Genomic DNA, 144,179 nt, shown 5'->3' with positions numbered 1-144,179 from the left:
TGTCAGACACTCTAATCGAGGACGTGCAGATGAAATTTGTTAGGCAGTTAGTGTCTGTCTGTCGTTCGGATCAATCTTTAAAGCCGGCAAAATGAGAGTCTTTCCACTCCGCCAGTAAGAGAACTCAGCGAGTGGTCGCCCCGTCGAGGCTTAGTTCCTGCATCTGAGTCTGCGTGTTAGGCAGCCAGTCTGCTCGAGTTTGCTAAGGCAATGGCCATTGGCGGTTGGATCGATCGGTTGGTCGGTCGCGCACTGAGACACAAGATGACTTATCCGTCGTGAGCGTCGGCGCATTTGAGGTCGCCACGTGAGTCCAGTGGGCCGCGGCGTATAGCAAGGGGTAGTGACTTCGCGGTCGACACGAAAGCAACAGGAGTCAACCCACGACATCAGTCTGGCCAGTGCGAGCTGCGACGCCGTGAGACGGGAGATCGGCGCGACTTCCTGCGCCCGTTGAAGCGGCTGGCAGCGGACGGTTCGGGAGAGCGATTTAGGGATGCTGCGCCAGGTCTTCTCGAGAAATCGCAGTTTATTAGAAGTTAAGTGATTGGTGATATGTTGTTTGATTTACTCTTGTTAAATTCTACTCGTTTTCTTGGTGAGGTCACCAGCCGTTTTGCTTTGGGGTCGTCCCGCCATTCTTCTCCGTTTGTCCATCCACAGGAAGGTGGTTGTTTATAAATTGGGTGGTCCGTTTTTCCCTTGTGGAGTAGGGGCGGGTTAGAGCAACCTGCGGTTCGGGTTGCTCGGTAATCTCCCTATCAGTCTACCGTACGTTAGTAGCTGCCTCTGTCATGTTTGTCGGATTTGGTGTGTTAACAAATTTATTGCTTCGAGTGTAACGGCCCAATACCTGCAATGTGTTTTGATCTTTGGAAACTTTGATATTATTGCCTATGATCTTGAGAGGCGGTATCTGTGAACTGTAGAGAACCTTAACGATTGTTTGGCCAACCTTGTAGAATTTTATATAAGAATGCAATTCATGGGCTTTTATTTAAATGATCATTTTAGTATATAAAGTTGCCACCCTTTCACCGTAAGACTTTGCTTAGAAGTTAAAATCAAGTTGCACCTTCGGTGGCAAGGTTAATATTTTAATTGTTTTTTGTATCATTTCCATCCCTCCTAGGGGGGGTGCATAGTTTGTGTGCTTGTGAAAATTGTTAAAACTCTTAGTTTAAAGTTATCTGGTGTGTTGCAGATTTGCACCAGTGTAGTCTTTCAGAGGCTGTTGTGAGCGGTCGTAACTACGGTCGTGTCAAAAGGGAGCGGCAAGGTTCTCTGCTCGAAAGCGCATACAGTAAAAACTTGTTTCTTTCTGCCTCTGAAGAAATTGTAACTTTGATATTTAGAGCGTGCTTTCTGATTACAATTTTAAATCTGTTTCTTTAAAAAAATGCTTTTAGGCACTATTAAAGTGAATAAAATTCCCATTTGTCTAAAGGAATTTGGTTATGATTTCATCAGTTACTCCCTGGCAACTACTTCCATGCTTACATAGTGGGATTAAATGTGTTAATGTTCTTGACGAATCGCTAGTATATAAAATAAATTCTTAAGAGTATTCTTTAAAAATAAATCACGGTTCAGAAACCGTTCGAGGTTGCAGGCGCGTTAATCGTCACAGCAAGGTGAAACCTACGTGACCGCAAATAAGAAAATTAAGTAGGCAATAATACACGCCCCACATGTCAGTTTTCATAATCCAAGTGAATGGGAATGATCCTACAGCCCTGATATGACCACGTCTGATTGGTATCTGCTTGGACCTACAAAAGACAATTAACGTGGTTACAGATTCAATGATTTTGAAGAGATTAAAAAAGCTTTAAAAACCGCCGGCAAGATGCAAAACTCTGATTTTGTCCGGACTGTTTTTGATACCTGGGTCCAATGAAAGTGCAAATTTGTAGAGGTGCCTGGTGACCATGTTGTATGGTAGTGTTGTGGTAGAGGACAGTAAAGGCTATGATCTCCACTAATATAACTGTTATATTATGATTACACACTTCTTTGATACACGAGACAAGACATATTTTCGTTTGACCTGGCCACAAAAATTATTTCTAAGTATATTGAAAACACAGAAGGTAAACCAGAACCACCGTCGCCGGCATAACGTTTCAAAAATGGTTCAAATGGCTCTGAGCACTATGCGACTTAACATCTGAGATCATCAGTCCCCTAGAACTTAGAACTGCTTAAACCTAACTAACCTAAGTACATCACACACAGTCATGCCCGAAGCAGGATTAGAACCTGAAACCGTAGCGGTCGCGCGGTTCCAGACTGAAGCGCCTAGAACCGCTCGGCCACACCGGCAGGCGCATAATGTTTGTTTCATTGTTAAGTTGGATGCTCATTGTTTCATCAAAGGTCTCTCTTCACCAATATAATTCTAATGGAGCAAATTCCACCTGATATTTGTGATTTGCGACGCTTATGTCTGCCAAAAATGTACTTGACCCGGCGAGGACAATACTACGAGCAATTGCATGAGGTGGTATTGGGCTGTCCCTTCTTTGCCATCGCTACGGAGCTCTTCATGGAAGATTTTCAGTAAACGGCCTTAGCTTCCACACCGTTACGACATCGTTGTTACCTATGATATGTAGACGACACATTCGTTATCTAGCCACATGGGGCAGCAGAGATAATCAGCTTCCATAAACATATAAACAGGCTGCTTAACAAAATACAATTCACGAAGTAAACCGAAAATAACTCCTCAGACTATTTTAGGACGTGGAGGTATGTAAAACTGCAGTTGGTAGACTGAAACCAAAGGTTTACTGGAAGGTAATACATACCAGCCGGTCTCTGAACACGAAGAGTCACCATCACCCATCTCAGACTGTGGACTGGTCCATAATATCAAAGAAGAAACGCTGGAGTTATACCACGTCTTTCGCCCCACCAGGAGAAATAGGGCAAAGCAGGCACAGTCCCACTCTGCATTGTTGCCAGACTTATTCAATACAGTGAATCAAAGATACTGGCCATAGATGTGTCAACATTGCACTGGCATCATGGTGAGCAGTGCAAATTTTGGTGGGAAAATACATCAACTAGCCTTCCTCCACTAACCTAACCCTACTCGCCCCCTAGCCCTTCCCTCCACCACTCCCTTCACCAATCCCTGCCCACATCAGGAAATTAGTGGGGAAAGAACTCAGTCTGTGATGGGCTGCTGGATAGGACAGATGTGAGTCTTTACTCTGTATGCTTTCAGGTTTATCGTTTACTTAAACAATTTGAGTCATATAGACAGTAGCTCCATCCAGTGTGTTCACCTTCATTTCCAGAGTCCAACTGACCTAGTTCACAACACCACCACCAGAGGGCGCTGTTGGCCTTCCCCCCTTCCCTCCCATGACGTAAACCGAGATGGCGGCCCAGGGAAGAAAGGCAGGAAATTCGCATAGTCTCTGCTGAGATTCCAAAGAGGATGGACATGATTATTTACTGTGTACTATGTGTTCAGTGGATGAGATATCTGTGCTGCAGAAGGAGGAGTTTCATGGGTATATTAGCTGTAACCATGCAGCTGGGCAGGTCCCCTGCCAGTTTCCTGCGCCTAGTGGCAGCTCGCCCCCCCCCCCCCCCCCATCTCCTCAGTGTGTTCAGTGAGCCAGAGATAATTACCAATGTACTACAGTGTTCTCTTTGTCAGTGCGTCAGTGTTCTTTTTCAGTGTGCTCTTTTGTTCGCATGTGAAACTGTCTACATTTGTGTGCACTGCTGAACTTATTTGTATAACCAGTGCCTTCTGCAAACGCCTTTATGTCATTTCTTATGTATGCCTCCTGTTTTTACCATTCATGTATGTCTGTTTTTCTGTCTCCATTTTTACTGTCTGTTTTTCTGTGGCCGAAGAGCGGCATAGATAGGCTGCTGCCGGCCTAACTTTTGTAAGGTATTAAAATAACAATAAAGAAGATAAAAGCTGGGCAGGGTCTAGAGCTTCCTACACGATGCTTGGAAAGCGATGATAATTGGTGAATGTATGACGTAACTAGGTCAATGACCTCAGTCACGCGATGTGTGCCACATACTTGGTATCAGAAAAAAGACAGTTGACAGAAACTTGATAGTGGAAAAATGGAGTGAGATGATGGAAGAACGTTAGTGGGCGAACGGTTTATATAGTGGGAAAGGAAGAAACAGTTTGAAGCAATGTTTAGGATGTGATGTCTCGAGAAGAGTGCAAAAGAAAATATTACAACAGAAACGCGATGAAGAGGAATGACAAGGAGAATTTGCCAATGTAACGAAGAATGTCGCGGGAGTTTGAGTAATGGCGTCCTGGTTGAACGTGCGTGCGAGATTTTAGCCGGTCATAATGTAAATTATACAGTTAGGGACGAACTGCCCTGTAATTAGAATGAGTAAAATTCTTCTAGTTGTTGTACCCTGTCATTGTCCAAAATTTTAAACTGTAAAACAAACGTTTCGATCGTATTACAACAGAATTCCTTTCGGTGGAGGAATCTTGCCTCTATTCATTGCAGATGATCGGTCTCAGTATGTCATATTTGTGAAACTTTATTGGTACTAGCATATAACAGGCTAGTAATGACGAAAGGGAGACGGTAGGACAGAAGCTATTTGTAGTCTAGCCGACTTGTCGGTGATTGCCGACAGTCCGCGAATCAGCGCTTGGTTTCTGTTATGTCCTGTAATTAACTGGACCTGGTAACTGGAATTTCAAGCTTCAGTGATGCAAGAGAATCATAATAAGATGAACTAAATCTGCAAACTGCGTCGCGAGAAGTGAAGTGAGCTACAACAGCGACTCTAATGAAGCTAATAACAACCTATAAACGCAAGTGGCATGATGAAAATCCAACTGCCTAACTACATTTACTTATCTAGGTTGGCAAATGTGCAACGACCTACATGCAGCAACAGGAAGCTGGCTGAAAATATAAGGATTACATTGCAATTCATATTATGACCGGCGTAGCAGGAGTGCGAGAACTCCAATAAAATATTTAATTATTTACGTTAATGTTCATTGCCTCCATATAATTCACGCCTTTAGAAAAGCATTAACACGGCATTATAATCGTCAGCGCGTCTAATAACTTCCTGGTTCTAATACGTATGTCTCACATTAATTCTGTCCACAGACATCCCAAAACTGTAACAGAAACATTCATCAAACCTACATGAGCACTGAAAGTCACCAAGTCTCCGCTGGACGTCAATTCTCCACGTCTACCAGGGAAATGAGCGTTATCCCGTCTGCAGTGAAAGAAAGAGAGAATGATGAGCAAAAAGCATTCTCTTCGAAGCAAGCACTTCTTAAGAAGAGCCACCAATCACAGAGCGTCTACCACCCCACTCTCACTACATTCGTTATTCCTTTTTAATATCTGCATGTTTTAAACTCCAGTTTTCTTGTGTCACTCAGCCGCACCTCAATTTTTAAGCTACTGTTTCTATTTTCTAAACGATTGTTTTAATTATTGCTGCATTCCTCTAATTATCTCTATTTTCTGATTGGGTGAGAAATTATCTGTTGTGCAGTCTTTGCTGATTTGGCATTTTCGACAACATATGTTTTGTTTGTTTTGTGGCAGAAACAAATGCGTCTTCTACAACTAGCTGATCATGTTACCAACCCTCTCCCGCCGGAAGTTCGAGCCCTCCCTTGGGGATGGTTTGTGTGCTGTTCTTAGCATCAGTTAGTTTAAGTTAGTTTAAGTAGTGTGTAAATCTAGGGACCGATGACCTCAGCAGTTAAGTCTCTTAGGAAATCACACATGTTTAAACATTTATTAGTAACGCTTCCTATAAATGGAATCATTTGTCACACTTCTGGAACTGCTTCTTCCTTCGGTTGTCGTTTCATTGAGTTAGCTATGAAGAGGTTCAAATGGTTCTGAGCACTATGGGACTTAACTTCTGAGGTCATCAGTCCCCTAGAACAGAACTACTTAAACCTAACAAACCTAGACCTGAGGCAGGATTCGAACCTGCAACCGTAGCGATCGCGCGGTTCCAGACTGTAGCACCTAGAACCGCTCGGCCACACCTGCCGGCTAGCTATGAAGAGAAACAAAGCTATTTGCCATTTTCATACGTCATTTCAATACTACGTTTTGATTGTTTCGAGATAGTACGAGGAGGGGGTGTAAAACACAACTGAGAAGTGGACTACATTTGAGACGGACTTTTTCATTTTTAATATTTCGCTGTGACTGACTGAACAGAAGAGGAAGAGAGGGATGCGTAGAGTAAAATTGAGCTAGTTTCACCATCTGGATATTTCATTGGTTGTTTCATTTTAACACAGTACTCTGATTACCTTGATATAAGGAATCAGAGAGGGGAAAGGGTATAGAGCTTTTAATTTCTTACTATCACAACTGGACTATTTCTACCACCTTGGATTCTGATTGGTTCTTTCATTTTTTACAATTCGTTGTGACTGGATGGAGGTAAGAACGAGAAAAGATGGGGAAGAAAGGGAGAAGGGATCTGGCATGACACTGATGTAGATGCTTATGTCACTGATGATGTCACTGATAAGACTAATGACGTCACTAAGTCAATGACTTCAGTTACGCGATGTAAACCAAGTTTGCCACATATTTGTTATCTAAACGAAGTGGCCTAGAATCGGCAAAGCATTACTACTATGAAATGTACGCAGAAAACCTAAAAATCTTTAAAGCTGCCTCAGATATCCTGTTAAACTCTTTTTTGCTCGTGCATGTGATGTACAAGGATCCGATAACCAGTTTGCGCGAAGACAAATCTGGATAAGACGAACATCAAGAACTCCTGACCAGCCTGTTAACAACATAACAAACACCACCCTTATTTGCTATGTCACATCATGACTTTGCAGAACTGCTGCTAATACCGGAACAAGTTGGAAGATACCGTCAGCTACTAAGATGGTGGAAGAACTGTAAAGAGATACCAACGTAAAGAGGCTTTTTAAATGGTTCAGCTATACCTAAAGACCACGACTAAATACATCTTGGTGCAGGTGTTCAGACTGCAATATTGCGGGACTTGCGCGGTAGATAACGTAATTTGCTGAGTACCGGAGCAGTAAACACCTTTCGCTATGAAGCCTGCCAGCGGCGACCGCCACACACCTTAAACCAGGCGCCCGTGCTTAATTATTTCGTGGCTCCTTCTCTTGGACCGTCTCGAATTTTATTACTCCGCGAAAAGCTCGCCGCTAACAGCTTCTTTACGGCCGAAACCGGTTCGCCGGTTAATAACAAAATATCTATGAGCTGGCATACGTTTCGCCCACTTAATTACTTGGCTTTCCCACTTTACCTCGACACATCTATCCGTTGGACCAGTTATATGAGATCCTAAAGCATGTACCTGTCAGTTTTAAGTACCACCGCTTTCTGTGGACTTTGCCGATGACTCAGACCACACCGGATGACCTAACACAGCGGAAGTGACGGTGACTAACTGAAATCTTATTGTCAGTACCGGTTCACAGCCCTTTTCAGAAGTGAATACTGGATTCGATTGTAAGAGGTCACAGTTTGATGCTCAGCGAAGTGACACAGTCGTAAGGCAGTTGACTCGCATTCTGGAAGACAACAGTTCAAATCCCCGTTCAGCCATCCAGATTAATGTTTCTACTGGTTTTCCTAAACCGCTCATGACAAAGGCAGAGACGTTCCTTTGAAAAACACATGACCTAATTTCTTGCTATTATCCCTCAACCCGAACTTTATGTCCGCCGCTGATGGTATTGTTGTCGTCTTTTCATTAACTGCGGTAGGTCGTAGTCTTGGGGTAGGCGTTGTTATCTTAGATTACGGAACCCAGGGTTCGATTCCCGACTGACTCGAGAATTTTCTCTGGGTCTGGATGTGTGTGCTGTGGCCGTCATCATTTCAACATCATCGACGCGCAAGTCACTGATGTCACATAAAAATTTAAAAAAAGCTTGCAGCAGGTGGTGGAACAATATAGATGGGCTCTCATGTGCAAGAATACGCCATCCAGTGCCGCATTTTTATATTTCAGGGCCCTGATATTCCTTGCAGTTAATGCAAAGTTATCAGCGTGTGTCATCACGTGCACCTGCCGGTTAAGTGTTGCTCCTCCTGAATTTGTTGACATTTTCCGAAATGCCTTCTCTAGTGCTAAGTTAAAGAGAAATACAGAGATCACATCCCCCTGCAGCAACCCTCTGCCAACATCGTTCTCCTGACTGCTCTTGCTCTGTTCTGACTTCACAGACTGTTGCTTTCATGGTCAGTTGGGTAAACTCGACTAACTTTAGCAGGACTCTAAAATCCTTGATACTTTGGAGGATTTTATCTCTGTCTAGGCTGTCGTATGCTTGTTTAAAATCAACGTGCAGCTAATGGAAGACAATGGTGCAAACTTCATGGTGAACCCTGGCAATCTGAGAAGAAGGAGCAGATTAGTGTTTAACGTCCGTCGTCAACGAGATCATTAGAGACGAGGCACAAGTTCGGATTACGGATAGATGGAAATCGGCCGTTCCCTATCAAAGGAACCATTCCCGCATTTGCCTGAAGCTATTTACGGAAATCACGGAAATCGAAATCAGGAAGGCTGGAGGCGGGTTGAACCATCGTCCTCCCGAAGGCGAGCCCAATGTGTTAACCACCGCACCATCTCGCTCGGTACCAACAAAATCTGACCGATACCATCAACAGAAGACACCCCCGTAGCTTGTCCTATAACATTATCAACGTGGTCAGCAAGAGGAAAGCCAATGAATCACTGTGGATCAAGCAAGCAGAGAAAGTACTTGCAAGACATAGTAACTAACAACTGCCACGATGAGAAACATAGAAGTAGACATCCTCGGTGTAACAAAGCAGCTTAAATCACTTAATAAAGGCAAGGCCTCCCGTCAGATTGTATACCAGTCAGGATCCTCTCAGAGTATTCTGATAAAATAGCTCCATATTTAGCAATTATATACAACCACTCGCTCACAGAAAGATCTGTACCTAAAGAATGGAAAATTGCTCGAATCACACCAATAACCAAAAAGGGAAGTAGGAGTAAACCGCTGAATTACAGGCCTATATCACTAACGTCGATTTGCAGTAGGGTTTTAGAACATATACTGTATTCGAACATTATGAAATACCTCAAAGAAAACGATGTATTGACATATAGTCAGCACGGATTCAGAAAACATCGTTCTTGTGAAACACAACTAGCTCTTTATACTCAAGAAGTAGTAAGTGCTATCGACAGGGGATGTCAAATTGATTCCATATTTTTAGATTTTCAGAAGGCTTTCGACACCGTTCCTCACAAGCGTCTTCTAACCAAACTGCGTGCCTACGGAGTATCGCCTCAGTTGTGCGACTGGATTCGTGATTTCCTGTCAGAAAGGTGACAGTTCGTAGTAATAGACGGAAAGTCATCGAGTAAAACAGAAGTAATATCCGGCGTTCCCCAATGAAGTGTTATAAGCCTTCTATTGTTCCTGGTCAATATTAACAGCATGGGAGACAATCTGAGTAGCCGTCTTAGACTGTTTGCAGATGATGCTGTCATTTACCGTCTTGTAAAGTCATCAGATGATCAAAACGACTTGCAAAATGATTTAGATAAGATATCTGTATGGTGAGAAAAGTGACAATTGACCCTGAGTAAAGAAAAGTGTGAAGTTATTCACATGAGTACTAAAAGAAATCAGCTAAATTTCGATTACACGAGAAGTCACACATATCTGAGGGCTGTAAATTCAACTAAATACTTACAGATTACAATTACAAATAACCTAAATTGGAACCATCACATAGATAATATTGTGAGTAGAGCAAACCAAAGACAGCGATTCATTGGCAAAACACTTAGAAGGTGCAACAGGTCTACCAAAGACACTGCTTACAATACGCTTGTCCGCACTATTCTGGAGTATTGCTGTGCGGTGTGGGATACGTATCAGGTGGGACTGACGGATGACATCGAAAAAGTACAAAGAAGGGCAGCTCGTTTTGTATTATCGCGAAATAGGGGAGTTAGTGTCACAGACATGATAAGGGGAATTGGAGTGGCAATCATTAAAACAAAGGCGTTTTTCGTTTCGACGGGATCTTCTCATGAAATTTCAATCACCAGTTTTCTCCTCCGACTGCGAAAACATTCTGTTGGCACCCACCTACATAGGGAGAAATGATCATCACGATAAAATAAGAGAAATCAGGGCTCGCACAGAAAAATTTAAGTGCTCGTTTTTCCCACGTGCCGTTCGAGAGTCGAACGGTAGAGAGACAGCATGAAGGTGGTTCATTGAACCCTCTGCCAGGCACTTTATTGTCAATAGCAGAGTAATCACGTAGATGTAGAAGTAGATGTAGAACAGGGGTGACTGCCTTTTAGCTATTGGAATCAGACACTTCCTAACACGCCTTACAGACTCCGACAGTGAGACCAGGAAATGGTTCGAGGAATTGCAAACAGAGATTAGTAGGAACGTAAACGAATACTATTTATGCTTATCCATTACGGATATTTTAGAACCGTGACTGTATATTGAATGCAAATAAGTTATACAGAACTGCAACCCGTCACTTTTTTTGAATAATTATGTTTTATTCCGTGAACCGGTTATCGAACCCTTTCAGGTTCATCTTCAGATGTTTTCAGGATGTTACATCACTATTCAATCTGTATATTGAGCAAGCAGTAAAGGAAACAAAAGAAAAATTCGGAGTAGGTATTAAAATTCATGGAGAAGAAGTAAAAACTTTGAGGTTCGCCGATGACATTGTAATTCTGTCAGAGACAGCAAAGGACTTGGAAGAGCAGTTGAACGGAATGGACAGTGTCTTGAAAGGAGGATATAAGATGAACATCAACAAAAGCAAAACGAGAATAATGGAATGTAGTCAAATTAAGTCGGGTGATGCTGAGGGAATTAGATTAGGAAATGAGACACTTAAAGTAGTAAATGAGTTTTGCTATTTAGGGAGTAAAATAACCGATGATGGTCGAAGTAGAGAGGATATAAAATGTAGACTGGCAATGGCAAGGAAAGCGTTTCTCAAGAAGAGGAATTTGTTAACATCGAGTATAGATTTAAGTGTCAGGAAGTCGTTTCTGAAAGTATTTGTATGGAGTGTAGCCATGTATGGAAGTGAAACATGGACGATAACTAGTTTGGACAAGAAGAGAATAGAAGCTTTCGAAATGTGGTGCTACAGAAGAATGCTGAAGATAAGGTGGGTAGATCACGTAACTAATGAGGAGGTATTGAATAGGATTGGGGAGAAGAGAAGTTTGTGGCACAACTTGACTAGAAGAAGGGATCGTTTCGTAGGACATGTTTTGAGGCATCAAGGGATCACAAATTTAGCATTGGAGGGCAGTGTGGAGGGTAAAAATCGTAGAGGGAGACCAAGAGATGAATACACTAAGCAGATTCAGAAGGATGTAGGTTGCAGTAGATACTGGGAGATGAAGAAGCTTGCACAGGATAGAGTAGCATGGAGAGCTGCATCAAACCAGTCTCAGGACTGACGACCACAACAACAACAACATCACTACTGGTAGAAGCATAATGGTGGGTGCTGGCTCTACGGCAGAAGGATGGGTCACACTTTAATGTATCGCCATGACTATCGCTTATCTGTCGATATGGATGTAAATTTAGTTTTTGCTCACTGCGACAGTATAGGCCTATACTGTCGCAGTAAGATAAACTATTGTCATGGCGATACATTAAAGTGTGGTTCAAATGGCTCTGAGCACTATGGGAATCAACATCTGAGGTCATTAGTCACCTAGAACTTACAACTTCTTAAACCAAACTAACCTAAGGACATCACACACATCCATGCCCGAGGCAGGATTCGAACCTGAGACTGTAGCGGTCGCGCGGTTCCAGACTGAAGCGCCTAGAACCGCTCGGCCACTAAGGCCGGCGCATTAAAGTGTGACCCATCTTTCTGCCATAGAGCCAGCACCCAGCACTATGCTACTACCAGTAATGATGTAACTTCCTGAAACCATCTGAAGATGAACCTGAAAATGTTCGAAAACCGGTTCATGGAATAAAACATAATTATTGAAAAAAAGTGGCTGGTTGCAGTTCTGTATACCTTATTTACAAACGAATACTAGACTAACAAAGACGCTAAAGGTACTAACAAAAATTAGCTGCATAACTACGAGTTGAATTAATTACAATCAAATGGTCGTTGCTTCCTGGATTATCCTCGCGTATTGTACATTTCTTAGCACTGTACCTCTGATGTATCCGACAAGGAAACATGAGCCTAAGGCTGGCCGCAAGATGAGACGCAGGTCCGTGAGGTAACGCACGGTGAGTTTTTGCGAACCACACAACTGAATGATCCTGCGCACGTTAGAGCGCAGCGTGACGTGACGCCCTGCGGACCGCAGTCTCCTCTACGCAGTTTACTACAAGGCTCACGGTGGTTCTGGCTGTTGGTAGTTCGAAATGGAGGAAAAGCTAATTGAAGTCGTACGTGGTGATGGCAATATTATATTGCATACAGAAGTACAGGCAACTAGCGGACCCGGCTATACATCCGCAGTTGCTAAATATGGATGGGAAATGTGTATACATCCTACACTATCGTCAATGGTTTTGACTGGGCGTTAAGAGTCAATCACTCAGTCAATCAGGACAGTGCATTTTATATCATATAAAGACCTCACATGTTCTCAAATCTATGAAAACAATCCAATGAATAGTTACTTAAGAAAGTTCGAGGATGCGAGAAATATGCTTTTATATTTATATATTAAAAAAATTAAGCCGTTGAGTTCACATAAAGACTGTAATACCCTTGGTTATTTCATTTGTGTTTATGGTAACCCTAGTTCCAATGCTTTGAAATTAGGACACAACGTTGCACTGGACTACAAGGTTCAAATGGCTCTGAGCACTATGGGACTTAACATCTATGGTCATCAGTCCCCTAGAACTTAGAACTACTTAAACCTAACTAACCTAAGGACAGCACACAACACCCAGCCATCACGAGGCAGAGAAAATCCCTGACCCAGCCGGGAATCGAACCCGGGAACCCGGGCGTGGGAAGTGAGAACGCTACCGCACGACCTGGACTACAAGGATGTAACTGTAATATATGAATTTATACAAATTTTATAACGGGGAAACATTGCTACGAAAAATCGTGAAAAATTATAAGTATATAGGTTATATATAATATATTAAAGATATAGGTACCTAAAAACCATCCTGTATTAGAATGCAACGTTGTGTCAAAATTTCAAAGCAGTCGGTCAAGAGCTTTCGGAGGTTAGTGGCTATACACAAACCAAGAGAACATTTTTATATATAGAGATATATGTTAATCATAACAGCTTACCTTAAAAACACAGCTAGTTTCTCCTTGGTTCCAATCGGCCTTGTAGCCTTGCATCCCTGCCTGTCAATTTCATTCTTGATGAGACCATGCACTTCTTGGAATTGATCACGGTTTAATGTAAAATAGTTCGTGAATTTTTCATCATCAAATTCCTTAGTTAAAGAAATGACTTAGTTTTCTTTTCATGTACGCACTTTTTTCTGCTTTCTGTTTCATGAAAGCGATGTAGCACACCGTTTCGAACTCAAACTCAGAATCGGAATCCGATTGTGAAATTATATCTATTAAAATAGCAGAAGTAGTCGCCATCTCTGCCAGAGCCAAAGTTCCTCCGCAAACTGCGTATTCAAACTGCGATCCAACTTGCGATGGTTGTTGCCGTGAGGAATTTGGCGTGAGCCCCCCTGCGTCACATCACGGGCCTGCGTCTCATCTTGCGGCCCGCCTAAGAGTCAAAGGTAGAACCTATTATTTGCAGATACATTTTTTGTGATATCACGGTATCGTGAAGGAGCGTGTCACGAAGGGTCAACATACTGGATGAAAGACGTCAGTTGCGTGATTTACTGCTGGTCCGGAGCGCACACACACACGGCAGCGCCGACAGTACTTGCCCGCCGTCAGCGGGCCGGCAGCCGGCGGGAGGCGTCCCCCGGCAGGCAGGTATAGGTATAGAGGTATAGGTATGCGGCGGCGGCGGCCCTCGCTGTTTGCCCAGCCGGGGCGTGGCAGTGAGAAAGAACAACATGGGGCCGGCCGGCCACGTGTGTACAGCCTGTGTGCCACTGCAATTAGGACGGCGCGGCGGCCATGCCGAGCCGAGCCGAGCCGAGCCGGGCCGGGCCTCACCCACGTAGCCTCTGCTGCCGCCGTGTCCGACTGTCGACGTCTGGTAGTGGCAGCCGATATTGACACACTGGACGCCGTCCTGGTCAGTGCTCCGGCCCCACGTTACAACGGGACACATGGTGCTGCGAGCCGGCCTCTAGACCAAGGGTTGCCAACAAAATTTTCTCGAGGACCCACTCATCGAGCATGATTGGTACCTTGTCATATCACAGTATCACGTACCTAAAAAAGCCAAATTAAGAGTCTTCTTTTTATACGTTTTCTACTTCTATAGAAGCTTTCGAAATGTGGTGCTACAGAAGAATGCTGAAGATTAGAAGGATAGATCACATAACTAATGAGGAGGTACTGAATAGAATTGGGGAGAAGAGGAGTTTGTGGCACAACTTGACTAGAAGAAGGGATCGGTTGGTAGGACATGTTCTGAGACATCAAGGGATCACACATTTAGTATTGGAGGGCAGAGTGGAGGGTAAAAATCGTAGAGGGAGACCAAGAGATGAATACACTAAGCAGATTCAGAAGGATGTAGGCTGCAGTATGTACTGGGAGATGAAGAAGCTTGCACAGGATAGAGTAGCGTGGAGAGCTGCATCAAACCAGTCTCAGGACTGAAGACCACAACAACAACACATTTTTGCTACTTAGAAAAAATATTGACGTATTCATTATTGAAAAATATTGAGCTTAAAACTTTTTCAATTTAGCCATGATTGTTATTGTTAAGTTTTTGATTATTGCTCAAAATATTTGTATTCAAATCTGTGTGTTTAATATAACAAACTCCTTAAAAAATAAAAATTGAGTATGAACTGAAAATGACAGGAAAAAATTAAAACTGAGTGTAATGGTCTTTCAAGTGTACTACACTTCAGATTGCTTTGAGTAGACGTGTGAAAAATAAGAAAACACTAATTTCATACAAGGTATTATTTACTTGAAGAAATACAGTTATAATAGAGTACTCCATCAGTATACAGTTAGTTTTAATTTTCAGTTCTTAATGAGGTGAGTTCAATCTGACCTTTGAATCCATTATTTCTGAAATATTAGGTTCCAAATTTGAAACTTTCACTCTGAAATCCGACCTCATTTCGAGCCGATTCCTATATTTGCTTTTCATGAAACACATGGAAGAAAATGTTTCCTCACATCGATATGTGGTTGCAAATGGAAGGATCTTTTTCACTGCCTTATCTCCAAGTTCCTTGTAGTCCTTGCATGCTGATGCCCAGAATTCTGTAATTTTATTAACGATGAAAATGTTTATCATCGTACTACTGTTGGCTCTAGGAAGACACTAGACGCAGAAGTTAGCGTTCGCTAAAGCTCTGTAATGCAGGAAGGGGCCAAAAAAAATCTCTTATAATACGAAATATATTTAATATATTTTTTATTCTAATAGCATCTTGTGGACCCCTCTGACATAGCTCGCGGACCCCTTGGGGTCCGCTGACCACCTGTTGGGAATCACTGCTCTAGTCTGACTGCACGCTCTGCGTTCTACAGTACTTGACACCTATCCTCTTACCAAGTAGCGTTGGCCTTCTGACAAACGGGGTACTTAGTTGCACATGAGACTTTGTAGCTCTAACGACAGCCGTATTAACTGATGAAATTACGAGGAACGTTCAATAAGTAATAAAACACAATTATTTTCTGAATGTGGATCGGTCTGCATTACGGAGTCCAATACCCTATATCCTTCCCTCTCTTTCGGTTACAAAACCTTATCTCTCAATATAACTTGCGATCAATGTGACCACCATCTTACTGGGAGGGCCTGTGCCCCCTCAGGGTACCAGTCTACTGTTCGACGTTTCATCAATAATCTCCCCACCTTGTATGTGGGCTGCTTCTGTGTTGGCAGCGCTGTGTAGCGCTTTGCATTGGGTCTCTGACTGCGCTTTCTTTGTAAGAGACTCTGTGGCTGGTTGGACTCGTTGGAAGTTAATCGCCAATGCTGTTGGGCAGTTGGAAGTTAGTCGCCAGCAGTGATGGAAGTACTGTTGGGCAGTTGGAGTTGAATAGCCAGCAGTGATGGACGTTAAATGTGAGAAGTTAGCATTGATGGAGGGTAGAGGTCTGGAGTGTTAGCGTAGGCTAACGATCTGGAAGTATTCGACATGGAGATTGAAAATCATTCATGATTATATATCTTTGTACTGAACGTCAATGACGATTTATATTCGTGTTTGAACTGGATGTCACATTATTAAGGTAAAAAATACATTATTTGGTTTGCAACAAAATCTTTCCTTTGCTAACCACATGCCTATTAGTAGTTAGTGGCTTTGGTAGTTAGAATATTTTATTTAGCTGGCAGTATTGACGCTCGCTGTATTGCAGTAGTTCGCGTTCTAAAGATTTTTGTTAGGTAAGTGCTTAATGAAATGTGTAGATTATTGTTAAGATTTCTTTTTAGTCAGAGCCATTCTTTCGAATTAATTATTTGAAATCAGATAGTGATTTTTTTAAATTTTTTTATTTTATTTATTTACTTACTTATTTATTTATTTATTTATTTATTTATTTATTTTATTTTTATTTTTTTTTTTTTTTTTTTGAGGAGACTGTTGCCTTGTGCTAGAATATTGTGGGTCAATGTTGACATGATAAGAAAAATTAAAGAGAAAGTAGGCTCAGTACGTTCAGTTTTACTCAGCTGTTTTAGAATCAAATAACGTAGAAGTTTCATCTTCTCAGTCATTCAGCAATTTAAGTACAGGCACAGTCATTTAAATAAAGAAGTTTCAATCATCCAAGGGCATCCTTCATTGGGCCAAACCGATGGAAGTCGGAAGAAGTGAGGTCCGAGCAATAGAGTGGATGAGAAAGAACAGTCCAGTGAAGTTTTGCGAGCTCCTCTTAGGTTCGCAGACATGTGAGAGGTCTTGTTTTGTCTCAAAGAAGAGAAACTTCGTTTGCATTTTTGTGGCAACGAACACAAAAATGTTCAAATGTGTGTGATATGTTATGGGACTTAACTGCTAAGGTCATCAGTTACTAAGCTTACACACTACTTAACCTAAATTATCCTAAGGACAAACACACACACCCATGCCCGAGGGAGGACTCGAACCTCCACCGGGACCAGCCGCACAGTCCATCACTGCAGCGCCTTAGACCACTCGGGCAACGAACACATTGAAGTCGTTTCTTGAATTTACTGAGTGTGGCACACTACACTCCAGAGTTGATCGTTGACCCATGAGGAAAGACATCAAACACAATAAACCTTCAGTATAACAAAAAAATAAACAGTCTAAAGATACACGTTTTACTTTTCTTGTTCACTCGATGACGTATTTTGAAATCATCGTAACGTAGTCAAAAATTGTATTTACAAACATGTAAAAACTATGTCAAAAATGAGCAACCAATAGTTACAGGGCATACAATGAACTGTATGAAAAGAAGTGGAAAACATATCCAAAATGTGCAACGAACAGTTATGGTTTTGTTCACTGCCAGATCTCCGTAGATACGGTTATCTGTTTGCTCTGTAACTATTCGTTGCACATTTTTGTGACGGTTTTCACATCTTCAGAAATACCATTTTTGAGTATGTTACGATGATTTGAAAATGGGTTTCGGCCCGAAACTAGTCATCGAGTGAATAAAAAAAAAGTGAAATTTGCAGTTTTGTACTGATTTTTCGTTGTACTGATTAACATAAGTTGCTGATCCACAGCTACTTCGGCATGCTGGAAGTTCGTAAACACCATTAGTGTCCAAGAAGTCCGTCGCCATGATATTAAAGGCTGAGGGTGGGGTTTTGGTTTGGCGCCACTCCATGGATTGACATTTTGTTTCAATGTCCAAATTGGTGAAACCATGTTTCATCACTTGTGACGACTTTCGACGAAAACTTGTCGCGATTAGCCTCGTAACGCACAAGCAGCTCTGCGCAGATATTCCTTCCTTGTTCTTTATGGTCTTTATTAGGCGTCTAGGAACCCAGCTGGCACACACTTTCGATTACGCTGGCAACTGGACGAGTGTGACAGTGCTACTAACAGAGACATTCAGCTGAACAGAGAGGTGTTTGACTGTGATCCGTCGACAACCTCGAATGAGAGTGTCCGTTGTTTCCAAAACTGCAGAAGTCACAACTTGAGATGATGACAGTCACCCATTCGAACTACTAACCGTGCTTCGTTCACTGCCAGGTCTCTGTAGACATTCTGCAAGCGCCCATGAGTATCCGTGATGCTCTACTTTTCCGCCAAAGGGAACTCAATGATAGCTCTCTGCCTGGAACGCGTCTCTCTTATATGCACCATTTTGAAGACTATGTATTGCGCCCCCACAAATCACAACCTCATGAAACTATTGAGATGAAGCGGGAATATTCTACGGCGTCCTACAAGAAATTCCGCATTTTTTCAACCGGAATTGGCAGGAAAAAATGTGTTGCATAACGTAATAAAAGTCCTTTTTTTGGATGTTGAGGCCTGCCTATTATGCAAACAACTCTTCATTTTCAAAAGGCAAACATGTTTCTTCGCCTTCGTACCGTCTTTAGTGTCTACTTTTTCCAGGTCTTGTTCTCTAGAATGTTAGATTCTGTACGACCATCTTTTCATTATGTACCGTGCTTCTGTGTGTATTTTTACAACAGATGCGCAAGCAGGTAAGAAATGACACCCCGACAACTACTGCAGTAGAACAAAGCCTGAACGAAGTTAGCCTCTGATGACGGCACAAACGTTATGAAACACGTTTGGGTGTTGAAAAATTCACTTGTATAATAAATGGAGCAGGAAATACCTGGCAGCTTTAAACTGTAGCAATGGTCAGCGATCGAGTAGGAGTATCGCATGAAAGCTTTAATTTGCTACATATTTCCGGCCACTTAACTTTATATCATTTGATGAGGTTCTCCATCTTTTTCCGTCTCAAACAACTCTTTCACTACTTGTTTTGCAAATCAAACTGCCTTATCCCATACGCGTTTCGCCTTCTCCTGTTCTAAGGCATCATTAGTGGGATCTTTTGTGTTAGCAGAAGAGCCAGCACCAGTTATGAGTGGAGGCCGGAATGCACGCGTTTTAGCTCACGCAGGCTGGCGTGAGGCGGGAAGAACTATACTGACGTGAGGTCTGGAACATGACAAGGAATGAGAATTCAGAAAGCGGACGTAATTAGTTTGATACTTAACTTTAATCCATTAATGATGAACGTCGCTCTTGACGCTACATGATTCACAATATTATCTGTTCATAATGCATTCTTGAAGCTATGAATTATAGTAACTGAATATGGCGCCTTGCTAGGTCGTAGCAAATGACGTAGCTGAAGGCTATGCTAAACTGTCGTCTCTGCAAATGAGAGCGTATGTAGTCAGTGAACCACCGCTAGCAAAGTCGGCTGTACAACTGGGGCGAGTGCTAGTGTGTCTCTCTAGACTAGACGTGCCGAGTGGCGGCGCTCGGTCTGCAATCACTGATAGTGGCGACACGCGGGTCTGACGTATACTAACGGACCGCGGCCGATTTAAAGGCTACCACCTAGCAAGTGTGGTGTCTGGTGGTGACACCACAGGATCTAAAACGATACAGTTTTGTTAGTTATAGATTATCACAAATGGTAGTGCGACCTCCAGACCAGATGTGAGGAAACGCAGATCAGCAAATAGTAAGTAATTACTTTTTTACAAAAAATCGCGAAGTGAACTGTTTTATAATCTATAACTAACAAAACTGTATCGTTATAGATCCCACTGATTATGCCTTAGAACAGGAGAAAGCGAAACGCGTATGGGATAAATAAATTAACTAGCAGCAGGAAAAGACAGTTTGATTTGCAAAACATGTATTTATATGCTTGCTGCGGAGGATGGCCACACAAACGAACTTTTAACTCTTTCTATGTCTGTATACACACATATTACTACATACATCATTCTCGATAGCATTGTATATACATTTTAGCCTGTGCGTGCCCGTATGGTTCTTTTTCTCTTCTGTTCCTTCCCTTTTTCTATTCGGGAGCTTCCTTAGCTGATTTCCCTCGGATTTCCTTAATCTGTACATTTCGCACCTTTTCTACCCATTAAGTTTTTTGTAACGTACTGTGGAACAGCATTTCAAATGCTTTCTTTTTTATCTTTCTCTGGTCTCACCAGAGTCCACGTTCCAGATCGGTAAACGCTGGAATCGAGATTTACTGGTTCCGATACATTCATCTTTTCAGTAACTTGTTGAGTAAAGGTCATTTGTTCAAGGCAGATTAGCTCGCAGAAGCCAATTCGCTAATGATGCTTTCTTCGCTTCTCAATATTCCAGTGTTTGTGTATCCTAAAATGCACAGTTGTTTCACTGCACGTGTATTGTCTGTCTCAATGTTGAGAATTTAAATGGCAGTCCATCTTTTTACTGTCCAGCTTTTTCGTCTTTATTTATTACTGTCCGAAATACTGTCGCATTTAAGTTCTGCATTCCACTGAAACGGTCTTTTGGTCTCTTCCATTTTGTGTAGGAGAGATTTTAGGTTACTGTCACAATGCCGGTTGTGGTCGACCGCAGATTAATTCTCGTTCTCGGCAGGAATATTGCACTGCCATCCCGCCGTAGCTGTCGTTCTACAGTAGACGATCCATTGCGAGATACTGGTCTTCTGCTGAAGCTTGATTCCATTCTCGGTCCTCGTTCTTCTAGTCCTCACGTAGTATTTAATAGTTTAATACAGCTCCAACCTCTCAGTGCTTCACCCTTAGAGGTCAGATGGGTTTCTTCGATGTTCACAGAAATAACTACAGTATTTTGAAGGTAACCTTATTATTCTGTTAGTATAAACTCATTATGAAGAAGCCTCTGCAAGCTGTTAAGAAAAGTGAAGGAATCATTCTTGGCTAAGTACCTTAGAGCCTGCTGTCAGTCTGTTGTGTTATCACCAAAACTGATATCGCCAAAGTCTTCGATGCGATGCAATGTATAAGATACTCCTACCTAAAACTGAACTTACGTTACTGAAGTGCAAAAGTAGGTAAATGTGCTTTCGCATAGTACTGCGGAAGGAGATATTATGTTTTTTTCAACCGATAAGAACTGATACTGTTCCCCAACAAGATATTCGGCTCTTAAGGTCGCTGAAGTGAAAATATTTCTCCGTCTTTTAAATAGTGTTTTCTTTATAGTGTGTATTAGGATCATAAACTAATTTCATTAATGCATTACCTTCAGCTATTTGTTTGAGTTACGTCCGAGCCAAAGTTAGTAAATAACATCTACTCCCTGTAGTTTCGTTAAGACGCGTCGAAATGGGTGAAGAAATTTATGCAGTATCTCCCATATAAACATCGGACTTCGAATGCTACTAATAAATAAAGCAGGTTCTTATTTGCAGACACTGAAATTGCCGACCGATCGTCCACACTTATATACAAACCTACAGATGATTCAATTACTAAGACCAAAACTACTGGTTAAAAAGATTTCAATTTGAAAGGTACTCGGGGTAACCAGATTACTTGAATGAAAATCGAGATCCTTTTTGTCGTGAAATTACTTAAATAAAGCAGCTCACACTTGCAGAACACTTCCATGTATCATGTCGAAGCATCAAGCAGAGAAACAGAACTAAACACGGTATGACAATGAACACTACACAATAGTTTCTTTGGATAATCGTTACATTTCTTTGATAAATGACAATGTTATCTTTGGCACTTTGCCGATGCGAAAACACTTTACACCTTTTATTTAAGATGCGTAATTGCAATCAACGTCTGCAAATACTAAAACGGCTAAAATTAGTAAAGAAGCGCCACAAATACTATTCGATGAAGGTGTCAAACTAATTGAAACACTTTGAAACCAACAATAGATTTTTAAGGAGAAGTACTAACACGATTCTTCCCACTGATTTCTTTCAAAGTAAACTGTTCAAATAAGTTACCTGCCCACCTACGAATGCGTTGGTCTTCGATTGAAATGGAGTATGCAATAAACAACGAGCCTCATGAAACTCAAAAGACTGTAACCACAATGGAGGTAGTTTGTTCCCAAATGAACATCTACTGGTGAAAAACATTCACCGTCGTGCTGCTCCATCCTGTATGGTGTAACATGATTGGATCCCCCTTGGCATGCTGCCTGTAAGATGACGTTGCAGCACGAACTTGGCGCATCTTGGATGGCAGTCCTCCCTAGGTCACCGAGTGTGTTGTTATAGTTCCTGGGATGACACAGTGCAAGTATCAGCTGGTCGCAAGCACACTTAGTCGGGTTAATGTCTGAAAATACTGTAGAAAATTCTATTCGGTTGATTGTCGCCTCCTGGAGGGAGCAGTTAACGAAGTGGCAGTGGTGTTCTCGTGTATTGTCATCCTGAAAGCTGAAATGTTGACTACAGCGCTGCACAATAGGTTGAAAGATCCTGTCCCATGGACCTGTGCAACATCAAGCCTGAGTCGTGCGTTCGCACGTGGCAGGCAAATCCTGCATTTTTTGGTAAGGATATCCAGAAACTTACCCAATTTACATTCCAAGTATACCAGCGTGTGGAAGGTCAAAAGGAAATAGTTATTTGAAGAGGCTTCACTGTAGACTGTTTCGTCTTAACATGGTGTCGTTGCGGCCGGATTGTAAATATCTTGAATGTAGGTTCGATGTTATTACTATATGTTACTTATGTGTGCCCTTTCGAACCAATAGCTGTAGTGTACAAATGTTGTTGTGTGGTCGAGATACAGATTTGAGCGGCAAACGTGTTATTTACCGTACACAGAGAGCGCGAGCGCTTCCAGCAGCAAATTCTGCATTGACAGCAGCCGGCCACGAGAAGAAGAGTCGAAGATTATCTTGTTAAAAGTAATTATATTCCTTTACATTTGATTGGTAAATAGTTTCCGAATAGTAGCACTTGCAGTGTAGAGTAAATTAGGTTTTTTTTTTTTTTTTTTTGGCACGAATACTGTTTGGTTCGTTATATTCGAAGGATAGATACTGCAAGTTTTCGCTTGTGAATCCTTAGTAAATGATTGATGTCTGGACTGTTAGGTAACGAGGGAGATCTGACTATTTGATAGTGAGGAGTGATTACAATATTTTACTGGAAGGTAGAGTTCCATGTTGCAAACTGTATGGAAACTAGAATCTGATTAATGATAGTGATTTTAAATGAGGACCAGATGCTGATCTCAGTAATTCTCTAAATTCCTATTTTGTTCCATTTTTGCAATTTATGATTGAAAGTTGCAGTAATTATTTGGGAAGGGAATTTGATACCTTTCGAGAGGATCGAGTGCACGAAGTGAAGATTTATAAAATTATCCAGTCACTGACAGAATATTGTAGTGAGTTATTTTTGTAAAAAGGTGATTAATTTTTCGCTTTGTGTAATAGGAACTCACCTAGTGACAATTGGTATTTCGTTGGCACTAACGAATTTTGGAACGTGATAAGTGATTAGACGTAAAGTATTCATTTCACAACTCATTGCCAAGATCCAGAATTTGCAGTTACTCGTTCACTATTGTCAACTGTTCCTGTATTTGTGAGTTAAATAAAGTAAAATTGTGTTAAAACTGAGAAAAAAATTAGTTCCGACTCTTAATTAAAAGAAAATTGAAATTATCACCATAACAAAAAGAATAGTAAAACATCTTCCTCCTTATAAAACGCAACGGCACAATGTAAATGGAAATAATAAAATTCATTAAAGGAGGTAGCACTGGAAATTATTAGGGAGAACTGTCCTTTGATGCTGATATTTAAGCGTATGAAGTAATTAAAGTTTAAGGGGAGTTGGAATGCCCTATCTCGCCAATGTTAAATTTGCTAACTTTGTGTACCTTTTTCTTTGGAACTATTATCTTCAGAACTTTGAAATTCTGGCAGAGGTTTTCAGCATATATTGTGAGCCCACTGAACTAGAACCAATGTTTTCTTTTTGTTGGTATAGTATTTATGAATTTTTTACCATTAAGCCATTTTTTATTGGAAAAAGTATAACATAAACTTCCCTAGTTCAGAGAATAAGCCAGTTCTTGTCATGATTCTAGTTCAGTGGCCTCTTTGAACTGTTTTGCAGCATTTCTGAAAATTTGAATGTTGTTGGTTGAGTGGTTTATGAGATAAAGGTACATGTAACACTAAAAATGTCAAATGCCAGAAAATGCGATTAAAGTAATTTATTATGAAAATTCACAAATACCTTTTATTCTATTATCAAAAGTGTCCAGCAGAGTAATCAGGGTCATCTTCTAGTTCTTCTTCTTCACCTAGAAGCTTTCTTCTCCTTGCTGCCCTTGCTTTTTTTGTATTAAATTCAGCTGCATACTGAGCCTTCCTTACTCGCACGCTGTCCAGAAGCTGAAGACCTCTGATGGTGTTGATACCAGGAGCAATGCCGAGCCTTGCCATGACCTTTAGCCTACCCATATGACCATCATTGAATGAAATAACAGCATCACTGACTCCCCATTTCAATGTTTTTATCCCAACAAATACATTCTTAGGTACACGAGTCCAAATGAGGTTGTTGAACGACTCGTTTTGATTCTGGGTACAACCATGAAGACATTTTCGCAGAAGATCAGGATGCCCCAAGTCTCTATATATTGGTTTAATTACTTCCATAACAGCCAATGGAATATAATTTTTATGGTGATAAGGATCCCCAGTAGCTTGAGATTTTCTATAATTGCACCATGACTGAGGACCATCTGGACAAGCAAAATGTTGAGGATTATCATCAGTTGATGATCGATGTAAATATGTGGCCCATACAGCTTGTCTCATTTCCTGCAAATTATTTGCATTATTTCTTATTGCCATACCATAGTATTGTTGTAATTCATTTATAATTTTATCTGACAGGCGACCTCTAATGGTTTTACCATCTGACAAAATTTTGTCCTTCAGATTCTGTTTCAGTTTCCTTAGACGAGTGCCCATTCGTTTCTGAACATGACCGACACATTCTAGTTTAGTTATTGTCTTATTGACATATGGCATGGATTCTGTAACACTTTTGTATGCCTTGGAGTCCCCATCTCCAAGGAATTTTGTGTAAAATACTCCCCGTTCTTTTTCTGATCTGCTAAACATTTTCACAGCAGCGGCAGCCTCCATGCCTCCACTCGTACCTTCATAATTCTTGCTACATATGTGAGCTGCTTCTATCTTACCAGATGCACAATGGTAACAATGTTTAGTGAGCACTTCATAGTCCAAAACTTTACCGCTGTCCACACTAGTAACAGTAGCAACAGCATTTTTGGATGTGTGACCCCTTTTCTGCCAGGTTCCATCAAAAGCAACAGGGATATCTGGGTTTCCTTCATTTATATATTTTGCTTCACTGGCAGCAGCTTTCATTGATAAATCTGCTACAGACTGAACAGCATCTCCTATCACTTCAGTGTAATTGTCAATTTTAGCAGGTGGAGGTGGAAGATTCATTATGGCACAAAATGTTTGAGCAGCAGTATGTCCTTTACCAATTGCTCTCATTGCATACATTAGCCTGATATTACTCTCAAACAAATTGCTACTGCATGTTTTAGAGCTCCAAAAACAGGTCTCATTTTCACAACTGGCACAAACTATAGCAATTTTGCAGGAAAGTCCTATAGATTTTGTTATGTTCATATCAAAAGAACCTCCACAAAGATTACAACACAAACATTTCTTCATAAACTCAGTAAAAACAGGAAAGTCGACTAAAACATATTGTTCATTAGAAGCTTCATCTGTAATTTCACTTGCACAGTTTGATAACTTCTTTTTTGATGCACTGGTGGGCGTGTCTCCTTCACACATCTCAGCTGTACAAACGTCAGAACTTTCACCAGCATCAACAGGTGCTGAAGCAGAATCACTTGAACAAACGTTATTTGTAAATCTATTACCGCGAAACTTTCGCTTTTTAAATAATGATGCACTCCTAGGCATCGTAGAAACTACGCACTCACCACTGAAAGTCAAAACAAGACAGATAACAAACTCCAAATGAGCGACAAACTAAACTCGAGGCTCAAAACAAACACTCACAGATCAAAAACTGAACAATAAACACAGCTAGTCGTAAAAACAATGGTACCTATGGAAGGATCAAAGATTCTACAACTGAAGAGTGAAATCCACAGCCTTCTATATGTAATGTTTTCGGAAATGCGAAGATTTAAATGTGTACAAATCACAAGATGGGTAACTTTGCTGGGCGCACATGTAATTTTGAAAAATTAAATAAAAATACTTCCAATTGGAATTTCTTAACAAATTTTGCACCATTTTAAGCAGAAAATTTCAAATTAAGTTATAAGGTTAAAAACTGAAAATGTGAATTTTTTCCATTTTCCGGCATTCCAACTCCCCTTAAAAACTACAAGTTTAACATCGGGTCTAATATTAGCAGGGAATGATTATTAACTAAAGTATAGAAACTTTCAAAGCGGTTCTTTTACCTTAATGGCAGGAAATACTAAGAGAATAATTCTGGATCCCTTAACTGCAGTATAAACAAACAGACGTATAGTAAAGACATTGATTTTTTACACGAATAAAACACATACTCTGTAGTGAGAGACTGATATATCGCTGACTAAGTAACTAGTTACATCAGTGAATACTAAATTGACGCCAGCTATAATTTATGAAAAACCATATTTCTTTAATAAACCAATATCTTACGTAATTTTTATTTGCCTGATAATTAATAATATAAAGCAATGTAAGTAGAAGGTTGCTAGAATTATGATTAGTTAATCGAACTTATTAAACTCCTCGATGAAGAAGGTATCAAAGTCTTGCACAAACTGTTTGACAAAATTTATGGCACTGGTCATTACCTTGGCGAATGGCTATTATCAACTTTCATTCCCTTACGAAAGAAGAGGAATGCGAGAAAATGTGAAGATCACAGACTCATTAGTCTTATGAGCCATTCTCTGAAAATATTTCTGAAAGTCATCCATCAAATGTATGTGAAAAATGTGAGAAATTCATTAGTAAGACACAGTTTGGATTTACGAAAGGTTTAGGTACAAGAGAAGCAATAGTCGCACTACAAGTTCTAGTAAAAAACTGCTATGATCAAGGTAAAAATGTAGGCGCCTGCTTTATTGACTGCAAAAAAGCATTCGATAGAGTACATCATAAACTCATGGAAACTCTCAAAAGAATTGATATAGGTGACAAAGATATCCGCTGTATAGATAATTTATATTGGAATCAGATAGCGCAGGCTAAATTTGATAATGAGGTCACAGATTTGGTCAATATATGTAGAGAAGTCCGACAACGATGCATACTGTCACCCCTCTTATTTAATTTATACTCTAAGAGTATTTTTCAGGAGGCACTTGATGATGTAGAAAGAGTCATAAAGGTTAACGGAGTGTATATCAACAACATTCGCTACGCTGATGACATGACATTGATAGCTGGTAATTTAGATGACCTTCAAAAATTCGTCAACATAGTAGGGGATTACAGCAGTCCTCTAGGTCTAAATATTAACATCAAAAATACTAATTTTATGATTGTCACACGAGAGTCTGACTCATTTCAATATGCAAATCTACGATTTCAAGGGGGTCTGTAATACAAAGAGTGAACAAGTTTAAATATCTCGGAACCTGGCTTTGTGAGGACTGGTGAACAGACTCGGAAATAAAATGTCGCATAGAGAACGCCCGAAACGCCCTCATAAAACTGAAGAATATTCTTACAAGGACAGACCTAGACCTAAACCTTAGAGTCCGATTTGTAAAATGTTACATCTGGTCCGTGCTTCTGTATGGCTCTGAAGGATGGACACTAAATATGACAACAACGAAGAATTTAGAGACCTCTCAAATGTGGATTTATCGCAAAATGCTTAAAATACCGTGGACTGCAAGAATAACCAACGCTGAAGAACTGGAACGAATGAACAAGCAGCAAGATATGTTGAGAGTGCTTAAAAGAAGAAAAACTGCATACCTAGAACATATAGTACGGAACACCAAATATATGTTTCTGCAGTTAATAATAGAAGGGAAGATTGAAGGAAAAAGAAGACAAGGGCGAAGAAGAACAGACTGGTTGGACAATATGCATGAGCAGCGCGCTTCATTACAGGTGAAACGTCCCCTTAGAACAATTTATACAAGACTGTGCTTAAACTGACACACAATAATTTTAGCGCAACGCAATCTGACTATCAAACATCCCTACGAAAGAATGGCCCTGACAAACATTAAACTATACCTTTCACAAATCACTTACCTCACAAAAATCTTCGTTACTCGAACTACTGCAATACGGCGAGGGCCACTACTGCCAGCTAAATAAAAGATTCAAACTACTGAAGGCACTAACTACTGATAGGCATAGTTAGCAAATGAAAGATTTTAATAGAGAACAAACAATGTATTTACCTTAATGGTCATAATATATATAGCAGTTCATAATATCCAGTATAACAAATTTCAAAACTCCGCCATCTCTCTCCCCACATCCACCACTGCTGGTGGCTCACCTCCAACTGCGCAACACTACGCGCTGTTCACATCCAGCTGCCGCTGCCCAACACTACAATGGCTGACAACAATGCAAACTAGCCACAGACTGCACACAGCACAGCCAGTGATTTTCATACAGAGCGCTACGTAACGTTGCCAATAAGAAAACATAAACAGACTACTTACGTAACCCCCATGCTCCCCACAAAAAAATTTACAAATTGTTTTGGGCAGTGGGCAATACATATTTGTTAAAATTTTTCATAATCGTAATTACAATAACAAAGAAATCAAATGCACACACTTATTTATACAATGTTGGTCAAAAGCTAAAATTTTCTCACAGTCCATAAAGACAGTCCAGATTGTTCATCACAGTAAAATTTCAGTGTTTTTTTTTTTCAAAGTCTGAGCAGTAAAAGACAATGCACACGGAAGTAGTGGATTTCCACGCAGTCTTGAAGAAGTAGTGTTGTCCTTCCAACTGAAACACACTGCTGACTCTTGACATGCTGACAGGTAATGGGCCACAACAGAGCAAACCCACAGCAGAGTCATTCGACGTTTTGAAGAAGATTGGTAGGTAGGTCATCACAGAGCAGACCCACTGTAGTCCTGGTAGAGAGTATGGTATTGGTGGGCCACCAGAGGTGCAGACCCACTGTAGTCCTTGTAGAAATAATGGTATTGGTGGGTCATCAGAGAGGCAGACCCACTGTAGTCCTTGTAGAGATGGCCAGCAGCCATCTGTTGCGACTGTGCAGGTGCACAATCACCATCGAAGAGTCTTGCAGTTAATACAGCAAGTCCATAATCACCACTTGTGCACTCACAAAGTTTTTCGAATTGTCCTTAGAACCAGCAATGCTGTTATCCAGTCCCTTGCTGAATTATTAACACACATGTAAACACTAAGAGCCCCAACTTCTCACATATTGTCCATATACTATGACCAACAGAAATGTGTGCAGTGAAATGTAACTTACAAGTTACTTAATTTGATGAACTGGTGTCAATTACAATTTTATAACATAAGAATACAATAACAAAGGTACAAAATACATCATTAAAAACATAACAATACAGATAACATTTGTAGTAATACAGGCTTTACAAAAGAATAGAAATAGACATATACATCAGTGTTACAGGATTTATGACATAAGTAAATACATAAAAGATCAGAATAATTATTGAAACATCCACTTCACACATTAGCATTAAAACAAAACAGAATAAATAATGTCTAAGCATATTTACAAGGTAAATAACATATTATTAATGCCAATTATATTTGAGGAGAACAGTATTCCTCATCATAGTGAATGTAGATTAGTATTAGAAGAAGAAAAAATTCTATGAAACTACACAGAGACAGTAAGAAAACAAATACACAAGGGTACACAAACACATAGTGGGATAACACAAAAGGAAAGGACAGGGTTCGTTTTCAGTGTAACATTTGGTACTGCAGTCCAACCCAAAACTTCATTCCATAGATCTTTCGTCTTATTTCAACCTTTGCTTCCACCAAAAAATTCTATCCAAGCATGCTTTCTGTATTTTTCTCGTATAACCTCTCAGTGCATTTCTTCAAATTCATCGCAACTCATTCTCTTATATAGTCTACCCCTTCTTAAGCTAACTTAAATGTACTGAGCTCAGATGCTAAACTAAGGGACGAGGCAATGCAGCAGCACAAAGCAATTAACATGAACAGCAATGACAAAAAAATTCACATTTGCAAAGCAATTGCAATATTACAACTAATATATGGCACTGTGCAGCAAACAAGAAAAATAAATCAGTAGTAAAACTAGCTTAACAGAGTAATACAAAGTCAAATTCAGTAACACTATGCCTGGCAAACAGCAGTAACTTATACCTAAACATGACATAGCTCAAGCAGAAAAAATATTACAGTAAAAACAATAATGCAGACAAGGGAAATGTATATTCACATCTTAATGTCTATGTAATTAAAGTGGTGCATCACAACAACTTACCGTAAAAAAATATTACCCTCTACTTGACAAGAAAATGATGTATGCAGTTACTGTTACTAGTCCCTTTTTATTGTTCTTTCCATTCCAAGAGCTCCTTTTTCGAAGAATGTGGATCATAAAATAATTATTTAATAGATCTGTTGACAGAAAGTGTTCACATTAGCAAATGCATCTAAGTTTATTTTATAAAACTAATGCTGCAACACAGCTGGAAACCAGATATTAAACAAAATGAGCAATCTCTCAACTACAAAGACAATAGATATAAAATGTTTCTCATCATTTCATTAGGCATTTTAGTAAATATCATAAATTACGAGCTCCACGGTATGCTTTCAACAAGGAAATGTCAATAGCGAGGATAATGGCCTCCCCTTTCTTTTTTCTTACCTGTGCCTCTGAAAAGGCCCTCAATAATGGCTTTTTTTTCAGGCGTCTGACACAGCTGGGTGCCCATGACGCATTACGTGCAGGTGGTCACTTAACTTTCTTACGGAAATATTTACGACAGCAGTTTCCGCTACAGTGACAGTCTCATATAAAAATATTTCACAGGTCAAGAATTTGCGTTGCAAATGTGTAGAAACAAAATCTTATGAATATAACATTGTCCAAAAAATTTTCGTCGGTATTGTAATACATTTACGCACTTACACACATTTCATAACTCTTACAAGTACGATTCTTGGTTTCCAACAACCTTTTTCACAAATCAGAGTGCCTAACCACTACTCCTTATTCCTTACCTTGTTACACACATACATATTCGTCGACATTCTTCAATATTTCATCATTATAAATATGTAGCATAATCAAATTTCTCATATAGCATCAGCTTATTGTTCATAAACATACCTCAGCAGCATAATACACATCGTCGTCATAAAAATAACATCATAACACCTCAGTCAAATCTCAAAATCGTCATAGCTTCCTCCAATAATTAAAAGAATTCTCTCCTCATGTCAAAAATGTCATCTGCCTCAAACGTACTTTAAAAATCATGATCTCATACCAAATACATCATTCAAAGCTCTCATAGTATCACAATGGTTCTGAAAAAATATGAAGGGTTCACACAGTACAGACAAAATACAATTTCATTAGTGTGAAGTTATCCAGCTGTGTAATTGGATAAATATCTGTCATTGACATAGTAAAAAAAATGTTTGTTTCTCTGTTAAATAATCAGGTGGCTGTGTAATTCTGTGTTGGAGAAATATGGTACCGATGTGTAAAGTTGTATAAGCAAATACCATATTAGCTAGGGCTCCTTGTGCTTGCCAAACACATGGTACACAAAGTAAGCGTGTACCCCCCAGAGGATTATTGTAATTATACCCTCAGGTGTTACAGATTACAGCAATGGAATGAAATGTATCACGGAAGACCTTTGTATCATTGTACTTCAAATATATTTAAAAATAAATGACTTAAGTACAAAATTAATCACTCAAATGCGTGTCCTGTAGCGCTAAATGTGCATCTTGCTGTAAGATAATCTCTGTGGAAGTGTCGTAGTTATTGACCTCCGAAAGCTAAGTTCTGCAGAAGTCAATGTACTTACCTCATGATAAACAAAAGTGAAATGCTTTGCATATACATTTCTTAGTTATTACGCTTATTGTTGTGATGAAGAAATTACTGTGCTGTAATGTATTGTTGTGCTACGGAAAAGGCTGTCTCATTGTAGCTATACCACAAAAGTTGCTACTAAAACATGTTTTACTTTACAGAAGAATTCAGAAAAACTATGCAGATATAAAACAGATACACCGCAAAAGCAACATTGTAAATTGTCACTCATTAGTAACGTCATGACATAATCGTGTAGCTGTCACATAAACTAACCACTGTGTCATCTGGTATCTCACAGAAAGTACTTTAATTCAGAATGTATTTTCAAGTAAACCAAAATGTTGCATTAAAATCTCATTAGCAGTACTGGTAAATATTCTAAGTATGTGAGCCTCATAGTCGTTACGTAATCGTGGAACTAACAAGCAAGAATGTACACACACAATAACACTTTGTTGTCTGTTTACAATAACAATGCATTCGTAATTTTTGTTTAAATAATTTCTCTTGGTTCTTGACTGGATATTTAACTTCAAACATTGTTGTATGGTAACAGTTTCTAAGTCTGACAATGCATACTAGAAATGTGAAGTGAAACGTTTTATGGCAAAGACAAAGTTAAAAAGCAGATTATCTTTCAATAAACGGTTTTATATGTGAAATGTGGTGTAAACCTTTACTCTTCCTAGTACGCAGAGTTTCAACTTTAACGCAATTATCATGCAGTATACGTCGGTGAGGAGTGCTAAAATTTTTCTCAATGTTAGCGTCTATGTTATTTTTCTCTGAGCCAGCTGGCGCACGCGGCAGCCTGCGGTGCGCGTCATTGTCTGTTCCTTTGTTGGTGCGCGTCGTTATTGGAATTTGGAGACCTAACTTCTGCAAATTCACCGTGATGAGAGGGCTCTGCTCTGTTTGAATCCCGCCAGTTCTGATGCAATTGAGGCCTGTCGTTACGATCATATCGTCTGTCGTCATGTCGGTGGATTCCATTGTTTCTTTCTTGTCTGTCACCTGGTGGATAATTTCTCCCTGAATCGTAACTGAGCGCTGGACCGTTGCATCTAAAGTTATTCTGTCTCCCTTGATAATAATTATTTTGGTGCCCATATTGTCTGTTTTTCTGATTGTCTCTGTGATAGTCATTACCGTGGAGAGGTGATCTTTCCCTGTAATTATTACTACTCTGACAACGGTTGTCATACGGGTGGTGTCTGTTTCGGTCATGATTTACATTGAAAGAATAGCCTTGTCGTATATTATTTCTGTCATCACGGAATTGTGACGGATGTGATCTGTAATTGTTGTGCTCCTGTTTTCGCGTTCCGCGATTGTCAGTGTCAATTTCCAGTTCTTGTAACAGTCCCTGAAAAGCTTCAATGTCGTCTTTGCAACGTCCTGCCAAAATAATATGTCGTAAATGTTCAGGTAATTTGATTAAGCAAATTCGGATGAGCTCTGAGGGGCTGTATGGGTTTGACAGGTATTGATTCTTGTGCAACTTGTCTTCAAAATATTTCACAAGACTGGAAAATTCAGATTGTTTGAAATGTTTCATCATTATGATGCTATGTTTTACTCGGTCTTGTGTAGCTTGAGACCAATATGCTGAGAGGAAGGCATGATAAAAATCTCCTTCACTGTGACAATCGTGAATGACCGATCGCATTCTTACAGCTGGTTCATTCTCCAAGTAGCCACACATAAATTCTAATCTGTGCTCTAATGACCAGTTGGGAGGAAAACAATGAGAGAATTGATGGAGCCACGCTTGTGGATGAATGTCGTTGCCAGAATTCTTAAATGTTTTAAATTTACATGTAGTAATGAACAGCTTATAGTCAAAATCATCATGTCGGCGAGTCGCATATCGGTCATTGTTACGTCGTTTCCATTTCAAAATTCGGTGCACCTTGCCAATTTCTTTCATAATTTCCGAAATGCGCTGTGTTATTATTTTGTGGCTGTTCCGTATTTCTATGTCCCTCTTCCCGTATTGGAGCGCGAGTGGCCTCTGAAATACGTAATTCTTGTATTACCTGTGTCAGCTGATCTTGTACTTCCCGGATTTCTCTTTGGTGTTGCGTATTAATTTGATTCTGATTTTGTTTGAATTTCCTAATTTGTTCGCACTCTTCTGTGTCAGTGATGGCTACAGGTCTTGTGTCATTCAGATCATCATCTACCTTTGCAGATAAGTTAGTGAACTCATCCGAAAGTTCGGCTACTTTCTCCGATAGTGTACTTATTTCCTCAGTGTGTTTTCCTGAACCAAGTTTCAGAGTGTCCATTTGTGTTGAAATCGTATCTGCTGTGTCCTTTAAGTTTTCTTGAGTTTTTGCAAGTTGTGTAACCGAATCGGCAGATGCAACTGAGTCAATTTTAGCTTGCAAGGTGTCGTGATTTTCATGAACAATAGTTTGGAGTTCTTTTATGGCTGCTTATGATTCTGTAATGCATTTTCATGCCGCGAAAAAATAGGTTGAAAATGCTCACAAATTTGTGTTTTTACATCATTACAGACTTTTTGACATTTCGATTCAATGTTATGTAACTCAGTAGTTAAATCTTCACGTGTTCGTTCAAGCTTATGTTCCACTGAGTCTAACTTTTGAAGCTTTTGTTCCATTGTGTCTAACTTTTGAAGATTTTGTTCCATTATGTCTAACTGTTGCTGTGTTTGTCTCTGGTGTTGTTCCATTGTCTCTACCTTTTGAAGATTTTGTTCCATTGTGTCTAACTTTTGAAGCTTTTGTCCCATTTGTTGTGTTAATTGTAATAACAATGCACTGGTGTCTGAAACCTGTTCCTCAGTGCTTTTCGGCAGTGAATTTGCACCGGCAACATTCACATTTTGACAAGCGGAAAATGTGTCTTGACTCATTTGAGAAAACGGTGAGAACCCAAAACCTGAGTCTACAGTATTTGCAATATTGTGTTCTGTCATTCCCAATTCCTGAGGCGAGCTGTTGCCAACTGATCGATCGATAATGCTTCCCTGTTCACTAATTGTTTCACTGTCTACACCATTGTTTGCAGCCCACTCCATTTCCCTATGTACAATTACCAAATTACTACTTTGAACATTAGTTAATTCATTACATGGTGGCGTTAACACACTGCATTCGTCTTCACTGTTATTTCTCAGTTTACTTTGGAGCCTAGTATTACGTTTTCCACACGCCATTATTGTCACAATATTTCACACGACAACACAGAAAAACACAATTTGAAGAGCAAAAATAAGAGAACACATTAACATACCACTGAAAATAATATCTAGTTAATTGCAGCTGCGAAATACTTGGTGCAAATCTACATGCATGCCACAACTGTTTTACTGTACAACAATGAAAGACTGCAACTACAAAGGAAATTCTCTCTATAATTACGCGCTAGCAATAAACAATAGCTACACTAATTACACAAACTACAAGAAAAAATCAGAAGATTCCAGTGAGGTATCCTCGGCTAAGGGTCGACATATGATACGTCCCCTTAGAACAATTTATACAAGACTGTGCTTAAACTGACACACAATAATTTTAGCGCAACGCAATCTGACTATAAAACATCCCTACAAAAGAATGGCCCTGACACACATTAAACTATACCTTTCACAAATCACTGACCTCACAAAAATCTTCGTTACTCGAACTACTGCAATACGGCGAGGGCCACTACTGCCAGCTAAATAAAAGATTCAAACTACTGAAGGCACTAATTACTGATAGCCATAGTTAGCAAATGAAAGATTTTAATAGAGAACAAACAATGTATTTACCTTAATGGTCATAATATATATAGCAGTTCATAATATCCAGTATAACAAATTTCAAAACTCCGCCATCTCTCTCCCCACATCCACCACTGCTGGCGGCTCACCTCCAACTGCGCAACGCTACGCGCTGTTCACATCCAGCTGCCGCTGCCCAACACTACAATGGCAGACAACAATGCAAACTAGCCACAGACTGCACACAGCACAGCCAGTGATTTTCATACAGAGCGCTACGTAACGTTGCCAATAAGAAAACATAAACAGCTTATTTTCACAGGATCATTTAGTAATCGCGAAAGCGTTACGGAGATGGTAGATAAACTCCAGTGGAAGACTCTGCAGGAAAGACGCTCAGTAGCTCGGTACAGGTTTTTGTGAAGTTTCGAAAACATACCTTCACCGAAGAGTCAAGCAGTATATTGCTCCCTCCTACGTATATCTCGCGAAGAGACCATGAAGATAAAATCAGAGAGAGCCCACACAGAAGCATACCGACAGTCCTTCTTTCCACGAACAATCCGAGACTGGAATAGAAGGGAGAACCGATAGAGGTACTCAACGTACCCTCCGCCACACACCGTCAGGTGGATTGCGGAGTATGGATGTAGATGTAGATGTAGATATAATGTAGTGGACAGGACTACAAAGTGTAGACCAGCTATTACATACTGCGGTTCACAGAAGAAAGATGCAACATGTGGTCGCCAACATCCATTAATGGATAAGCAGCAGCAGCAGAAGAAGAAAGAGGCGTGCTGAGCCCATGTCATTTTAATGGAGACATAGTGATACAAATAGACCAACGGTGCATGTAACCGCAGTTTCTGATCGCAGTTGCCGGCCGCGGTGGTCTCGCGGTTCTAGGCGCGCAGTCCGGAACCGCGCGAATGCTACGGTCGCAGGTTCGAATCCTGCCTCGGGCATTGATGTGTGTGATGTCCTTAGGTTAGTGAGGTTTAAGTAGTTCTAAGTTCTAGGGGACTGATGACCACAGCTGGTAAGTCCCATAGTGCTCAGAGCCATTTGAACCATTTTTGATCGCAGTTATTTTACACTACTGGCCATTAAAATTGCTACAAAAGAAGAAATGCAGATGATAAACGGGTATTCGTTGGACAAAGATATCATACTAGAACTGACATGTGATTACATTTTCACGCAATTTGGATGCATAGATCCTGAGAAATCAGTACGGAGAACAACCACCTCTGGCAGTAATAACGGCCTTGATACGCCTGGGCATTGAGTCAAACAGAGCTTGGATGGCGTGTACAGGTACAGCTGCCATGCAGCTCCAACACGATACCACAGTTAATCAAGCGTAGTGACTGGTGTATTGTGACGAGCCAGTTGCTCGGCCACCATTGACCAGACGTTTTCAATTGGTGAGAGATCTGGAAATGTGCTGGCCAGGGCAGCAGTCGAACATTTTCTGTATCCAGAAAGGCCCATACAGGACCTGCAACATGCGGTTGTACATTATCCTGCTGAAATGTAGGGTTTCGCAGGGATCGAATGAAGGGTAGAGTCACGGGTCGTAACACCTGAAATGTAACGTCCACTGTTCAAAGTGCCGTCAATGCGAACAAGAGGTGACCGAGACGTGTAACCAATGGCACCCCATACCATCACGCCGGGTGATACGCCAGTATGGCGGTGACGAATACACGCTTCCAATGTGCGTTCACCGCGATGTCGCCAAACACGGATGCGACATTCACGATGCTGTAAACAGAACCTGGATTTAAAAAAAAGACGTTTTGCCATTGGTGCACCCAGGTTCGTCGCCGAGTACACCATGGTAGGCGCTCCTGTCTGTGATGCTACGGCAAGGGTAACTGCAGCCATGTTCTTCGAGCTGATAGTCCATGCTGCTGCAAACGTCGTCGAACTGTACGTGCAGATGGTTGTTGTCTTGCAAACGTCCCCATCTGTTGACTCAGGGATCGAGACGTGGCTGCATGATCCGTTACAGCCATGCGGATAAGATGCCTGTAATCTCGACTGCTAGTGATGCGAGGCACTTGGGATCCAGCACGGTGTTCCGTATTACTCTCCTGAACCCACAGATTCCATATTCTGCTAACAGTCATTGGATCTCGACCTACGCGAGCGGCACTGTCGCGATACGATAAAACGCAATCGCGATAGGCTACAATCCGACCATTATCAGAGTCGGAAACGTGATGGTACGCATTTCTCCTCTTTACACGAGGCATCACTACAACGTTTCACCAGGCAACGCCGGTCAACTGCTGTTTGTGTATGAGAAATCGGTTGGAAACTTTCCTCATGTCAGCACGGTGTCGCCACCGGCGCCAACCTTGTGTGAGTGATCTGAAAGGCTAATCATTTGCATATCACAGCATATTCTTCCTGTCGGTTAAATTTCGCGTCTGTAGCACGTCGTTTTCGTGGTGTAGCAATTTTAATGGCCAGTAGTGTGTAAGTTTTATTTATTAACAAGATATCGTATGGCTACGATGTTTTTTGAAATTCGTAACATTTGGTAGACTGCACTTACTGCAAGGTTTATGTTGTGTTAATAGCGACGGCGTGGTGTACGTAGCCCTATTTAGTACATGCAGAGAATCTGTTTTAATTAGCGTTACTATAAGAGCGTATGTTACGTTTGTAAAACATAAAAAGTAGCATATACATTTATTTCGTCTCTTTAGACATAATATTCGAATCTACTCAAAACTTACAATTTTACATGTACGAACGAAGAGTGCACGAAGTGTTTAATGGTGAATGGAACAAAGAGACCGTGTTCGCATTGTCACTTACGACAAAGAGAGTTGTCAGCACGGGAGGTTGGCCGCCGAATTGACATACACAAAAGCGATGTCACTCAAAACATTCAGGTACTGCGGCGATACGCACTGGTTACCTGCCTCGTAAACGTCGCCCATGGTCAACTACACCAGCCGATGACAGATAGCAAATTATTGCCCGCAGATACACAGAAGAGAATGTAACAGATCTGACAGCTGCCTGTTTTGCGGCGAGTGCGATGTATGTGTCGAACCTAACATCACGCAGCCTTCTCCACACGATCAACGGCACAACCCGCCAGCGCCGCAGTACTCAAATAAGACGGCGCGAGCCCTCTGACAGAACAACGCTTATGCTTCTCTGTAGTAAACTGTCCCTACTTATTGTTGATATATAGAAGTGGCAATTTTAACATATAACGCCTTTCTTTGTTCTCTACTTATATTGTTAGCCACTGAAGTTCTTGCACGGTATGCAAGAAACAATTATTCTGGCAGGCAAGCTACTTCTTATATATTAAGTGGAATTCAGGCACCGATTAATTGTAAATAGTGGTTAATCACTCCATCCTGTTATCTGCATACGCTTCTTACAACGAATATCATCTATGATTTAAGTAGCCAGAATATACGTCACCTCCAACAGTGTGACACAGTGCACGAGTACTAATAGCTACTACACTCGACGAAATTATAAATGTATCCAAATGCTCTCATTATTGGTCTAAGGTTACTCCGTTCCAGCTCAAGATAATTTCATTTACTAATTTATGGTTATAATTAAGCCTTTATAACACGTAAACTAATTACCATACGAGTACCAAACTTAGTAGCATTAATGTCCAGAGTACAGCCACCAGGTGCCGTGATCAGTCATCGTGATTCATAGTCTTACACACTTGACCAGTCGCAGTGCACTTGTTAACGTGTCGACATGAGCTTGGACAAAAGGAGCAGAGCATTATTGTTGAAGTTCTATTATCAAAACAACACTAATGCTACAGCCGACTGAAAGAATTACAGAAGGGTCCCCTTTCTCCACCTGCTGTGCGGAGCATGATGCAGAAGTTGGAATCAACTGGAGAACTTGGCTTCGCTCCGAAAAATACCGACGACCAGTTGCGCCACAGGTGCTTGATGAAATCGCTGTTTCTATGGCAGACAACGCTGCGCGCAGTTCCCGATCGTCAGGCAGTGCGTGTCCTGTGTCACGACAGTTCAACATCCCATGGTCCACTGTACGGAGGTGCTTCGAACCATTCTCAAATGGTATCCCCACTAGATTCATATCGTACAGCGGCTTGCACCACAGGACGCACAACGACGTGTTGACTTCGCTCTCCTCTTTCTCGCAAGGACTGAAGTTGACGAGGGCTGGTCCTAGATCATCCTATGGACAGACAAACTTCGTTTTTCTCTGACGCGTGAGGTGAACACACAGAATTGCCGAGTGTGGAGATCTTCGCTTCCAACCACTGTGCATGAAATTCCTCTGTATGGTGAACGTGTCACCGTATGGTGTGGCTTCACGGCTGCGTTCATCATTGGCCTATTCTTTTTTTTGAACAGGTTGGCACTCAAGGACCAAAGACGTGCAGTGTGACTGGCCAGCGTTACTGCGATATGCTTAACAGAATGTCATACCTGCCCTACAGGAGCGGGATACATTGAAAAATCAAGTTTTCTTGCAAGATGGGCCCCGACCGCACATCGCTTGTGGAGTTCACCTGCTTCTCCGAGACAAATTCGGAAATGATCGAATTATCAGCCGATCGTTTCCAAATGCTTGGTCGGCACGATCATCTGATTTCACTCGCTGTGATTTCTGGTTGAGGGGTTACCAGAAGGACAGGGTTTACCAGTGCTGATCTGAAGCGCAGCATATCAAGAGAGATAGCCAGCATACCTACCGACATGCTTCGTTCTGGTGTTCAGAATGCAATTTTGCCATTTCAGACTCCTCTGGACACGGATGGAGCCATACTGAGCTCCTTTTGTAGCAGTAATGGTACCGGTATGTAATAGTATGATGTGCCGTAGCAGCATATTAATAATGCCTCAGTTAGATGATTGTACATTATTTCTCTTCCCCATGTCCTTGACATTAATGCTACCAATTCTGGTCCTCGTACAGTAATTAGTTTTATAATGTGTTAAATAGGGAAAGTTTAATTATAACCACCCGGTAGTTAAAAACTTCATTCTCTATTTCCGCATAGGGATCAACCCATACTCCACCTCGAACGTTATGTGTAAATAGCAAAAATTTTGGAAGAACACGAGGTTCGACATTTTGTAACCCTGCCTCATAGTGTTGGAGGAGAAGAATCTGCTTCCGCTGCTTATTTAAAGGCTAGGTCCTAATTGCAATACAACGACTAACAGGATATACGTGGAATCTCACTTAACGAGCATCTCCCACAACGCGCAAATCGCATAACGAGCGAAAAAAATTGTAAAAGAAAAAGAAAGACTCGCTTAACGAGCGATGTTTTGCGTAACGATTGGCCTCACAAGCCGTTCGCGCGCGGCGGGGCAAACGTTCAACAATACGAACCTTTCATTGTCGGCAGCGGCACGTGTCTTTAGTACGCACTGCAGTCTGAGTTTAGCGATCTTTCTGCTACCATCTTAGTGCAGCCTGTGATCACATATTTTTCTAAACTTGTGTTCACACAGTGTTTTCTTGGATGCAAATTTTAATAACTTTCGTAGAAACGTCCCCGAAGATTAATGCGCAAGAAGACAATCATAAGAGAAAGAAAATTACCTTAGAAACGAAAATTAAAATCATTGGAAAACGCGAACGTGGTATGAGTGTTGCCGATTTAACTCGCACATACAATCAGACTACATCAACTATTTGCGCTACCCTCAAGACCAAGGACAAGATTAGAGGGGATAGATGCTTCAGAGGGAGTGACAAGAGTATCCAAACACATGTTGACGATGTCGAAAGGTTGATCCTTATATGAATAAATGAAAAGCTATTGCAAGGCGATACTGTTAACGGGAACACCATTCGTGAGAAGGCGAGAATTATTTGCGGCGACCTCGTTAAGAAGGCGCCATAATCATCAGCAGCCGAAGAAGTGTGTAAGGGACGCGTAGCCGTCGCGCGGGTCCAGACTGTAGCGCCTAGAACCGCTCGGCAACACCGGCCGGCCGGGAAGTTTCAGCGTTGTGAGGCACGGCGAAGCAGGCAGCTCCGACAAAGGCAGCAGAGAAATTTATCAAGGACTTCAAGACGCTCTTAGATTCTGAGGGTTATCAGCCGCAACAGGTGCTTAATTATGACGAAACGGGTCTGTCCCGAAAAAAGATCCCAAAGCTTACCTCTATGACAGCAGAGAAGAATCCACTGTCCTGTCACAAGATAATGAAAGACTGTCACACACTGAAATTCTGTACAAATGCAAGCGGCGATTTGAAAATTAAGATGCACTGAGAGAAAGCACGTATGCCTCAGTGTCAAAAGTTTTTCTTACTCTTTCAAAATGTGCGCTGAATTCAGATGCTACTACGTATTGGACGTATGTACTGTGCCAAAATGTCAACAACTAACTTTCTAGTTGCAGAGGCAATGTTCGACAGCAGCAGCAAGACAGGAATACAAATTCACTTTGTTCACTTGCTACTGCTGGGGCCGGTTGCCAGGTTTACGTACGTCAGCCGCGGATTTGGCCAGTGATTTCTTTTTCCTTTTGTGGTTCGTAAAAATCCATGTGTTTAAAATAGAGCCATGACACACATAATAGGTTTCAGTAACAGTAGATACACTTATTTCTCGTGTTTCGATATTCATTATGTTAACAATATAATGCTTGAGAAATAAAGAGCAATATGAAATAAATAGGGTAGCATTAATTAGTGACACAGACTTGCACATTCTAATCACGTCAAAGAATTCATAATCAGTTAAATGATCACGAATTAAAATAAAAACAAGTTTTATAAGTCACGAGTTCGAATCAAGGACCTATCTGATATAATTCCGTGATATGTCCTGCTATACTTCTTGCACCTGAACTTTTGTTTCATTAGTACTGATTGTATGAGGATACTTAACAGCCAGTTGGTGAGTCTCCACATGTCAACGTTATGTCTTGTAAATAGGGCGGTAAAGAAGACCAAAAATATACATTACAGTCAAAATCTGGCTGGTTGTTGGTTTGTTAGGCTTGCCTAACAACTTTTCGAAATTCTTTCATGTCGACAGCAGCTAGCAATCCATAGTAGCCATGCTAACACTGACAGCAAAAGTACTGAAGATCATTCTTCGCGCACACTCCCGTGAAGACATTCTGAGACATTTTGCACCACCAACGTCTCGGGCTATGAGGGCATTTAAATAAAAACGATAAGTTTCCAATCTTTTATACGTTGAAATAAGCTGTTGATTTCAAACGTATTTTGCTCTATTTATACAAATGATTTACTTGGCTGACGTTTACTTTATAATATGACCATGTTCATGATGTAGTTATTACAGAACTGTTAACATTCATAAATTGACGTTAAATATCTTTTGACCAGTTCCTCTCAACGATACAATTTTTTATGCCGTCACCGAACAACAAGCACTCATAAACGTGTACATCCTAATGCGTTAATCGGTTAAATTTCAGTTGTTGTTGTTGTTGTTGTTGTGGGCTTCAGTCCTGAGACTGGTTTGATACAGTTCTCCATGCTACTCTATCCTGTGCAAGGTACTTCATATCCCAGTACTTATTGCAACCTGCGTCCTTCTGAATCTGCTTAGTGTATTCATCTCTTGGTCTCCCTCTACGATTTTTACCCTCCACGCTGCCCTCCAATGTTAAATTTGTGATCCCTTGATGCCTCAGAACATGTCCTACAACCGGTCCCTCCTTCTTGTCAAGTTGTGCCTCAAACTCCTCTTCTCCCCAATTCTATTCAATACCTCCTCATTAGTTATGTGATCTACCCATCAAATCTTCAGCATTCTTTTGTAGCACCACATTTCGAAAGCTTCTATTCTCTTCTTGTCCAAACTATTTATCGTCCATGTTTCCCTTCTATACATGGCTACACTCCACACAAATACTTTCAGAAACGACTTCCAGACACTAAAATCTATACTCCATGTTAACAAATTTCTCTTCTTCAGGAACGCTTTCCTTGCCATTGACAGTACACATTTTATATCTTCTTTACTTCGAACATTATTAGTTATTTTGCTCCCCAAATAAGCAAAACTAATTTACTACTTTAAGTGTCTCATTTCTTAATCTAATTCCCTCAGCATCACTACATTTAATTATCCTCGTTTTGCTTTTGTTGATGTTCATCTTATATCCTCCTTTCAAGACACTGTCCATTCCGTTCAACTGCTCTTCCAAGTCCTTTGCTGTCTGTGACAGAATTACAAAGTCATCAGTGAACCTCAAAGTTTTTATTTCTTCTCCATGGATTTTAATACATACTTCGAATTTTTCTTTTGTTTCCTTTACTGCTTACTCAATATACAGATTGAATAACATCGGGGAGAGGCTACAACCCTGTCTCACTCCCTTCCCAACCACTACTTCCCTTTCATGTCCCTTGACTCTTATAACTGCCATCTGGTTTCTGTACAAATTGTAAATAGCCTTTCGCTCCCTGTATTTTACCCCTGTCACCTTCAGAATTTGAAAGAGAGTATTCCAGTCAACATTGTCAAAAGCTTTCTCTAAGTCTACAAATGCTAAGAAACGTAGGTTTGCATTTCCTTAATCTTTCTTCTAAGATAAGTTATAGAGTCAGTATTGCCTCACGTGTTCCAATATTTTTACTGAATCCAAACTGACCTTCTCCGAGGTCGGCTTCTAGCAGTTGTTCCATTCGTCTGTAAAGAATTCGCGTTAGTATTTTGCAGCTGTGGCTTATTAAACTGATAATTCGGTAATTTTCACATCTGTCAACATCTGCTTTCTTTGGCATTGGAATTATTATATTCTTCTTGAGGTCTGAGGGCATTTCGCCTGTCTCATACATCTTGCTCACCAGATGGTAGAGTTTTTTCAGGCCTGGGTCTCCCAAGGCTGTCAGTAGTTCCAATGGAATGTTATCTACTCCCGGGGCTTTGTTTCGACACAGGTCTTTCGGTGCTCTGTCAAACTCTTCACGAAGTATCGTATCTCCCATTTCATCTTCATCTACATCCTCTTCCATTTCCATAAGCGTGTCTCCCACTTCATCTTCATCTACATCCTCTTTCATTTCCATAATATTGTCCTCAAGTACATTGCCCTTGTAACGACCCTCTATATATTCCTTCCAACTTTCTGCTTTCCCTTCTTTGCTTAGAACTGGGTTTCCATCTGAGCGCTTGATATTCATACAAGTGGTACTCCATTCTCCAAAAGTCTCTTTACTTTTCCTTTAGGCAGTATCTATCTTACCCCTAGTGAGATAAGCCTCTACATTCTTACATTTGTCCTCTAGCCATCTCTGCTCAGCCATTTTGCACTTCCTGTCGATCTCATTTTTGAGACGTTTTTATTTCTTTTTACCTGCTTCATGTACTTCATTTTTATATTTTCTCCTTTCATCAATTAAATTCAATATTTCTTCTGTAACCCAAGGATTTCTACTAGCCCTCGTCTTTTTACCTACTTGATCCTCTGCTGCCTTCACTACTTCATCCCTCAGAGCTACCCATTGTTCTTCTACTGTATTTGTTTCCCCCATTCATGACAATTGTTCCCTTATGCTCACACTGAGTCACTTTATCCAGGTCCCATCTCCTTAAATTCCCACCTTTTTGCAGGTTCTTCAGTTTTAATCAACAATTCATAACCAATAGATTGTGGTCAGAGTCTACATCTGCTCATGGAAATGTCTTACAATTTAATATATGGTTCCTAAATCTCTGTCTTACCATTATATAATCTATCTGAAACCTGTCAGTATCTCCGGGATTCTTCCACGTATACAACCTTCTTTTATGATTCTTGAACCAAGTGTTAGCTATGATTAAGTTATGGTCTGTGCAAAATTCTACCAGACGGCTTCCTCTTTCATTTGTTAGCCCCAATCCATATTCCCATACTATGTTTCCTTCTCTCCCTTTTCCTACTCTCGAATTCCAGTCATCCATGACTATTAAATTTTCGTCTCCCTTCACTACCTGAATAAATGCTTTCATCTCTTCATACATTTCGTCAATTGCTTCATAATCTGCAGAGCTAGTTGGCATATAAACTTGTACTACTGTAGTAGGCGTGGGCTTCGTGTCTACCGTGCCCACAATAATGCGTTCACTATAGTGTTTGTAGTAGCTCACCCGCTCTCCTATTTTTTTATTCATTATTAAACCTACTGCTGCATTACCCCTATATGATTTCGTATTTATAACCCTGTATTCACCTGAGCAAAAGTCTTGTTCTTCCTGTCACCGAACTTCACTAATTCCCACTATATCTAACTTTAGCCTATCCATTTCCCTTTTTAAATTTTCTGACCTACCTGCCCGATTAAGGGATCTGATATTCCACGCTACGATCCGTAGAACGTCTGCTTTCTTTCTCCTGATAACGACGTCCTCTTGAGTAGTCCCCGCCCGGAGATCCGAATGGGGGACTATTTTACCTCCGGAATATTTTACCCAAGAGGACACCATCATCATTTCACCATAAAGAAAAGCTGCATGCCCTCTGGAAGAATGACGGGTGCAGTTTCCCCCTGCTTTCAGCCGTTCGCAGTACCAGCACAGCAAGGCCTAATTGGTCAGTGTTACAAAGCCAGCTCAGTCAATCATCCAGACTGTTCCCCGTGCAACAACTGAAAAGGCTGCTGCCCCTCTTCAGGAATCACATATTTGTCTGGCCTCTCAACAGATACCCCTCCGTTGTGGTTGCACCTACAGTATGGCCATGCGTATCGCTGAGGCACGCAACCATCCCCACCAACGGCAAGGTCCATGAAATTTCTGTTATCATAGCGGAAACCTGTTTAACGATAATCGATACTGCTGTGCGGTGTGGGATCTGCATCAGGTGGGACTGAGGGATGACATCGAAAAAGTACTAAGGAGGGCAGCTCGTTCTGTATTATCGCGAGTAGTGGAGATAGTGTCACAGACATGATACGTGAATTGGAGTGGCAATCATTAAAACAAAGGCGTTTATCGTTGCGACGGAATCTTCTCATGAAATTTCAGTCACCAGTTTTCTCCTCCGATTGCGAAAACATTCTGTTGCCACCCACCTACATGGGGAGAAATGATCATCACGATCAAATAAGACAAATCAGGGGTCGCACGGAAAAACGTAAGTGCTCGTTTTTCCCGTTCGAGAGTGGAACGGTAGAGAGACAGCATGAAGGTGGTTCATTGAACCCTCTGGCAGGCACTTTATTGTGAATAGCAGAGTAATCACGTGCGTGTAGATGTAGATGTAGAAGACTGAGATAAAACAAATCTGAATGTCCTGCTCAAATCGAATTCGTCATATTTTTCTGTTATTGCTGAAGCGTTATAAAACAGAAATGTTCACCAACAGAAACAAATTCCTAAAATACGTAATTGTTTTTCAGCAATTCAAACCAGAAGTGGCAGATACACCTCTCCAGTTTGTTATAAAACAAAATAATATTTTCTTCAAAATAATTAGACATAAAATACTAACATAGTTGATACATGTGTAACTACATGAGTAATCAGAAATTACGCATCATGAAGAGAATAGTGTTCTCGTAGCATTAAAGACATGGATTAAACTAATAGTTTAAGAAACTGCAGAGTAAAGCATGAAAAGAAATGTGGGACATGATACTATAGAACTAAAATATCCATGGAAACAAGTTGCATACAGAGTATTATATGGCATAAAATGCGTCACGCGTCGTAGCTGTTTAATGAGCAATTTACCATCAAAATAAGTCAAATGTTCACACGATAAAATTCAAATAAATGTTCAAAATAATAAATGTTTGCAAAAAAGAAAGAAACTCTGGTGACAAATGAACTTTGTCTGCAGTCGTATGTGTGAAAGTCACCCAACAAAAAGGTTGCTGAAATCGATCAACGAAAAACTTACTACAAAGCGCAACTGTCAGCTAAAAGCCAAAAATTAAGTGTAGATTCGAGTACATGAGAGTAGTAGGACTAAGTTCGTACAACACAACATTGCGTTGTTGCCAAATTTATTCAAAATGGCGGATCCTAGATGGTAGGGATAGATATGGTAACATTGAATGACTTCATTGTGGAAGTTCAAATTTTGGCGGGAAGATAGGTCAACTGGGCTACCTACATTAACCTAACCCCCTCCCCTCCCCCAGAAAATTGCGGGAAGTTCGAGTCCCATCAGGACAATGCAAAACACCTTGACTACCTCAACTAACCTAAGAAAATTGTCGGGAAAAAAGGTCACTTGGGCTACCTCCACTAACCTAAGTCATCCGACTGCCACTTCTTCCTAGGGATTGGCGGGAAAAGGACTCAGCCTGTGTTGGATAGGATGGACGTATGTCTATATTTAAACAGTCTTTATTTAAGCAATTTGAGGCATTACCACCATCAAATGTGTTCACCATGGGGTCCGGGGTCCAACTGATCTAGTAGACAGTACTGCCACTAGAGGGCGCCATCGCCCCCCCCCCCCCCAAAGACATAATCCAAGACGACGCGAGGAAAGGACTCATCCTGTGCTGGATAGGATGGACATAAGTCTTTGTTTTGCAGGCAGTCTTTATTTAAACAATTTGAGGCAGTACTGCCATCCAGTGTGTCCACCACAAGGTCCAGAGCGCAAATGACCCAGTACACAGCACTGCAACCAGAGGGCGCCGTAGACCCTCCTGTGGCATAATCAAAGATGGTGTTTGGACAGCGGAAAAATGGTGAGTCACGCCACTGTCCACAGCCTGTGAAAGTCATGTCTACAGTTAAAGTTCTTCCAGTGCTATACTAACATCACATGTCTATCTAAATAAGCGCCAAGTCATCCTGTGGGCCAAGTGCATATGTGTTTACTAATGCTCGCACGAAACCTCTCTCTACCTGTGGATACTGATGTCACAGGTCGCACTACAGAAATCTGTTCCTGAATAACATTGACTGCTTTCTCTCCCTCGCGATCATAACGGGACATGCAACACACGTCTAGCCCACGCACGCAAAACATGTGCATATTGACATCACAGATCGTGCTATAGAAATCTTTTCTAGAATAATATCGACTGCTTTCTGTCCCTCATGATCCTATCAGGACCTGTTCAAGAAAATAGCCCAGAGTAACACAGACTGGATTCTTCCTGATGGTTCTAATGAGGCTTCACGTTTTACCCTTATGTGAAATCGTAAAATTCTGCTTTCAACATAAATCTGAGAAACGGAAAATTTCTCACCACTAAAAGCCTTCATCATGTATGTGCGCGCTAGCGAAAACACAGTTAATCATAAAAGCATTCTTGTTACTTAGAGAGAGAGAGAGAGAGAGAGACGATTGTCGCATGGTCGCATCAAGCCCTCACAGAAATAGTGACGTTCGACCCCGAAACAGTTGGTTAGGGATAATGCAAACCTCATTATAGCCTTCAAACAAGACAATCTGAATTTAAAACACATTTACCAGGCACTTATCGGAACTGACATGTGGTTCAATGATTTTGTAAAGATACGTGCTGATTACTGGATTCATTCACAGTATGGGTATCACGTTACTGGTAGAACAAGAAAACTGATTGATAGTAGGTATAGGCGGAACTTTCAAGAGTTTCTGCATATATAGCACGGTAAGAGAGGTTAGTACATTGGTATACGCTGCACCATGGACAATTTGCGTGCATGTCTAGCTCTCAACCCGAGAGAACTGGTGTACACGGGCAGTACATTTGCCTGTACATGGATGCCAAAATTCAGGCGATTGTGCATAAAGTTGGAGGTATGCGCAGGGAACTTGAGATGTACTACCAGACTCTTCTAAATATGGTGAATGCGTTAAATGAGTTAGTTAATGAAGTCGACAAGAAAGTAATCGACTTAACTGAAAAGGTAGAGGCTATTAAGGGGGAAATAGATGTAGAGTTCCTTGTTGTTGAGAAGGGGGAGCAGGTACATAGTAAGAGGTAGAAGATGAGCAGATATGTAAAGCCTCACACTGCGGATATGTCTGATTAGTATACACCGAGACGTCAACGAAGCAGAAAGTGATTCAAGCACGCAATGTAGTTCGTGAGAAATTACGGTTGCTGAGGTTAGGGCATATGGATCGAAAGTAAATACTAAGAGAGATCTTTAAGCCGGTTACTGAATCTCTCTGACAGCTCCCAGCAAAAATAAAAACACGCGATAACGATGGTGTTGCCATTGAGGAATTCATTACCCGTCACGACCTTGGTCAGACAGAACATTCGTCCTTAACAGGAGAAGACCGTATATGTTGGGCATGTATCCCGTAACTGTAACTGATGAGACAATACAGACTGGTGATAGGCGGTTTGAGAGAACACCTGGCTTAAAGAATCTTACTTTCGTAAGACCTACCAAAAAACTTATAAATTATTCAATTAATGACAGGGAAACGTACTGTGAAATACTGCACGTGAGTGATGAACATAAGATCGCGAAAAGCCTGAGCAACAAGATATACACTCCTGGAAATGGAAAAAAGAACACATTGACACCGGTGTGTCAGACCTACCATACTTGCTCCGGACACTGCGAGAGGGCTGTACAAGCAATGATCACACGCACGGCACAGCGGACACACCAGGAACCGCGGTGTTGGCCGTCGAATGGCGCTAGCTGCGCAGCATTTGTGCACCGCCGCCGTCAGTGTCAGCCAGTTTGCCGTGGCATACGGAGCTCCATCGCAGTCTTTAACACTGGTAGCATGCCGCGACAGCGTGGACGTGAACCGTATGTGCAGGTGACGGACTTTGAGCGAGGGCGTATAGTGGGCATGCGGGAGGCCGGGTGGACGTACCGCCGAATTGCTCAACACGTGGGGCGTGAGGTCTCCACAGTACATCGATGTTGTCGCCAGTGGTCGGCGGAAGGTGCACGTGCCCGTCGACCTGGGACCGGACCGCAGCGACGCACGGATGCACGCCAAGACCGTAGGATCCTACGCAGTGCCGTAGGGGACCGCACCGCCACTTCCCAGCAAATTAGGGACACTGTTGCTCCTGGGGTATCGGCGAGGACCATTCGCAACCGTCTCCATGAAGCTGGGCTACGGTCCCGCACACCGTTAGGCCGTCTTCCGCTCACGCCCCAACATCGTGCAGCCCGCCTCCAGTGGTGTCGCGACAGGCGTGAATGGAGGGACGAATGGATACGTGTCGTTTTCAGCGATGAGAGTCGCTTCTGCCTTGGTGCCAATGATGGTCGTATGCGTGTTTGGCGCCGTGCAGGTGAGCGCCACAATCAGGACTGCATACGACCGAGGCACACAGGGCCAACACCCGGCATCATGGTGTGGGGAGCGATCTCCTACACTGGCCGTACACCACTGGTGATCGTCGAGGGGACACTGAATAGTGCACGGTACATCCAAACCGTCATCGAACCCATCGTTCTACCATTCCTAGACCGGCAAGGGAACTTGCTGTTCCAACAGGACAATGCACGTCCGCATGTATCCCGTGCCACCCAACGTGCTCTAGAAGGTGTAAGTCAACTACCCTGGCCAGTAAGATCTCCGGATCTGTCCCCCATTGAGCATGTTTGGGACTGGATGAAGCGTCGTCTCACGCGGTCTGCACGTCCAGCACGAACGCTGGTCCAACTGAGGCGCCAGATGGAAATGGCATGGCAAGCCGTTCCACAGGACTACATCCAGCATCTCTACGATCGTCTCCATGGGAGAATAGCAGCCTGCATTGCTGCGAAAGGTGGATATACACTGTACTAGTGCCGACATTGTGCATGCTCTGTTGCCTGTGTCTATGTGCCTGTGGTTCTGTCAGTGTGATCATGTGATGTATCTGACCCCAAGAATGTGTCCATAAAGTTTCCCCTTCCTGGGACAATGAATTCACGGTGTTCTTATTTCAATTTCCAGGAGTGTATGAAACAATTATAAAACCAATACTTGACGGCGAAAACAACAATAAAATAATCAGCAGCAGCGGTGACGGTATTGACACTGAGCATAGAGCAGGGAACAATTGAATCCCGCAGTATATAATATTATGAAGACCCCAACGAGCTAATAGATCGACTACGGCTGCTCATGGCATGAGCTGCTGCAGTAATACAGCTCATTCGAATGAAGTTGTTTCAATAATCTCTGACCTAAAGACAGAGAGGTATCATCGAATAAGTACGGAGACAGTAGTTCGAGAACTGCACAAACCAGCACGCAGAACATATCCTCGTAGGCTTGTTATGATTAAAGGTTTGGATGACTTATGGCAAGCTGATCTTGTAGATATGAGGGAATATTCACATGAGAATAATGGATTCAAATATATTTTAACGGTTATTGATACATACTCCAAATTTGCCTGGGAATTAACTGTTAAAACAAAAACGTGTACAAATGTTGCGAATGGTTTTGAGCGTTTGCTACAGACGGGGACGAATCGACGCCCAGGCAAACTCCAAACAGACCACGGCGGAGAGTTTTACAATAGGTATTTCAAGACCGTGATGCAGCATTACGGAATACGTCACTACTCAACGTTCACTCACCTGAAGGCAAATATCATGGAGGGTCTATACAGAACAATAAAAGGTTGAATGTGGATGCGTTTTTACCTTTGCGGCTCATAGAAATGGACAGACATCCTCTCAGAAATAATTCCTCAGTGTAATCGAACCAAACATGCCACAATAAAAATTAGACCAATCGATGTTCGTGATAATCGACTCATGGGTACGGTGTACTATCGCATTTAAATGCTGGATCCCCGCAGACAGAAATTTAATGTAGGTGATTTGGCACATATCTCAAAACATAAGACAGTATTTGGAAAATCATATCAATCGAACTGGTCAACAGAGATATTTACAGTTTCAAAGGTGCAAAGATCGAATCATAGAACTTACATATTGAAGGTTAGTCATTGCAGGCTGCTTCTGCACCGAGGAGTTGCAGAAAAGCTCAGAACTGGATGTGTTTCTCGTGGAGAGATCAAAAAATGGTTCAAATGGCTCTGAGCACTATGGGACTCAACTGCTGTGGTCATAAGTCCCCTAGAACTTAGAACTACTTAAACCTAACTAACCTAAGGACATCACACACATCCATACCCGAGGCAGGATTCGAACCTGCGACCGTAGCGGTCGTGCGGTTCCAGACTGTAGCGCCTTTAACCGCTCGGCCACTCCGGCCGGCTCGTGGAGAGAGTCATAAGACGCCATGGAAATAAAGCACTACTCAAATGGCTTCGTTTTCCTACTACACAAAACAGTTGGATTGATGCCGACGATTTGCTATATAATGGGGGCGCACAGTCCACAAACACCACAGTAGCATAACATGCGTGCTAGGAGACAAATTAGAGGAGGTGGTGGTATTCTAGACAAGCTACCAAAGGAATTACACATCCCTGGGTATAATTACTGTGGACCTGGGACAAAGGTTCAGAAACGCTTGGCACGAGGTGATAAGGGCTTAATCTGCTCGATGAAACATGTATGTAACATGGTATTGCATATGCTGCAAATAAAGATCTATCAAGTCGTCACATTGGAAATAAGATTTTAGCTGATAAGGTTAAGGCAATACCGAGAAGAAAGGATACTGATATAGGTCAACGCACCGCAGCATTTGCAGTTGATAAAACCGTGCGACGAAAAATTATGTTGGGTTTAGGAGTGATGAATTTCAAGCTAGTTATGAATGCTGAACATTGTGCACTAAACAAGAAGTAGGACTAGGGAGGGAAGTAGAACTGTTTGAAGAACTGATGCAGGAGAAGAAGAAGAAGAAGAAGAAGATCAATTAAATCACCTCGAGTTCTACCAACACCCAAAACATCTGGCGGTTTTCTTCCATTCCTCATCCAGGTCTTCCCCGCGCTCTCGGCGGTAAAGTGTCTCGCTAGTGGTGCTGCAGCTATTTCTCGAACGGTCAAGAACGCGCAAAACTCTCAAGCACAGTTAGAAGAGGCCAGAAGATGCATGATGGAAGCCGTAGCCATCGGAAAAGGACTATACTTGAAATCGAACAGGAAAGGGCTTGGTCTACTCATAAACAAAAAGAAATCCATTAGCGGTCCTATCAGATCAACCACTCACAAATACTGATCTTCTTAAGTCTGTTAGAAACAAATTCAACATTATAAGTTTCCGTGGTGTGTTTATACATTACCAAATACTATGTGGAAAACTGGTGAATGTGGCATTGTGAATTTAGATGTTGCTGGAGGCCCCAGCACCCACTGGGTATCATATGTTATGAAAAATGCGGATACCGTCTACTATTTCGATTCATTTGGCGACCTGCAACCACCAGAAGAACTACAAAGATAATTCACTCACAGAAGACGTGCGTTCTACAATTATCGGCGCTATCTGGATTTTAATACACATCTCTGCAGACATCTATGCATCATGTTTCTCTTGACGTTTAAAAAGAAGAAAAAGTAAGCTATATAACAAGGAGCTTTAAACATTCCTTCATAAGTTGAGGTTAAGATGCAGTGTCGGACAGTTTGACATTAAAAGAACGATCATCTGCACTGCGTGCAAATTATTTCACGCCAATTGATTTAAGGACTGGTGCATGGAGTATTTCATTGATTGAACTGGAGACGTACAACAGCATCCCAAACATCACTGACACTAACAACAAACTGCATCTGGATATTAATGGTGAAAAAGACATTGTGGAAACAGAACCAGGTGCATACGATATCGATGATTTAAAGAAAGTCTTAAAAAGTCTGGAATAGGTATTGAGCCACGTGCAGACATCAGTAAACTTAAATCTGAAAAAAGGGACTGTAAATGCAACGATTGACGTTAACCAGAAAGCTTCAATAGGGCTCCTACTGGGTTTTTACAAAAGTATAGGTTCTGAAGAAGGATCCAAGTAAACTTTACAAGTCAGATCAGACTGTGGCTATACTTTCCGTCAGCACAATCCGAGTCAAGAGTAACATTGCAACGAACTCTTATCTCAATGACAGTCTAATTCATACTATTTATGGATTCTTCCCCTTAGTTGCAATGGGGTATAAGATTGTTGAGACCCCAACCAATGCAATACACCTTCCAGTGACAGCTCAGACATTGGACTATTTGGAGCTGCATATTGTGGACCAGAATAGTTAACTTGTTGACTTTCGTGGTGAGGAAATCATTGTACGATTACATCTAAGGCAAGGCGGGTGTATGGTATAAAACAAGTACACAGAATACCTCCTATGATTTTTCCACCCAATCCCTTGCATTCGTCTTCAGGCACCCATCGAAACTCACCAATCGGCAGTGATTTCTGTATTGCATGCCCGTGTAAGTTATTTAGGTCCAGATACATTATGTAGCTCGAATCAAGGGATATGATGAACCCTTCACCCATTCACGGGTTATTTGCCTTAGCATGCCCCCACGGATCGCTCACTCAAAGAAAAGAAGCATGTCAGCATCGGTCAATAATTCAATGCTGCACTTCGTTTTCTTGAGCATTGCAACCCAAGACAACCCGGGTGTAGTGTAATAAAAGACGGGATCCACAGAATATGTGGCCATGCGTAGACTCCGGAATTTCTCGAAAAATCCACAAGCTAGTGCATGTCTGTGTCCATGTAAAGCCCTGCATACCCTCCTAAAGTTGAAATACTGAATTTCCGCCAGACATTCACTCTGTATCCGTTGCGGCATCGCCTGTAAGGTTGCTGGAGAATGCAGTTATGTCGGGTAGCCTGGTTTCATCGAGTTTCGTCATAGTATCCACATACTCATATGGGAAAACTCGCTTCCTAGTGACAAGCTGAAACTTTTCCACGGCAGGAAATGCTGCTCGAGTGATATGCATTTCCCCCCGAGGTAGAATTTCAACGAGTTTCTGAAATGGCGCCTGCATAAAACGTAGCTTATCAAGGAATGGGAGCGTAATTCTTTGCGTCATTCATTTGGAGAATGAAATATATTTCTCGACGTTCTCAGGTTGGACACTGACCTGATTTTTCTCCCAACTGGAATCAGCCAAGTGCTCAACTAGAGAGTGAGTGTCATACCCCCTTAAATTGTGGAAGAAAATGGGTATCTGTATCGGGTAGCTGGTACTTCAAATTGCACGCGTTGTGAGTTGCACCACGGAAGATGACAGTGGCTCTACGAGGTGTTTCCGCTTTTCTGTCTAACGTCATCCCACAAATACGACTATCAACCTCGTTATTGTACAGATCTTCATTCTACTTCGATTTGGTCATGGGAACGTTGTCGCTGTTAAGTTTATCAACCTCTCATGAAAGTTTTTCGAACTCAGTGAGCAGCCAAAATGCAAAATTATCCCTGACAAAAGATTTGTAGTGGTTAAGACTGGAATCATATGACGATCCAGTTTGATATGCTGCTGCATATGGTACGTGTTTTTCTCTAAAGGTGGTATGTGAGGCTGTAGGGTCAGCTGCACAGCAGGTCACAGGAGTGAGGAGGTATTCAAATTCGGCATACACTACAAACGGTCATCGCTCCTGGTGATGGGCATTCTTGAAATTTATGAATTTGTTTTCCTCAGTGGGCATAACAATGCATAGAGGGTCCTTGGAAGCACGGTCTACTAGATGCGCTGCCAAAAACTTGTCTGAGGAGAAATAATTCAGGCATCTTAAGCAAATATGTTTTACATGGTGATTAGTTGATAGTTGGGTTGAAAGAAGTCGGGACATGTCTTTGATCCAAACACCGCCAGAGAAGAGCAGCATATTTACATGAAGCTCACTCTCATCGGCAAACTTTAAATAATGGAGGGGGCCGACAACAATATGCTTGTCGTACTCATCTGACTTAATTTTCTTCTCCAGGCCATTAACCTAAATGTGCCCCAATATAGGTATGTCCTGGATGTTGATGGGGAACTCTATATCATCAAAATTATAACACTCACGAATATCATCACCTACATACTATGTACTCAGATGCTCAGGATGATCTGTGTAATTGTACCTTCTTTTGCAAGAAAGGACGATCATGCAAAACAAGCCTGATCCTTTCTATTTTCCACATTAATACATGCCTGCTTATTAGCTATATCTTTAGTGAGCTTGATATAGGTAAACCCTCCATTTACCGGATCATAGACATGTGTGTGGACGTCCAGGTGTGGTATTCGGCTGAGTGCTTTAGCTGTCCCTCTGACCTTCATCTTGGAAAACTGGGCCAGTATAGCACTCAAGGTAGATTTATGGAACCACTCGGTGACTGATGTGTTCTGCGTTACCACGCCATTTTCCCCTTAAAGATAATGAAGTGTTTTCTCTTCAACAACAGACACAGACTCAAGTTTTTGGGGAGGAGGGGGAGGGGGTGCGATAATTCGATGCAAAGCACACTGCTTTTAATGGAGGGACACCGCGGATCATTGACTACCTTGAGGAGATCCGTTTCCACGACATGAAGGCACGCCCCTAGAAAACCAACAAGGTTCGCAGTACCCTACTGCCAGGCTCTCGATCCTCGTGAATGAGATTCTCTCCTCAAAAGCGCCTACAAGCACCGAGTATTCTAATTGTGGTATGTTATCACTGACCTGATTTCCTTCACTAAAAGGATGAAGAGAGAACTGCCACTAGCCACAAGATCATCTATATTAGTATTAATACTATTTTGAGTCCACGCCATTGATAATGGCGTTGGGGAGAGGCAAGTCTGTATGCGGCAAGGTGCACGCACCTTGTGTGTACGTCGATTCCAACAAGGCTTATACAATGATGATGATGATGATGATGACAGAGGAGGACGTTGTGGTATTACCAGGTCAGCGCGACGGGAACAGCCAGGCTTCGGCAATGGCTCCCGATGCTGTTGTAGACCTGACCTGGTAACTTGAGGGGCTGTGGTTCGTTGCTCGGCACACGGACGCCAGAGAGGGGGTGTCAGGGCGGCGGCAGCGGCAGCGGCTTCCGGCGCAGCTAGTAGGGGCGCCCTTATAGGCGAGGCGTGCCTTAGCGGGCGCCGCTTTGGTGAGGAAAGCAGCTTAGCGGCCAACGATATGCGCGCCGCACCATGTTGAGATGCAACCGCTGTAGAAGAAGAGATTAAATAAATAATAGTTAATTAGATTGTTTACCGCTGCTGACACGGCGAAGGAAAGAATTCTGACGATCACATCGTTATAAGCAGAATGAGTAATTACCTTTTTCGCTCTAGCTCCAGGGCATAAACACTTGATTGGCTGACTCCACTGCACCCTCAAAAAAGTCATCATAATCTTCATCTCGCAAAGCTATTTCAGACGCCTTTGTCGGTCCTCATCTGTCTCGCCTACAACAACAACTACCAAGATATATAAACTGTTTTTTTACAACAAAAAATCTGCCTGTACTACTACCACTACTACTAGAGGCACGTAATTTTTTTTAAACTTACAAGTATGCTGCTTGGGTACCTGATTATTTCTGGAGGCTGTTCATGCATCTGCTGATGAACAGCCTCCAGCTACCTGTCCAACAAACCGAAGTCCTCCTAGAGCTGCTCCTGTAACAGGACGAGACATAATTTTATTTAGTTTTGAATGTACAGTTAGACAAAAAGATCACACATGGATTTTTTTCTGGACTTAAGCGAATGTAGTTGTCGGTTATCCACATCTGGAGGCTGTTCCACGTAGCGTTGCTGCTGCTGCAGTAAATAATTGTTTTCAGCCCCCAGCTCTGCTTCCAGCTCAATTGGCATTTGCTTCAAGTGAGCTAGAGCAACAAAACAAAGTAGTATGAAATAAGAAAATTTTGAATCGGTACTATACAAGAACAAATTACAATGAAAACTATACTCACAAGGCTATTCTGGCTGTGAACCCAACACAGGAGACTGCCTTCCAGAGTCTGTTGCGGTCCAGGTACCTCCTGTCTCTCCTCACACTACACGACAAAATCCGGGAGTTGTACTATAACAAGAAGACGGAATAAATAAGGCGAATTTAACATACAAACGAAAATTTACACTCAAAATAGAAATTATTTACTCACTTGGTATGTCTCCCGAACTCTTAGTCTCTTGCTGCTACACTCTGAAGTTGCTGCAGCTAACTCTCTTCATGCTGCGGGGAGAAAAGAACGAGTAAACATACACAGACACGATGGAATGCACAACAGTGCGGACAGCAGCCGACTGAGGACGATGTAGGTTGGTTGTGGATATATACATAGACGAGGGTGACCAATGAGAGAGCCTCATTTGAATGTACAGCCAATAAGAAGTTTTTATGGAACGTCACTATTTCTGGAAGGGCTCGATGCGACCATCGTCTCCCTCCCTCCCTCCCCCCTCCCCACTCACTCTCTCTCTCTCTCTCTCTCTCTCTCTCTCTCTATCTATCTATCTATCTATCTATCTCCAAGTAACAAGAATGATTTTATGAGTAACTGTATTTTCTCAAGCGTGCACATACATGATGAAGGCTTTTAGCAGGAGAAGTTTGTTTCTGAGACGTATGTTGAAAGCAGGATATTACAATTTTCGGGAAGGCTAACACGTGATGCCTCGTTAGGACCATCAGGAAGAATCCAATCGGTGTTATTCTGGGCTATTGTCTTGAACAGGTCCTGTTAGGGTCGAGAGGGAGACAAAGCAGTCGATGTTATTCTGGAACAGATTTATATAGTGTGACCTGTGATGTCAGTATCCACAGGTTTCGCACACACAGGCTAGACGCGTCTCACATGTCCTATTAGGATCGCGAGGACCGGCCGGGGTGGCCGAGCGGTTCTAGGCGCTACAGTCTGGAACCGCATGACCGCTACAGTCGCAGGTTCGAATCCTGCCTTGGACATGGGTGTGTGTGACGTCCTTAGGTTAGTTAGGTTTAAATAGTTCTAAGTTCTAGGGGACTGATGACCTTAGAAGTTAAGTCCCATAGTGCTCAGAGCCATTTGATTGCGAGGGAGAGAAAGCAATTGATGTTACTCTGGAACAGATTTCTATAGCACAACCTGTGACATCAGTATCCACAGTTAGACAGAGTTTTCGCATGAGCAACAGAAAACATGCACGGCCCAGAAGATGACTTGGCACTTGTTTATACAGACATAATACATCAGTATAACACTCGAAGAACATTAACTGTAGACGAGACTTTTATATGCCATTGTCTGTGGTGTAACCCGTCATTTTCCCCCCGTCCAGACCGACATCTTGGATTACGTCATGGGAGAGACAATAGCGCCCTCTGGTGGCAGTGCTGTGTACTAGGTCAGTTGGACTCCAGACCTCATGGTGGACACACTGGTTAGCAGTACTGCCTCATATTGTTTAAATAAAGACTGCCTGCAAAATAAAGACTAATTTCCATCCTATCCAGCACAAGCTGAGTACTTTTCCCACCAATTCCTAGGAAGGGGTGGCAGTGGGATGACTTAGGTTAGTGGAGGTAGCCCAAGTGACCTCTTTTCCCGCCATTTTCTTAGGTTAGTTGAGGTAGCTGCGGTGTGTTGCATTGTCTTGATGGAATTTAAACTTCCAGCCTGTTTTGGGGGGAGTGGATGGGAGGGGGAGGGGAGGTGGTTAGGCTACTGTAGGTAGTTCAATTGACCTCTCTTCCTGCCAAAATTTGAACTTCCCACCATGATGTCATTGTGGCATTGCCATATCTATTGCTGACATCTTGGATCCGCCTTATTGAATAAATCTGTCAACAATGCAATGTGGGGAACGAACTTTGTCGTACTACTCATGTATCATATCAACAGCTCATGCAACCGGTATTAATAGTCAACCTTTGACTGCTCTGAAATTACAAATTTGAGATGCTATGTGTGTTTTATTAATTATCGAGTAATTGTAATTGCCTTTACGGATAATTTGCACAGAGAGAACGACAGATTCATATTTATAAATTTTCTAAATATGTAACTAATAGCTCGCGACAGATTTGAATCAATAGTATATTTTGATAATAATTCACTAACCAAAAACTTGGTTTTCTGGTGCCTCAGCTTCGCTTGTGTCACATGTTAATGCATGCAAAAACCAAACAGTAATAGTTCGTGGTCTTTGGTAGCGTGGTCCCCATCACTTTCGACCACGTGCCGTCGTGTTCACAGCCGATTCACAGTCATTGTGTCTCCATTTACTAGCGTATTATTAATTTCACCGACTCTCCTTGGCAAGGCAAAAATCACTTTTATGCAGAATCGGTTCATGTACTAGACAGGAATTGTAAATAATTCCCTTACAACTGATATCAGCGTCATATTATGTCAAAATTGAAATGCTGAGTTACCTATGATAAACTACTGTATCTTCTAATTTACAAATTTGTTTTCACGCTCAGTCGTAATGGTTAATCTGTGAGGTACCTGTCCGCAGTTTTGGCCGGCCGGAGTGGCCGTGCGGTTCTAGGCGCTATAGTCTGGAGCCGAGCGACCGCTACGGTCGCAGGTTCGAATCCTGCCTCGCGCATGGATGTGTGTGATGTCCTTAGGTTAGTTAGGTTTAATTAATTCTAAGTTCTAGGCGACTGATGACCTCAGAAGTTAAGTCGCATAGTGCTCAGAGCCATTTGAACCATTTGCCCACAGTTTTAGTTCACCGAAAAGTGTTACTGACGATCATGTGGAGTAAGTGAGAAACATGATTCTGAAAAATCGCTGGATCGCTGTCGGAAAGGTTGCCGATGATGTCGACAAATCCTTTAGCTCATTACAAGCAATTTTATCGGATATTTTGGATATCAAACATGTAGTAGCAAAGCTGGTTCAGAAATGGTTGAGTATCGACCAAAAACTACGCCACGTGGACTGCGGTCAGGAATTGCTGACTGAAATCGACAACTTTTCAGAACTTATAAATAAGGTTATAATAAGGTGACGAAACACGGGTATACGATGACGCCGAAATGAAGAAACAGTCCTCTAGATGGAAACTGCCTGAAAAGCCAAGACCAAAAAAACTTCGACAAGTAAGATCACATATACATGTTATTCTCAATGTATTCTTCGATTACAATGGAATAGTGCATCATGGGTTCCTACCTTTTGGTCGTACGGTCAATAAGGAATACTACCTGGAGGTTATGCACCGTTTGCTTGAAGCAATCTGAAGAAAACGGCCAGAACTGTGGCTAAACTACTCGTGGAAATTGCATCACGGTAATGTTTTCGCTCACGCCTCAATGCTTATTCGTGATTTTTTGCCAAAAAACAAAACTGTTATGTTGCTGCAGCGACTGTATTTGCCAGAGTTGGCCCACTATGACTTCTTTTTTAACCGCGAGGCTTACGAAGAGTATGGAAAGATGTTTCGCCATTACTGATGAGATAAAAATAGAACCGCCGAAGGGGATGAACACCGTATCGAAAAGTGTGTTCCAGAAATGCTTGCAACATAGAAAAAAGCGCTGGCACAATTACATTATATCTCAGGGAGATTACTTCGAACGGGAAAACTTGATGTTGACGAATAAATAAAGGTTCTTTAAGACAAACAAAAATTCTCGTTATTTTTTGATCACACCTCGTATATTCTCCAGCTTACAACAGCGACTATATTAATTTAGCGGGTTTTAATAAAATGAGCAATATTTAAAAAAGAGATAACCGAGCTAATTAACAGCAGGATATGTGGTAAACATCAGTGAATAGAGAATAGCACCTTGTTGTGGTGTGTAGTTAATTTACGAGTAAAATAAAGTTACAAAACGTTAGGAGCAATCCTTCTAATACACTGCTCCCACGCTCGGCCCCGTCGCCAATTGAGAAGTCATAAAACTTTATGACCGCCCTCGGGGCCCAGTGTTACGGAAGCGCGGCGTGCGGTGTACAAACAAGGCTACCGGTCATCGCAGAACCAGGTCACTCCAGCCTCGCCACGTGTATCTTTGTAGCAAGAATTGGAATACTTGAAAAAAGAGACAGCATTGGTCGTATATTTTTCTATTGCAAAATCGATTTTCTGTCACTGAGTGACCATCTTCAGTGCTATATTGTATAACAAATTGGGATGCACTGTTGTTACTAGGCTTAAGGCAATCACATAGTCTATGTGATTGCCTTAAGCCTAGTAACAACAGTGCATCCCAATTTGTTATACAATATAGCACTGAAGATGGTCACTCAGTGACAGAAAATCGATTTTGCAATAGAAAAATATACGACCAATGCTGTCTCTTTTTTCAAGTATACCTGTTACCTGGTCGTAGTGCACAAGACAACATGGAGTCGCCAATCAATAAGAATTGGAATGCCGAGCGACAGTTAATCCCTCTCAGTTAGCAACTCAGGATGACTATGGCATGTGTACCGAGAAGTGAACCACTCGTCCGCAGTTCCAAACAGGTGAAAGGAAGTGAAAACAAGGAAAGTTGTTTCGTGAAACACAATCACTATGTTTATTATAGCGAATGTTCTTAGATACAGTATTATTTCGGACAGATACACACAAGTGGTGTATAAACGTGAGCTTGATTTGTGTAGGTTAAAGTTTTGCTCTCAAAACAGTGTAATACTCTTGAAGATGGACGCATATAACTCTTGAACGAGTTTGTCACATATCTCACAAAGCCATTGTATGTCCTTGAGAGATACAGGAGAACTATTGGGACCATTCATTATTTTCTCAGTGCAGGCCTTATGCTTCATTAACATTCCAACTTCAGAGCATTTCAGTCAACACCGAGGGAGAAAGATCCGTCCAACCACCGCATGGCAGAAATTTACCTTAAAACTGTAAAGAAGATGTATACATTTCGTCTTCTATTTCTTACATCAAGAAATATGTTACTTCGTTCACCTGACAGATCAGTATTTTATTCATTGTCGCACAATTGCCTTTTTTTGAGAGCGTTGATTTGATGCGGCCTGCCACCGAGTTCCCCTCCTGTGCCAACCTCTTCATCTCAGAGTAGCACTTGCAACCTACGTCCTCAGTCAGTTGTTGGATGTATTCCAGACTCTGTCTTCCTCTGCAGTTTTTGTCCTATACAGCTGCTTCTAGTACCGTGGAAGTTATTCCTGATGTCTTAACAGATGTTCTATCATCCTGTCGCTTCTCCTTGTCTGTGTTTTCCACACATTCCTTTCCTCTCCGAATATGAGCAAAACCTCCTCATTTCTTATCTTATCAGTGCACGTAATTGCCCATGATTTTATTAATAACAACAGAAGATATGTATAATATAATTAATATGATAATGATGATTTTAATTGCAATGAAATACATAAAGTTTTTTAATATAATAATAATAATAATAATAATAATAGTTGGTTTCCATCAGAGCTTAGTACCGCGCTTTGGTATAAATTTCAAGAAATTCAATTCGGAAAATTATAGAATTTGTAAAAAATATGATCCTGTAACAAACTGAGAAGAAAATATGTCATGCACTTGATTTGAGAAATGCAATAGCAACAATCTCTCACGTCTTTGACATCTGTAAAATGTGAACGACATAAAACTGAAGTATTTCATTTAACACTACGACTGTGAATAAAGGTCTACATATATTACGGTGTGGGCGCGTGATGGGAGCCCTATCTCTTTCAGCTGTTTCCGACAACGTTCGGGATAGTGAGATTCCTGTTATTTTTTCCTTACTGTCCCTGTCTTGTCTTATTCGACTTCCTATGGTGGCCACTTCTACATGAGGTCTTGACAGCCCTTGCTGACAGCAGTTACGGTTATTCTGAGAATGCATGCCTGATTCAAGTCATTGAAGTGGCAGCCCATCTGGGTCAAGGATACCGTCAAGAGTGCCCTTGGAAACTCTGATAGCACCGCTCTTATTAAATTATTGGCGGGCAGGGTCCACCAAATCTGCGGCTGATTTCTAATGACACTGTGGTGTACGGAAAGGTGTCGTTGTTGAGTGAGTGGCATAGGCCTCGAGTTCGGGCAGCGATCCGGCACACAGTTTTAATCTGCCAGTAAATTTCAAAATTGGTTCAAGTGGCTCTGAGCACTATGGGACTTAACTGCTAAGGTCATCAGTCCCCTAGAACTTAGAACTACTTAAACCTAACTAACCTAAGGACATCACACACATGCCCGAGGCAGGATTCGAACCTGCGACCGTAGCAGTCGCGCGGTTCCAGACTGTAGCACCTAGAACCGCTCGACCACCCCGACCGGCAGTAAATTTCATGGATGTGTGAGTGGTGAGGGCAAACAACGTCATTAATGCACTATAAATGAGATGGTATTGAGGCATGTAAATTATCTGACCATAAGTAGGGACCCTCACATGCTCAGTATTTATTGCGCAATATAAGGGCGGTATTGCTCAATTAGCGGCAGTTCCTGCCGAGACAAAGAGAAATTCGTAGTAGCCCCGAACCAGTTTTCGCAAACAACTGAAAAAAGTAAATGACAAAATACCAGGAAGTGGGACGGAAGAAGTATATTAAAGCAGCTTGCGATACTTTGAGACGTGAAATTCATAATTGTTTAGGATACGCCTCGTGCCCACAATACGGCAGGAAACTGAAGACTGTCATGACAGTAAGCAGAAATGTTTATTTTTTCTTGTAATAGTTTTCAGAATTGGCAAATAAAATCATTTGACTTGTCCACTTAGCATATTTAGGATTTTTTTTCGCAACAATTGTCAGAACACGGGCATGAGATCACATACGCTTTCAGTCGATAATCAGTAAATGTTTAATTTCTCTTCAATAGTTTCACTTGTTTGATCTGTAATTAGTTGTTACAGTGGTTTACGAATCTTTTACTACAGCACCCCTTTGGTTTGCCATCCGCGGCATCGACGGTATTCTAAGGCCTGTGTTGTTTCCCTTAATGGTAAGCCATCCTGGGCTTACATTTCAGCAAGACAATTCCCGCCCGCACAAGGCGAGAGTTTCCACTGCTCGTGTTCATGCTTGCCAAACCCTACTTTTGCCAGCAAGGTTGCCAGATCTCTTCCCAATTGAGAATGATTGCAGCTACGTCGGGATTTTGGCGAACTAACGCGCAAATTGGAAAGAATTTGGCACGATATCCCTCAGGAGGATATCCAACAATTCTATCACTCAGTACCAAGCTGAGTATTGCGTTGTTGACTTGCTCAGTTTGTGAAGCTCTTTCTCTTGAATAAATCATCCACTTTTCCTGAAATTTTAATCATTTGTTTGTCCGTACATGCGCATAACATCTACCTGTTTATGTCGCATTCGGATAATTCCTTCGAGATGTGTCGTTCTCTCTCTCTCTTCTGTCTTACAGTGTATTATCTCACTTTGGATCCGAGTAGAGATCAGTTCATCACACTTCCACACTACAGTTTTAAGCAAACTATTTCGTAACAATCGCAAGGATGGGCCTACACCGCCACGGTAACAGCACAGCTAAAATAAAATACTGGCGGAAAACACTTACGGAAGTAATACGTCCGTTGTGGACTCATCCATTGTTTTCGCATTATTAGTCTCGAGGTTATCAGCGATTCATATCTCGTGGTATTTTGTCTCACAAGGAAGTGAAGTTCGACCGACGAGAGACTAGACGCTTTCACGTGACATTATATTTTCAGTGGCCTGTGTGATATGGAACAGCCAAGGTTACGAAAACACTGACAGAGGATTGCAGGGGCGCAGTTGTTGTCCGTTAGAGAAGATCACTGCCCTTTGGCTCTCGGCTTCGTATGGAATCAGCATCAAAACATTTTTCATGCGACAACGGAACGGAAAGTTCGAGAAAATAAGGAACGGGGCAGTAAATTATTCAGAGGTCGAACCGACGTGAGCAGAAGCTTTCTCGGAATATTATACGACACCGCGGTCACCGGCGTAAACACCACATGCCGTATTCATACTGGTGGACAAACTAACGGGGATGCCTTTCCCAAGAAATACTCCGTGACTTTAATAAAAGACAGGCCGACATTACCAACGCAAGCAGTTTCAGGAAGAGGCGGAAGGCTCTTCTTACACAGATACACACATGGCTGTGAAATCATTCGCGGTGGACTCCTCGGATAGGAAGTTCTGGGTTAACTTGCAGCATCAAATTCGGGTAAAATACCAAGCTATTATTGGCTTATCAACGTCGTCAGGGACTATGTCTGACTGTCGCCAAACTGGCGAGGCTCCCACTTTTATGCCCAAAGGACAGAATCCGTTTGCCTGGCTTATGTCATTACATCTTGTTCAACAGATACCGTTTATGCACTGAGCAATGCGTGGAAGTTGTGCACTTGGTAAAGCAGCGCTTTTTGTCTGTGGTGCTCTTCTAACACTCCTCCTGGTTTGTGAGTTAAATGTGTGTGTGTTTCACACCTCTCGGATTCAGGAGGTAGACAAATCAAGTGCGCCTAGAAGTGCGTAAAACTGCACAACGGATTTAACTTACGCGAAAAAAAGAAACAACAAGAAAATAGTTACATCACAATTGTTGTTGTGGTCTTCAGTCCTGAGACTGGTTTGATGCAGCTCTCCGTGCTACTCTATCCTGTGCAAGCTTCTTCATCTCCCAGTACCTACTGCAACCTACATCCTTCTGAATCTGCTTAGTGTATTCATCTCTTGGTCTCCCTCTACGATTTTTACCCACCACGCTGCCCTCCAATACTAAACTGGTGATCCCTTGATGGCCCAGAACATGTCCTACCAACCGATCCCTTCTTCTGGTCAGGTTGTGCCACAAACTTCTCTTCTCCCCAATCCTATTCAATACTTCCTCATTAGTTATGTGATCTACCCATCTAATCTTCAGCATTCTTCTGTAGCAACACATTTCGAAAGCTTCTATTCTCTTCTTGTCCAAACTATTTATCGTCCATGTTTCACTTCCATACATGGCTACACTCCATACAAATACTTTCAGAAATGACTTCTTGACACTTAAATCTATACTCGATGTTAACAAATTTCTCTTCTTCAGAAACGCTTTCCTTGCCATTGCCAGTCTACATTTTATATCCTCTCTACTTCGACCATCATCAGTTATTTTGGCCCCCAAATAGCAAAACTCCTTTACTACTTTAAGTGTCTCATTTCCTAATCTAATTCCCTCAGCATCATCCGACTTAATCCGACTACATTCCATTATCCTCGTTTTGCTTTTGTTGATGTTCATCTTATATCCTCCTTTCAAGACACTGTCCATTCCGTTCAACTGCTCTTCCAAGTCCTTTGCTGTCTCTGACAGAATTACAATGTCATCGGCGAACCTCAAAGTTTTTATTTCTTTTCCATGGCTTTTAATACCTACTCCGAATTTTTCTTTTGCTTCCTTTACTGCTTGCTCAATATACAGATTGAATAACATCGGGGATAGGCTACAACCCTGTCTTACTCCCTTCCCAACCACTGCTTCCCTTTCATGTCCCTCGACTCTTATAACTGCCATCTGGTTTCTGTACAAATTGTAAATAGCCTTTCGCTCCCTGTATTTTACCCCTGCCACCTTTAGAATTTGAAAGAGAGTATTTCAGTCAACATTGTCAAAAGCTTTCTCTAAGTCTACAAATGCTATAAACGTAGGTTTGCCTTTTCTTATTCTTTCTTCTAAGATAAGTCGTAAGGTCAGTATTGCCTCATGCGTTCCAGTATTTCTACGGAATCCAAACTGATCTTCCCCGAGGTCGGCTTCTACTAGTTTTTCCATTCGTCTGTAAAGAATTCGTGTTAGTATTTTGCAGCTGTGGCTTATTAAACTGATTGTTCGGTAATTTTCACATCTGTCAACACCTCCTTTCTTTGGGATTGGAATTATTATATTCTTCTGGAAGTCTGAGGGTATTTCGCCTGTTTCATACATATTGCTCACCAGATGGTAGAGTTTTGTCAGGATTGGTTCTCCCAAGGTTGTCAGTAGTTCCAATGGAATGTTGTCTACTCCGGGGGCCTTATTTCGACTCAGGTCTTTCAGTGCTCTCTCAAACTCTTCACGCAGTATCGTATCTCCCATTTCATCTTCATCTACATCCTCTTCCATTTCCATAATATTGAATAGCCTAAAATTAGAGCATATCCAGTGGATCATTCAGTAATTTTTTAGGATATTCATTCACGTCCTCAAGCTCACCCTGATTAACTATTGCGACTGAACATTATTAATAAAAAACACAAAACAATCAGTTATCAAGGGAAACTAAATTCTACTCGAAAAATAAATGCAATTCTGTACCATAGAAATTTATTTTAAGTCAGAACCCATTTAAATCAAGATAAAACGATTATATAATCGCCCAACGGACATATAAAACTAAATAAAAGGCACTCTAAACTAACACTAACAATCAACTGCCAACTCCTGCCCTGTCTTCGGATACGTGATCTGTGAAATGAAACGTGAAACGGCTGACATCTGCTCAGTGCGAATCTCGAGAAAGAAACTACTTCCCAACAATAGTGAAAATAAAAAGTACGAAAATAGTGATCCAGCAGTTTACATGTACAGCCCTATAATGCCGGAGCGAATCGCAATATCACCGTGCATACAGCATGGTGCCGAAATGGAGCTACGATTCTCGAAGAAATCTGCGTCGCCGGCAATGCTGCAGCCCTTCAGTATATTGTGAATGCTAAAACACAGCGCACTGGACAGCGTACTGCCGTTCACAATGTACGAAATTAGAATACTGTCTTGTAGCTGCTCTGCACACAACAGACGAGAACCTAAACTCCCATCTAGGAAAGCGAAATTCAGGATCGTCTGAGTTTACAAAAATTACAGTGGCCTAACTACTCTTGAGAGCAAAAGGCAGCAAGTCCATTCATCGTCAACAATAGCTGACACGGAAGACGTGCATTCCTCACGGGCATTCATACTCTCTCTAAACTTCTGTCTCTCCAGCAAAACTCTGAGTCCCCCTCCCCATAAGTGCGTGTGGCGAGGCGAATGGTAATCATAGCATTCCCTGTACATTCTCCCATTCTGCTCCTTCTTCCGACAGCTGACCAACCACCGACTTTATTTCAGTTTTTGGAGTCGAAATTTCTAGAATTTATCCTTACTTTGCCGTCCAAACAAATTCCACCAATAGGAGACCACTCAGTCAAAACTTCGCGGGAAGCAGCTTGGCATATTGACCACCGAACTAACGGCTGCTTTCGCTGCCGTGTGCCTAGAACATTTCAAAATTCCTCTAAACTGTTTAACAAGATTTCCAAACGTGATTGCAATATACCGACCGAACTCAGGTGCACATTTCGTCCGCAGTCTTACAGTCCAGTCTCCGAGGTCGCCAACATTGAAGGATCCTGAGCCGCTCTGTATTTCGCCGTAGGACCTCCTGTGGTAAGCTGGACAGGGAAACCGCCTTTGAAAGTTGTACTCTGCGCCCCTTCGTTATTCTCTGCTTCTGGGCTGGTGACGGCTGCCCGCACACACACACACACACACACACGCTGCCCGCACACACATACACACACACACACACACACACACACACACACACACACAGTGAAACCTATGTCCGGTTCTCTCGCTTATTCCACTGAGCTCACGGTCTTTGATAATAAAAGTAGTCATCCATCATGCAGTGAACATTAAAAATTAGTGGGAAAATGTACCTCACTATGTCAGTCAAATTCAAATGTCGCCGTAAACGATGCAGAATCTGTCAAATATTTGTTAATATCAGATTAATCACGTGGCAGGCGGGGAAAACTGATTCATTGTAAGGTGCAAAATACTGTCACTTCACACTCTGACGCACATAGAGTGTTACACTGTTGACCTCACCATTATGGTCTCCTAATCTCTCACCCAAAGGAAAAAAAATGGTTATGAGCTACCGAAAGACCAAATGTCAGCACTCACCAGCACTACGTTTGATGAACTCTAGCATAGACATCAAGAGGCATGAAGTGATGCATCCGTATTTGTCATTCACGCTCAGTTTGACTCGAGGTTCACGTGCAGTTTCCGATGTTGGTGTTTCCGACATTATTGCAAGTAACATAGGCACTGTGGTACTTCTGACCTAACAGTTTTGTCATATTTCCGACCAGGGCCTCCATCACCGCTGACCGAGTGGGGTGGCGCAGATGTTAGACACTGGACTCGCATTCGGGAGGACGACGGTTCAATCCCGCGTCCGGCCATCCTGATTTAGGCTTTCCGTGATTTCCCTAAATCACTCCAGACAAATGCCGGGATGGTTCCTCCGAAAGGGCACGGCCGACTTCCTTCCCAGTCCTTCCCTAATCCGATGAGACCGATGACCACGCTGTCTCATCTCCTTCCCCAAACCAACCAACCAACCATCCGCCACCGCTGATTCATGCCAGTCGTTCAGAGTTCTGACCAGAGCCCCCACCACTGCTGATTTACGCCTGTCGCTCATCAGCAGCGGATGGGTTGCAACAGCCGATCAAGCACTGACCTCGTCCAAAACCTTCGTTTTCGTATATAAGAGGCAGTGAAATAGAAACTAAACACCAACCACGACAAAAAAAAAAAAAAAAAAGTGAAATGGTTCCATTCAAAAGTAATTAACCTACGCGTTAAGACAATTATCCTACTGGGAGACGTGATGATCAATCCCGGATCGCAGAACGTGGTCGACCGCTGACGGATCCACAAGGACGCCAACTATTGTTATTCCTCGTGCGAATGGTTCAAATGGCTCTGAGCAGTATGGGACTTAAACTTCAGAGGTCATCAGACCCCTAGAACTTAGAACTACTTAAACCTAACTAACCTAAGGACATCACACACAACCATGGCCGAGTCAGGATTCGAACCTGCGACAGTAGCGGTTGCGCGGTTCCAGACTGTAGCGCCTAGAACCGCTCGGCCACTCCGGCCGGCTCGTGCTAATGAAGTCGACGACCACTTATAATTTTCTTCAGGTCCCCAAAGATATGTAAATCACACCTTGAAAGGCATTCTAACAGTCAAGGACAAGCTGCATATTCAACAGTGAAACCATCTCACATCTCCTTCGCCAAATAAATCCGTAACTGTCCACCCGGGTTCCAGTAAAGCTAGTGACAAGGCTCAGCAGCCATTTAAACAAATTTAATGAAAAACAAGGTGGGACGATTGGGCCCATATTCACCTTTGTTTGTAACACCTTTCACCGTTTTCAGTTTCTCAGAGCACATATAGTTTACTCAAACAGTTAATATAATAAACAGTTAATATAATAAAACCAAGAAATCTGTTTAACGGGCGTTCAGGTTAAATTTTCAGCAACATGGAATTCTTTACATAATTACAAATTTAGAAAATTGAATTTTACACAAATTTAAATATAATGAATAATCGTCCTGAGTAATACGAAACACTGTGCAACAATAAAAATGTAAATAGAACGAAAACAGTCGATTCCTTTTAATTCCAATGTGCTGATCGCGAATATCACAAATACAATTCAAAATTAGCTCTAGTTTTACTTTTACACTGTTTTATTACGGTGAGATAATTATATGCGGATTTTTATGTTAAGTTTAAAATCAAATATCATAATGGCTTGTCAAAGTCATAATAACTAGTAACAATGAATTATATTATTGTTCCTGGTCTTACTTGTAAGCAATATTTTGGATATAAACATTTTGATAATAAATTTTAATGAACTTACTGTCTCCCTCCTCTTCCACTGCAGGGACTTTATTAACGCATGTAATAGTTTTTGCACATTTGTTTCCAGATTAACTACCAGTTGTTCAAGTGAACTGCTATTGAAGTGAACAAAAATACCACGAGTTTGTTTTAACAGTTTTGACATATTTTGCTATGTGTGTGGAGAGGTGACATTTGTTTCACAAAAACAGCAAATAACTCCATTCATTAAAAAAGCTTACAGTTGTTATTTTGGGTGCAAAATAGGTGATCAGGATAAACCCTGGGCTCCATATGTGGTAGCCCTGCGCCTGCTATACGGACGTCTAAGTCACAGCTCTCGTACAAGATAAGTAATTTAAGTAGTAATAAACTGTTTTTAACACTTTAAACTAATTTATTACGTTAATTACAGTGATCTTCAAGCGTACCATTAAAGGTTTTTGTGTTACTCGCGTATTTTCACTGTAATCACGTTAAGTTCGTTTTGTTTACATATCGCGGCCAGGCCGAACTTTTGAGCTTTCAGATTAAACTTCATACCGCAATTTTAAGTGCATTTACTGATAGTTTAGTGTGCTAAATACGTTTGCTGCCCCTTATATCTGTAGAGTATCGTCATCTCTTAAGTAATTTCAAGTAAAAAACTTCTTAACCATTGTTTACATAGTCGCTAGTAGGCCTAATTTTTCGTACACGTATTTTCATTGTTTTCCGGTACCTTAATTGTCTTTCTGTCACTAAAATCGATTTGTACCATGAGTGTAAAGTGCCTGACGTGCTGTAGAATCGTTAGCTCCAGGGTCTGGTGTGATGGATGTAGTAATTTTTTTTCATTGGGGCGATTGTAGTGGAGCGGGAATTGGGAAAATGAGAGAGACTCATCAGTGGTTATGTAGGCTATGCAGTAGAGATAGAAAGATTGTGGAACAGGAGGGGAAAATTGCTGCCCTTTAGGCTGAGTTAGATGAGGCTAGGCGAGAACTGGGCAGGTTAAGGAGGGAGAAGGGTAAACAGGGGTGGGAAGTGGCAACAGGCATAAGGAACAGGCCAAAAAAATTTTCTGATAGCTTTGTTATTAATGTACAAAATAGGTTTGAACTGTTGCCTCAGTCAGAAACTGATGAGCCTCTCACAGAAGTAGATGTAGACAGGGCTCAACAAGCTTTCAGCAGCAAATTGAATAAGAATGTATGGTAGTCTGCAAAGAGAAAGAAAGTCTTGTTGCTAGGTAGTTCGCATGCTAGGGGTGTGGGCCAACTTCTGCAGGATGAATTAAGGTCAGAATACAAGGTCACAAATTCTTTCAAACCTAGAGCTGGACTGGGGCAGGTTACAGAGTATTTAGTTTCACTATGTAGAGGCTTTACTAAGGAAGATACCGTGGTTATTGTGGGTGGGCCAGGCAACAGTATTGACAGAGATCCGGGGTACAGCATAAATTGTGACCTGGCAAAGATTGCACCAACATCGAGTCATACCAGTGTTGGGTTTGTGTCGGTTATGGAGCGCCAAGACCGACCTCATTTGGGCTCTTCTGTCAGGAGAGTTAATTTGGAGTTGGAACGGCTACTTGGAAGGCTATAAAAATATCTTGTAACCGGAAAAGGGTAATGTATCTGACAACAAGAAAGAGTAGTGACCCAGAAACTATCAAACATTATAAAAACTACTGTGTTATATTAAGAAAAGTTATTAAAAAATCCAGAAGTATGTGTATCATGTCTGAAATCAGCAACTCTGATAATAAAATTAAAGCAATTTGGAATATTATTAAAAGAGAAACAGGTCAACCAAGAGCACAGGAAGACAGTATTACCATCAAATTGAATGAAAACTTTACGAACAAAAAGTCAGAAGTTGAAAATATTTGTAATAATCATTTTCTAAATGTTGTGGATATAGTAGGATCCAGGTGTTCATTAGAAGATGCTAGGCTGTTAATGGAAGAGGCCATACCTATGCAATTTGATACAATTGAAATCTCACCCACTTCTCCCTCTGAAATTAGGAAAATAATAAACTTGCTTAAAAGCAAAAACTCACATGGAATTGATGGCATTTCCAGCAAAATACTAAAAGCTTGTTCTCAACAGATAAGTAAGATTCTCAGCCACCTGTGTAATAGCTCTCTGGAACAGGGCATTTTCCCTGATAGACTGAAATATGCTATTGTTATACCTTTGCATAAAAAGGGGGATAGATCTGATGTCAACAATTACCGCCCAATCTCTCTTCTAACAGCTTTATCCAAAATTTTTGAGAAAGTAATGTATTCAAGAGTAGCTTCACATATCTGTAACAATGAAGTACTAACAAAATGTCAGTTTGGTTTCCAGAAAGGTTTTTCAACAGAAAATGCCATATATGCTTTCACCAATCAGATTTTGAATGATCTGAATAACCGAACACCACCCATTGGGATTTTTTGTGATCTCTCAAAGGCTTTTGATTGTGTAAATCATGAAATCCTGCTAGACAAGCTCAAGTATTGTGGCATGAGTGGGACAGTGCACAAATGGTTTAATTCGTACCTAACTGGAAGAGTGCAGAAAGTTGAAATAAGTAGTTCTCATAATATGCAAAGATCAGCACATTCCTCAAACTGGGGAATTATCAAGAATGGGGTTCCACAAGGGTCAGTCTTGGGTCCTTTGTTGTTATTAATATATATTAATGACTTGCCATTCTATATTCATGAAGAGGCAAAGTTAGTTCTCTTTGCTGATGATACAAGTATAGTAATCATACCTGACAAACAAGAATTAACTGATGAAATTGTCAATACTGTCTTTCAGAAAATTACTAAGTGGTTCCTTGTAAATGGACTCTCACTGAATTTTGATAAGACACAGTACATACAGTTCCGTACAGTGAATGGTATGACTCCATTAATAAATATAGACCTTAATCAGAAGCATATAGCTAAGGTAGAATATTTCAAATTTTTAGGTGTGTCCATTGATGAGAGATTAAATTGGAAAAAACACATTGATGATCTGCTGAAACGTTTGAGTTCAGCTACTTATGCAATAAGGGTCATTGCAAATTTTGGTGATAAACATCTTAGTAAATTAGCTTACTACGCCTATTTTCACTCGTTGCTTTCATATGACATCATATTTTGGGGTAATTCATCACTGAGGAATAAAGTATTTATTGCACAAAAGTGTGTAATCAGAATAATAGCTGGAGTCCACCCAAGATCATCCTGCAGACATTTATTTAAGGATCTAGGGATATTCACAGTAGCTTCTCAGTATATATACTCTCTTATGAAATTTGTTATTAACAACCAAACCCAATTCAAAAGTAATAGCAGTGTGCACAACTACAATACTAGGAGAAAGGATGATCTTCACTATTCAAGATTAAATCTAACTTTGGCACAGAAAGGGGTGAATTATACTGGCACTAAAGTCTTTGGTCACTTACCAAATAGTATCAAAAGTCTGACAGATAACCAACAGGTATTTAAGAAGAGATTAAAAGAATTTCTGAATGACAACTCCTTCTACTCCATAGAGGAATTTTTAGATATAAATTTAAAAAAATAACGAAAAACAAAAAAATATTAAAAAATAAAAAAATAAAAATAAAAAACACAGAAAATGAAAAGGTTGTTATAGTAACTTAAGTATGTTGTTAAATTAACTTAATTATGTCATGTATTGGAAAATTTGACTCATTCCACATCATTACGAAATATCATATTCATGATCCATGGAACTAGTATTAATCTAATCTAATCTAATCTAATCTGGTGCAGGGTCACAGATTGGTGTGGTTCCTGTTGATTCACTCTGTAGGTGGGACTATAGTAGATATGGCCTACACCTCAACAAGAAAGGGAAGGGTAAACTGGCTGGGCTGATAGCAAGAAATTTAAAGGGGGGAGGAACTACATCTCATGGTGAAAACTCTTTTTTAGTGTAAGATCAGTATCCAGTGGGAAACTCAGCCAGGAAAGTACTAAAGATGTTAAAAAAGTTCAAGATACTCACAAAAGTAAGGTGAAAAATAATGTTAGTATATTTCATCAAAATATTGGGAGATCGAAGAATAAAATTGATGAGCTTCTGCTTTGTTTAGATGATACAGAAACTGAGAATGTAATAGATGTTCTATGCCTGTCTGAGCATCACATTGTCACTGATATGCAAAAGGTTAGCATCAATGGTTACAAATTAGCTGCACATGTAAGTAGAGATAATATGATGAGAGGAGGAGTTGCCATATATGTCAAAAGCTTCGACAGTGTAAAAAATTTAGAAACTAAAAAATTTTGTGTAGAGCAACATAGGGAAGCATGTGCCACTGAACTTGAGCTAAATGATGGCACTTTCATCATTGTAACAGTGTATAGGTCCCCCTCAGGAAATTTCCAGCTATTTCTAGAAAACTTGGATGCTTTATTGTGCTATCTGTCAGACTGGGGGAAGCAAATTATCATTTGTGGGGATTTCAGTGTTGATTCCCTGATAGAGTGTAATAGGAAGACTGACCTTGTAGTATTACTCAGTTTTTTCAATTTGAGCTCCGTCATTGATTTTCCCATTCAGTTAACAAAGAACAGCAGTACTTTGATAGATAAATTTTTTACAGACCAAGATAAGTTTAAGGACATAAATACTTATCCTGTTGAGAATGGTCTTCCAGATCATGGTGCACGGCTAGTTACAGTACATTACATAGCTCCATGCAGTATATCAAATCAGACTTTCAATGCAGTGCACTCAATTAAGAATATAAATATTGCAAACTTTAGGGAAAGCCTACAGCAGCTAGACTGGGATGAAGTGTATCAGGACCCTGATGCAAACTTGAAATATAACTTATTTCATGATACATTTTTAAGGGTATTTGAAAATTGTTTTCCCAAGCAAATAGCTAAACATAATTCCAAGAAAACATATAAAATACCTTGGCTAACTAAAGGAATAAGAATATCTTGCAACCATAAAAGAGAACTGTATCTAACAGCAAGAGGGAGTACTGACCCCAAAATTGTTCAATATTATAAAAACTATTGTGCGGTACTAAGAAAAGTTATTAAAAATTCCAGAAGCATGTGTATCATGTCTGAGATCAGTAACTCTGATAATAAAGTTAAAGCAATTTGGAATATTATTGAAAGGGAAACAGGGCAGCCAAGAGCACGGGAAGGCTTTAGTGCCATAAAACTGAATGACAATTGTACTAACAAACAATCAGAAATTGAAAATATTTTCAATAATCATTTTTTAAATGTTGTGGAGGAAATAGGATCTAGATCTTCATTAGAAGAGGCAAGGCTACTAATAGAAGAGTCCATACCTGTGCAGTTTGAAACAACTGTAATTCCACCAACCTCCCCCTCTGAAATCAGTAAAATAATAAACTCACTGAAAAGTAAAAGCTCTTATGGAATTGATGGCATTTCCAGCAAAGTACTTAAAGCTTGTTCCCCACAGATAGGTAGAATTCTCAGCCACATATGTAATAGCTCTTTGGAGCAGGGTGTTTTCCCTGATAGACTGAAATATGCCATTGTAAAACCATTGCCTAAAAAGGGAGATACCTCGGATGTCAACAACTACTGTCCAATCTCTCTTCTGACAACTCTATCAAAAATTTTTGAGAAAGTAATGTATTCAAGAGTAGCCTCCCATATTTGTAAAGATAAATTACTAACAAAATGTCAGTTTGGTTTTCAGAAAGGATTTTCAACAGAAAATGCTATATACACTTTCACTGATCAAATATAAAATGCTCTGAATAACCGGACATCACCCATTGGTATTTTTTGTGATCTCTCAAAGGCCTTTGATTGTGTAAATCATGGAATTCTTTTAGATAAGCTAAATCATTATGGTGTGAGCGGGGCAGTGCACAAATGGTTTAATTCATACTTAACTGGAAGAATGCAGAAAGTTGAAATAATTGGTTCATGTAATGTTAAAACAACAGATGATTCCTCAAACTGGGGGGCTATCAAGTATGGGGTACCACGGTCTTAGGTCCTTTACTGTTCTTGATATACATTAATGACTTACCATTCCACATTGATGAAGATGCAAAGTTAGTTCCTTTTGCTGATGATACAAGTATAGTAATAACATCCAAAAACCAAGAACTAAGTTATGTAATTGTAAATGATGTTTTTCACAAAATTATTAAGTGGTTCTCAGCAAACGGACTCTCTTTAAATTTTGATAAAACACAGTATATACAGTTCTGTACAGTAAATGGCACAACTCCAGTAATAAATATAGACTTTGAACAGAAGTCTTTAGCTAAGGTAGAATTTTCAAAATTTTTGGGTGTGTTCATTGACGAGAGGTTAAACCGGAAGCAACACATTGATGGTCTGCTGAAACGTCTGAGTTCAGCTACGTATGCTATTAGGATTATTCCAAATTTTGGTGATAAGAATCTCAGTAAATTAGCTTACTATGCCTACTTTCATTCACTGCTTTCGTATGGCATCATATTCTGGGGTAATTCATCGTCGAGTAGAAAAGTATTCATTGCTCAAAAACGTGTAATCAGAATAATTGCTGGTGCCCACCCATGGTCATCCTGCAGACATCTATTTAAGGATCTAGAGATCCTCACAGTAACCTCACAGTATATATATTCACTTATGAAATTTGTTGTTAATAATCCAACCCAGTTCAAAAGTAATAGAAGTGTGCATAGCTATAACACCAGGAGAAAGGATTATCTTCACTATGCAGGGTTAAATCTGACTTTGGCAAAGAAAGGGGTAAGTTATGCTGCCACAAAAGTCTTTGGTCACCAACCAAACAGCATCAAAAGCCTGACAGATAGCCAACTAACATTTAAAAATAAATTTAAAGACTTTCTAGATGACAACTCCTTCTACTCATTGATTGAATTTTTAGATATAAATTAAGGGAAAAAAAACTTAAACATTAGTGTCATGCAATATTTTGTGTAATGTAATATCTTGTACAGACATCTTTTATTAACCTGACACGTTCCACATCATTACGAAGTGTCGTATTAATGATCCATGGAACAAGTATTAACCTAATCTACTCTAATCTGCAACACTTTTGCCAGCAACCTCAGGAATTGGATACATGGGAAAGGACGTTCAGTGCCCTTTGCAGTGCCCATGATCTGGCGTGAGCCAACTAACCATGTCAGTGACTGCTACTTTTGTGTGGTTCCTTCTATCAAGAAGGGAATATCTAAGAAGAAGAAACGGACAGTGATCTATCCTAACATTCCATCTGCCATACGTCCAGTTCTACATGGGAAAGGATTGCCAATACCTGAACCACCAACAGAGTACGAGATTACCTCTGATGGGAATTCTGAATGTCCTGAACCATGTACATCACAAGATCCAGAGTTTCTCGCAAATGTATCATCAATTGATGATTCACAAAAATTGTTTGAAAATTAGTTAAGTGATCTCATTAGAGATTTGGAGCTCTCTAAAGCTAAGGCTGAGATTTCAACATCTAGATTGCAGCAGCGCAATTTTCTGAAAAGCAATGTAAATGTTTCATTCTACCACAGAAGAGAGCAACAATTCACTCCTTTTTTTAACATGCAAGATAGTTTTGTGGTATGTGTAGACATAAATGGTCTAATGAAGGCTCTCAGAATTAATTACAACCCTGATGAGTGGAGACTCTTTACTGATTCGTCAAAGTTGAGCTTAAAAGCAGTGCTTTTACATATTGGTAATGAGTTTCCTTCTATTCCAGTTGGGCATAGTGTGCATATGAAACAGTCATACCAATACATTAAAAATTTACTAGAATCCATCAAGTATAATGACTCTCCATGGCAGATTTGTGGTGACTTGAAAGTGGTTGCACTTATTTTAGGTATGCAGTTAGAGTATACAAAATATTGCTGTTTGCTCTGTGAATGGGATAGCTGAGCTCGTGCATGTCATTAGAGTAAACATGAACGGCCCACCAGAAAATATCTTTATTAAGGGAATGAACAAAGATGGTGACACATTTAAGTACTTAAGATAAAAATTTCCTTACTTACGTGACGCCAAAGTAAAGGAGGGCATATTTGTAGGCCCACAGATTAGAGGGCTTTTTGGAGACCATACTTTTGATGGAATCATACAAGGTGATGAGAAGCATCCATGGGAATGTTTTAAGACAGTCTGTTTATGGTTCTTAGGGAACAAACGAGCAATAAATGATAAGAAGATTGTAGATAACATGTTGTCACCTTACGAAAAACTTGGTTGCAACATGTCATTTAAAATGCATTTCCTACATAGCCATCTTGACTTCTTCCCCAAACCTTGTGCTGCAGTAAGAGATGAATATAGGGAGCGATTTCATCAAGATATTGCTACAATTGAGAAGAGGTATGCCGGAAAGTGGAGCCCTACTATTTTAGCAGATTACGGCTGGCTTGTCATAAGGGATCTTCCCGAGTATGTGTATCAACGTCAAGCCAAGCGAAAACGGTCATCTTCTGAATTTATCTTTGAACAAAATATGTAATTGTATATAATGTAAATATGGACATTTAACATTTGTAATCCTTTATATATATTTGTGACCAGCTATTTATATATTTTCTTTCGTGCTTTACATAATTCTGGTACAAAGTAGACTTACAAAGTGTTTTCATTCATGTAATATTACCTTAATTTTTTCTTAATATTTTGCTTTTATACTTCCAGAATGGCAATGAAATTTATCAACGCATAACACATGACATGTTGTTATTGTTGTTGTGGTCTTCAGTCCTGAGATTGGATTGATGAAGCTCTCCATGGTACTCTATCCTGTGCAGGGTTCTCCATCTCTCAGTACCTACTGCAACCTTCATACTTCTGAATCTGTTTAGTGTATTCGTCTCTTGGTTTCCCTCTACGATTTTTACCCCCCACGCTACCCTCCAATACTAAATTGGTGATCCCTTGATGACTCAGAATATACGATACCAACAGATCCCTTCTTCTAGTCAAGTTGTGCCACAAATTTCTCATCTCTCCCATTCTAAGAAATACCTCCTCATTAGTTACGTGATCTACCTATCTAATCTTCAGCATTCTTCTGTAGCACTACAGTTCGAAAGCTTCTATTCTCTTCTTGTCTAAACTATTTATCGTCCATATTTCACTTCCATACATGACCACACTCCATACAAATACTTTCAGAGACGACTTCCTGACACTTAAATCTATACTCGATGTTAACAAATTTCTCTTCTTCAGAAATGCTTTCCTTGCCATTGCCAAACTATATTTTATATCCTCTCTACTTCGACCGTCATCAGTTATTGGCCTAGCCCAAATAGCAAAACACATCTACTACTTTAAGTGTCTCATTTCCTAATCTAATTCCCGCAGCAGCAACCGATTTAATTCTACCACATTCCATTATTCTCGTTTTGCTTTTGTTGATGTTTGTCTTACATCCTCCTTTCAAACCACTGTCCATTCCGTTCAGCTGCCCTTCCATGGCGTTTGCTGTCTCTGACAGAATTACATTGTCATCGGCGAACCTCAAATTTTTTATTTCTTCTCCATGGATTTTAATTCCTACTCCGAATTTTTCTTTTGTTTCCTTTACTGCTTGCTCGATATACAAATTGAATAACACCAGGGATATGCTACAACCCTGTCTCACTCACTTCCCAACCACTGCTTCCCTTTCGTGCCCATCGACTCTTATAACTGCCATCTGGTTTCTGTACAAATTGTAAATAGCCTTTCGCTCCCTGTACTTTACCCCTGCCACCTTCAGAATTTGATAGAGAGTATTCCAGTCAAGATAGTTAAAAGCTTTCTCTAAGTCTACAAATGCTAGAAACGTAGGTTTGCCTTTTCTTAATCTATTTTCTCAGATAAGTCGTAGGGTTATTATTGCCTCACGTGTTCCAACATTTCTACAGAATCCAAAGTGATCTTCCCCGAGGTCCGTTTCTACCAGTTGTTCCATTCATCTGTAAAGCATTCGTGTTAGTATTTTGTAGTCATGGCTTATTAAACTGATAATTCGGTAATTTTCACATCTGACAACACCTCCTTTCTTTCGGATTGGAATTATTATATTCTTCTTGAAGTCTGAGGGTATCTCGCCTGTCTCATACATCTTGCTCACCAGATGGTAGAGTTTTTTTAGGCCTGGCTCTCCCAAGGCTGTCAGTAGTTCTAATGGAATGTTGTCTACTTCCGGGGCCTTGTGTCGACTTAAGTCTTTCAGTGCTCTGTCAAACTCTTTACGCAGTATCATATCTCCTATTTCATCTTCATCTACATTCTCTTCCATTTCTATAATATTGTCCTCAAGAAAATAGCCATTGTATACACCCTCTATATACTCCATCCACCTTTCTGCTCTCCCTTCTTTGGTTAGAACTTGTTTTTCATCTAAGCTGTTGATATTCATACAAGTGGTTCTCTTTTCTCTAAAGGTCTCTTTAATTTTCCTGTAGGCAGTATCTGTCTTACTCCTAGTAATATGTGCCTCTACATCTTTACATTTGTCCTCTAGCCATCCCTGCTTAGCCATTTTGCACTTCCTCTCGATCTCAATATTGAGAGGGTTGTATTCCTTTTTGCCTGCATCATTAACTGCATTTTTATATTTTCGCCTTTCATCAATTAAATTCAATATCTCTTCTGTTATTCAAGAATTTCTATTAGCGCTCGTCTTTTTACCTACTTGATCCTCTGCTACCTTCACTATTTCGTCTCTCAAAGCAACCCATTCTTCTTCTACTGTATTTCTTTCCCCATTCTTGTCAATCGTTCCCTAATACTCTCCCTGAAGCTCTATACAACCTCTGGTTCTTTCAGTTTATCCAGGTCCCATCTCCTTAAATTCCCACTTTTCTGCAGTTTCTTCAGTTTTAATCTACAGTTCATAACCAATAGATTGTGGTCAGAGTCAACATCTGCCCCTGGAAATGTCTTTCAATTTAAAACCTGGTTCCTGAATTTCTGTCTTACCATTATATAACCTATCTGATACCTTCTAGTATCTCCAGGCTTCTTCCGTGTATACAACCTTCTTTCATCATTCTTGAACCAAGTGTTAGCTATGATTAAGTTATGCTCTGTGCAAAATTCTACTAGGCTGCTTCCTGTTTCATTTCTTCCCCCCAATCCATATTCATCTACTACGTTTCCTTCTATCCCTTTTCCTACTATCGAATTACAGTCACCTATGACTATTAAATTTTCGTCTCCCATCACTATCTGAATAATTTCTTTTATCTCATCATACATTTCATCAATCTCTTCGTCATCTGCAGAGCTAGTTGGCATATAAACTTGTACTACCATAGTAGGTGTGGGCTTCGTGTCTATCTTGGCCACAATGATGCGTTCACTATGCTGTTTGTAGTAGCTTACCTGCATTCCTATTTTCCTATTCATTATTATACCTACTCCTGAACCACCCCTATTTGATTTTGTATTTGTAACCCTGTATTCACCTGACCAGAAGTCTTGTTCCTCCTGCGACTGAACTTCACTATTCCTACTATTCTAACTTTAACATATTCATTTCCCTTTTTAAATTTTCTAATCTTCCTGCCCAGTTAAGGGATCTGACATTCCATGCTCCGATCTGTAGAACACCAGTTTTCTTTCTCCTGATAACTACGTCCACCTGAATAGTCCCCCATCTGGAGATCCAAATGGAGGGCTATTTTACCTCCGGAATATTTTACCCAAGAGGACGCCATCAGTAAAGCTGCATGCCCTTGGAAAAAATTACTGCTGTAGTTTCGCCTTGCTTTCAGCTGTTCACAGTTCCAGCACAGCAAGTCCGTTTTGGTTAGTGTTACAAGGCCAGATCAGTCAATCATCCAGACTGTTGCCCTTGCAACTCCTGAAAAGGCTGCTGCCTTTCTTCAGGAACCACATGTTTGTCTGGCCTCTCAACAGATACCCCTCCATTGTGGTTGCACTTACAGTATGGCTATCTGTATTGCTGAGGCATGCAAGCCTCTCCACCAATGGCAAGGTCCATGGTACATAGAGGGGGGCGGGGGGGGGAAACACATGACATAAGTCAAGTAAATATACACTTAAAATTTGTTATACTGAACCTTGGAACATTCATATTTAGTTAGTGAGTTGTTTATACAAAAATGTATATTACTTTAAAAAAATAGTGCTATATATTTATGAAAATGATGATTTTGTATCATTTTACACTGAAATAATCTCAAAATCATGCATTTACACACTTTCACTTCAAATTTGTTGTTCAGTGATATAATCTGTAACAATTTGTGGAGCGGACAAGCATATTAGATTTTGAGCACAAAACTCTTTAAACAATACAATTTTATTAAGTTAAACTTCATCAAAAATTCTAAATTCTAAAATGTTGGATAACACTGTTTGACAAGGGCTCTATCTCTGATATTAAGGTGTCTGCTTGTAAACTAGTTTGCCATGGGAAATTCATATATGTAAACAAAATATCGTTGTCAGGGATACCTTTTATGTAATATCTGTACATATATCATGTACGAGGGTCAGTCAAAAAGTAATGCCTCCTATTTTTTTTCTACGTTTAATTGTCAGGAAATTTAAATGCAATTACATAGGTTGAAAACCACAACATTGAGGATCATTTTGTCATTTTTCAATGTAATCTCCGCCCATCTCTACAGTTTTGGTCCATCTTTGAACAAGGGCATGTATCCCAGCACGGTAAAAATCACAGCTCTGCTTCCTAAGCCATTGACGCACGGATGTTTTGACGGCCTCCTCATCTTCAAAATGAATCCCACGATGAGCTTCTTTTAGTGGCCCGAACAGATGGAAGTCTGATGGTGCCAGGTCAGGGCTGTATGGGGGATGAGGCAAAACTTCCCATCCAATTTTGACAATCTCGTCAGAGGTGTGACGACTGGTGTGTGGTCTTGCATTGTCATGCAAAAGAAGAACATCTGCCATTGATTTTGTTGGGCGAACTCGCTGAAGACGTGCTTTAAGTTTGTTGAGGGTTGTGACGTATTGAACAGAATTTATTGTGCATCCCTGCTCCAAAAAATCAACCAGAATCACACCCTCTGTATCCCAGAAAACTGTTGCCATAACTTTCCCTGCCGATCGCACAGTTTTGAATTTTTTCTTCCTCGGCGAGCTTGTGTGACGCCACTCCATTGACTGCCTCTTTGATTCGGGTTCAAAAAAATGCACCCATGTTTCGTCCCCGGTCACAATTTTTTTCAGAAACTCATCTCCCTCCAAACGGAAGCGCTGCAAGTGTTGGGAGGCTATTGTTTTCCTTGCCTCTTCATTCTGATCGGTTAACATTCTTGGAACCCACCGTGCACAAACTTTTGAGTACCCCAATTGTTTAATAATCGTGATCACACTGCCTTTACTAAGAGAAATAATGCGACACACTTCATCTGCAGTCACCCGACGGTCACCACGAATGATGTCATCAACTTGCTGAATGTTGTGTGGAGTCACTGCACTCACCGGCCTGCCGCTCCGCTTTTCGTCAGTCAACGGTGTTTGCCCTTCAGCTTCCTTACAACGACGAACCCATCGTCTAACAGTGCTGACATCCACTGTCACAACACCATACACCTTCTTCAGTCTTTCATGAATGCGTATGGGCGTTTCACCTTCTGCATTCAAGAATTCAATCACACAACGCTGTCTCAAACGAACATCGATGTCGGCCATCTTACAAACTTCTGCTGTGCTGCCACCTGTTGACACAGAAAGTTACTACTGCAGTGAATTGCAGAAGAAGGTTTGAGGAATGGCGCCAAATTCAAATTTTTCACTTAACTTAATTTCTTTAAGTAGAAAAAAAATGGGAGGCATTACTTTTTGACCGACCCTCGTATATCCACAATTCATGGTAAACACAGGGACATTGTAGAGAAATATTTGTACATTGCCGCATCCAGTAGTGATGGAACGTGACTATTTCTTGTTCAACAGCAGGCAGGAAGAATCAGACGTCACTGGATTATCCTCCACCACACCTATGTCATTAGGACCACCTGCAATAGCTCATTAACTCGAACGGCAACTGCCTGTCGCTGTCTCGGCAGTAAACCTCCACGCTTCCCAGAGGCAGGTGCGTGGAGTTTACAACAGTGGTGTTAGCCGTAATTTGAGTCAGGCTTAACGAGTGGGTGTTTTGGCTGACAAGTAACCGTCTCTGTCATATTTCCGAGCACAGTAGAACTTCTAAGTTTCTGTGCTTAAACTGATTTAGCCTGGTGCTGTGTTTTTACAGATCAGTGTTTCTCTACTTCTCTAGTATTAATGTAGTACAGGTGTATTACTAAAGAGGTATTTTTAAATTTTTAGAAATGCCACGTCGTCTTGGATGCCGATGTAAGTCTGACAACTTCTGCTATATCTGTAGGAAGTTCGCCTTCGTCAGAAATAGGAAGAAAATTTCAACAGTCATAAAGAAAGCATGTAAACATTACTTTGTAGTAGAGGTAAGAGACCAATATAAATAACAGGCACCACATTTCTGTTGTGCTAAATGTTACTGCAAACTAATTCAGTGGCGGAAAAGTAAAGAGAATGTGGCGTGGCGTTGTTCGCTGTGCCCATGGTGTAAACAGAGCCCAGAGTGTGACAAAAATTCAGTGCTTTACAAACAAAAAATCGAAGAGGCACATTGTTTACCCAGACCTGCCTTCAGCAGTGCAGCATTCTCACTGCCTTCCAGCATCTTCAAAAACTCCAGGTCAAATTCAGAATGACAGTGAAGTAAGTAGTACTGAACAAATCACAGATGATGATCCTTTATATTACTGCACAAGTGAGTCATCAACTCATTTGTTAACACAATCAGATTTAAATGGTTTAGTACATGATCTAGGACTAAGTAAACGCTAAGTAAACGAAAGGCGCAGGTGCTTGGTTCAAGATTACAACAGTATAATCTACTCCACCAAAGTACTAAAATCACTGAGTTCAGGCACAGAGAACATGCCTTTATAATTCCTATTTTGCAAGTAACGGAGCACTGACATTTTGCAATGACGTTGCTGGCCTAATGAAAGTGCTGAACTTCACCTATGTTTCATTGCAGTGGAGACTTTTCATAGATGCATTAAAAACAAGTCTCAAGGGCGTTTTGATCCCTAACGGAAATAAAATACCCTCTGTTCCAGGAGCTTACGCCTGCTTGACCAAAGAAGATTACGAATTCGTGCAAAGGATGCTAAATTCATTACGATACAATGAATACAAATGGAAAATATGTGCAGATTTCAAAGTAATTGCTATGGTACTGGGAATGCAACAAGTATGTCTGTTTTCTTTGCGAGTGGGATAGTCGAGACAGAAATTCCCACTACATGGAAAATAAATGGCCTAGGTGGAGATGGAAAGTGGGAGAAAAGAATGTACAACGTAAAAGTCTGGTAGCTGCCGAAGATATACTACTTTCACCGCTTAACATCCAACTTGGCCTAATGAAACAATTCATAAAGGCCATGGATCCAACAGACAGCGAATTTGCATATCTACCTACCAGATTCCACCAGCTTTCAGCTGCAAAAATAAATGAAAGTGTATTTGTGGGAAAACAAATCAAGGAGCTCCAGAAAGATGCAATTGTTGAAGCACTTTTCACTGACAGAGAAAAGACAGCATGAGACTGTTTCAAGATGGTGTCAGAAAACTTCCTCAAAAGAAAAAGAACTAACTAAAAAGCAATGGTGAAAGATATGATAAAAGCGTATCAAAATCTGGGGTGCAGTGTGTCTTTGAAGGTACATATGATGGACTCTCATCTGAACTACTTCACAGACAGTTGTAGTGACATATCTGATGGACATGGCGAAAGATTCTATAAAGACATTTGTACCAAATAAAGGCGTTATGAAGGGAAGTGGGTATCTTCTATGTTAGCAGATTATTGCTGGATTATCATTCGAGAGAAGAAGGGTTCACAATACAAGAAAAAATAGTGATGTGCATTACAGTACAGTGGCCCATTTTTTTGTCAATTTTCTGTAATTTCTCATGTCAAATAAATGCTACAAACCATATACACAAAGATTACTATCTTATGTGTTAGATCTCACCCTCCATTAATGTGATAAATTTATAGCATCACAAAAACGTGAATATGTTTATCGATTTTCGCCTCATGCTTGCTGAACTATGTCAGAAACAGGAGAAATAAAATTGCGATTACTCATAAACTATCCCTGGGGAAAAAAACTAAAAACTGTACAACTAGGATCACTATATATTTTTCAGAAATGGCAAAAAAATAATAAGATTTCACAGAGCGGGCATTTCATGTAAATTTTCAGAAACAAACAACTCACTAAGCTGTGTAAACTACAATTATATCAAAAGTTTACATTTTCTCCGTTAATAGTCAGGTGCTGGGAACCTTCAACCTTGAACTCATCCGGCCAAGGGAACAGTTCTAAACTGTTAGAATTACACTCATACCACTGAACAGGAAAAACTCTAAAACACAAACAACGTTAGTTGGGATACCCAAGCGCCTTGAATCTGGATAAAGAAAAGACTGAGAAGGCTCCAAGGGGAAAGGCAATAATTCACACAATTTTTTATATTTCTCTGTGAGTCATCCATCTTCTGACTGGTTTGATGCTTCCTGCCAAGAATTCCTCTCCTGTGTCAGTCTCTTCATCTCAGAGTAGCACTTGTAACCGACGACTTCAATTGTTTGCTATATGTATTCCAGCCTCTGTTTTCCACTACAGTTTGTACCCTCTATACCTCCCTCTAGTGCCATGGAAGTTATTCCAGATATCATAACATACATCCTAGCATCCAGTCAGCTCTTCTTGTCAATGTTTCCCATATACTTCTTTCCTCGCCGGTTCTGTGCAGAACCTCTTCATTCCTTATCTTGTCAGTCCACCTAATTTTTAACATTTTTCTGTAACACCACATCTCAAATGCTTCGATTCTCATCTTTTTGGGTTTTTCCACCGTCTGTGTTTCACTGACATACAATGCTGAACTCCAAACATATATTCCCAGATATTTATTTCTCAAATTAAGATTATGTTTGATACTAATATTCTCTCGGCCAGGAATTCCCTTTTGCCAGTACCATCCTGCACTCGGTGACCTCTTTGCCCCAACTGTCATGGATTATTTTGCTGCCTATGTGGCAGAATTCCTTAACTTCATCTACTTCGTTATCGTCAAGTTACTCGCTGTTCTCATTTCGCTACTTCTCGTTACTTTCGTCTCTCTTCGAATTACTCCCAATCTACATATATTCTGTACTCATTAGACAGTTCATTCCATTCAGCAGATCCTGTAATTATTCTTCATTTTTTCCGAAGATGGAAATGTGATCAGCGAATCTTATCATTGATATCGCTTCATCTTGAATTTTAATTCCGATTTTGAACCTTACTTTTGTTTTTGTAATTGCTTCTTCGATGTATAGGATGAACAGTCGAGGCGAAAGACTACACCTCTGTCTTACACCCACTTTAATCACAGCACTTCGTTCTATGTGTCCCACTCTTACTGTTCCCTCTTGTTTCTTGTACATTATGTATGTATACAGTAATCAATATTGCCTACTGAAACACAAGAAAACCTAGGTACAAATATGTCGACCAGGAAACAGGAAGTAATCACAGGCACAGGCCATCGCGCCGTGCAGCGCACCCACACGGCAGGACTGCCAAGACGACACCACATGGCCGAAATACGGACCAAGGGGCTGTGCTGGCGTTCAGCTGCCACCGAACACATTTTTAACACGGGGCAAACACAGGTAAGCAGCGGCAGCGTTCCCGCGGTAGCGACTGCCACAGAAACCTTAATTGCTGTTTAGAGCAAGAGATTGAGCCTCCCAAAATTCTAATTATTACAAGAGGGTAGATTAAAACTGAAGAAACTGCAAAAAGGTGGGAATTTAAGAAGATGAGACTTGGATAAACTGACTAAACCAGAGGTTGTACAGAGTTTAAGGAAAGCATAAGGGAACAATTGACAAGAATGGCGAAAGAAAGACAGTAGAAGAAGAATGGGTAGCTTTGAGAGATGAAGTAGTGAAGGCAGCAGAGGATCAAGTAGGTAAAAAGACGAGGGCTAAAAGAAATCCTTGGGTTACAGAAGAAATATTGAATTTGATTGATGAAAGGAGAAAATATAAAAATGCAGTAAATGAAGCAGGCAAAAAGGAATACTAACGTCTCAAAAATGACATCGACAGGAAGTGCAAAATGGCTAAGGAGGGATGGCTAGAGGACAAATGTAAGGATGTAGAGGCTTATCTCACTAGAGGTAAGGTAGATACTGGCTACAGGAAAATTAAAGAGACCTTTGGAGAAAAGAGAACCACTTGTATGAAAATCTGGAGATCAGATGGAAACCCAGTTCTAAGCAAAGAAGGGAAAGCAGAAAGGTGGAAGGAGTACATAGAGGGTCTATACAAGGGTGATGTACTTGAGGACAATATTATGGAAATGGAGGAGGATGTAGATGAAGATGAAATGGGAGATACGATACTGCGTGAAGAGTTTGACAGAGCACTGAAAGACCTGAGTCGAAACAAGGCCCCAGGAGTAGACAACATTCCATTTGAACTACTCACAGCCTTGGAAGAGCCAGTCCTGACAAAACTCTACCATCTGGTGAGCAAGATGTATGAGACAGGCGAAATACCCTCAGACTTCGAGAAGAATATAATAATTCCAATCCCAAAAAAAGCAGGTGCTGAAAGATGTGAAAATTACCGAACAATCAGTTTAATAAGTGACGGATGCAAGATACTAACGTGAATTCTTTACAGACGAATGGAAAAACTTGTAGAAGCCGACCTCGGGTAAGACAAGTTTGGATTCCGTAGAAGTATAGGAACACGTGAGGCAGTACTGACCCTACGACTTACCTTAGAAGCTAGATTAAGGAAATGCAAACCTACGTTTCTAGCATTTGTAGACTTAGAGAAAGCTTTTGACAATGTTGACTGGAATACTCTCTTTCAAATTCTGAAGGTGGCAGGGGTAAAATACAGGGAGCGAAAGGCTATTTACAATTTGTACAGAAACCAGATTGCAGTTATAAGAGTCGAGGGGCATAAAAGGGAAGCAGTGGTTGGGAAGGGAGTGAGACAGGGTTGTAGCATCTCCCCGATGTTATTGAATCTCTATACTGAGCAAGCAGTAAAGGAAACAAAAGAAAAATTCGGAGTGGGTATTACAACCCATGGAGAAGAAATAAATAACTGATGATGGTCGAAGTAGAGAGGACATAAAATGTAGACTGGCAATGGCAAGGAAAGCGTTTCTGAAGAAGAGAAATTTGTTAACATCGAGTATAGATTTAAGTGTCAGGAAGTCGTTTCTGAAAGTATTTGTATGGAGTGTAGACATGTATGGAAGTGAAACATGGACGATAACTGGTTTGGACAAGAAGAGAATAGAAGCTTTCGAAATGTGGTGCTACAGAAGAATGCTGAAGATTAGATGGGTAGATCATATAACTAATGAGGAAGTATTGAATAGGATTGGGGAGAAGAGAAGTTTGTGGTACAGTTTGACCAGAAGAAGGGGTCGGTTGGTAGGACATGCTCTGAGGCATCAAGGGATCACCAATTCAGTATTGGATGGCAGCATGGAGGGTAAAAATCGTAGAGGGGGACCAAGAGATGAATACACTAAGCAGCTTCAGAAGGATGTAGGTCGCAGTAGGTACTGGGAGATGAAGAAGCTTGCACAGGAAGAGTAGCATGAAGAGCTGCATCAAACCAGTCTCAGGACTGAAGACCACAACAACAACACAACAGTGTCGTAAATTCGGTCAATACTGTGGCAACGTCACACCAGACCGAGATGTCTTAGAAAATTACGCTCATGTACAACAGAATGAGAATGAAATAAGATAAGGATCCGCTAAGGCCTAGGACGCAGATCACCAAAAATTTTAATTGCTATTTACAATTTGCCGTGGGTAACTGTATTTCCCCTCTCAATCAGCGTGTACCACGCCAGTTATACAGGCCAACTATAATTCATATATGAAGTCACAATATGCGCTAAAACAGTTTAAAACAATACATTACACAAACTAGAACATCAAAATTCCAAAATTTCTCTTAGTTAATTTCTGGGTTTCATTAATATTAAACATAAGGTTTAAAAATCTCATTTACCAATCCAAGATTTATAATGTCCTGCCTACATTTGTGTGAACACACCAGATGGCAACTCTAATGTTAATTCTGTTATCTTTTCTGGCTGCAGACCATTCAGAAGAAGGACAATGCACCTTGGTAGACACCGAACTCTCATGGTCATTAAAGGATACGATAGCAAAGCTACACCTTTAAGCCTCATCCGCAAGGCAGAGGCAAGGAGAAGATGAATTTTCCACCATCAGGGAGGCCCCTCAACATCAGTTATTAGCCACGGCACGTTCCAAGGACGCAACGCAATTGAAGCTACCACACATCCCAAACGACCAATCACTTCTTGAGCAGCTCAGCTCTCGCCGTCGACCCTTCCCAACGCAGCTCTGCGCACGTCACGGCAGGACTACCTCGCTGCTGACGCCACCTGCCCACGGGTGACGGAAAGCTGGCAAAGATGAAGTTCTGCGCGCGAATATCGAGCCTATCGATCCGCCGCGGCTCAATCATGATGACTTCCTTCTTCGACTGCAAGAACCCTCCGCTTGTCGAATAGCTCAAGCTTGGAACCAAAATCAATGCGCAGTGCTCTGAATACACTTTGCAGAAACTGCGACACGCCATGAAGTCAAAACGCCCAGGAATGGTGTCGGACAGAACCTTCCTGTTGCACGATAACACTCGGCCCCACACTGTCGATCGGACGAAGGCTATGCTTCAGCGATTTGGTTGGGAAACACTGTAACATATAGCCCAGATCTTCCAACGAGTGATTTTCACATCTTTGCCGACCTGAAGAAGGACATACATGTACGTCGGTTTCAGTCTGACGAGGAAGTGCAAGAGTGAATGCGGTTGGCCGTCAGCAGCTGACAGCGTTCAAGGAAACAGGAATTGATCGTTTCATCTCCCCATGGGATGAAAGTCTTCACGCGTGTGGGGATTATTTTTGAATGAAACCATTCCATGGTGCCATTGTGGCTGCCGTTCGGTTTCTATTTGACTGTCTGTTATACACTACTGGCCATTAAAATTGCTACACCAAGATGAAATGCAGATGATAAATGGGTATTCATTGGACAAATATGTTATACTAGAACTGACATGTGATTACATTATACCTCAATTTGGGTGCATAGATCCTGAGAAATCAATACCCAGAACAACCACCTCTGGCCGTAATAACGGCCTTGATAAGCCTGGGCATTGAGTCAAACAGAGAGTGGACGGCGTGTACAGATACAGCTGCCCATGCAGCTTCAACACAGTTCATCAAGAGTAGTGACTGGCGTATTGTAACGAGCCAGTTGCTCGGCCACCATTAACCAGACGTTTTGAATTGGTGAGAGATCTGGAGAATGTGCTCGCCAAGGCAGCAGTCGAACATTTTCTGTATCCAGAAAGGCCCGTACAGAACCAGCTACTTGCGGTCGTGCATTATCCTGCTGAAATATAGGGTTTCGCAGGGATCGAATGAAGGGTAGAGCCACGGGTCGTAACACATCTGAAATATAACATCTACTGTTCAAAGTGCTGTCAATGCGAACAAGAGATGACCGAGACGTGTAACGAATGGCACCCCATACCATCACGCCGGGTGATAAGCCAGTATGGCGATGACAACACGCTTGCAATGTGCGTTCACCGCGATGTCGCCAAACACGGATGCGACCATCATGATGCTGTAAATAGAACCTGGATTCATCGGAAAAAATGACGTTTTGCCATTCGTGCATCCAGGTTCGTCGTTGAGTACACCATCGCAGGCGCTTCTGTCTGTGATGCAGCGTCAAGGGTAACCGCAGCCATGGTCTCCGAGCTGATAGTCCATGCTGCTGCAAACGTCGTCGAACTGTTGGTGCAGATGGTTGTTGTCTTGCAAACGTCCCCATCTGTTGACTCAGAGATCGAGACGTGGCTGCACCATCCGTTACAGCCATGCGGATAAGATGCCTGTCATCTCGACTGCTAGTGATACGAGGCCGTTGGGATCCAGCACGGCGTTCTGTATTACCCTCCTGAACCCACCGATTCCATATACTGCTAACAGTCACTGGATCTCGACCAACGGGAGCAGAAATGTCGAGATATGATAAAGCGCAATCGCGATAGGCTACAATCCGACCTTTATAAATGTCGGAAACGTGATGGTACGCATTTCTCCTCCTTACACGAGGCATCACAATAACGTTTCACCAGGCAACGCCGGTCAACTGCTGTTTGTGTATGAGAAATCGGTTGAAACTTTTCTCATGTCAGCACGTTGTAGGTGTCGCCACCGGCGCCAGCCTTGTGTGAATGCTCTGAAAAGCTAATCATTTGCATATCACAGCATCTTCTTCCTGTCAGTTAAATTTCGCGTCTGTAGCACGCCATCTTCTTAGTGTAGCAATTTTAATGGCCTGTAGTGTATTTTCGTAAGGATAAGCTAGTTGAGTTCTACACATCGAGAGCAACAGGAATAATTTCCACAACGACAGGGAAGTTGTGTCCTCAAGGATGATGCAGATAAAATGTTGTACATACACCAACTGATTGTGCGTGAACTGCGAACAGAGTAAGTGCCGAGGCCATTTAAAAACTTCAAATGGTATTTTTGGCCACCAGAGAAAACGGACGTGCACATTAAAAACGAAGTAGATATAGCCTGTTTTCCAGATTATTCATGATTAATGTTTATATTTCGTCGCAAATTTGCCAAATTATGAGAACTCCAAGGCTGAACAGTATAGTGCTCCAACAGAACTTACTGGGGCGGCAAAGAATCTTGCTCTAGTTCGGAGATTCAACTGAGCGAAGCCTTTTTGAAATCGAAGAGAGGTAATAGTTTTTTTAAAGTTTACGATGAATCTGTTCCTGGCGAAGGAATCCTGGAATTCGGTTGTGAAGAAGTGGAGAAAATCCTGTGCGAAGAAGGATTTGTTCGTGTGGGCAGAACCTTCGACCGTTGCTCGAAACATTTCAAAGAACCATTCACAATGCACCTCGACGTCGGAAGCATACAAGACGAGACGAAGGTATCTCCTGTTCTATTTCCTCTGCTAACAGACAAAATTCAAAATAAATACGAAAGACTCTTTTTCCGGAATGAAAAAAAGATACGCAGGTGGTCACCAAAAACTGCAAAGTTAGACTCTGAAACGGATACAACTAAAGCTATGAAAACAGTGGTCCCCAAAACATCCCTTTCTGTTGGAATTTTCACTTCAGTCATTGTCTGTGGAGGAAAAGACAAGAATGGGGATTAAACTATTAATACATGGATAGAGGAGAAGTTCGATTGTATTGCGACAGCAGCTCGCAACTACTAAACAGTGCTGATGAAGCGTGCTTGATAATAATGGAGGAAATGCCCAGTGGAGGAAAGGTCACACAATACGCTGACTATACGGCCAATCAACGGATAGAAAATTCTACTATAGAAATTGAAAAGGGAAATATTTTAACCAAAGCCAAAAAGAAACACAAATGGTGTAAACGATGGCATGGGAAACCTGAAGCAATGACACTATCCCAACAAATAGGCTACTTTCTAATAAAGAAGCTAAAGGAGGAAGCAGTAATGCTGTTTTTGGAACTGAAAAATAGTGCATTGGCCTAAAAACAAAGAAAAAGAACCTCAACTCAATCCGCACAGGCCATGAAGGCCCAACGGTTCTGGCCAACCGCCGTGTCATTCTCGGTCCACATGCGTCACTGGATGCGGGTATGGAGCGGCATGTGGTCAGCACACCTCTCTCCCGGCTGTACGTCAGTTTACGAGACCGGAGACGCTACTTCTGAATCAAGCAGCTCCTCAGTTTGCCTCAGAACGGCTGAGTGCACCCCGCTTCCCAATAGAGCTCGGCAGACCGGGTGGTCACCCATCCATGTCGTAGCCCAGCCCGACAGCGTTGAACTTCGGTGATCTGCTCGTCCAAAAACGAAGAAGGTACCTACGTATAGCGAAAAGGTTGAAAACTATTATAAAACTATATTTCAGAAAATGACTAAAATCTCTTTCTTTCTTATAAAAAAATTCAATGAGGAATTCATAATCATAAAGTAATTCATAGGATTTGTCGACCAGGAAAAAGCATTCGACAATGTCAAATGCAGCAAGATGTGCGAAATTCTGAGGAAATTATGGGAAAGCTATAGAGAGAGGTGGGTAATATACAACAAGAGCCAAGAGGGAATAATAACAGTGGAAGACAAAGAGTAAAGTGCTCAAATTAAAAAGGTTGTAAGACAGCGATGTAGTTTTCCACTCCTATTATTCATAGATCGAAGAAGCAGCGATGGAAATAAAAGGAAGGTTCAAGAGCGTAATTAAAATTGAGGGTGGAAGGACATCAGTGATAAGATCTGCTGATGATATTGCTACCCTCAATAAAAGTAAAGAAGAATTACAGGAACAGTCTAATGAGTGCAGAATATCGATTGAGAGTAGATCGAAAGTAATGAGAAGTAGCAGGAATGAGAATAGCGAGAAACATAACATCAGGATTGATGGTCCCGAAGTAGATGAAGTCAAGGAATTCTACTACCTAAGCAGCAAAATAACCAGTGACGGACGATGCAAAAAGGACATCAAAAGCAGACTTGCACTGGCAGAAAGTGTTTCCTGGCCATCTACTAGTATCAAACATAGGCCTTTATATGAAAAAGAAATTTCTCAGTATCTACATTTGGAGCACAGCATCGTGTGGTAGTGAAACATGGACAGTGGGGAAACTGTAACAGAAAATAATCGAAGTATTTGAAATGTGGTGCTACAGAAATATGTTGAAAATTAGGTGGGCTGATGCGGTAAGGAATGAGGAGGGTTGCGTCAAACCCGTTGGAAGACTGATGACTCAAAAATAATTAGTTTTGCAGTAATATTGTAGAAAGTAAAAATAAGAAAAACATGCCTTTACACTGTGAGCCTGGATAAAATTTGAAGGTATGTTGTTGGTACTAACACGGTCGGGAAATTGCTGGCTAAAATATTTACTGGTCGGAAATACCTCGTCGACGACATGGGTCGGAAGGCCGATAGTGGGAAAGCCCACAACACTGACTTGACGGCCACATGTGTTAGAGACGTTGGTGCCAGAGGTATCCGCTTCCTGTGTTAAATTTCACGCTCTGTACACCCTCAAATCACAGGTTTAAAGGCATTCTTCCCTGGTATACGTAAAAGCATAAAAAGTAAAATATCGTTAATCGCTGTTTTCCCTCCAGCTGTAATTTTAACGAGAATGCAGACTGTGGTGTCATGTATCGATCCCCATCTACATCTACATGATTACTCTGCTGTTCACAATAAAGTGCCTGGCAGAGAGTTCAATGAACCACCTTCAAGCTGTCTCTCTACCGTTCCACTATCGCACGGCAAGCGGGAAAAACGAGCACTTAAATTTTTCTGTGTGAGCCCTGATTTCTCTTATTTTATCGTGTTGATCGTTTCTCCCTATGTAGGTGGATGGCAACAGAATGTTTTCGGAATTGGAGGAGAAAACTAGTGATTGAAATTTCATGAGAAGATCCCGTCGCAACGAAAAACGCCTTTGTTTTAATGATTGCCACTGCAATTCACGTATCATGTCTGTGACACTACCTCCCCTATTTCGCGATAATACAAAACGAGCTGCCCTTGTTTGCACTTTTTCGATGTCATCCGTCAGTCCCACCTGATGCGGATCCAATACCGCACAGCAATACGAGTACTCCAAAATAGGGGGACAAGCGTAGTGTAAGCAGTCTCTTTAGTAGACCTGTTGCACCTTCTAAGTGTTCTGACAATGAATCACAGTCTTTGGTTTGCTCTACCCACAATATTATCTATGTGATCGTTCCAGTTTAGGTTATTTGTAATTGTAATCCGTAAGTATTTAGCTGAATTTACAGCCTTGAGATTTGTGTGACTTATCGCGCAATCGAGGTGTCATACTGTTGATGTCGGAATTGCGAGGTTCTCTCTGTCGCCGATAGCGGTCGCGCGGAATCTGGTGGACGCAGTGGTGCTCGCATGCTGAGTTACACCTCCATCGGTACGGGACTAAAAGCACTCTCTACTCCCGCGATATAGGACGCCAGTAGCTGCTGGACACCCACACTTGGAGCCTCTTCGCTACGACAGTATCATTCGTGCTTAGTTCAGACAGCCTCTTTCTTGTTGCTATTGGACTGCGGGACTGTCTTTTGTTGAATTATTTGTAATGAGTCGTCGTATGCTTGGAGAAATACAAGTTCAATAAATCTTCTGTTTACTGCGTTAACGTGTTCGCTAATCATTTCTGCTCCTGTCCACGTCTCCTGCGACGACAGTTGGCACACCACTGTGTAGCCCACCTCTCCTTGTGTACGGAGTCGTAGACAGCACAGACCGCCGAGGGGATGCCTGTAGGCCTGGAAACAGTTCACACCGCGAAGTCAGTAAACGTGGCGAAAACAAACGTGAGACGAGGTGAGGCCCCGCGGTGAAATGGCGGCCGTCTGGCACTCCGGCGCGTGCTGGCCGGGTACTTAGGCGCTGGCTTTTTGTGCGCTTGCGAAAAACCACTCGTCCGATGATTATTGTCAGCCCGAGCGTGCCTAACGGCAGCGGCGCGGCCCTGCTCTGCGGCAATACGAGGCCTCCCCTCCCCGCGTCACCTGCACGAAATGGGGACAGCTGCCCTACCTGGAGCTGAGTGCGCGCGGGTGAGGAGTGAGTGACATTTCATGGGCGCTCTTCTGCCGCAGCGGGCACTGGCAGTCGAAATCAAGGGCACGCAGGTGGCTGGCTGGGCGTCAAATTTTGTGAGCCAGTCCTAATCGACACCGACAGAGAGGAATTCGAATGTGGTAGTCTGAAATTTAGACCTACCGGGTAATCAAAAAGTCATTATAAATTTGAAAACTTAATAAACCACGGAATAATGTAGATGGAGAGATAAAAATTGACACATATGCTTGGAATGTCGTGGGGTTTTATTAGAATCAAAAAAAAGAAACAAAGTTCACAAAATGTCCGACAGATCGCGCTGGACAGCAAAACTGCTACCGTGACGGTTGAGACGTACGCCGATATGTTGCAGAATCGCATCATCCCCAGCCTGGCTGATGAACACCTGCTGGAACGAAAATGTTTATGTAGGATGGCGGTTCACTCCATATTGCTAGACGCGTGAAAGATCTGTTGCGCGCGTCGTTTGGTGATGATCGTGTGCTCAGCCGCCACTTGCATCATGCTTGGCCTCCCAGGTCTACAAACCTCAATCCGTGCGACTATCGGCCTTGGGGTTACCTGAAGTCGCAAGTGTATCGTTATCGACCGACTTCTCTAGGGAAGCTGAAACACAACATCCGACGCCAATGCCTCACCATAACTCCGGACATGCTTTACAGTGCTGTTCACATGATTCCTCTACTACAGCTATTGTTGAGGAATGATGCTGGACATATTGAGCATTTCCTGTAAAGAACATCATCTTTGCTTTGTCTTACTTTGTTGTGCTAATTATTGCTATTCTGATCAGATGAAGCGCCATCTGTCGGACATTTTTTGAACTTTTGTATTTTTTTGGTTCTAATAAAACCCCATGTTATTCCAAACATGTGTGTCAATTTTTACCTCTCTATCTACGTTATTCCGTGATTTATTCATTTTTCAAATTTATACTGACTTTTTGATCACCCTGTACTTCTAACTGGCGTCCTAGCTTGCATGTCTTCACATATGTGTCCACAATCTGTTTTATAATTCTTTATCTATTTAACAATGACATTGGAAGGATCCTGTAGCCACTTTTCATTAGTCCGGTAGCCCATTTTCACTAGCATTTCTCTTTCTTTTCCTTGTATCTCTTTTCTCATACCTCTCATAGTGGTGTGATTGAATGAATGTGCTTGTGTGTGTCACGTTGCTAGATGGTGGCGTAGTCTGCTGCAGAAAGTCTACGATAGTCAAACAGATCCAGTTTGCAGTTGTACAGAATAGCCAACTCTCGTAGTGGTCAAGTAGGCAAAGAGGTTTGCGCTACTTGTGAGAAATCCGCCTGCATTAGTTTGGTGGCGGAAATGGCATCTTTGGGTTTTCCGGTCCACGCGGAGCAGTAAATTTCTATAGCAGACTTGGATCCGCCGGAAGAGCGACACACAAAGATACTTTTCTTTAATGTTTTAGGAATTAATGTTATCAGAAATTGTGTACATGCCACATATCCATATCTTAGGAATAAATGATTTTATCCACAATTTTCTCTTGTATTCCGAGGTTACGATTTTGCACCTGGGCCACTCACCTCATAGCTTTCCCGTTAGCACATCCAACGCGTTTCCTTACGCATAGGTCCAGTGATTAGTTTCCTCTTTTATTTTAAATCAAATGCTTTAGATTAAGTCTTATTTTCAGGTGCGTTGCTGGGAGCTCATCTTGTGCACAGTGTTCATGCAATATCTATTATATTTTAAATGTTTGATTCTCGTGAACAGTGCACGGGCAATACTATTAATTACATCGCATCCCTTATGAGCGACATCACAACGTATGCATTTTTATGAGTTTTTGGTCTGTGATCAAATTAATTTATTTTCCGACTCGTTCAAACCGTTGATTAGTTGTATGGTTAGAGTCGGTGGCGACCATAATCTTAAAGTAATAACACGTAGAAACAGGTTAGTTACATGTTTTATAATTCTTTATTTATTTAGCCCCGACTGCATAATTTTTTTCATTAACAATTCGCATCTAATTCATACGCTGTAGTAGTGGTGTAAGCCGTTTCCTCTTAATGATATGTACTGAGTCATGGGAAGGCACTGGACACGACTCGGTCCTTCGCTGCTAAAGCCCATCCAGTGTACTTGCCTCCGACAATCCTGAAAGAAATGGGTTTCTGATGCTCTATCTTCCAATCGTCGCAAACCTGACGAATAAGGAAACATCGCAAACTCGGCGTCATACTTTAAGAAAGAAAAAACTCACTGGTCTTGCTACAATTCAGCCACAATAATAGATCCCGCGCAAAACTTATGGCCATAATTCTGACAGCATGCAGTTATCACCTTCTGAAGAGTATAGCTTTGCAACAAATCGTGTTGTGAATATTGCAGTCCTTATTTCAGGGTTGCTAAGAAAATTGGAGAGGCTATCCGTCTTATGCAAGACACGGTTTTAGTTTTGTTTTCACTCAGACATGTTTCATCAATTTTTGAGCTGTCTTCAATGGGCTTCTTCGTTTGTTTTGCTTCTGAAAAATTGTCGTTACATTTTAACCGTTAAAGAAACTTCTGGTACAAAAATATACATTTGTAAAATGAGCGATTACTGACAGTCTGTTACATTAGTATGCGACATGTATCACTGTGCTGAGGCATTCTATGTTGTTTATTAACAATGTATATCTGAAAGTTTGTTTTGTAGCATACTTAGAAATAAAGTGGATGTATGCGTTTGTTTACATGAAGGTAGGTACTGGATGTTTATGCTACGAGTCGTGGCTTCAGGTCTGCTACGCAATCTACAATCTGTCATCTGCAAACAGCAAAACGTTAATTGGAAATGTTGGCCGATGGTTGGCTGTGTATTCAGGAGAGCACGCCTAAAAACAAAAAGCTTCAATACTTTTATGAATCTTTTTTGGACCATAGGCTCGATAGCAAACATATGCCAAGAGAGATGTGGAACTGCAGTGGAAGGCGCCATTGCATTAATAACGTCTCAGAATGATGGAACTGAAGAATAAATACATTAATGTCAAAAGATCACCAGTTTGACACACTAATTTTAAACTTTACTGGGAAAAATAGAATAAAGGTCAGCAATGAAAACTAACGAAACGATAGCAAAGGCCTGAAAGGTACTTCAAACTGATGGGAACTTAAGATCATTTCTACATTTTGTGGCTTATGCACAGAAGTTACAATGACGAAGAAAACGTCAGAATCACTGAAAAGTTTGTAAGTTTTGAAAAGAAGTTTAATGTGACCATTGGACGCCTTGTAAATGTTATATACAAATTTTATGGGGGAATGAAAGAGACTACTTTCTCGTGCTGTCCCCTGGAAACGACACAAAGTAGGCTAAATGTCTCTAGAAATTTGTAAAATGTTCCCTAATGAAGACAGACAAAGCTATCTGAAAGGCCAAGCTTTTTCTAGGGAATTTTTGCAGCATTCGCCTTGAGAGGTTATAACGTTGTTGCTTTATTTTGTGGTGTAAGCGGTGCTGATAGCCAATAAAAGCGAGTTAAAAACTGTGAGCTGTCTGGGGAAGTTACCCTTGCATTACTGCGCAACTGTTTCACCAGGTATCCAGTCTAGCTTACCAAATTCCCAACCAGACTAACATTAATTATAATCTTTGATAGTCATACGACAACCGTTGATAGAATTTAAATAAAAAGAAATAAATCAGTTTATATCTGGAAATTTATTTTAACATTGATCATTGAAATTTCAGCATATTAAATTTGATTCATAAATAAACTGGTGCCTTATTTAGGATTGTGAAAATGTGAGATTGTAATCTTACGGAACACATCAAATATGGAGCCAAGATTGGGAGACTGCATACAACACTGCATTCATAAAACAACACACAAAGAACGTTGAAACATATGCAAGAGAAAATTAACCACTACCAACCGATTCAATTTTCACCCAAAGAAGTTACGTTCGTAGCACAATCCTGTCCGTCATGTAATTACCACACACTGGTATACTAAATTCATATTAACTCTTTGTGAAATCTTCCCGAAAAGAATAGCTGAGGGCTACTTTGATGATTACACCACATGCTTCACGTGGTCAACTTGGTTTACACAAAGAGTGTAACTCCACAATAATTTTGATAATTAAAATAAATTAGATCGAAAAGCAATTTACAAAAGAAAAACCTCGAACTGGTTACTATCGTCTTACTATTAACCTGATGGGTCAAAAAATTGTATAAGCACATGGTACTGGTTTCACAAAGTACACCCCACGTGGGTTGAACATAAAGAAAAGTTGCTATATTGAAAAATATTGTCAAGACGAGACGTTATAATCTCACGCACATTCGCATTTAAGATTGATGAACTTAGTTAGAGTTACTGATCAACACGTGGTTCCACTTTACTCACAAAGTAGTGACAAAGCAACTACCGGAATATATTCTGAACTTCACACGAGAATTATACTGCGCTGCAATTTAAGATAACATTAGATATTTTAGAGCTAAACCTGAAATAAAGGTGATTAAATTTTCAGTTAGGCTGAACTTAAGAAATCCATTGTCCTACGGGCTTAGCAGACACGCGCTTAGCCAGAGATCTTACCACTTCAGACGCTCGCCACGGACAGACTGACTTGGTCCCTTCCTGAGGGTGGCTCCCCACTACAAACGGAAGTGGCCAGAGGGGCAGCTTCCTATACCAACATGACAAGGGACCGACAGGACCATACTAAGGATAGAAACCTCTTTGCTTTTAGAAAGTGTAGCTACCTGTTCCGACGTTGGTCCTACTGTTCTCTAGCAGACAGGCTTGTCTGCTACCCTGAGGCATGCAACTAGAAATACATTTGCTCATTCATCCTCTCACACAGAAGGGAAGGGGGTTGACAGTATCTTATCATATACAGTATATAAAAGAAAGCGGATGTGGGTTCCGTATGAGACTGTGTGACATGAATTACATATAAACTGTGTTTTAAAGTGTAGTAGTGTGACAGATCGTTCTTGTTTATGTGTAAAAGTAGCACGTTCCATTACTCAGTCTCCTCCCAGATAGTCAGCAACACCACAGTAAATTTAGAAGAGGAATTTATGCCGTAAATGACAACAGATTTAAGAAATTAACATGAAAGGAATCCAACAGAGACCTTTCAAGGTTGTTAGAATCAAAATCTGTTTGGGTAGAAACCGAAGACAAAATCCTTGCAGCGGAAACGCTGGCAAATGACATGCAATTAAATCCCTACTCTCTCTCTCTGTTAGAAGATGAACATACCAGCATGAAACTAGTACAGATGAAATACACTGAAGCGCCAAAGAAACTGGTACAGGCATGTGTATTCAAATACAGAGATTTGCAACCAGGCAGAGTACGGCGCTGTGGTCGGCAACGCCATGTCTGACGCAGTTGTTAGATCTATATAGATAGATCTATATAGATCTACTATAATAGTAGGTTATCAAGATTTAAGGAGTCTGAACGTGGTGTAGTTGGCGCACGAGTGATAGGACACAGCATCTCCGAGATAGCGATAGAGTGCGGATTTTCCCGTACGACTATTTCACGAATGTACCCTGAATATCAGAAATCGTGTAAAACATCAAATCTCCGACGCCGCTGCGGCCGGAAAAAGATTTTGCAAGAACGGGACCAACGACGACTGAAGAGAAACGTTCAGCGTGACAGAAGTTCAACTCTCCGGCAAATGTGTCAGCACTCCAACCATCAACTCCCAACGTTGAATGTCAGACACGAAATGTTTGATGCACCCAAAAGACAATTCCCCTCAAAATCAAGCATCACTACTATTGTTTACTATAATTAAAATGAAAATAACGTTCAAAATATGTAGCTTGCCTTGCTTCGGAAATACGCAGGAACAGACGAGGGAGAACCGGGCCAGTGAACACAACGTGCTCGAGTGAACTCCTAACTGTCCTGTGACGCCGAGGTAGTTTCGCACGATCTCCAGCGTTAAATGGCATGATATAATCACGCCTAATGTCAGGCGTGCTCGCTAGATGGAGATTAGCCCTCCCGTTAATGAAGTTACCGGTGCGGCCTGGCTGCTGCCTGCATTCTAATGCGTCCTGGCGCCTGACGTCATTCGGCAATTGCTACTGGACCGCTATGAGTGTGCCACAGGAAGAGGGAAATTGAAAACAAGTAATGAATACAGCAAAAAACTTAAGTTTAGGCCCTAGAGATCCAAATGCCACTGTTTTGCTACAGCAGACTACTTTCTGTGTTACATGCTGCAAATGTCATAGAGCAAGGCACCACTTGTTGGGCTGCAGATTCGAATTTTATGTAGGGTTTCATTCGACGAAACAACTGCATTAGGTCCCGTAAAATTGGTCTCAAACCATCCGATAGTTGACAATAATCTGTTTCTTACAAACGCGAGTAGGGAGGTTGTTTTCCCTTTCAGTCAACTCACACATAGGTCTGGCTACTTTACAAGTGTGCTAACAAACTCCAACTCCCCCCCCCCCCCCCCCCCCATGAACCATGGCCCTTGCCGTTTGTGAGGAGGCTTGCGTGCCTCAGCGCTACAGATAGCCGTACCGTAGGTGCAACCACAACGGAAGAGTATTTGTTGAGAGGTCAGACAAACGTGTGGTTCCTGAAGAGGGGCAGCAGCTTTTTCAGTAGTTGCAGGGGCAACAGTCTGGATGATTGACTGATCTGGCCCTGTAACGCTAACCAAAACGGCCTTGCTGTGCTGGTTCTGCGAACGGCTGAAAGCAAGGAGAAACTACAGCCGTAATTTTTCCCGAGGGCATGCAGCTTTACTGTATGGTTAAATGATGATGGCGTCCTCTTGGGTAAAATATTCCGGAGGTAAAATAGTCCCCCATTCGGATCTCCGGGCGGGGACTACTCAAGAGGACGTCGTTATCAAGGGAAAGAAAACTGGCGTTCTACGGATCGGAGCATGGAATGTCAGATCCCTTCATCGGACAGGTAGCTTAGAAAATTTAAAAAGGGAAAAAGTTAGATACAGTGGGAATTAGTGAAGTTCGGTGGCAGGAGCAACAAGACATTTGACAGGTGAATACAGGATTATAAATACAAAATCAAATAGGGGTAATGCAGGAGTAGTTTTAATAGTGAATAGGAAAATAGGAATCCGGGTAAGCTTTTACAAACAGCATAGTGAACGCATTATTGCGGCCAAGATAGATACGAAGCCCACGCCTACCATAGTAGTACAAGTTTATATGCCAACTAGCTCTACAGATGACGAAGAAATTGATGAAATGTATGATGAGATAAAGGTACTTATTCAGATACTGAAGGGAGACGAAAAATTAATACGCATGGGAGACTCGAATTCGACAGTAGGAAAAGGAAGAGAAGGAAACGTAGTAGGTGAATATGGAATGGGAGTAAGAAATGAAAGAGGAAGCCGTCTGGTAGAATTTTGCACAGAACATAACTTAATCATAGCTAACACTTGGCTCAAGAATCATAAAAGAAGGCTGTGTACATGGAAGAAGCCTGGAGATACTGGAAGGTCTCAGATAGATTATGTAATGGTAAGATTCAGGAGCCAGGTTTTAAATTTTAAAACATTTCCAGGGGCAGATGTGGAATCTGACCACAATCTATTGGTTATGACTGTAGATTAAAACTGAAGAAGCTGCAAAAAGGTGGGAATTTGAGAAGATGGGACCTGGATAAACTGACTAAACCAGAGGTTGTAGAGAGCTTCAGGGAACGATTGACAAGAATGGGGAAAGAAATACAGTAGAAGAAGAATGGGTAGCTTTGAGAGACGAAATAGTGAAGATAGATAGAGGATCAAGTAGGTAAAAAGACAAGTGCTAATAGAATTCCTTGGATAACAGAAGATATATTGAATTTAATCGATGAAAGGAGAAAATATTAAACTGCAGTGAATAAAGCCGGCAAAAAGGAATACAAACGTCTCAAAAATGAGATCGACAGGAAGTGCAAAATGGCTAAGGAGGGATGGCTAGAGGACAAATGTAAGGATGTAGAGGCGCATATCACTATGGGTAAGATAGATGCTGCCTAAAGGAAAATTAAAGAGATCTTAGGAGAAAAGAGAACCACTTGCATGAATATCAAGAGCTCAGATGGAAACCGAGTTCTAAGCAAAGAAGGGAAAGCAGAAAGATGGAAGGAGTATATAGAGGGTCTACACAAGGGCGATGTTCTTGAGGACAATATTATAGAAATGGAAGGGAATGTAGTTGAAGATGAAATGGGAGATATGATACTGCGTGAAGAGTTTGACAGACACTGAAAGACCTAGGTCGAAACAAAGCCCCGGGAGGAGACAACATTCCATTAGAACTACTGATAGCCTTGGGAGAGCCAGGCCTAACAAAACTCTACCATCTAGTGAGCAAGATACATGAGACAGGCGAAATACCCTCACACTTGAAGAAGAATATACTTCCAATCCCAAAGAAAGCAGGTGTTGACAGATGTGAAAATTACCGAACTATCAGTTTAATAAGCCACAGCTGCAAAATGCTAACACGAATTCTTTACAGACGAATGGAAAACTGGTAGAAGCTGACCTTGGGGAACATCAGTTTGGGTTACGTAGAAATGTTGGAACACGTGAGGTAATACTGACCCTGCGACTTATCTTAGAGAATAGATTAAGGAAAGACAAAACTACGTTTCTAGCATTTGTAGACCTGCAGAAAGCTTTAGACAATTCGACTGGAATACTCTCTTTCAAATTCTGAAGGTGGCAGGAGTAAAATACAGGGATCAAAAGTATATTTACAATTTGTGCAGAAACCAGATGGCAGTTATAAGAGCCGACGGACATGATAGAGAAGCAGTGGTTGGGAAGGGAGTGAGACAGGGTTGTAGCCTATTCCGAATGTTATTCAATTTGTATATTGAGCAAGCAGTAAAGGAAACAAAAGAAAAATTCGGAGTAGGTATTATAACCCATGGAGAAGAAATAAAAACTTTGAGGTTCGCCGATGACATTGTAATTCTGTCAGAGACAGCAAAGGAGATGCAAGAGCAATTGAACGGAATTGGCAGTATCTTGAAAGGAGGATATAAGATGAACATCAACAAAAGCAAACCGAGGATAATGGAATGTAGTCGAATTAAATCGGGTGATGCTGAGGGAATTAGATTAGGAAATGAGACACTTAAAGTAGTAGATGAGTTTTGCTATTTGGGGAGCAATATAACTGATGATGGTCGAAGTAGAGAGGGTATGAAACGTAGACTGCCAGTGACAAGGAAACCGTTTCTGTAGAAGTTAAATTTGTTAACATCGAGTATAGATTTAAGTGTCAGGAAGTCGTTTCTGAAAGTATTTGTATGGAGTATAGCCATGTATGGAAGTGAAACATGGACGATAAATAGTTTAGACAAGAATAGAATAGAAGCTTTCCAAATGTGGTGCTACAGAAGAATGCTGAAGATTAGATGGATAGATCAGATAACTAATGAGGAAGTACTGAATAGAATGGGGGAAAAGAGAAATTTGTGGCAAAACTTGACTAGAAGAAGGGATCGGTTGGTAGGGAATATTCTGAGTCATCAAGGGATCACCAATTTAGTATTGGAGGGCAGCATGGAGAGTGAAAATCGTAGACGGAGACCAAGAGGGGAATACACTAAACAGATTCAGAAGGATGTAAGTTGCAGTAGGTACTAGGAGATGAAGAACATTGCACAGGATAGAGTAGCAAGGAGAGCTGCATCAAACCAGTCTCTGGACTGAAGACCACAACAACAACAATGTTCAAACTTGGGGTCACGAGCGCCAAGTGTGTCACCCAAGCAAGCAATGGCGATTCTTAACGTGCATAAAGACTCAGGGAACTCGAAACGGATAGTCAGATAACTATCTTCATCGGGGAAATGGGGAAATGCGTGAAATAATTCTAAACACCTCAGATGCACCAGCTATGTCTGGTGCACCTTCACAAGTATATCGGTTGCACATTCTTCCACAAATTCTCATTCAAAAGAAATTTAATGTAACTGTTACGAAGAAAAATAATCAATGACACTGTGGGTCAATATTCACAATAGCGATAAACAAAGAATTTGCTTTTAGATGTAACTGAAGACCGGCGCCGTTTTTGTGGACTGATTACCTGATGTTAACACAAGTAAGCTCTTCTTCAGTTGTCAGTGTCCATCCCTAGTAACTACTCTTCTAAACGTCCCACTAATGGTTGATTTCAGTTTGAAGAGCCGACTTTGTGGCCGAGCGGTTCTAGGCGCTTCAGTCTGGAACCGCGCGACCGCTACGCTCACAGGTTCAAATCCCGTCTTGGGCATGGATGTGTGTGATGTCCTTAGGTTAGTTAGGTTTAAGTAGTTCTAAGTTGTAGGGGAGTGATGACCTCAGATGTGAGTCCCATAGTGCTCAGAGCCATTTGAACCAGTTTGAAGCACGACGTATCCTATGGAGAACTGAAAAAATACGGTTTACGACAATACTTAATATTGGCACCTTCTCCACTGATCTGCGCTATATCTCTAACATCAGATATCGAGATCGATACCCTGCGATATTCGCTATCAACAACTGGTCTGGCGACAGGTAAGATGCACCACATGGACCTGGAAGCTGACGTCTAACCCAGGATAAAACTTGACCACTGGTCCGCTGCAAGACGTTTACAATCGTGCTGTGCTAAAGTCCCTATCTCGCTTACACCGTACTTTCATGACTATGGTGTTCACTGAATGTCAACTGGACTACGTTTTGGACTGCTATTCTACAGATTATTTGTTTAACCCTGTAACTACTGGATCATATTCTTGGTGTGTTCTGCAATTTACGTCGACTATCAATTGATTTTAGTAAAACCACATTTTATGCGTAATAACGGGTATGTTGCATAGTAGACTACGTATTGTTCTGCAGAATGATTCACACATGGAAATTTGCTTGAGAACCAAATGGAATAATGGATCTCCTTGCCACTCAGCTGGGTGGCAGCTTCCTATTTTTACTTTGATAATGAATTTGTCATGATGATCAAAACAAGTCAGCTCCTTCACTTCAGTAATTTGCCACTGGATATGAAATAAATATACTATTATATTGTAGGTATAAAAGAAAAAAGTTCCTCATCTTCTTCTTTCTGTTAATCTTTCTTAATAAAAGTGCATACCTATTGATGGAATTAGATCTCACTGTTCTTAAAAATCATACTTCTTTATTCCCCACATCAAACACATCTCGCTACTTCTGTGCAGTCATTAGTGTTCGGCCTTTAGTGAACGAACGTCTAAAGCATAGCAGAATAGTAATATGTATCATGCAATCTGAAAATTACATCTACACTTTATGCTCTTACCCTTGTCAATAACCTACTTTTTATCTTACCTGCTGTACGACTTTTATTATACAATATTCATTCTTTGCACCTGAGAAGTCTTTCATTCGTCACAGGCTATTTTCCAGGAATGTTGTCAAATTAAATGAATGCTGCTTTTGTTGCGCCTGATGCGCAAAATTTCGTAACTGCTTATGGTCTATGCTAACGTTGTGGTCTTCATTTATGGTGTCCCTCTCGTCGAAACCTTTTTTTAAAAACGCTGTTTCCCACCAGTAACACTTGACTATGTCCAGCTCTGCTCTGCGCTAATTTCATAAGAGACAATGTTTTTGCGCTGAGGAATGTGCGTGCAGTCATTATTTGGAGCCTCTCACCCTCTGTGCGTGTGTACCTCTCTCTCTCTCTCTCTCTCTCTCTCTCTCTCTGTTTGTGTGTGTGTGTGTGTTTGTGTGTGTGTGTATATGCACGTGCAGGTGAGTGCGTGTGTCTATATTATCAGTGCAGTCTATATTGACATTCTGTATAATGCAACCAATGCGTTCCATTGCAAAGTAGTATCTGTATGTTTAAAAGTTCGCATCAGCTTTCACCCTACATAGAGTGAACATTAATAAAACCGACAAACTGCAGGAGCTGATTCCTGACTGGAAATGGAGGAAGAAAGGTCCTATGAACTTGTGTCTGGAAATGATCAGTGTGCATGCAACGACAACAAATCGTCCCGGAACACAGAACAGAACTGCATCGCATCCACCATTTTCTCCATGTCTTCGACATTGGTAGTTAACGATGACGTCTCCGTTGCGTAGAGGACCTCTGTGGGAACGACGGTGTTGTAGTAACAACGTTTTGTCCCGCCGTCAGCCATTTCTTGTGGTATATCGGGTGATCAAAAAGTCAGTATAAATTTGAAAACTTAATAAACCTCGGAATAATGTAGATAGGGAGGTAAAAATTGACACACATGCTTGGAATGACATGGGGTTTTATTAGAATAAAAAAAAAGTATTGCTAGACGCGTGAAAGATCTCTTGCGCGCATCGTTTGTTGATGGTCGTGTGCTCAGCCGCCACTTTCGTCATGCTTGGCCTCCCAGGTCCCCAGACCTCAGTACGTGCGATTATTGGCTTTGGGGTTACCTGAAGTCGCAAGTGTATCGTGATCGACCGATATCTCTAGGGATGCTGAAACACAACATCCGACGCCTATGCCTCACCATAGCTCCGGACATGCTTTACAGTGCTGTTCACAACATTATTCCTCGACTACAGCTATTGTTGAGGAATGATGAGGGACATATTGAGCGTTTCCTGTAAAGAATATCATCTTTCCTTTGTCTTACTTTGTTATGCTAATTATTGCTATTCTGATCAGATGAAGCGCCATCTGTCGGACATTATTTAACCTTTGGTATTTTTCGGTTCTAATAAAACCCCATGTCATTCCAAGAATGTGTGTCAATTTTTACCTCTCTATCTACATTATTCCGTGATTTATTCAGTTTTCAAATTTATACTGACTTTTTGGTCACCCGGGATGTTCCACGTAACTGTGTAGGCTTTACGCAGTTTTTCTGGACACTTTGTTAGCTACTCTTTCGTCGCTAGTGTTTCTAATAATTTTACTTATATATTTGAAGCGTTCTACTTGTATTTAATACATGCAGTAATGATTAGCGTGACAGGTGTGTCAGACAAATCTTCAACGACAACAACAGTACTAATACCACTTGAAAAATTAGCCCACTCCTTAGTAATTCACCTTTAAGACTGCTGTCTAGCTAACTTCATGGATAATTATGGTGGAACTACACATAGTTGATGACTGCAGAAACTTTTACCACAGATAGCATGCCTTTTTCCCAACACAATGTAGAATAAACTCAGGCAACACAGCACAACCAGTAAGTAATTTGAGAAGTATGGCGTGTGAGAATTAAAATGCAAACATTGTAATATGTATCACTCCATACGAGGAGAAAGAGAGAGAGAGAAGAGGAATTTTGAACATTGAAATATAGAGCTTACAATCTACGTTTTCTTAGCAGATGATGGTCTCCAACCAGTTTCAAGAACCGGTAACAAATACTTAAAAATCGTATTATGAGGAACTACACGTAACAGAAAGCTCGAAATGGAGAAAATTTTCACACATACAGGGTGAAGCCCCCTCTCATATTTCTATCTTACTCTGAGTAATTCGATTTTCCTCTCTAATTGCATGCGGTGAAAAATTGCTATTCCTTCTCACGCAGACTTCCCACGCAGCGTCTCACGTCACCCGGGTGCTGCGGTGATATTTGGAGGGTTAAGCCGACAGGTGTGATGGAGTCGAGTGAATGCTTTCCAGATGCTGACATTGTCATCATAGCGGTGGAGACACGCCCTCAGGGGCCTGAAGGAGCGGCTGGGCTAGAGATTCTGTTACTTCGCAGAAACTTAGCGAAAACACTTTCTGGCGGGCTACCAGCGAGGTGTGGGAATGACTTGTGTCCCCAGGCAGTCTTGGCAGGCAAATTCCCGCGTTTTCGGCAAAATCGTAACTGTGATCGGCTTGCTCAGTGCATAGCTCCGTGACGTAGCAAAATTGGCGCAGAAATCGGCGCCAAGAATCTCCATTGTTGGAATGGTAGTGCTTCGACAATAGAGTGGAATTTTCCGTTGGTTTTCAAGTTGCTGATTGGAACGTTTAACCACGGCCACTGTCGTGGGGGCGGGAATGTTCTGTTTTTGGTTTGTATAGGTGCTCTGGTGGAGTCGGCTCTCGCCTTTCAGTCAGAGTAGGTTACAAGACTGAGCTCTCGCTGCTCTGGACGGCCTGCCTTCCATTGGCTGTCTAATATACTTTTATTTGATTGTAACTGTTTAACGAAGTTGCTGAAGTTTCTACTTCAACGTAACTTTCCGAGTACAGTTGGCAATTGAGCATTCTGCATACAAGCGGCCTATGTTGTTTGTCTTGGGTAGTTTTGGCCAAAGTTAACTGCATTGGAGTTACTGTGTGACTTCACTTGCTACAATCAATCACTGTACCGTCAGTGATTGTGTGCCGAGCCTTCTTCATTTCGCTCAGAGGTGCATTTGTATTGATAGGAAGTCTTTAGTCTGGAACAACCAGACCAGGACAATTTGTTTCGGGGTATACTCGCGACATTATCATCACCAGTACGGGACGCCGAAGCAACCAGCCATTGCTTCCGGTACACCAGATCGTGTCCTTGCAGTTAAGAAGACAGCTTGGTAATGTATGTCCGCAGCACCGGCAGATTAGGGAATTTGCAGTGTGATAATCAGACCTCAGCAGAGCGCGCCTGTTCGTCTTTTTCTAACTTTGTTCTGTCTTGGGTGTTCATTGTCTTTCATTATCTGAGTTCTCACTACTGTAGCAGCAATTAATATTAGGTTGGTTGTGTGCTTCTCTTAAGATTTGAGTTGCAAGGGATTGGCTCCACATACCACTTCGTCATAAATGTCACAATCTAGTTTATGGACAACTTCACCTTCACAGCATTTATTTGAGTATCGAATTTGATCCATTTTGATGTATTGTAAATGTTTCATGTGTATTGTTTATGATTTTGAGTTTAGTCATAATAAATGAAATTATTATTTTGGACAGAACTTTCATTCTGTTAATTGGTAGAGCAACCCTTTCATTTCTAACTATGTTACTGAAACTTTCCTTTATTTAATTAATGTCTATCAAAATTAAATTATTGCAGGTGCCAAACTCTTGTCTACTCCACTTGCAGGGTCGATTACAGTCAGTTCACGTTTCTTCTTAATCCATGTGCAACAGCAAAAGTAGGAGTTAGAAAGGGGGGGGGGGGGCTTAGAGCATCATTTCCATACGAAGATTCGAAAAGAATTTAGTGTTAAATACACTGCTAGCCTCGGCACCTCGCATAAAATGGCGACCCTTAGCCTAGGATCTTTCCTGTGAATCACTGATAAGCAAACAGTATTCTCAGTAGGAATCTTCAAATTTTTTTTCCCTCTTTTTTAATGATTAATACCCAAGTTCTTTTTCTGGTAGTTCCGCAATTAGTTTTTAAGTAGCAGGACATTATTACAGTTTATGTTTTCAGTGTATATATTTTATGTTTGTTCATTGTTTTTGTGTTTCTTTGATGTGGTGCCTGTACCACATCACACCTTGTCGGGTTTGTGTGCGGTTTCTGTACCACAACAAATCGTGCATGTAATTACAGCGTTGGAACGGCGTTGTTGTAATTTTATGTCTATGTGTAAAAATATAGGGATTAGGTTATTTTTATTGTACATTTTAGATAAATTTGTTTTACATGAATGATCACGAGAAGTGAGGCACGACTATTAGCGAGCGAAGCTAAAACAAAAGAGGATAGCATAATGGATAAGGGGCAGGTTACTGACGGGGATAGGTTCGGAGATGAGATTGGCACATTTTTAGCAGGACAGGACGACAGGGTCATTGACGAGGATCAAAAAGATGACATAAACCCAATACTGAGCTTCCTACGATCAATGAAAGAAGAAGCTGACGAACAACGCAAGAAGAAGAAGGAAGAAGATGAGAAACAACGTAAGAAGGAGAAGCTGAGAAACAGCGTAAGAAGGAGAAGGAAGAAGCTGACGAACAGCGTAAGAAGGACACTGAGGCAATAATTTCACATATAGGGGAAATTCGTGGGGAATTACTAACAATAAGGAAAGAATGTGGAGAAGCAAAACAAAATGTCAATGGTAGCACAAAAAGTAGCAGGACTAGCCAAAACGGCAGCAACAGGGGCAATGAAAATCGCCAAAGCAACTTCTCAACTCGCAGGGCGCTTGCGACGTGCGACACAAGCCCACTCAAAATCCCTAGCGGTCTTAAAAACTCACGGTAATATTGCGGTTACGAACATCACGAAACGAATGAAAGAAGTAGAGAGTCGGATAGCAAAACTAGAGCGTAACGGACACACGAACACTGCGCGTTCGGATACCAGTGATGGAGTACACAGAAATGTTTCTCCCACGAAAAGCCCGCCGTGCTCTAGCCCAGTGACAGAGTGCGGAACTAACAATGCACACGCAGAAACAGCGAGTAATAGCTCCAATAATTGTAGCCCACTTAGGAGAGTGAATTCGGAGTGCCATTTCCACTGTGACACAGAGGTAGCACATCACACTTATCAGCAAGATAGATCAGGACACTCAGCAGACGTGCAAGTATCGGAAACGAGTGACAACACCAGTGCGAGGATCGGACAGGATTTTGATCAGAATCACTTCCTGTCGATACTAAAATTCCAGAAGTTCACAGATAATGGAGGGTCGATGCATCCGAAGAGCTGGGTGATGCGGTTTATAAATTCATTACCGTCGTCATGGCCAACCCAGGTAAAATTAGAATTCATGTGTGGACACATCGAAGGCAAGGCCGCGGAAAAGATGCGGGGTGTGACAGCGACGTGTCGGACTTATCAGGAATTTGTTGGTGCATTCCTGCGGACCTACTGGTCAAAGGAAATGCAAGAGAGGATTAAAGAGGAAATAATATTTTGTCCTGAACTGGATGTGTCCGGGCATAGGAGCGCAACCAAATTTTTTGATGATTTACTCAAGAAGAATCAGTTTTTAGATAGTCCATATAGCAACAGAGAAATCATTAAATTTTGCTTTTCCAAATTGCCAGTTAGGTATCAACAGACACGTGTCGGGAAGTGTGGATCTGACATAGAAGCATTTAAAAGTCTATTGCGCGAACTCGAAGTAGTCTTTGATAAACAAGACGCAAAGGACAGGAAGAAGGCACAAAATAACAACTACCACGGGCCAGCAAGGGAAGACGACAACAGATCGAATAATCGCACTGGTCAGTTAGGAAACCAGGGTTACGGAATCAAGGTTACGCTATTCAAGGTTATGGAAACCAGAGACACGGAAACCAGGACGTCAGGGAACAGGGTCAATCTAGACAAGGAATCTGGGACAGGAGGAATAACGAACGGCAAAGCGACCGTAATTGGAGAGAGCGAAACCAAGGACAACAGTGGAGCCAGGAGATTGAAATTAGACCTGCAAATCCTAGTGCACGTCATAGGAGGGGGAGTCTGACAAGAGATCGGCGCTAGTCCATAGGACTCCACCATATCTCTCACACACAAAGAAGTTCGTGGAATAATAGTAGTTTAAGTGGTGTACATAGTAGAATAGGCAAATATAGGAACCTTTCTTCAGGGAACAATAATCGTTGCATTAATAGATTAAGATTGTTAAAGTACTAACACGCTGCGTTTTGTCGCATAAGAATTTACTGCTGTTAACTTTTTGTTTTTGTTTATGTTCGCGACTTCCAATGTCGATGGAGCAGGAGACACTACCTTTCCATGAGCAATGTTTTTGTCCTTTCCTGTCTGGTGTCCATGTTGAGGGATAATGATGAGTGAGGAGATGTCGCACAAACGGGCGCATACAAGAACGTGCTCTTAGAAGCGTTCTGAGAAGTCGTGATACGCTCCATAGCGGCCACAACCAGTTCGTGAGACGTTCATACCAATGCTTGCAGGCACGCGTCATTTCACTGCAAGATTGTGGTATATTGAGTGATTTAGAGGATGAATATGGGCAGTGTAGTTTTTACAGTGATGCCCCAGCATCGTTGTCTTGCAAGTCGGTGTGAACCTGTGAGCGTTTGGCTCCAATGGTGCCCTAGACGGTAGAAATGCGGGCATAAAGCCTACCATGCCAATGTGCTGATTGGGGATTTAGCGAGCTGCTTGTGACTGTCACAGATGAATAACCAAGGAATTATACTTGGAGATTCGTGACATACTGTGTAGCTGGTGTGTGGTGGGCGACGGAATCCTCGACAGGAACCAGTCCTGGCTTGGCCATATTACATTGCCTCTGGAAAGGTGTGCTTTGATCCCGAAAACCGCATCACATAGAAAAAGAAGTTGCAACTATAAATTTATTGTCTTGTATAGCCACGGCTAACCCAGTCTCTGGAGTTTCAGTGAGTCGTAGTGAGAACTCGGAGGCCGTGTCGTACGGCGCGCACATCACTGTCGTCAATAGCGGCGATCAGCGAGACATCTCAGTGTAACAGGAATTATGTAAGATTGTTGTATAAGGTAAAAAAAATTAAAAAGAGAGAGAGAGAGTACCATATACTAGGATAAGTTAAACTTTAGGATTTAACAATAACTAGATCCTTAATATTGTGGGAGTTTTCTACCACAAGTGTTGGGTGCGCGCCTGTTGGGATGCTATTTTTCAGGTCACCAAACCACAGACCCGAGATGGAGGGACGACGGGCGAGCGAAAGTAGAATAGTTGCATGTTCTTTACAGCTCAGTAAAACTTCAACCTGCATAATAACATAATTTATTCAAAAGACATATAATGTAGATCGTTGGCAAATGGTAGTTAATTCTTGAACATATCTACTGTCGATCTATATAAGTAATAGTAATATTAGTGCGGGGCCGCACATTTAGTTGTTCACATAATACACAGCATCACACACCATGTACAGTAGTGAGATCGACCTCTTCACAAATATCAAGTTAAATTATTTCCATGTCTAGATTAGATACACCAAGATTTTGTTATAATGATAGCCATAGATTAATAACTAAAAAATTAAAACAAGAGTGTCTGAAATGACAGACCATCAATGTATCGTTATGCAAATTCATTATAACATAGAAGGTCATGGGAAAAAGTTAGGCATAATATTTTTGTCAGAATTGTGTAGATGACGGGAATCATGGCAATGCAGTGGCCAGCCGGAGTAGAAACAAGAGGTCATCGGCTACCTGCAAGAAGGGGAGCGTCAGCGTGCCACCTGACGAGAAGGGCGCGGGAGCTTCCGGTCCTACAAGCTGTCTGTCACCGGGCCGTATACCTGAGGGATTACCGGGCAACAAGCGAAAGTGAGGCTGGCTGTTAACACTGACATGCGACCAGCATGCAACAGCCAGCTAGCTCTTCGGACGCGACAGCTGATTGGAGGGATTTCCTGCGGCAGGCCACATTGTCATGAGTACACGAAGATTACGTACGGTGTCAAAACCTGCGCCTCATGTGCCTCAGGACGGAAAGGGACGCTATATAATCACCTATTTGAGTTTTTACAACTCACTAGCATTGGCCGAGCTGCATACACAAAGCAGTATTGTGCCACAAACTAACAAATGAATTGTCTCATTTCTAACTTCTCCTCTCACTTAGACAGCAGTTGTAGCAATCGTCGCTCCTAGTTCGATCCTGTCTGGATCACCTCACACACTTGTGGAGTCACTCCACGTGCCATCATCCCTCATCGAACTGCAATACTGGGAAACGTAAAGTACTGTCCAGAGAGAGAAGAGACCTGGACTAGTGATGTATCCCAACTAGTAGACCTCAGAGACATTTAATCGACATGAGGAGAGCCTATCACTATGTCTTCCTACCGTACTGCTGTGATCATATGCGTGGGTCTTGCTGTAATCTCAACAGCATACTGCGGATGCTCCAGCAGACCCTATTGCTGTTGCAACAACGTAGTATCAACACCCGACGTTTAGCCCTATGTGATGTCAGTACTGTGGCCCCATCCCAAAAGCCCCCCTCCGATGCTCAAGACATGGAACCACGTGCATCAATGCAGATGACTCAACATACCAACCCCCTCAGAGAAACTAACGAATTTGTGAAGTGCTTTGAATATTTCTAACAATGTGATTTAGTGCCTCATTCTCAGCAGTCGTGAACATTATGCAATGTGCAAGCACAACTTGACACCTCATTAACCTTGTTTTTTTCTTAAATTTCTTTCTCTAGTGTTGTTTTGTAATGTATGTTATACCTTGTATATATTTGTGAATTTGCACTGTCATTCTTATGTAAATTATAGAGTAGGGCGCACAAATTACAAATTACTGTATTGTTCTCTACACCATGTTTTTTTTGTATTCTGTATTTTTTTGTTGTGTGTATGCAAACAGCGTGCCTGAAGTCCCCATAAACTGAAGCAGATACCACCACTGTCATTGTGAATGGACCATCAGTTCAGTGAACATTTTGTAAAGGTTATTCTTGCTGTAGGGAGACAGAATGAACTGGAGGTTGTAATTAGATTCTGAAAGCTCACAAAGAGATTGTTAACTTAAATATTATCATGTGTGATTGAGTTCAGGTTAGTTTAATGATTGAAATTGTTGTAACATCTTGGGCATTTAATTATGGAGCACTACAACTCTGATTGTAAAGAATAAACTGCACCATATTTGGCAGACATGCCCGGGCCATATATAGAGTGTGAATGTCTGTGTGAATCGGTGTTTGGAAGGGGCTCCCTGGGTATGGATGTGTGATGTGAGTGTTAGCGTTCCATATTAAGAATGTGAAGTTGGCTACATCATAAATAATCCTCCTTCTATTAGCTGCATTTTTCAGTTGCAGTGATTTTTTTATAGAGTGCGGCATGTGGAGTCAGTTTGCAAGATTGTTCTTGGGTGTCCACAGCTCATGGTCGTGCGGTAGCGTTCTCGCTCCCCACGCCCGGGTTCCCGGGTTCGATTCCCGGTGGGGTCAGGGATTTTCTCCACCTCGTAATGACTGGGTGTTGTGTGCTGTCCTTAGGTTAGTTAGGTTTAAGTAGTTCTAAGTTCTAGGGGACTGATGACCATAGATGTTAAGTCCCACAGTGCTCAGAGCCATTGTTCTTGGGCGATTGACTCACAACCTTGCTCCTAAGTGAGCCAACTGCTCACCAATTACAATCTAAAAAGCGTAGGGGCTATGAGAGGTGGCAGAAGCCCCCTCTCATATTTCTATCTTACTCTGTGTAATTCGATTTTCCTCTCTAATTGCATGCGGTGAAAAGTTGCTATTCCTTACCACGGGGACTTCCCACGCAGCGTCTCTCGTAACCCGGGTGGTCCAGTGACAGGCGGGCCCTGCTGATGTTGGAAGGGACAAGCCAACGGGTTTGAGGGAGTCGAGTGAATGCTTTCCAGACGCCGAAATTGTCATAATAGCGGCGGAGACACGCCCACAGGGGCCTGAAGGAGCGGCTGGGCTAGAGACTCCGTTACTTCGCAGAAACGTAGCGAAAACACTTTCTGGCGGGCTACCAGCAAGGTGTGGGAATGACTTGTGTCCCCAGGCAGTCTTGGCGGGCAAATTCCCACATTTTCTGCAAAATCGTAACTGTGATCGGCTTGCTCAGGGCATAGCTCCGTCACGTAGCAAAATCGGCGCAGAAATTGGCGCCAAGAATCTCCATTGGTGGAATGGTAGTGCTTCGGCAATCGAGTGGAATTTTCCGCCAGTTTTCGAGTTACTGATTGGAACGTTTAACCACGGCCACTGTCATGGGGACTGGAATGTTCTGTATTCGGTTTGTACAGATGCTCTGGTGGAGTCGGCTCTCGCCTTTCGGTCGGAGTAGGTTACAAGACTGAGCTCTCGCTGCTCTGGACAGCCTGCCTTCCGTTGGCTGTCTAATATACTTTTATTTGATTGTAACTGTTTAACTAAGTTGCTGAAGTTTTGACTTCAACATAACTTTCCGAGTACAGTTGGCAATTGAGCATTCTGCATACAAGCAGCCTATGTTGTCTGTCTTGGGCAGTTTTGGCCTAAGTTGACTGTATCAGAATTACTGTGTGACTTTGTTCTGGCTTGGGTGTTCATTGTCTGAGTTCTCACAACTGTAGCAGCAATTAATGTTGGGTTGGTTGTGTGTTTCTCTTAAGATTTGAGTTGCAAGGGATTGGCTCCACATACCACTTCGTCATAAATGTCACAATCTAGTTTATGGACAACTTCACCTTCACAGCATTTATTTGAGTATCGAATTTGATCCATTTTGATGTATTGTAAATGTTTCATGTGTTTTGTTCATGATTTTGAGTTTAGTCATAATAAATCAAATTCTTATTTTGGACAGAACTTTTATTCTGTTAATCGGTAGAGCAACCCTTTCATTTCTCACGACGTTACTGAAACTTTCCTTTATTTAATTAATGTCTATCAAATTAAATTATTGCAGGTGCCAAACTCTTTTCTACTCCACTTGCAGGGTCGATTACAGTCAGTTCGCGTTTCTTCTTAATCCATGTGCAACAGCAAAAGTAGTAGTTAGAAAAGGGGGGGGGGGGCTTAGAGCATCATTTCCATATGAAGATTCGAGAAGAATTTAGTGTTAAATACACTGCTAGCCTCGGCACCTCGTAACCCTACAAACTGCAGGAACCGATTCCTGACTAAAGATGCAGGAAAAAAGGGCCTATTAAAATATGTCCGGAAATGGTTCAAATGCCTCTAAGCACTGTAAGACTTAACATCGGAGTTCATCAGTCCCCTAGATTTGGAACTACTTAAACGTAAAAAACATAAGGACATCACACACATCCATGCCCGAGGCAGGACTCGAACCCACGACCGTAGCAGCAGCGCGGTTCCGGACTGAAACGCCAAGAACCGCTCGGTCACAGCGGCCGGCTATATCCGTAAATGCTTCGTTGTCACGGTAGATGGCGCTGACGAATGAACGTTGCTCTGACCAAGTGCCATGTGTTTCTTGTGTGTTGCAGGCTGTGTGATTGACGTAGCGTACTGTAATCCGCAGAATGGTCCGGTATTCATGTCGGGAAGAGGCCAAGCAGATGGAAAAGATCGAGAGGCAACATGGTTATACCAAAATAGGTACCCTCACAGACACCAACCACATCAGACAACATCTCAAGCCCTTCTTGAGCAATTGTGTGATCATGGGTGCTTTTAGACAGACGAACATGCAGGGAGACAATGGACTGTGCGTACACATGTTTGGAGGATCCTAGTACAAGCTCCAGGCAAGTGGTCCACCAACATGGTGTATGTCAAAGTATGATTACGTGTATCCTACATAACAACCACTAGCATGGAGGTCACTTTGAACATCTGTCGTGAGATCACAGGTCTTGACCCATTGGCAAGATGGGCTATACACAGGCAGAAAAATCAATACACGTAACTTCATACACAAGAAATTTGACACTTCAAAACGTGCAAGAATGTGGATGGGTCCAAAGTGAATGGATGAGGCAGTTTTGGGAAGATTGGACTGGATTGAATTGTTTGGGGAAAGAGACCAAACAGCGAGATCATCGGTCTCATCGGATTAGGGAAGGATGGGGAAGGAAGTCGGCCGTGCCCTTTGAAAGGAACCATCCCGGCATTTGCCTGGAGCAATTTAGGGAAATCACGGAAAACCTAAATTAGGCTGGCCGGACGCGGGATTGAACCGTCGTCCTCCCGAATGCGAGTCCAGTGTGCTAACCACCGCGCCACTTCGCTCGGTTTTCGGGAAGATAAAAATAAGAAAGCCAGTGCTAATTACTGGTTCCAAGTGCTCCTTAGAGGGCGAAATTAAAGGTATATGTATTAAATTTTCAGAAATAAAGTCGGAATCTTTCTGTGATGATATGTCTACTTAAAGAAGTAAAGAAGAACTGTGGCTTTCAAGTAGAGGCAGGTCATGTTAATATCAGTTCTGCAAACAGTTACTAAAAGACACTACAGCTCAATGTATTGATCAATACGATCAGCAATTCAACAAGTCCATCTAATTTTCTCTTCGTATCTGTTACAATGAATTTGATTTTTGTTAATACTTTAACAAAGGAAACGTTAAGTTTAAAGTTCTAGTTGAATGTTGAACTGTTTCGCCCCATTTAAATATCGTGCTTTCTTTCTTCTTCTTAGTTATTCAGAATTCAGTTACTCACTTGCTACCCGACAGTAATAATTACGGTTTTTGTAAAAAAAGATGCAATAAATTATTTTAAACAACAAATTACTTCCCAACCAAGTTGTACTCCCGCTTGTAACTGATGTGCGACTGTTTATTTCCGTATTGTATGGATACAATACGGAAAACTCTAAACGCATATACACGATTCTGAGCTGAAATTACTCGGGAAACTGGCCAACTTTAGCGGGAACCAGGCCCGCCGCTCTTAGATACGTAAACTGTGGCCAAACTTAGAGGACAGACCGACTGTCCGAACACGCGCCGGGCGCACAGTAATTCCGCACGGTTCCAGGAGAACGCGCCGCTACCGCTTGTCTTGCCGGCAGAAGCCTTCGGTATGCAGATGAGCACACTGTCCGGACCAGATCGCCCACTGTATTCGGGTGGTGTAATGGTAGAGGGTGGCAGGGGACGGGGTGGCCCAGCCATAAACGTATGTTGTTGCTTTTGATATACAACCCCACAGGAGCCATCGGAGCCTATTGCAGAGGGGCGTAAGGTGTATTTATACACGGCGGCTGAAAGCAGAGGCGTGTGCGATCTGCGCACGCCCCCCTCGCAGGGTAAAAGCTATTTCCTGCGCGCAGATAAGTTATAGACCTACCACGGCGCCACAGTGCGTTGCTACCCCATCTCTTCCTCCAGCGCTCGCTGTGCTGGAATACGGTGCAAAAAAAAAAAAAAAAAATGTTTTGAGAGGAGGTGGGTGTGGGGAAAGGGTTGGGCGCGTGACACTCATCCTTATTAATAGTAGTCGGAGGGTCAAGCCAGGGCTTAGGTGGAGACCTCTGGCCAGACTCTCTGTAGATACCCCCCCGTAGCTCACCGTAACGAGCTCGTGTTCTACTGCAGCAGAAGAGCATTTTACGCTCGATGTGACGGCGAGAGCGCAGTCGCGATAATTAATTTAAATTTCCTGCCTCTCTACCCTCCGCCTCTCCATTCCGTTGGCGACGTTTCGGTCGATTCACCTCTCGTAGCTCCGCTTACACGGAACTCCAGTGTTTATATGGTTCCATTGCATGTTCAAGGGATGAGTTAAAAGAATTGCATGAACTTACTAGTCTTAAGAGTACATCAGTGTCACAGATCAGTGTCATTAGAAACTAGGGAAATCAGCCACGTGCTCTCTGAAGGCAACACCCCGACTATCACCTGAAGTGTTTTGGGAAACTCCAGGAAAACTAAATAAAGATCGACGTACTATGATTTAAACCCTAAGCCATTCCCTCACGAACTGACTTCCTAGATAGTATTATTTACTTACCAAGCGCAACGGCTTCGACAGTCACTTAATAGACGTCTCCCTGCGAAACAACCGCACGAAACTATCAAAAATCGTTGCTACTGCACCGGTCATCTTCTGACACAACCTGGATACAATTTAACAGGTAAGAGAAAAGACATACGGATAACGTAGCACGGACAATAATTTGATTTGTATAATACAAGCAACCGATTTCAGTGAGATTTAAGTTCACCTGGATTCGACATCAACTATGGGTGTCGTCATCAGAAAATCCAAAATAATTCCATGTGAGACAAATGAAGATTTACAAGTAAATTGCTCTCGTCATATAAATTAACTTCTTAAAATCACGTTTAAAACCATACAAAAATTACGGGTGTTGGAACAGACATCATAATGGTACTTGTCAGTAAAAATTATAACTATATGAGGTAGCACAGTGTACGACGCTAAGAGCTGTAAGAGAAAACATGCACTGGATGTAGCATCATACTTTAGTCACTACCGCTTTTGTACACGTCATTCAAGTAGCTGACAAGAAATTTGACGACCCAATACTATATCCAGACGCATCTTATTCTTATGTAATGCCCTGCATTAGCAACTGGCGGGTGGTGCTTATCGCACTACAGTTTTACATAATTTGATGATGCCTATCAATTTTGGCATCGAGACTCTCTGCATTCCAAATAAATAAATCTAAATGTGGCTGTGAAAAGAACATCTATTTTCTAAAGGCTACAAAATAACTGGAAACCCTTTATATACGTCACTTAGATGAAGAAATTAATGCAGATATGAGTTGCTTAGTATGGATCGAATATTTAGGGGAAGACTCACTAACAATCACATTAGGGAAAAATTGATAAAAAATATTTTAATGTGCCGAATGGTTATTATTTAAACATTCTGAAGACTCAAACGTCTTAGAATAATTTCCCTACTTCGTTAGCCACAGTGACATTGCATATAGTCAGATGTTACCCTATTTCTCGATTACACTAATATATAATACACTCTTTACAGATACACGTGTTGAGCTTCCGTCCCAGTCTTAATTGTCAATAGCGGCAGGAGAAAGATCTAGAGAAGTATCCTAACCGGAGAGATATTTTATCACTGAATTACAATTAATAAGATCTGGTTTCTTCACAGAATCCCGTTTCTCCTCAGGGACTAAACATCTTCCAGTCGCTCAGTAATTGGTAGACTGCCAAAAACCTGAGCAGACAAAAATGTAATCGTTATTTTAATGTTCCGTAGAATATAGGGTAAATATGCAATTTTTGGACAAGGCACATAAAATCATTTTATTTATATCACTTTGAATCGACTGTGCGTACAAAATATGTCTTGTATCTCACGAACCAGATTCATTACCACTTTCTGCGTGGTTACTGTTGATATTTCCAAAGATACGAATATTTTGTCCTCAGTTTCATTTTCAGTAATAGATTAAAATAACCCAAATACGTAATTTTATGGATTTTGATTCACATCGTATAGACTCATGTCTGTATAGTTTCAATATTCTTAAGGCGACAGAAAAATATGACTTCAGAGCACTCGATTGAATTTTATTGTCGCTGAGGCATTTCAGTTCTGAAGATAATACTGCAGTAGCAATGAAGCTCGCATCTTATAATGGCATGCTAAGAGATCAAAACTAAAAATACACACCTGCTTTCAGGTCCTATGAAACAATATACGTTATTGTCATACGAAGAACTTATTGTTTCCGAGGAATACCTAAGTCTGCAATGGTTTTATGATTTATGTGAACTAAGTGGACATGCAAAATTTCAGCTGTAGAGGAGAGTAGTCTAATGTAAACTTCTGATATTGTATTCATTTTTTTATTTGATCACTACTTGTTATATCCGCTATATACTAAATAACATTTTGGTTCTGTGGGATCTTCCCGTTATCTGGGCTTTCTGTATCTCCCAGTGCTCAAACGTATTTTAGCTCCACGAAACTAAAAAAGTGATAGAAAAAATTCAAAACTCAGTTGAAATATTTAATGTCCTGAGAAATCTGTGAAACAGAGACGAGGAAGTTCAGGCTTTTTCGGTCACAGTGCCAAAAAATAGTAATCGTTTTCGAGACGAGTAGTGTGGTTGGAATCGCATTTGTAATGGCTGAAAAAATAAAAACTCAAGGCTTCTTAAAGCTAGTAATACTTACACCGCATCTCTTACCAAACTGAAATAAAGCCATCAAAAATAATCTTTCATTTCATGGCTCCCTGAAACTGACTGCATATAAGCATGGGCACTGTTGAAACTAATCGCTGCACAACGGCGAACGCAGTAAAGAGCCTTGTTCTGGATCGCGACCGAATGGGTAGTTAAATTTATGGTTAGTTTAACTTCATTACATAAGAGACAACGCGGTATGTGTGACTCATTGGTCTCATAACTGTACGACAGTAATCCTTTTAAGTCAGTAAACAAAAAAGGGAAGAAAGTTTAACGTGTCATGGAACAAAAAGTAAGTACTATGTCGATTGTGTAGATGCATCATTTTGTTTAGAATTCTTAGGTCGACTGCAGCAAATTAAAGGCCTAATAGAGCTACAAAGAGGTATCCGAGTTAGTCTCGTTAACGTCAAACACACACTCGTGCGTGGAGCTTCCCATCGACGCAAGAAATCTCATTCTTCGCAAGGACATTTCCATCGACAGGTAGGTCATGGATTAAGGGCGCTTTCATGAAGCAATGCAGACTGCTTTAAACGCAAAGAGATTTCAATTACTTTCGACACAAATTGTTTTGTGAAACATCTGCGTACGCGGGTAAGAAACCGCTTTCACTTTTCGATGCCGCAACTGCAAACCGCAATACCAAGGTGATTTTTCATTGCTGCAAAGTGACTCTGAGACATGGAGCAGCGACAAAATGTCGTTCGCTTGGGGCACGCAGCTGTGACGTAAACGTGCCGACATTGACGGGATACTGTGCTGGAAGCGTTGTTCTCCCACTAACCAGCTAACTTTACGTACACCGAAATATTTAACTGTACGCCGACATGCGGGTCGGGGGTAATTCTTCGAGACACTGTTACTTCTGCCAAACATTCTACAGAAGATCACGTGTTATGAGACTGCACCCTGCAATAATAGTGATACATACAGGGTTTTCAGAAATACCCGTTACAACCTTCTACGACTTGTAGAGGAGAGCGAGTGCATAATACTTTGAATAGCAACCCATATCCGGAAACGTCATCCAAAGATGCTACAAGCTTCAGAGTTATAGGCGCCGGCGCCTGTAAATGTATGTACACACAGGGTGATGCGATGATGACGTAATAAACTTTCAAGGATGATGGAGACGGATAAATACGAGTATATCAGTTGAGATGAGGAACCCTGGTTCCGAAAAGAACTAGTCGAAGGTCACAAGCGAAAATGACTCTCATACCTCTGACGGTGGATTACGTATACCGGTAGTGTTGTTAGTAAGAATGGAGGGTATGCAACTTTCAGAGATGACAGTATGGATCAAAACAAGAGAAAATATCTAATAAACACGGGCTCGAAAATGCATACCCGAGAAGTTACGAACATTCGTTCAACTTCGCTAGTGTGAAACACCTCTCCTCTATTGAGCAAGTGCCCATTCCTCTTTTACAGTTCATGCTTACTATAAATTTTGTCTCGTTTTCGTCCGTACTACCACCTCTGAAAGTTGCCTACCCTATAAACTCAGCAACAAAAGTACCGACACATGTATTCCACCGTTAAAGGTGTCAAAATGGTTTTCTCTTGTAACTTTCGAGTCGTTCTTTTCCGGTTCACGGACCCTTATTTCAAACTGATACATTTATTCATCATCACAGAAAGTTTGTAACATCATCACGTTATCACTCTTTACATTTATAGGCGCTGGCGCCTGTAAACTTGACGCTCCGTGGCGTCGTTGGTTCACCTTTCTGGACATGGTTTCCTATTCAGAGTGTGATACACTCACTCCCTTCTGCAAATGCTGGAAGTTTCTAATGGGAATTTTTGAACACCCTGTATAGACATTTACAACTTCTATCTGAGAACGCCTGTTCATTCTATACAGTAGCTTACACGCTCTCTAAACATGGATAAAATGACAGGGCGTCATCAGTTGGTGTTTTAAAACGGATATTATGGGCGCCCTCTTAGTAGTCGAGATTGCACGGTATTTAAAACGCCATATCATGTCATTACCCTCCTGAAAATCAAGAACTTCCACTTTTCATGTTTCGGCTGAGATCCTTCCGATCATTCTCAAGGCAAGATCGCGAATGAAATTTGAGCGTTAAGCCGGGTCTACTTCTTGTTTGAGAAGCCAAAAGCACAGTTACTTATGCGAAAAATCACACGCACTGTACAAGAACAGTACATCGATTACCATCTGCACTCACGCCTTCTACAGCAGACCACTAACTGAACTGGTTTTCCCAAAGGTTAAGACAATATAGCCAAGGGACGAGGATCATTAACCAGACAATTCACTAGGCAGCGAGGTTTTGGTTTGTGATCCGTCGATCACCTCGAATGAGAGTGTCCGCACGTTGCAAACTGTAGGAGTCACAGCTGTGTCGGCCGGCCGGCACGCGGGATATCATTTCGCGAGTTCAGACTGACGCAAATTTCTTTCACATGGTACAAATGTGAAAGACTCTGAAGTATGCGGCGTCTGGAGAAGATCTGTCTTTATTCATAGTAGACGCTTAACAATATTTTACCTTTGAAGCACGTTCTGTATGAAACCTACCCTGTTGGATTAATCGTGCAGCGATCTCTGCGTAAACAGGATATCGAATTGTAGTGCGCGTGTTTTATGACTGCTATGTTGTGGTTACGCAAGAAACAAAGTGTCACCATAGTCTACGACAAAGTGTTGCGATACTGTATAGAGCAAAAAGATGCAATCTTTTGACAGCTGCAATGATTCTAGCGCTTGAAGCGACTTCTTTGTAGTAACAAAAGGATGGCGTGGTATAAACTGACAAATTACTATTTTTCAAAGCGTACGTCCTTGCTACCCAGTCACTAAATGTGGTGGTGATTTACCCAGTAGGATTGCGCAAAAGTAGTTAAACTAATATTCCGCAGTTCTGTCAATGTACAAGAAGCATTCATCTACATCTACATCTACGTGGTTACTCTCCAATTCACAATAAAGTGCCTGGCAGAGGGTTCAATGAACCACCTTTAAGCTGTCTCTCTACCATTCCACTCTCGAACGGCACGTGGGAAAAACGAGCACTTAAATTTTTTTGTGCGAGCCCTGATTTCTCTTATTTTATCGTGATGATCAATTCTACCTATTTAGGTGGGTGCCAACAGAATGTTTTCGCAATCGGAGGAGAAAACTGGCGATTGAAATTTCGTGAGAAGATCCCATCGCAACGAAAAACGCCTTTGTTTTAATGATTGCCACTCCAACTCACGTATCATGTCTGTGACACTACCTCCTCTATTTCGCGATAATACAAAACGAGCTGCCCTTGTTTGCACTCTTTCGATGTCATCCGTCAGTCCCACCTGATGCGGATCCAATACCGCACAGCAATACGAGTACTCCAAAATAGGGGGACAAGCGTAGTGTAAGCACTCTCTTTAGTAGACCTGTTGCACCTTCTAAGTGTTCTGACAATGAATCACAGTCTTTGGTTTGCTCTACCCACAATATTATCTATGTGATCGTTCCACTTTAGGTTATTTGTAATCGTAATCCCTAAGTATTTAGTTGAATTTACAGCCTTCAGATTTGTGTGACTTACCGCGTAACCAGTTGAGGTACTCAGATATAAGTAATGCAAAACACTTTTTTCTCGACCAAATACGGCTGAAAAATTCGGAGTATCTTGTGGGACATAGTGGAATGTTCCCACTTTAGCCCCTATAGTGTGACGAAGTACCGATAGATGAGGGCGCTGTACATATCCTTCAAAGTGGCGTCTATCATGGAGATGCGTTACAAGGAAGAGCCGTCATTATCTTTCAGAGGAAAACTAGAGCATTGCAGATATTCGTGGCCGCTTCCTGAATGACTGTTGAGACCTAGCACTGAACAAAAGCACGATAAGTCATTGGGCAATTCGTCTTTCATAGCTGCAACCAGGTGGCGCAAACCTGTCCGATGTGCAGCGTGCCGGCCAGCCGACAGAGCTGTGACACCTGCTGTGTGGGAACGTGAGGACACTCTCATTCGAGGCGATCGACGGATCACAATCAAACGCCTCGCTGCACAACTGGACGTCTCTGTTGGTAGTGCTGACATACTCGTCTACCAGTTGGGGTACTTCAAGGTGTTGTGCCCACTGGGTTCATGGCCGCCTAACAGCAGGCCACAAAGAACAACGAAGGACCATTCCTGGGGATTTGCTTCCGCTCTACAAGGCTGATCGTTGCAATTTTTGTCGAACATCATCACAGGCGATGAAACATTGGTTCACCACTTCGAACCGAAAGCAAGAAGACAATCCGTGGAGTAACGCCCCACCAAAGCCACACCCTCAGCCGTTAAAGTCATGTGACGGACTTCTGGGACTCTGAAGGGGCTATTCTGTTTGATGTCCTCCCTCGTTTCGCAACGATCCACTCAGAAGTGTCTTATAGTACCCTCAGGAAATCGAAGAAACAATTTCAGTGTGTTCGTCGCCACAAAAATGTAAACAAACTTCTCATTCTCCAAGACACTTTAGGACCTCACAGAATTCTGCGCACCCGACAGGAGCTCACAAAACTTCAATGGACTTGTAATTCCACATTCATGCTACATCCTGGATCTCCCACCTTCCGACTTCCATCTATTTGGCCCAATGAAGGACGTGGATGATGGGGAGTTTACTGATTCAGCAAGACGTTGACTCCGAGGTCGACCAGTAGAGTGGTATCATGCGGGCACACAGCCCTTCCACTACTGTAGCGTAAGGCCATCGTATTGAACGGAGCCTATGTTGAAAAATAGAGCTTTTGTAGCCACAAGGATGGCGAATAATATGGTGTATAGGAATCCTTAATAAAACAAACCTGCTTTCAGAAATAAAGGTGTCGTGTTACTTATTGAAGGCCCGTCATACTGCATAATAATGAAATATGAGAGCAGTGTTCAAATGGTTCAAATGGCTCTAAGCACTATGGGACTTAACATCTGAGGTCATCAGTCCCCTAGACGCTGTAAGACGTCGTTGTCTCCTGACCTTCATTGCTTACATATTCCGCCCTCGCAATCATATTCCGCACATCAAGACGCTTCATTCGAACCCAAACTCAATAAGATAAAGTCAATGTTGCATGAATTCATGTAAACGATATGCAATTAACAAGTAAGCACACCGTGGTTGAAATACTCGAGGCTGACGTACATACCCACATACATTCCAGACATGACGGTCACAGAAGCTTTTAGTTCGGGAGAGAAACCGCACAACGGGACGCTGGTCCCTTCAGAGGACGACCCAGCCTATGTTGGCCGTTGACCGCCCGTATAGCGGACAGCGTGGGCCTGAGTGAAAGGGGGAAACAACCCCGTGTTCGGCTTAAAAGCAAATTCCGCCACATTGTGTGGGAGGAGCCAGCCTATGCATTCTTTACACATAGCACACAGTTTCAGAGATTTTCACAGGGAGACAGCAAACGCCAAACGCCAATGCTACAGGTTTCCGGATTGGTCGCCTTAAACGAAACGTCATTCTCCCGTTTTAGAAGAGCAAGGCTGATTGGCAGACGATATTTCTGACGCCTTGAGCTGAAGGAATAATGGAAGAGACCGAAAGATATACCCCTTCACGCCTGGCGTGGAGAGGCGCCGTTCCGTTGTCGCTCTTGGAGCGAGGAACAAGTCTCTCCTCAGTACTTCACTGTGAGAGCACCTCTGTCGAGAGGGAATCGAAGTGCTACTTTACATTGAGTCCTTGCGATTAAGCGTTGTTCACTGTGTTGGCCGACACACTTATTGTGCAGTGTGAACGGACAGAGTTATAGTTAAACGCCTGCGAACGAATTTTGAGTGGCATCGCGGTGGACTGGTTATCTGACCGGTGTACCACGCCAATAGTTAGACTAGGGGCGAATAGGAATTCTTGACTTCATCAAGGCATAGGGAGAGTTTGATTGGTGAAGGTCAATCCAGATAGAACGAGAGTTATCTTATTTGTCAGCAGCGAGCGGCGCAGACAGCAGTCATCGTAGCTTACGGTATTGTGCGCTTCAGCTATTGCGAGCCCCATATTTCCTCCACAACAGTACATTTCACTGCATTTCACACGCGACAGCCTCGACCGTACCTAGCAACATTCTAAAGGATAATTGTTCAAGTTGAGTAGGCGCGCCTCTCAGCCATTCTGCCAAGTCGACAACCATCTTAAACTTTGTATAGAAATTTCATTAGCGAATCCTATCCTTGAGAGGTAACTTCACATTCCGAAAAGAACCAGGATATAACGTGTTCCATTCTTAACTAAAAGTGCCATTTCTCAGAATTTTTGCAAAATAAATAATAACTTTCGTTAGTTTCTTTTTTTTTCTTACACTAAGTAGCACTACTCCAGTACCCAAGTATCCCACTAGTTCCGTAAGAAATTTTATGAATTTCTGTGTCATTTCCTTACAGCGGACAACTCCAGAAGATATTTATTGCTGAAAGTTTTTCAGGCATTTCTCTTTAGAACGTTAGGAGCGTCTGTCTACTTCTGAAGCAGTGTGGGGGTGGATATTGCATCTTGCAGGAGCCACAGGGTAAAGGGTACATCTCAGATTAATCCGTTGCGCAAAATGACAGAATAACAGATCAACACGACACATCAGAACGTAGAAATACTTAAACCTAACTAGCCTAAGAACATCACACACATCCATGTCCGAGGCAGGATGCGAACCTGCGACCGTAGCAGCAGCACGGTTCTGGACTGAAGAGCCTAGAACCGCTCGGCCACAGTGGCCGGCTGAGAGCAGTGTATACAGCATGTCCCATTCGTCTGGCCTACCCATAACAACTTCTTGTCTAGAAGCAAAATGAAAGAGTTATCAAGCAAACACTGTTTACCTACAAGGTGGACATTAACCAGCATCATTACCTTTCTTGTACCTTTCTTCGTTACTAAGGAAGTGGATTACCGAATTTAAAATAGTGTTCTGTTTCAAAAAGACGTAACTTTGTTCTTTATGAAGTATGAACAGGAGTACAGCAAAGACAATCGAGCTGTTTGGTGTCTTTCTGGTGCCTAAACAACCACTGCTTGATACATGTTTTATTTTTCTTCTGGAAAAAGTTATGAGACGTAGTCAAGATGAATGAGAAACCCAGTGTATACGATTCTAAGTAGCCGAATCGTATCACCGAACAGCCTTTCAGTCGAGAAATGAACTGTATTGTGATCAAGTTCTAAAGAAAATAAATACGAGTTTATCTGCGAGCTTGGCAGATACTTTCTAATCGTCTGCACCGATTTCAGTTTGTTTTACGAGTTTATTTGCGGGTTTCAGTCTCATTTTACTATATTCAAAACCGCGCACGATGTTTACATCCTCGGACATCAGCAGATACTTCGTATTGTAAAATCCATCTCAGCCTTGTCATATCGTCGCTTCTGTGCCGCATACGCAAATATAGTGTTTTTTATTCTCCTTCCCAAGTATCAAAATGTATATTTCTCCTCAAGATTCTTTTCCCCTATGTAAAATTTGGTCCTTTAGCATGTCCATCTGTGGTACTCACCACAACCTTGTGTTTCTTCTTATACATGAAGACATTTTAATCAATATTTAGCACATATTTCATTTCATTTAGCACAAATCACAGTTCCTGCTCACTTTCGGCTACTGCTGCCCTGTCATCAGTGAATCGTATTGTACTAATTTTTATACGTGGGAAATAACTGCACTGACAAACTTTCATGGTTTTGTCTTCATATACACATTTATAAGCACAGATCATTCCAAGTTGCTTTGACGAAAGAGAATGGGTCATCTATGAGTTATCAAAACCACACGGCCCATAAATGGGAAATCATCTTATTTCATCCCACATTATGAAACGCCTTCTCCACATTTACGAAATCAATATACATTTCGTTGCTTTTCCTAACTCCACACTTATAATTTGACACGATGGTAAAACTGTTTCGAACACTCCCGCACCCCACCCTACTACCTTCAATAAACTGAAATTTTTTACTCTTTGTACACTATTAGTGCTATCCTGCTGGTTGTTAATGCATTATGAGGTCACATTGCCAGGTGCATTTGTTTTGATGAAAAAAAAATAATCATGATTTTCAGTTTTGTGGCCTCGTATAAAATCTAATTATCTTTTTATCTTGTGAATTATCCAACCATTTTCCTATAGATACCAGACACACAATAATGTCTAAATGCTTCAAAATGTTTGTAACAAAAGGAAATTGCAAACTGAAGTGACATTCTCTGAGAGTTACAGATTTAAGGATTACTGAAGGCATAAACTTGTCTGTCCGCATATCATATTAAAGTTGTGAATGGGGGATGTTAAAAATTATTGTATACAGGCAACAACAGTTATGGTATGCAGCAACACACTTCAAACGAACGATTCTCGGCGTATTTATGCAGGCCAGCTGCTGGGCAACGCTGCATTAACGAAGTCATGGAAAAAGTGCAGAAATTTCGCGATTCATTGTCTTGGGCTCTGGTGTCACTCACAAAATAAAACAATACATACTCCGATTCTTCATCACCATGAATCTATTATATCGTATGTTCCAGATTTTTGAGGAAGAACAAACTGAATTGTTGCAAAATTGGTGAGAAGATCGCGAAAGATCTGCTGTATCATCTGCAAACTGAAGTGTTAGTTGGACATTAACAGACTGATCAGAAAACTGATTCTGGTTTAATTTCACATACGCTTTACTTACTAATTTAATTATCACTTAAACGGTTCCTTGCGATGCAGAAGAAATCGAAAAATTACGTATTTTAGCCAATTTTTTGTTTGATACATAAAATCAAGCGATCCAAACACACCTCTTGAACAAGTCTGACGTGTTTTGTTCAACACATACCACTATTGACAATAAAAATTAGAAATGAACTGGGTCAGTGCTTCTCAAAGTGGGGTCCACGGACCCCTGTAGTCCTCGGGACATAGTCAGGGGGTCCGCAACGCCTAAAAATTGAAATGTGTTGTAATACAACGGAACTCACAGCTGATTTGCAATAAGTATTTTTTCAGTTACTAAAAGCAGTTATAAATTACAAAAAAAAATGGTTCAAATGGCTCTGAGCACTATGGGACTTAACGTCTGAGGTAATCAGTCCCCTAGAACTTAGAACTACTTAAACCTAACTAACCTAAGGACATCACACACATCCATGCCCGAGGCAGGATTCGAACCTGCAACAATAGCGGTAGCGCGGTTCCAGACTGAAGCGCCTAGAACCGCTCGGCCACACCGGCCGGCCGATGAAGTAAGAAAACTATCTGATTTCATTATATTACGTTCTCTAAATTCCAGTCTTTGACAGTTCTATGTGACGAACTTAGCAGTGACCACACGCAACTTTTCTTACACACTGAAGTGCACTGGTTGTCAAGAGGGACAGTTCTTTTTCCTTACTTTGGGCTGCGTGATGAAGTGCACTTGTTTCTTTTCTGGACAAACAATATTCATTTTATAGCGAAAATTAATTGATTACAATTCCTTTTGTAAAGGGCCAATTTTAGTGGGCATTTTCTCGTTTCTCAACGAACTTAACTTTGGGCTTCAAGGAAGAAATGTTAATATCTTCCAGATTGGGAGGAAGTTGAAGCTACAGTTAAAAAACTGGCTGTGGATAGTAAGAGCACAAAACAATAACTATTCATAATTTCCAGTGATAAAGGACTTCACCGATTTTTCAGATAAAAAACTCTCTGCAGTAGTAGAGAAAACACTTGTAAGATACATGAGAGCATTAGCTGCAAGTTTTCGAGAACGTTACCCTGTCCAATAACCTGGTAACTGTTGGACTGAAAGTCCTTTCAGTAATCTACAAATCCGTGACATACAAGGTATGAATCTCACTGACTCTGGGCAAGAATAGTTATAGCAACTATACTTCATGGAAAAAGTTTTGAAAAAAATGAACTTTGTAGCTTTTGGTTACTTGTGCGCTGTGAGTGTGAACAGTTATCTAAAAAGGCACTGCAACATTTGAAGTTTCTCTCTACCGCTTACTTATGTGAGCAGACCTTTTCTGCTCTTTGCATTTATTAAAATCTTAAAGCGAAAAGGTCTTCTGTGAAATCGGACCTAAGAATGATTGTGACAAAATTTATTCCAGATTTCAATGAAATTATGGAAAAGCACAAAGAATTTTTGATTCCTCATATTAGTGACCCCACATTTGAGAACACTGCTTATCAAATTAATTTACTTGAGGAGTACCTCGTAGACTGATTTTCAGTTACTGTCCTGTATTGTATTACTGTATTTTCTGTATGAACCACAGACCTTGCCGTTGATTGAGAGGCTTGCGTGCCTCAGCGATACAGATAGCCGTACCGTAGGTGAAACCAAAATGGAGGGGTATCTATTGAGAGGCCAGACAAACGTGTGGTTCCTGAAGAGGAGCAGCAGCCTTTTCAGTAGTTGCAAGGGCAACAGTCTGGATGATTGACTGATCTGGTCTTGTAACACTAACCAAAACGGCCTTGCTGTGCTGTTACAGTGAACGGCTGAAAGCAAGATAAAACTAGAACCGTAATATTTCCGGAGGGCATGAATTTAAAAAGGGAAATGGATAGGTTAAAGTTAGATATAGTGGGAATTAGCGAAGTTCGGTGGCAGGAGGAACAAGACTTCTGGACAGGTGAATACAAGGTTATATGTACAAAATCAAATAGGGGTAATGCAGGAGTAGGTTTAATAATGAATAAAAAAAATAGAGTGCGGGTAAGCTACTACAAACAGCATAGCGAACGCATTATTGTGGAAAAGATAGACACGAAGCCCACGCCTACTACAGTAGTACAAGTTTATATGCCAACTAGCTCTGCAAATGACGAAGAAATTAAGGAAATGTATGATGAAATAAAAGAAATTATTCAGATAGTGAAGGGAGACGAAAATTTAATAGTCATGGGTGACTGGAATTCGATAGTAGGAAAAGCGAGAGAAGGCAACATAGTAAGTGAATATGGATTGGGGCTAAGAAATGTAAGAAAAAGCCGTCTAGTAGAATTTTGCAAAGAGCATAACTTAATCATACCTAACACTTGGTTCAAGAATCATAAAAGAAGGTTGTATACAAGGAAGAACCCTGGAGATACTAGCAGGTTTCAGATGGATTATGTCATGGTAAGACAGAGATTTAGGAACCAGGTTTTAAATTGTAAGACATTTCCAGGGGCAGATGCGGACTCTGACTACAATCTATTGGTTATGAACTGTAGATTAAAACTGAAGAAACTGCAAAAAGGTGGGAATTTAAGGAGATGGGACCTGGATAAACTGACTAAACCAGAGCATGTACAGAGTTTCAGGGAGAACATAAGGGAACAATTGACAAGAATGGGGTAAGAAATACAGTAGAAGAAGAATGGGTAGCTGTGAGCGATGAAGTAGTGAAGGCAGCAGAAGATCGAGTAGGTAAAAAGACGAGGGCTAGAAGAAATCCTTGGGTAACAGAAGATATATTGAATTTAATTGATGAAAGGAGAAAATATAAAAATGCAATAAATGAAGCGGGTAAAAAGGAATACAAACGTCTCAAAAATGAGATCGACAGGAAGTGCAAAATGGCTGAGCAGAGATGGCTAGAGGACAAATGTAAGGATGTAGAGGCTTTTCTCACTAGGGGTAAGATAGATACTGCCTACAGGAAAATTAGAGAGACCTTTGGAGAAAAGAGAGCCACTTGTATGAATATCAAGAGCTCAGATGTAAACCCAGTTCTAAGCAAAGAGGGGAAAGCAGAAAGGTGGAAGGAGTATATAGAGGGTCGACACAAGGGCGATGTACTTGAGGACAATATTATGGAAATGGAAGAGAATGTAGATGAAGATGAAATGCAAGATAGGATACTGTGTGAAGAGTTTGACAGAGCACTGAAAGACCTAACTCGAAACAAGGCCCCGGGAGTAGACAACATTCCATTAGAGCTTCTGACAGCCTTGGGAGAGTCAGTCCTGACAAAACTCTACCATCTGGTGAGCAAGATGTATGAGACAAGCGAAATTCCCTCAGACTTCAAGAAGAATATAATAATTCCAATACCAAAGAAAGCAGGTGCTGGCAGATGTGAAAATTACCAAACTATCAGTTTAGTAAGTCACAGCTGCAAAATACTAACGCGAATTCTTTACAGACGAATGGAACAACTGGTAGAAGCCGACCTCAGGGAAGATCAGTTTTTGATTCCGTAGAAATATTGGAACACGTGAGGTAATACTGACCCTACGACTTATCTTAGAAGAAAGATTAAAGAAAGGTAAACCCACGTTTCTAGCATTTGTAGACTTAGAGAAAGCTTTTGACAATGTTGACTGGAATACCCTCTTTCAAATTCTGATGGTGGCAGGGGCAAAATACAGGGAGCGAAAGGCTATTTACAATTAGTACAGAAACCAGATGGCAGTTATAAGAGTCGAGGGACATGAAAGGGAAGCAGTGGTTGGGAAGGGAGTGAGACAGGGTTGTAGCCTCTCCCCGATGTAATTCAATCTGTATATTGAGCAAGCAGTAAAGGAAATAAAAGAAAAATTTGAAGTATTTATTAAAATCCATGGAGAAGAAATAAAACCTTTAATGTTCGCCGATGACATTGTAAGTCTGTCAGAGACCGTAACGGACTTGGAAGAGTAGTTGAACGGAATGGACAGTGTCTTGAAAGGAAGATATAAGATGAACAGCAACAAAAGCAAAACGAGGATAATGGAATGTAGTCGAGTTAACTCGGGTGATGCTGAGGGAATTAGATTAGGAGGAGGAGGAGGAGGAGGATATTGGTGTTTAACGTCCCGTCGACAACGAGGTCATTAGAGACGGAGCGCAAGCTCGGGTGAGGGAAGGATGGGGAAGGAAATCGGCCGTGCCCTTTCAAAGGAACCATCCCGGCATTTGCCTGAAGCGATTTAGGGAAATCACGGAAAACCTAAATCAGGATGGCCGGAGACGGGATTGAACCGTCGTCCTCCCGAATGCGAGTCCAGTGTGCTAACCACTGTGAATTAGATTAGGAAATGAGACACTTAAGTAGTAAAGGAGTTTTGCACTTTGGGGAGCAAAATAACTGATGATGGTCGAAGTAGAGAGGATATAAAATGTAGACTGGCAATGGCAAGGAAAGCGTTTCTGAAGAAGAGAAATTTGTTAACATCGAGTATAGATTTAAGTGTCAGAAAGTCGTTTCTGAAAGTATTTGTATGGAGTGTAGCCATGTATGGAAGTGAAACATGGACGATAAGTAGTTTCGACAAGAAGAGAATAGATGCTTTCGAAATGTGGTGCTACAGAAAAATGCTGAAGATTAGATTGGTAGATCACATAACTAATGAGGAAGTATTGAATAGAATTGGGGAGGAGTTTGTGGCACAACTTGACTAGAAGAAGGGATCGGTTCGTAGGACATGTTCTGAGGCATCAAGGGATCACCCATTTAGTACTGGAGGGCACTTTGGAGGTAAAAATCGTAGAGGGAGACCAAGAGATGAATACACTAAGCAGATTCAGAAGGATTTAGGCTGTAGTACGTACTGGGAGATGAAGCAGCTTGCACAGGATAGAGTAGCATGGAGAGCTACATCAAACCAGTCTCAGGACTGAATACCACAACAACAACTGTATTATCGTACTGTTACTGTATTCCTGTAAGTTAGTGTATTATCAAATGAAATTTCTTTCACTAGGCAACAATCATGTATCCTTAGAATAAATTACTTATTTCATTATTTTACTTGATCTTCTTCTTTTCAGTGGCATTTCTAATCAGTACATTCTTTTTAATACCATATGAAATTACAGATAGCTTTTCAAGGCGGTCCGTAGATTACTTTCCGATTAAGAAGGGGGTTCATATTACCGGAAAATTTGAGAATCACTGAACTAAGTAATTGCTTTAAGTAGAAAATGATATGTTACGACGGACTCACAGAAACTCGGTTCAAACCATCATCTGGCCTTCGTTATTATTTGGTTTCTCCAATTAATTTAAGGACAATTTCAGCATGGCTCCATCAGAGAGCTCTGTTTGTTTATTGTTTGCACGGTCAATGGAATGGTTAGGGGAACTTCATAGAGTCGTAATCGGCTGCATAGAATCACTTTTTAAAATGTACTATGCCGGACAGGTTTTGGAGCACATATCTTAAGTGGCACACTGTTAAAATGTGAGATAATGAATCTCACAGTGTGCTGCTGACTATAGGGATATGGCCCAATATCGCTGAAGCATACTAAAATTTTAAAAATTCTTAATCCTATGCAACCGATGTGAGCTTTTAGTCACAATGACGTCCGTAAAACTTATGGAATTACAATTATTTGGGTTCCGCGAGGCACTACTTGAATTTTAAAGTAGATAACGACCAACTGGTAATTCGACACGTGTTCTGTTTATGTTAAATCAAATCTTTCCTGAGAACGAGCTTAGTGCATTCAGATAATGCTGAGTTCAAGCCAGCTTAGAGTCAATAGTTATTATTTTTTTGTCATCTCTGCCTTCCTCTACACTTTTTACCCTCTACTGTTCCCTCTAGTACCATAGAAGTTATTCCGTGATATCTTTACAGATATTACCATCCTGCCCCTTCTCATTGTTAGTGTTTTCCATATACACTCCTGGAAATGGAAAAAAGAACACATTGACACCGGTGTGTCAGACCCACCATACTTGCTCCGGACACTGCGAGAGGGCTGTACAAGCAATGATCACACGCACGGCACAGCGGACACACCAGGAACCGCGGTATTGGCCGTCGAATGGCGCTAGCTGCGCAGCATTTGTGCACCGCCGCCGTCAGTGTCAGCCAGTTTGCCGTGGCATACGGAGCTCCATCGCAGTCTTTAACACTGGTAGCATGCCGCGACAGCGTGGACGTGAACCGTATGTGCAGTTGACGGACTTTGAGCGAGGGCGTATAGTGGGCATGCGGGAGGCCGGGTGGACGTACCGCCGAATTGCTCAACACGTGGGGCGTGAGGTCTGCACAGTACATCGATGTTGTCGCCAGTGGTCGGCGGAAGGTGCACGTGCCCGTCGACCTGGGACCGGACCGCAGCGACGCACGGATGCACGCCAAGACCGTAGGATCCTACGCAGTGCCGTAGGGGACCGCACCGCCACTTCCCAGCAAATTAGGGACACTGTTGCTCCTGGGGTATCGGCGAGGACCATTCGCAACCGTCTCCATGAAGCTGGGCTACGGTCCCGCACACCGTTAGGCCGTCTTCCGCTCACGCCCCAACATCGTGCAGCCCGCCTCCAGTGGTGTCGCGACAGGCGTGAATGGAGGGACGAATGGAGACGTGTCGTCTTCAGCGATGAGAGTCGCTTCTGCCTTGGTGCCAATGATGGTCGTATGCGTGTTTGGCGCCGTGCAGGTGAGCGCCACAATCAGGACTGCATACGACCGAGGCACACAGGGCCAACACCCGGCATCATGGTGTGGGGAGCGATCTCCTACACTGGCCGTACACCACTGGTGATCGTCGAGGGGACACTGAATAGTGCACGGTACATCCAAACCGTCATCGAACCCATCGTTCTACCATTCCTAGACCGGCAAGGGAACTTGCTGTTCCAACAGGACAATGCACGTCCGCATGTATCCCGTGCCACCCAACGTGCTCTAGAAGGTGTAAGTCAACTATCCTGGCCAGCAAGATCTCCGGATCTGTCCCCCATTGAGCATGTTTGGGACTGGATGAAGCGTCGTCTCACGCGGTCTGCACGTCCAGCACGAACGCTGGTCCAACTGAGGCGCCAGGTGGAAATGGCATGGCAAGCCGTTCCACAGGTCTACATCCAGCATCTCTACGATCGTCTCGATGGGAGAATAGCAGCCTGCATTGCTGCGAAAGGTGGATATACACTGTACTAGTGCCGACATTGTGCATGCTCTGTTGCCTGTGTCTATGTGCCTGTGGTTCTGTCGGTGTGATCATGTGATGTATCTGACCCCAGGAATGTGTCAATAAAGTTTCCCCTTCCTGGGACAATGAATTCACGGTGTTCTTATTTCAATTTCCAGGAGTGTATTTCTTTGCTCATCGAATCTCCGGAGAACCTCTTCATTCTTACCTTATCAGTCTAATTAATATTCAACGTTCTCCCGTAACATAACATCTCAAATGTTTCAATTCTCTTCTGTTCCGGTTTTCCTGAAGTCGTGTTTCACTACCATAGTATGCTGCGATCCTATGATTTTCGTACAACAGTCAGGCTAGTTTTATGACAATTCAAGGCAACAACCGTACAAAAAAACTACCTTTTGCTGCATATGGAGTCGAAAACAGGGCTGTTGACGTGTTTTGGCGACACTTTTTTCTATAAACCTGTCACATTTTATGCTTTAGTGTGATGCTATATCGATTTTGATCTATTCCTCCGCAGTTGTCAACATGCATTCTGGAAGCAAACAACTCACCTGCAAAAGTCAGTTGGTATTATTATGACAGTCAAAGCATCAAGTTAAGTGCAATGGTAATTTATATTTACGACATATTAGGTCATATTCCTTTTGTTTGTATGTCATGGACAGACTTCTAACCACAGTTAAGGCTAGCTAGTTGATATGCTCAGTACATGTCCTCTGTACTGTAATCTCAGAAAGGAGCTCACCTAGAGGCTACCTCAGAAAGGCGAGCTACAGTCGCTGTTCCTTATGCTTAGTTTCAGACATACCTTGGCGTAAAGGTCCCACCTACTGTTAAAAAAACACCAAGCCATTGCGGATACGCATGTATATCACCAAATTTATGCCCCACCTTGCAATTTAACTACGGTAGTTGCGCTCATTACCATGCCGTAAGCAAGTCGTTGCCGAGTTGCTTTTGTAAGGAGGGAAGTGTGGCTGAGAGTAGAGGCTAACTTTCCGGAACAGCAACTGGTTTCCTAAATCCTCTTCATCTTACAACATAATAAATTATATGTTATTTAGCACCACTGCCACTCACAACAAGCAAAATCTTCTCCATATAAGGCTAGTAAGTCCGTAATGGGACCGCTAATGAGGGTCACCGACGCATAAATCCATGGGTAGTAATTTGGTCGACTCATTGCGGTACGTTAACCGCAAAGTACCGCTACACTAGCGGGACATATGTTAAGCATTTGATAGCAATACTGGATGTATATTCACTTAAAAATTCATTTCAGAAAAGTCACAGTCAAGACGATTCCCTGGGTTTATACATTTTCTGAATTTTGTAACCGCAATGTTTCGTCCACTACTACATTAAAAATGTACAGAGGGGTTTCACATTCCCCTTAGAATGTTTCTTCAGCCACGAATATATACCATGAAAAAGTATCAAGAACATTAACACAATTATTCTCCAACGTGATCCTATCCAAGTAACGAAATTCGTATACTGTCAATAGTCTTTCATAACTTTTGCACATCACTGGGAAAGTGAATTAGTTAAACCTTTGTCTGGTACAATGCTTGTGAGCTACTGTCTTGATTTGTAATAAAACGAAAGTGACGTACAGAAAAATCGTTTAACGAATTTAATTTAGACCATAAGCTTACCTTATGCAATGACCTTATTCCTGCGGAAGATCTGATT

Source organism: Schistocerca cancellata, chromosome 1 (genome assembly GCF_023864275.1).
Source record: "Schistocerca cancellata isolate TAMUIC-IGC-003103 chromosome 1, iqSchCanc2.1, whole genome shotgun sequence".
In the NCBI taxonomy this organism is placed as follows: Eukaryota; Metazoa; Arthropoda; class Insecta; order Orthoptera; family Acrididae; genus Schistocerca; species Schistocerca cancellata.
The sequence above is the reverse complement of the archived record's forward strand: the minus strand, read 5'-3'. Positions refer to the sequence as shown.